General features: G+C 40.2%; 3 protein-coding genes and 2 long non-coding RNA genes across 6 annotated transcripts; 1 reads left to right on the forward strand and 4 right to left on the reverse strand.

The window, feature by feature from the left end:
* Positions 1-8,766: 8,766 nt before the first annotated feature.
* Positions 8,767-18,923, reverse strand: IL17F (interleukin 17F). Its single transcript, XM_069070747.1, has 3 exons — positions 18,816-18,923; positions 13,309-13,526; positions 8,767-9,645 (listed from the first exon to the last, which is right to left on the reverse strand). The coding sequence occupies exons 1-3, from the start codon at positions 18,840-18,842 to the stop codon at positions 9,405-9,407; spliced, it is 486 nt and encodes a 161-aa protein (XP_068926848.1). The 5' UTR covers positions 18,843-18,923; the 3' UTR covers positions 8,767-9,404.
* Positions 18,924-32,166: 13,243 nt separating this feature from the next.
* LOC138147979 (uncharacterized) lies at positions 32,167-46,474 on the reverse strand. Its single transcript, XR_011164954.1, has 2 exons — positions 43,151-46,474; positions 32,167-34,136 (listed from the first exon to the last, which is right to left on the reverse strand). It is a non-coding gene; the product is annotated as an uncharacterized lncRNA (long non-coding RNA).
* Positions 46,475-47,983: 1,509 nt separating this feature from the next.
* On the reverse strand, positions 47,984-92,739 carry MCM3 (minichromosome maintenance complex component 3). 2 transcript variants are annotated; one of them, XM_069070582.1, is made up of 17 exons: positions 92,579-92,738; positions 88,837-88,949; positions 87,144-87,352; positions 84,499-84,629; positions 81,812-82,050; positions 80,626-80,734; positions 76,520-76,673; positions 73,988-74,119; positions 72,410-72,618; positions 70,926-71,100; positions 69,812-69,938; positions 64,954-65,104; positions 63,549-63,689; positions 51,897-52,003; positions 51,235-51,320; positions 50,747-50,816; positions 47,984-48,894 (listed from the first exon to the last, which is right to left on the reverse strand). In XM_069070582.1, the coding sequence occupies exons 1-17, from the start codon at positions 92,654-92,656 to the stop codon at positions 48,696-48,698; spliced, it is 2,430 nt and encodes an 809-aa protein (XP_068926683.1). In that variant the 5' UTR covers positions 92,657-92,738; the 3' UTR covers positions 47,984-48,695. The 2 variants fall into 2 exon arrangements, with proteins under 2 accessions (XP_068926683.1, XP_068926684.1); XM_069070583.1 differs by lacking the exon at positions 88,837-88,949 and having other exon boundaries at positions 92,579-92,739.
* Positions 92,740-100,022: 7,283 nt separating this feature from the next.
* Positions 100,023-105,051, reverse strand: LOC138147981 (uncharacterized). The gene is made up of 3 exons (XR_011164955.1): positions 104,683-105,051; positions 101,546-101,628; positions 100,023-100,146 (listed from the first exon to the last, which is right to left on the reverse strand). It is a non-coding gene; the product is annotated as an uncharacterized lncRNA (long non-coding RNA).
* Positions 105,052-107,979: 2,928 nt separating this feature from the next.
* LOC138147982 (myb/SANT-like DNA-binding domain-containing protein 7) lies at positions 107,980-112,067 on the forward strand. The gene is made up of 2 exons (XM_069070584.1): positions 107,980-110,159; positions 111,373-112,067. The coding sequence occupies exons 1-2, from the start codon at positions 109,478-109,480 to the stop codon at positions 111,780-111,782; spliced, it is 1,092 nt and encodes a 363-aa protein (XP_068926685.1). The 5' UTR covers positions 107,980-109,477; the 3' UTR covers positions 111,783-112,067.
* The last annotated feature ends 2,068 nt before the right edge of the window (positions 112,068-114,135 follow it).

Below are 114,135 nucleotides of genomic sequence, written 5' to 3' on the forward strand. Positions count from 1 at the left end.
AAGAAAGAAAGAAAGAAAGAAAGAAAGGAAGGAAGGAAGGAAGGAAGGAAGGAAGGAAGGAAGGAAGGAAGGAAGGAAGGAAGGAAGGAAGGGAGGAAGGGAGGAAGGAAAGGAGAGAGAAAGAAAGAAAAAGGAAGGAGGGAACAAAAGAAGGAAGGAAGAGAAAGAGATAAAATGAAGAGAGAAAGAGAAAAAAGGAAGGGAGGAAGGAATGAAGAAAAGAAGGAAGGAGGGAGGGTCAGTGAAGCATTTTTTAATGTGCCAAAAGAAAGGACAGAGATACAGGACAGCTTTGAAAGAACAAGTCATGCATAATGCAGATTTGTGACTTCATGAACAATCCTTTCTTTTTTACACATAGAAATATTCATTTTCATTGGCATTTGTTAAATTCAGAGCAAATTTTAAGAAATTTTAAACAGGGGAAAAAACCCTCATCTCTTTGAAATTTAAAGACCCCCACACCAGGCCTTTTCCTTCCTTTCCAGTCTTGTCATTCATTACTTCTCTCCCCATACTCTACTGTCCATCCACACAACACTCTTCACACACAATACCCCATCTCCCATCTCCATGACTTTGTACTAGCTGACCCTTCCTACTCTCCCCCATGCTTTCCCTCCTCACTAAGTAATATAGCAGTTAGAGCACTGTACCTGGAATCAGAAAGATCTGAAATAAAATCCAGCCTCAGACACTAGCTATGTGACCCTGGGCAAGTCATTTAACCTCTGCCTCAGTTTCCTCATCTGTAAAATGTGGATAATAATAACACCTACCTCCCAAGGTTGTTGTGAGGATCAAATGAGATGATAAATTGTATAATAATAAGTAATACATAAGTAAATGAATGAAGCATATAAATTGTATAGTAATAAATGAGACAGTAAATTGCGTAATAATTAAATGAGATCATAATAAATGAAATAATAAACTGTAAAATGTTTAGCACAGGGCCTGGCACATAGCAAATGCTATATACATTTTCACTATTATTATGAAATCTCTTGTTTCCTTTAAGACTTCACCCAAGTTCCATCTTCTAGATTGAATTTTTTCTTAAGAAATCTTTCCTTATCCACTACCCCCCCCCATCCTCCAACCTCCAGTCACTAGTGTCATCTCTTTGAAAGTTACCTTGTATTTATTTATGTTATATAATATGTGTGTATGTATATATCTCCACACATATTCTCTCACTCACCTTACTCTTTGAGAGCAAGGACTAATTTCTCATCTATAAAATGGGTATAACAACTTTTTCATGATTTACTTCATGGGATTGTGATAAGGGTCAAGTGAGAGGTCACACTGTAAGTATATTTAAAGGAAACTTAAAATAAGACATATATGTAGGCTTTCAATCATTAGCTTGATGAAAACTAAAAAATTCAACCATGAAATACCTCCAAAGATCCAGATTTTGGAATCCTGCAAATACAGTTAGACAAGGATGAGAATCCCACCCACACTCCTCAACCACACACACACACACACACACACACACACACACACACACACACACACCCACACACACCTTTAATGACTCTCATTCAGGCTTGAAGTTGCCTCAGATAAAGATCAGGCAGTGGACCTGTGGCCTGTGAGATAACCTGCACCTTTTACACCAAGGAGGAGGAAATAGCAGAAGTCCTCTGCCTCCTGAAACTCTTGCCAAGTGACCCCAGTTCACACATTAGCAGGTCATCAGCTCTGATGTGGCCACACCTGGATTCATCCAATGGGCCTCACAGAGACAGTCCAACAATGATCCTGCTTCATTTCCCAGACCATCCAGCCTCTATCTAGTATTCATTTATGTCAAAACCCAGTGAAAGCAGTTGTGGAAATGGTTACTTGGCCTTTCCTGTTATCACCACTTGTTAAGCCATATGAAGCCTTCACCTTCAGGCTCCGTGAAAGGCTGTGGTGTATCACTTACAGACAAGAATGAAACCACAGAGAAGGATCTCCATGAAGTCAGAATTTTTAGTATCAGGGAATCAGAGAACTTGAAGAGATATCTGAGGTTGTCTCACCTAACTCCTAATTAAAATAAAGCAGATCTCCAGTGTGCTACAGAGGGGGAACAAAATAATAAAAAAAAAAATGGGTTTGGGATCACATCCCAGCTCTGACATTTACTTCCACTTGTGTGACCTTGGACATGTCACATCCACTCTGGGTCTCAGTTTCCTTACCTACAAAATAAAGGGGTTGAATTAGACAGCCTCTTAGAACTTATAAACTCCCTCAGCTCCCTCTTATCTCCAAGACCAAATATAAAATCCCCTTTGACTTTTTTAGACCTTCATAAGCTGGTCCCTTTCTTCCTTTCCAGTCTTCTTCCACCTTACTGCCCTCTACATACTCTGCCACCCAGGGACACTGGCCTCCTGACTGTTCCTCACCCACATCCCAACTCCAAGCATTTTCCATATTTCCCCCATGCCAGGGATACTCACCTTTCTCATGTCTGCCTCCTAGGTACTCTGGCTTCCATCAAGTCTCAGAGGAAATCCTGCCTTCTACAAGAAGCCTTTCCTTAACGCTCAAATCTTCTCTCCATTGATTATCTCCAATTTATCCTACATAGATTTTCCTCAAATGAAATTGCTTGCCTGTTGTTTTTCTCACTAGACTGTGAATTCCTTGAGGCCAGGGACTGTTTGTTTTTTATTTACTCTCTTTGTATCTCCAGTGCTTAGCATAGTGCCTGTCACATAGAAGATGAGAAATAAATGCTTGTTGACTTGACTTTAATATCCTTTCCAGCTCTAAATCTATGATTCTATGACCCTAGGAAGTTTATCCAGACTTCCTTGAATATCCGCCTGACCACCTGAGGTAGCCCCTTCCATCTGTTGACAAATCGAATTGGAAGCTTTTCTTTATATTGAATGGAAACTTGTTTCTAACTATATCCAGTCTGCCCTATATTGATTTCTCAAATAGTTTGGGGCACATACAGACTGAAGACTTAGCAAACAGATGTACTGGAATAGAAGAAAATTGTTTGGGGGAGTAATGATTTCTTAACTCAGTTCCATTCTTTCATTTTGTTTTGCTTTAGCCTTTTGATTCCAGATTATGTTTCCAAACCCTCATTTTGGAGAGGAAATTTATTTTGATAAAAGTCACCTGGAGGACTGCCTCGTGGGGGCAGAAGAAAAGAAATTTGGAACCAAATACTTGAAAACCAGGATCCTGCATACATTCACACAGTGAGAAATGATCTTCCTGAGAAGGGTAACTATGGATGTATTGATGGTACGGTTAAGAACTTCAAAACATATGGTGTCTTAACTCTAACAACCTCGGCGTGGGCTGCAGAAATTAAATTCAATGACTATTTATTAAGCTCCTATTATATGCCAACCATATGCTTTTTTTGAGAAATGGCTAATATGGAAATATGTTTTGCATGATTTCACACGTATAATTGATATCATATTGCTGGCCTTCCTACCACTGCATTTAAAAAATTAAGATGTAAAGAGGGTTTATAAGTCATTGTAGGGGTGTAGTTGTTATAAATTAAAGGACAATCTATTGGTTCCACAGGCACAACTAGCATCAATGAGTGGAAGGCAAGTTTTAGCTCAATAGAAAGAAAAACTTCCAATTAGATCTGTCCACAGATGTCATTGGGCTACCTCAGGTGGATAGTGGAGAGGTTGGAGAGAGGGAAAGAATTTGGAACCAAATTTTTTTTAAAAGATTGTCAAAAATAAATAAATAAAAATTTTGAAAAAATCTTTTAAGTACGGTATGAATTCTACACATCACTTTCAAAATTGTCCAATTTATCCATGCTTCTTTCTGAATGTCCTTCTGTTCCCTTCTGGGAAGTTTAAAAAAGTTTCAGTGGCCTTTTTTTTTCTTAGCAACACTATTGCTAACCCTTCCTCTATACCTCCACTCTTTGCCTCAATTAACAGAGAGAAAGAAAAATAAAGCCCTTATAACAAAAAAACATTGACAAGTAAATCTAATAAAAACAGTGACCACATCCAAAAATGTACATCTCTTTCTTTTCTTTAACTTGTTTTCAATTAATAAGCATTGATTTTCTTGACTTCTGCCCATACACACATACACACACACATACACCAGGAAAAAAAAAAAGAAAAACAAAATGCTTGTAACAAATATGGAGAGAAAAGAAAGGCAAATCCCTATGTTGCTGATATACAAAAACATACCTTATTCTGCATACTTAGTTTATCTTAACCTCTCTGTCAGGAGGTGGGTAATAGTTTTCATCATCAGTCCTCTGAAATCACAGCTGACCATTAAGTCAATCACAGTTCTTAAATCTTTCAAAGTTGTTTGCGTTTATAATATTGTGTTATAGTATAAATTGTTCTGGTTCTCTTTACTTCCCTCTGTATCAGTTCAGACAAATTTTCCCAGGTTTTTCTGAAACCATCTCCTTTTTCTTATGGCACACCGGTGCCATATTTATCTATTTATTCTGCATATTTATTCTATTACATTTATCTGCCACAATTTGTTCAGCCATTCATCAACTGATGGACAACTTTCCTTACTCTCTCCTCCACCTTGGTTTCCTGTTTTTTATAACCACAAAAAGAGCTTCTATCCACTTTTTTGTATGAAAGTATGGGTTGTTCTCTTCTTTCTTCAGTTCTTTTGAAGTGTAGGTCTACTACTGATATCCTTGGGCCAAGGGCCCCCTTTTGCATCCAGGAATGTGGACCAGTCAGTGAAAATGCACAGTTAGGGGATGGAGGTGTGCAAAGAACAGCAAGAAGTCATTGTCACTAAATCATAGAGTTCATGGCAAGGATTAAGGTACAAGAAGTTAGAAAGGTAGGGGAAGAAGGTTATAAAAAAATTTTTAAACAAACAAAAGATTTTATATTTGACCCTAGAGGTAATAGAGAGCCACTAAAGTTTTGGGTTTTTTTTTTAAATAGAGAAGGTGAAATAGTCATACAAACTTTAGGAAAATCAGTTTTACTGCTGAGGGAAAGACAGGGTCAAAAAGGGAATAGGGGAAGGACACCTTTCCTCCAACCAGTTTAGTAAATGGCATCCATGCTGTTGCGGGAACAAGAGACCTACATGTCTGTGTAACTGGAAAGAAAGATAAAGGTTGTTCCAGGCTTGTCGTTTTAGAGACACAACCTGTTCTGGCTATTTAGTCACTGGAAAGAGGCTGCTCTCACTCATAGGGAGTACAGGCTATCCCAGGAGAGGTCCCTGCTGTCTCCCATAATGATGTCTCCATCTCAGGTGATCCAAGAACACACAAAACCCCATCATGAATTAAACTAGGCAAATCATGAGGGCATAATTCAATTAAAAAAACTCTCTGGTTCTTAAAACCTGTCACAACCTGGCATCGTCTTTCCATTCCAGTCTTTTTTTTAAACTTCATTTCCCTCCATAAACTCTATGATCCAATGACCTCCCGTATGCTCAAATAGGACACACCATCCCCTGACTGTGTACTTTCATCGACTGCCATATCTGGAATGGTCTTCCTTCATATCTATGTCTTCTGATTTCTCTGGCTTAAAGACTGCTCAAACCCCACCTTCTTGAAGAGGCTTTTCCTGATACACACACACACACACACACACACACACACACACACACACACACACTGCTAGTTCCTATCCTCTTAAATGACCTCCCACTCACATACAAACATATACATAGGGGTGTGTGTATAAGTATATATATATACATATATATATGTATATATATATTTGTGTAAGTTTATATGTATCCATGTATGTGTATAACATGTACACAGTTGTTTGCATATTTTCTCCCCCATTAAAATGTGAGCTCCTGAAGACAAGGATCACATTTTTGCCCTTCTTTGAATCCTTGGCCCTTAGCATAGTGCCTGGCACATAGAAAGCACTTAAATAAATTCTAGTCTGATTGAATGATTAACAAAAGAGAGATGGTTAGGCTTGGGAAGTGATTCCTCTCCCCCTTACTGAAGGTAGTCAAGTTGAAGCCAGATCGTCTGGTATATTATTTAAGAGATTCTTGGTCAAGTGAAGTTGTTATCTAAGGTCCCTTGAAACTCTGAGCTTCTGTCTAAGACCCAGCGTCAAACAGCTCATCAAGTCACAGGGAGGAAAGACTTTTCTATAGAATCCAGCAAACCACCTTTGGTGGCTGAGGGCTCTGGGTTCTACCCCCATTAGAAGAGGAATCAGCAATCTGACAACTGAAAAGCCACAGGTGGCTCAGGTTCCCCTTCCCCCACTGTACCTGAAATTCTGAAAGTTACAAATAACCTCCCCATAACCTTCTGCTGCGGAAACATGGGTTGAGGCTCTTTGTAAGAAAATTTAATGTGTTTTCAATCTGTTCCAACTAGAGCCCCTGCAAAGGGATCTGGGGACTTGCTGCCACACTTCCACCTTGTGACAGGTGCAGAAATTGCATGCACCTGGTGATGAAAAAAGACAAAGCTCAGAACAGCGGGTACACTGTCCTTTCAGCAAGGGTCAGCCTTTGTGAGATTTGTCTTTCCTTTCCCCATCCTATTTCATGACACTCCTTCTGATCACTGGAACACCCTGAGATGCCTTAAATGAACTTTCTAAATCACTGCTTTATAGGCTTGGTCCCAAAAAGGAAATACAAAAAAGGGATCTCCCCTTCACTACAGGAGTGAAGGACTATGGGTTTGGAATACTATATATACTGTCAGACTTTTTTTGATATATTAGTCATAGCTATATAGATAGATAATTAGTTATACATGCACACACATATAGTTAGCTAGTTAGTTTTGCTGATTTTTTTTTCCCTTTTTTAATTCTTTGTTATAAGGAGTGGCTTTTGCATTGGGAGTGGGGAGAGGTGTAGAGGAGGAAGGGATACATTGGAAAATGTAGGTGATGTAAAAACAAAAGATATTGATAAAATTATTTTTAAAAATAAGAAATAATTTGTTTTTAATAAAAATTCAATGTAATCAGAAAGAGAGAACAATAAATAGGATAACAGGCAGAGTGAGAATGAGAGGCAATTAGGTGACACAGACTGGGCCTGGAGTCAGAAAGACCTGCGTTCAAAACCAGTCTCAGACACTTACCAGGTGCATGACACTGAGCAAGTCACTTAACCTCTGCCTGCCTCAGTTTCCTCAACTGTAAAATGGAGGTAACTAATAACTCCTAGGACTGCTGTAAGGATCAAATTGAGATAATATTTATTAAAACACTTAGCACAGTGCCTGGCACATAGTAGGTGCTATATAAATGTTCATTCTCTTCCGTCCCTCCCTCCCTCCTTCCTCTAGTTTTCTCTCTCCCAATGACTTCCCATAAAGGACACTTAGGTGGTACAGTGGTTAGAGTGTTAGGCCTAGAATTCAAATCTGACCTCATATACTTAATAGCTATGTGGGGCCTTGGGCAAGTTATATAACCTCTGTTTGCCTCAGTTTCCTCAACTATAAAATTGGGGTCATAATAGTAGCTACCTCCTAGGAGTGTTGTGAGGATCAAATGAGATAATATTTATAAAGCGTTTTGCACAATTCTTGGCACCTAAGCCTTTAATAAATGTTTATTTCCTTCTTTCCATATGACCTCTGGACTTCAGTTTCTAAAATGGTCTTCTCTCTGTAAAATGGTTCTCATATGTGCTCCTTCCTAGAGAGGTGGGACATTTTATGAAATGATGGGGTTTGTACAGAACTTTGAATCTTTTGGTAATACATATCCTATAAGTATTCACTCCTAAAAATTTGGCTTAAGGAAGGAGTAATATACACACTCAATTGGGTATGAAAATCTATCTTACCCTACAGGAAAGTAGGGGGAAATGGATAAGAGAGGGAAGGATGATAGAAGGGAGGGCAGATGGGAGGAGGGGTAGTGAGAAGCAAACACTTTTGAGGAGGGCAGTGCAAAGGAGAGAATAGAATGAATGGGGGGGGAGATAGGATGGAGGGAAATATAGTTAGTCTTTCACAACATGGCTATTATGGAAATGTTTTGCATGACTACACATGTATAACCTATATTGAACTGCCTACCTTCTCAATGAGGGTGGGGAGGGAGGGAGGAAGGGCAAGAATGTGTTTTAAAAGTTTTTGAAACAAATGTTAAAAATTGTTTTTACATGCAACTGGGAAATAAGATATAAAGGCAATGGGGTATAGAAATCTATCGTGTCCTACAAGAAAATAGAAGGAAAGGGGATAAGAGAAGGGGGGAGGGGTGATAGAAGGGAGGGCAGATTGGAGGAAGGGGTAATCAGAATGCATGCCTTCTTGGGGTAGGGGGAGGGAAGAGATAGGGAGAAAATTTGAAACTCAAACTCTTGTGGAAGTGAATGTTGAAAACTTAAAAGTAAATTAATAGGAATAATTTTAAAAAGAAAGAAAGAAAATAAGTACTTTGAAGGCAGGGAATGTTTCTGCTTTCTATTTTTTGTCCCAAGCCTGTAGCACAGTATCTGACACTTAGTAATTGCTTAATATACAAAATTTTTCATCTATTAATTCTTTCATATGATCTGGTTAGAGCAGTTAAAGATGAAATTACAAAAATATTTGAAAATATACAAAGCTCAACAGAGCAGGTCAATGTTATTATGCAGATATGGTTGTCCAAATTCTGAAATCAATTCAAGGAGGCAAGGGAGATTCTGGAACAATGAGAGAAATAAAACATTAATGTGTTTATCCTGGTATGCAGATAAAGTACTAAGCAAAAAAAAAGTATACGTTCCTAATCAGAAATGAACACATCAAATATGTTTTAAGTAAATAATATTTTATTATATTAGTTCCTATTTATTACTTCTGAAATAGATATATTTATATAAACTTTGAATCATAAATATATGGACAGTTTCTTTAAAAACAGTTATAAACATACTTTAAACATATTTAAAATTGAATAATATGCCTTCTGTTTCCTCTTGTCCACTGGCTGAATTTTTGTGCTTTATCCTTACTTATAAATGAGGAAATGGGGTATGTTATAGCATTATAAATAGAGTCAAAAGAACAGGGATGGGAAGGGATTATAACATGAGAGGAACTGGCTTCTGGAATAAAGGACTAAAGAGGCTAGAGTCTTCTCAGGAAGATCCTTCGCTCATTTCCAAAGTGGTGCCTAGCATTTAATATAGCATCCTGGATAAGCTTAAATATAACACTGGAATATTTCAGAATCAAGTTGTGTTCCCTGGAGAGCTCCAAAGTGGCATTCTCCTATATAGAAGAGAGTTTTCAGAATTGTGCCAAGGTCATATTGAAAGTCTCAAGGACCAGAGTTAGTTTGGTTATGAAAGGGGTTGAGGGCTGGGAGCCTGAGTGGGCTGCTCTTTGGGAGGAATGAGAATTTCTCCTTAGCCTTTCCAGTTTTCCCAACCAAAGAGAGGGGCAAATCTCAAGCAACAGAGCGAGTGATGGGGGTAACACAGGTACAGCCCACAGTCACCAGGATCTTCTCTAGTCGGAAGGAATGGGAACAGCTCTGTGCTGGCTCTCTCCGGAGAACCAAGATCTCCTGCTGGATGGGGACTGAATTTTTCCCGTTCTCTTCTTGTCCCTCAGCGTTGAGGCATCCTGCATATCGGCACCTGGCCTCTGCAATCTCTGAGGGGAATCTGTTGGGGTCTCTGGTGATGCTGTAGGAGAAATGGCCACAGTGAAAAGGTAAGCTCATATAGAAGCAGAAAGGAAAGGTGGCTGACGTCTGAACCTATCAGTGACCTCTTGCCCTCACCTACCTGGGCACCTACCTTAGGTCTCCCAAACATTCATCTCTATGGCTTTCTGCTAATTGAGGGCTCCAGCCCACAAAATAACACTGAATTTAGTGATGTCAATTACAAGAGAAACCATCAACCGCAAGGTCTCTGAGACTTGGCACCTCTCCTTTAACAAGATGCATCAGGGCATGGTGTTCTCACGAACATAGTTCTGACATCTTCGCTGGCTGCCTCTCTGTGGGCTGGCCCCAGCAGGAGAGGAAGAACAGTGCTTACTATCAAAGAACAATAAAACCTACTGAAAGCCAATGAATCTTGTGCCCAACCCCTCCACTTTCACACGGGTTTTCTTCAGTCGTCCATGCTTTCTAATCCAACCTCCAGGAGACACTCAGGTAGTGAAGCAGGATTAAGTTATATGTACCAGCAGGAAAAAAAAAAAAGCATTAGGAAAGAATTCTCCACATAGCCTACCTATTATATTTTTGTTTGTTGACTTTTAAAAAAATTCAGAGAGCTTTTGATTTCACATCACCCATATTTTCCTGTCTTTATTGTATTCTCTAAACAGCAACACACAAGCCAGTTCAATGGAAAGAACACTGGTTGTGAAGTCAGGGGACCTGGGTTCAAGTCCTGACTTTGATGCTTTCTACCCATGTTACCTTAGACAAACCATTTAACTTCCCTGAACCTAGAATCCTCATTTGTAAACCAAATGGGATGGGTAACCAGGTGACACAGAGGATAGAGTGCTGGGCCTAAAGTCAGGCAAGCTTATTTTCATGAGTTCAAATCTAGCCTCAGACTCACACTAGCTGTGTGACCCTGGGCAAGTCACCTAATCATATTTGCCTCAGTTTCTTCATCTGTCAAATGAACTGGAGAAGGAAATGGCAAACCATTCCAGTATCTTTGCCAAGAAAACTCCAAATGGGGTCACCAAGAGTTAGACACAACTGAAAACGACTGAACAACAAAAACCAAATGCATTAGACTAGCTGGCTTCTGAGACTGCTTCTAGATCTATGATTCTGTGAAAGGGAGATCATGGAATTATTTATCAGTCTTTGATTGCTCTGTATTTATCTTCCTTATTTATTCATATATAGGCATGGAAGTAATATCAATTACAGTACATTTTGAGAGACAGCAATGTGGCACAGTAGATATAGAGCTGGCTTTGGAACAACTTAGGTATGAGCCCTAACTCTAAAGCATAAATGTGTGTCTGTGACCATAAAAGTCACTTAACTTCTCAGGACCCTCAAGCAACTCTAAAATAATGAGCTTTGGAGGAGATCTGTATTGGTATGGGAATTTCCTACACAGATGAAATCTCAGATTGAGGCCAACTCACTTGAATGCAATGCTTTCAGGTACTCCAAGTACTTTTCTCATAATGACTCTATGACGTAGGCAGGGCAAGTGTAAGTATCCCCATTTTACAGATAAGGAAACTGAGAGTCAGAGTGGTGAAATGACTTTTTTTAAAAATCATATATGCTTATTTATATACATGTTGTCTCCTTCCCCTCCTCAATAGAATATAAGTTCCTTTAGGGCAGGGACAGTTTTATTTTTGTCTTTGTACCCCTATACCAACATTCTAGGTGTTTAATAAATGCTTGTCAATTGACTGCTTGATTATAGTCTCACAGTTAATAAGGGATGGCCAGGACTCCAGCCCAGTTCTCTTTGCTCAAGGTCCAATGATTTTCCCTCTATACCTCACTGTTTTGATTTTAAAATCCCTTTTTTTTATCACAAAGAGGAAATTTAGGAAGAGTTAAATTGTGCAAAGTATGTGATAATGTTAAACAAGAATTTGAAAACAGAATCGTAGCTGAGTATCCACCTTTCAACTAAAAGATCTCTTGTAATAAGTTATGGAAATGGCAGTAACAGTGTCAGCTGAATAGCAACTGTTGTCCGTGAAGGAATCACGGACACCTCAACTTGCTACCTTGTAGTGAACCATAGGATCATCATCAAATCATACAAGTTTTAACTTAGTAAAGACCTTAAAGATCATCTAGTCCAACCCCCTCATTTTACAAATGGGGAAACCAAGGCTTAAGAAAGTGAATGACTTGTAAGAGGTCACACAACTAGCTAGTGGCCGAGCTAAAACTCAGGTTTTCTTATTTCCTTACAATCTGCTGCTTACTGCCTCTCCTAATAGAAGCACCAGATAATTAAGTGGCATCTGTTGGTAGAATACACAGAAAAATAGAGTAAGAACAGAGGGTCTGCAGAAGTTGAGGGAGACGGTTCATCCAAGGCTCCCTGGACAACACTGTATAACAGGCATGCCATGCCCCACCTAGCCCCATGAACAAGCCACTGTTGTCCAGAGCACACTTGTTACATTGTATTATGTGTATCTTCCCTTTGGCCCCAATGGTGCCATGGAAAGAGCACTGTATTTAGAGTCAGAGGATACAAGGTCAGACCTTGACTGTGCTACTTACTACCAGTGGAACCACTGTGCCTCAGTTTCCTCAATTGTAAAATGAGGGCACTTGATTTAATAGCCTCAAAGGTCCCTTCCAGCTCTAAATCTGAGATCTTAATTTCTTTCTTTCACTGTCCCAGCCACCCTGACCCACTCCACTCTGTATTCCCTCCCATCCATCATGTCATAAGCCAAGAAAGCATTCATTGACCATGTGCCAAGAGAATTTACAGAAAGTGTCAATCTCAGAGCACATGGCATAAATTTGACCGTGGTTGCCCTCCAGGTCACTTTTACCCCATCCCCTTTGCCCTCACAGGAAATGTAGTGCATATTTCCTAAGCTTCTAGGGATAGCACTGGGCAAGAAGACCTGAGTTAAAATCCAGCCTCTTACACTAGCTGTGGGACCCTGGGCACATCATTTCACTTCTATTTGCCTCAATTTCTTTAACTCAGATGGAGACAACAGCACCTCCCTCCCTCCCATGGGTAAAGAATGACTAGACATACTATGCTTTCTTAGTAAAGGCTTCACCCTTCTCTTCATCTGTCAAATGAGAAAGTTATATTGCATAATCTCAACAGTCCTAGCAACTCAGACATCTATGAATTAGATTTAGAGGTGGAAAGGGCTTAGAAATTACCTACATCCGATCCCTTCATTTTATATTGCAATTGTTGTGTGTTCTGAATCACACAGGTAATAAAGGACAGAGAAAGAATTCAAACCCATATCTTCTACTTCCAAATTCCATGCTCTTTCCTCTCATGGAAATCTCCCTGGATCCCATTCCAGTTTGTGTCTTCACTGGTGGTTTTCCCTTATATCTGACCCATCTTCTTCCTGCTAAGATAGAAAATCATTTCCTACTATTGTTCTACGGTCAGGGAAGATGAGCTGGTCTTCATTCACTAATATGACTGAAGACGGTCACTAGATTTGGTATTAAAGCATTTTAAAACCTCGACTTGCTTCCTTAAGCCTTTTCCCTTTTTATAAATCCTTAATCATTTATGTCGCTCTTTGACACACGATGCCATTCTTGCCCAAAGTAGTAAGGAGAAATTGCAGTCATTAGAAAAGTCCATGACCCTACTTCTATGAAGAGTTATCCTTACTTGTAATCCCAAGGAGAGATGGAGCGGTTCTGAAAGGTATGTGCCAAGTGGATGCCCTGCTGTCTGTTGATAATGCGGATGTCAACCTTCACACTGTTACTCTCCAATGAGGGACAATTATTACCCTTCTGGGAAATTGCTCCTCTTTTGGTAATGTTCCGAGCTCCCACATTCCCGAGGAGAAGAAGCCCCAGTACCATCAGCAGCAATAATTCAAACTGAAAGAGAGAAAAAAATATACTTGGTTATAGGCTCTGTTTCACTCTCAAGAATTTCAGCATACGGGGCAGCTAGGGGGTGCAGTGAACAGAACACCAGCACTGGAGTTAGGAGAACCTGAGTTCAAATCCAGCCTCAGATACTTAACACTTATTAACTGTGTGACCTTGGGCAAGTCAACCCCAATTGCCCTGCCTCCCCCCCTCCAAAAAGACAAAATAAGTAAATAAAATTTAAAAGTTTTTTAAAAAAAAGAAATTCAGCATATTCAAATTAGAGAAGCAGAGCTCAGTAAAATTAAAATAACAATGCCTTCTTCCATTGATGTGAGAACCAAGTTATGATACAAAGAGAAAAATCCAAAATTATCAACCTGCCATTCATGGTCTTCTATGACCTAACCTATACTGACATTTCCAGCTTGGTTTCCCACTAGACTTCTCCAGACAAACTAGTCTATTTGTCATTCTTTATACATTCTTCATATTGTCCCACCTCCACGCTTTGCTCTCTTTCTGGAATGTCTTCTACAACCCATCTCAGTCTATAAAATCTATTCTTCAAGACTCAGTTCCCCTGACAATCCCAGAGAGAAATCATCTCTACTTCCTTTGAATTCATGTAGTACATATCATCTTTCTGTTCTTCGAAGCACCTAGCAAAGTGCCTTAAATGTAGAAGGTGCTCAATAAATATTAGATGGGTGGTTGGATGAATGAATAAATGAATGAAACATGGTGTAGCGGAAAGGTTATTAGACTTGAAGTCAGGAAAAGTTTATTCCAATCCTGGCTTTATCTGTGCAAACATGAGTCATTTTAATTTCTCTGTGTCATTTCCTCATCTATAAAATGAAGAGATTGGGTCATTTATCATGCCTCTTTTGGATCTAAAATTCTATGCATCTCTTAAGTCCCTAATTCCTAATTTCAAGTTTCTGTGACTTTTTCAGTTTGAGTTCTTCCTCCAACAACAGAGAATGCAAGCACTCTATGGCTTAGTAGCTAGTCTTCATGAATGGCTAAACTAATTATCCTGTGACCCATCTGGTTATGCTCCTCTCTAAACTTAGCCTGGTCCTTACATGACAGACACACATCCCATCACCAGGCTTATACTCAAAGCCTTTGCAGTTTGGGAAGGTCTGGCAGAGCTCACTCTGTGGGATATACCCTGAGGAATATTCTGTCATAGTGGAGAGAGTACTGGATTTGGAATCAAGACCTAAGTTCTAATCTTGCCTCAGACATTTCATAGTTGCATGACCTTGGGCATGTCACCTAACCTGACTGAGTCTGAGTTCCATCATCTTTAAAATGGAAATAATAATTGCATCTAGTTCACAGTATTGTCATGAGGATCAAATGAGATGATTTTTATAAAGGGCTTGGTAAACCATAAAGTATTATCTAAATGTTAGCTGTACTTGTCGAGGATCCAGAGTCACCACTGTATCATGATGAAGAGTTGGAGGAAACCTTTTGTGAAAGATACTATTAATAATACCCTAATATCAATTATAATTAATAATAATATACATCTGCAGAGTACTTTAGGCTTTTACAAAAGGTTTTCACATCTATTTTTTTCATTTTGATCAATCAAAATGTATTTATTAAATAAATATATTTATTTATTTACTATATATTTATTTATTTACTACTATATGCCAGACACTAGAGATAAAAGCACAAAGAATGAAAACCCATGGTATTACTATACCATTTTACAGAAACAAAAACTAGAATTCAAAGAGATGGAATGGTTGGAACCAACTGGAATCAAGCTATGTATTCTCACCCACCCCCCAAATACTCTCCCTTTCAGGAGCTTGCTGGAACTATAGCCAAGACAACTCCTAAGCTATAGTACAAAGAATAGAGCCAGAGCTCATGATGGCTAGTACAATGGAATGTTCTATCCATTCATTGTCATTATTATTAACAACATGATATCACTCAATATTTGGAAACTGGACTCTGAAGTATTCTGGTCCAAGGGACTTTGAACCACTATATATAATGAAGAATATATATAATGAGAATAGCAGCAGCTTAAGTTCTGTGGGTGACTTCTTATCTACCAATCAGACAGGGTTTGAAATCGACTCAAATGGCTTTTACTAAGAAACCCTGAGTGCAAAACTTGAAACTGGCGGTTTATGTAAATTGAGGTGATTCAGCTATTTGTTTTCTGAAGAACTCAAAGCAATGTGTATATAGGGAAGTTCCTTTTCCCCTCCATGAAGCATAGGAATGGATAGTTATCTCCATTATGCAAATGGAACGACTGAAGCAGGAGAAGGAGCACATTAAGGAGTCATAGCTTACATTTATATAGTGTTTTAAGGTTTGTATAGCTCTTTACATACATTACTTCATGATTCTCAAACAACCCTATGAGTTGTTTGCTATAAACTATAAACTACAAATTGTAAACTATAAAATGGGGTCCTTTCTTACAGATGAGAAAACTGAGGCTCAGAAAAGTTAAAAGACTTGCTCAGGCTCTCACAGTTGGTGTCTAAAGCAGTATTTTAACCCAAGTCTTCCTGACTTCCAAGTCTATCATTTTATCCATTACACCATACTGTCTTTCTAAGGGGATATAACAAGGTCTTTATTGGATCTAGGCTCAGAGTTTTGGCCTTCCAGAAGAGAACTGAGGTATTTTATTTCTCCTACTAAACCATACAATAATTCAATTTCATTCAGCACCTACTATGTGCCAGGCAATGTGCCAGGTACTAAGGGTACAAAGACAAAAACAGTCCCTGTCCTCTGGAAACTTACAATCTACTGATAAAGCACTTTATCCAAGGAACAGATAGCAATGGATATCACTATGGGAAGTGTCCTGGACTATCTTTGTAAAGGTTATCCAATCTGCCTATAGGACTTTGGCTTCTAACCATATTTTATTGTCTCTGGCACTGGCAATACTTCTAGCTGACAGCCAAACTCAGACAGTCTCTAATAACAGAGTGAAATGAGCCACAAAGGATAAATGTGTCCGACAGATTATCTGATGTTTTCCATACAATGGATTTAAATTCAAAAGCATTATCCTCCTTGTCCACATTATTTTTAATGTAAATACTGTTCTTTTTACAAGATACAGGCTATTTTAAAGACAGTCTACCAAAAAAAAATCTGCAAAAATGGAAAGACACATCATATATACCACTACTAACATTGACTATGGGCAGCTAAGTGGTATAGTGGATAGAGTATTAGCCCTAGAGTCAGGAAGACCTGAGTTCAAATGTGGCCTCAGACGCTTAAGCTGTGTTGCCCTAGGCAAATCACTTAACCCTGTTTGCCTCGGTTTCCTCCTCTGTGAAATGAACTGCAGAAGGAAATGGCAAGCCACTCCAGTATCTTTTCCAAGAAACCCAAAATGGGGGTCACAAAGGGTTGGACACTATTGAAATGATTCAATGACAGCACACCATTAAATATGGTCATGGTTCATGATGCCATGCTATTCTAGTAATTATGTCCTACTTCTCAGTGCACTAACCCACTCCAAAAGGCAAAGTGTTGGGTTGTGTAGAGCTTTCAATATGGAATTTGGTTCAAGTCCCAAGTCATTTCCTAGGAATGTGACTTTATACAAGTCACTTTGTGTCTCTGAAACTCAATTTCCTTAGCTATAAAATGGGGGTGAAGGGGAATTATACATGAGCTACTTACCTCCCAACCCTAACAATCCAATTGGATAATGTACGGAAAGCACATTATAATAACTCACATCTCCTATATCACCTTAAATTTAAGCCTTCCTCTCACAACCATTCTGTAAAGAAGGTGGTACACATATTATGCCCATTTTACAGATTAGGAAACTGAGGCTCAGAGACTGTAAATAGATTGTTCATGGTTGCCCAGCTTGACAGTATCAAGCTAGGGCTCAAATCTGTCTCCTGTTGTTGAGTCAAGCGCTCTCCCTGATGCACCACGTCCACTATGAGCCATCAAGTCACCACTGAAGCTATGAAGGAAGATAGGGGGCAGGAATTCCTGGGGATTCTAGCTAAAGAAAGAGCCATCCCCTAACTGAGGACAACTTCATCTTCAGTAGCACTAGCATCCTAGTATCCTGCCAATGACAAAAGGAAAATGCTAAAGCATCTCCACCACCTATCACAAAGAGCAAAGGTCTTCCTCCTGAAGGAACTGTCCAGTCCAACACTGAAGAATCCCAAGTCTTCAGGCCATGACTGTTTCCCCTTATCTCTGAAGTTTCATGCTGAGCTTGTATCCAATCAGATGTGAATCTTAGGACAATATCACTGCAGCTATGTGCAAAAGTGGAGCAAAATCACGTGTAACTTGTTTTCAGAGAGCTGGATTTAGAGTGAGGACACCCAGGTTTAAAACCACTTACTAGCTGCATGGCCGTAAGCAAGAAAACAGTCTGTTTTCTCCTTTGTTATAATAATATTCCACTTTCCTCATAGAGTCATTTTTAGAAAAGTACTTTGTTAGCCTTAAAATACTATAGAAGAAGGGGTGGCTAGGTGGTGCAGTGAATAGAGTCAGAAGGACCTGAGTTCAAATCTGGCCTCAGACACTTAACACAAAACTAGCCTTGTGACCTTGGGCAAGTCACTTAACCCCAATTGCCCTTCAAAAAGCAAAAAACAAAAATACTACAGAAGTATGTGTGCTACTTTTCTTATTCCAGAGCCCAGAGCCACCCAGAATTGTATATCCCACCACTCCTAGCACTGAATCAGGATAATTGTCTATGAGTAATAAAAATAATAGTTCACATTGTACATTTTACAAAGTCCTCTCACTTCACAGTATTTCCCATGATTTTCTCAACATCCAAGGTAACTAATACAAGTATTAGTTTCTCTCTTTTAGAGATAATGCAACAGATTCAGATAAATTATTCAATGTCACATGACTGAAAAGTGATGGAACTGTACTCAAATCTAGGCTTTTTTTCACTCCAAGGCAGTGTTCTTCCCATAATATCTCACCTGAGGGATATCCTTTTCCTTCTCTCCCTCTAACAACAACCTGATCAAATACTACTAATAATAATAATCATAACAATATAGAAATAACTCATTTTTCTCTGATGCTGTGAAATTTTTAAAGCACCCTCCTCATGTGGGATGGGTTGTTTAGATATGATTCTGCTCATTTTGCAATGAGCTAGCAAGTGGCAAAGCAAAATCGACTACATCTTTTAATAAAGAGAAAAGTCTTGATCAAATTTTATCCCATAGACCTCAGTTTTACTGCTTATGAAGAAGAAATTACAATACTCACCATCTTTGTGCCCTTTGGGAAAGCCATAGTGGTTCCTTCTCTGGTAGGCAACCTAATGTTTGAAGCACCTGGGTGGTGTATGTATGTACGTATGTGTCTGTGGGTATGTGTATTGTATCCTTGATAGTACCTGCTTCTTTTATAGTGGTTGTAAAGCAATCACTGCCCTTATTTCCACTAGCCTATTTCTTGTCTTAGAGCTGTGGTTAACTTGGAGTTGATGACTAACCTTTTTTTTCAATTCTACTTTCTGAGGGGTGGAAAAGGGAGACCTGAAAGGAAAGGGATGACGGCAGAATGCTCAAATCTTTAATCACCACCCCCACTTCCACCTTCAGTATCTCACGCTATAACAGAATCCTGAAATGTCTGATTAACTGCAGAGATGACCCAGGTTCCAAAATGCTATTTTCTTTTCTTTATTTACATGAATCAAATCTTTCCACATGCTCTCTGCTCTATTTTCTTATCTTCAAGAGACATGCAAATGTTAATTGTATATTTTCTCTTTTAGAGAGTTCTTAGCATGAAGCTAGAAAAGAAAAATCATTTACCCCATTTTAAGACTAGGGAGGCTAAATTTCTAGAAAGGTGAAATAAGTCTATAACCAAACCCAAAATAGGATGCAACTGGACCTTTCTGGGCTTTGTTTATTTCATGGTCCACCTCAATAAATTCTTATTTTAATTCAATGGACAGAGTACAGGTGTATTCAATAAAATTGGGTTACTATATCAATAGCATAACTGCTGCTATGTGAGGGAACTGATCCCAAAAAGTAGGTTAATATAGTAGATAGTACCCTGGAGTTTGTATCAAGAACTGTATTCAAATCCTACCTATGATATTTAACTAACTCTGTGACTGTCAGCAAATCATTCAATTCCTCTAAGTTTCAATTTCCTCCACTCTAAAATGGGGATAATAATATCCATAATACCCCTATCACAGGGCTATCATGAGACCCAAGTGAGATAATGAATGTAGAGCTGTTTGCAAACTTTAAAGCACTAAATAAAGGTCAGTTATTATTATGGTATAAAATGTTTCCTAAGATGAGATAATGTGGCAAGGTTTCCAAGTCTATCAAAATAATAATTTGTTACAATTACCTGCAACAGGGCAGCCAGGTAGCACAGTGAGTAAGAGCACCAGCCCCGGCGTCAGGATGACCTGGGATCGAATCCGGGCTCAGACACTTAGCACCACACCCAGAAATAACTGGCCATGTAACCTTGAGCAAGTTACTTAACCCCAATTGCTTAGAGGCAGCCAGGTGGCTCAGTGAGTAAGAGCACCAGCCCCAGAGTAGGGTTGACCTGGGATCGAATCCGGGCTCAGATACTTAGCACCACACCCAGAAATAACTGGCCATGTAACCTTGAGCAAGTTACTTAACCCCAATTGCTTTAAAAAAATAATAATAATAAAATTACCTGCAACAGATAGGAAGGACAATGGGTATAGGATATTTAATATTTGTGAGACTGAGACAATATGTCGGTTAGTTTTGCAGAATCACTCTTCACGCCCCCCCCCCCCCATTATGTTATTAGTTCTTACAGGAGATGGCTCTAGTAGGGAAGGGAAGAAGTATATTGGAAATGAATGTGATACAAAAATAAAAGATACTAGTAAAAATTAAAACCAAGAAAAGGTGGGGGTTGGGGGGTGGGAGTTAAGTGAGTCACTTAAGGTCCCAAAGATAGTATCAGAGGAGGCATTTGAATTCAGGTCCTTTGACTCCAGAGCCAGAACTCTTGTCCCTATACCATGCTGCTTCCCAACTAGATGACAAGCTCATTGGGTCAGGAACAATGTTTTCCACATTGCTTTATATTCTCAGTCCTACTCACCAACCCCCACTGCATCATGCCAATGATAATGCTCATTGGATTGAGTTGAGTCTCCTAGACCATCTATCATTCATCACCTGATGCTCCTTCTCTCTAACCAGAATTATGCCTGATTAAGGAGGAAAATACTATGAGATGAACAGAACAAGTTATTTTGAGAAAAGGGGACAGACTGACGCCAACTCCCCAACAACAGGACCTACTAACCCTATAGAAGGGGAAAGAAATGTACTGCCCCTTGTGACCAAAATATGTATTTGTGGGATGACCTATTAGGGGTCGGTGAGCAGTTTGTGGCCATAGCACATAGGCTTTCTTCAGTGCAAAACAAATTGACCTATATGATCATGGAACTCAAGCTATAATCAACACCACATTATAACTGATTGAATTAAGGAGCCCAGACCAAATCATAGCACTGGTTCCTCATAGCTCATATCCCACATCATCATCCTTTTCAAGGGATGGTCTAAGCTGGTTATTGTTTCTGAACCATCCTGGGAGGTATCCAGAGGTGTATGGTATATGTTTAACAACCAGTTTTTTGAAAAGAAGAAAATGTATACCCTTCTAAGAATAATCTGAATTATAGACATTTTCTCCTTCACTTTATGAAGTTTAGAAATCAACAAAACAATAAATTCAGCCCTGATTTGTAGAATTTGCTGATTTATGAATGATAAATTCTCACACTGAAAATTTTAACAATCAATCTCATGAATCTGTTCAAACTGGTTCCGGCATGCCCTTGGAGGGATCCAACTCTAATATAAGGATTTAGGAGTACAAAGAAGTTTGTCTGATTATGTTTTATAGTCAGAATTATGAAGCATCTTTTCAATCAAGTCTAGATATATACCAGGGCTAGATTAAGTAGTTATTTATAACAGTTAAAGAGTAGGGACAAAGGTAAAAATTATACCCTTGAATTATCTTTTAAAACTTACTTTTTAAAAATTGGGTATTGACTCTGCATTTTCTTGCTTGACTAAGGCATTTTTATTATTTACACAAAGGAAGAACTGATTGAACCATGGATGTGGAAACAGATGTCATGGCCATGTTCTTCATGTAAGCTGAGTAAGGCTGAAAAATTTGTAGTTTTACAAATAGAGTGAGAAGACAAAGAACAAAAAGGAGATGGTACAGAGTTAAAAACAAATATAATACTGAGATAAGGAGATACTAAGTTAGGTGATTGGTGAAGGTATAGTTGATGGGAGCAAGGTGACCAAGTTGGAATTGGAATATTCTGAGAAGAACTATAAGCTAAGCAGGTGTTCTTTATTATTATGAAAGGAAAAATTTCAGTGAAACCTGGGAAGACTAATATGAACTAGTATAGACTGAAGTGAGCAGAACAAGGAAAATGATTTATACAGTAGCAACACCATACAGCAACAACTCAAAAAAACATAAAAACTCTAATCAACAAAATGAACAATCCTGATTCCAGAGGACTTATGATGAAGCATGATATATGCCTCCTCACAGGGAGATGCAGGCCTCAGAAACAGAATAAGACACACATTTTTTTTTACCATGACCAATATGAGAATTTGTTTTGCTTGACTGTATATATTAATTTAAGCTTTGTTTTTTTTTCTTTTTCCCCCTAATGGTGAGGGGATAGGAAGAAGAGAAAATATGTTTTTGTTCATTGAAAAAAGATTAAATAAAACCAAACAAACAGAAGAATGCCACCTCCTGAAAGAAGGGTGGGCCAAATATGCAGAATGAGATACATTTTTTGGACATGGCCATTGTTGGGATTTGTTTTACTTGATCATGTATATTTGTTATAAAAGTTTCCATTTTTTTCTCTTTTTTAGCGGGGAGAGAGGGATGAAAAGGTGAAGAGAAAATAAATGATTATTAATTTTTTAAAAAGAAAAGTAAAAGGGGCAGCTGGGTGGTGCAGTGAATAGAGCACTGGCCATGAACTCAGGAGGACCTGAGTTCAAATTCTGCCTCAGACACCTAACACTTACTAGCTGTGTGACCTTGGGCAAGTCACTTAACCCCAATTGCCCTGCCTTTCCCCTTCCAAAAAGACAAAAAAAAAGAAAAGAAAAAAACAACACACAAACCATTTAACATACTTAAATGATTATCTAGCTTTGCTGAAAGACCTCCAGTAAAGGGAAACATGTTACCTCATACAGCAATCCATTCCATTTTTTGATAACCCATTTTTGGAAAGTTTTTTTTCCCTGCTTCAAACCTAAATTTTCTTCTCTGCATCTTGTACCCATTACTCTTATCTCTGTTTTCTAGGGCCAAGCTGAATAGCTTGAAAGACCTTCAAATACTTAAATATACTATTTCTTCCCATAAGTCAGAGGCGTTCTGGTAAATGTTTAACAACCAACCCTCTGGGCTGAGTGGGGGCAGTACACAGTACATACTTTGAAGTTTAATCTTCATTATTAAAATTTTCTCCATCACTTTCTTAATCTAGAAAATCATCAAAACAATAAATCAAGCCCTGATTTGTAGTGTTTGCCAATTTCCAAGGTGTAAATGCTCACACTGAATATTTAGCAATCGGCTCTGTCCGACCAGTTTGAGCTGACTACAGTATACCCCTAGGTTTTCTCCTCTCCAGTCTAACCATCTCCATTTTGATATGACATGAATTCAAAGCTCTTTACTATCCTGGTAGACCAAAGATTGATGGAGAATACACAAAGTGGAGAGGAAGTTTTCTAGCAATGGACTAGGAGAGTTCTGTTGGATCTGTGCCTTGGATTAGAACAGCAATGGAATCAGAAGCAAGAGTTACATCAAATATGACTAAACTAAATGCTATCCCTGGTGAGCAGACTATGGTGCTGTCAATAGCACTCCTTTCCAAGACCCCAGTTGTGCCTGATAAAGCCATAAGGTGATTAGTGCAACCCCTAGACACAACTGAGTGACACAGTAAAGAGCCAGAAATTCCCATCATTGCTATCAGTCCACTGAATGAGGCAATAAAAGTTGGAGGCACTCTTTCCAAAAGGCCACTAGTAAAAGAATTTTTATGTAGGAGAGGTAGCCTGGTATAGAGGCTAGAGCACCAGCCTCAGAATATGGAAGACCTCAAGTTGTTTCAAGTATATACTGATTGCTTGACCCTAATAAATCACTTAACCACTCAGTGCCCCAGACAACCCCATGAGACTATAAATTGCACTCATAGAGAGGGGTCTTCCTCAAGTGGGAGTTCCCTTCTTCAGTGAATCACAGATCTAAACCCAAAGAAAAAAATATTACCTAACGAGGAAGGGTACTCCTGATTTGGGTTGTAAAAAGGAGACTTCTGATAACCTTCTACCCATTCACACAATATTCCTTTATCAAATCATCCTTGGAAGACACGATGAGTCTGATATGAAGGTGATGCCCAACAGAATGAGTAAGGTACAGTGATGGAGGTCTAATGACAACAGAGAGCACTCGACAACTGAAGATAACATGAGAACACCAGGCCTGAGAGGGCAGAGCTTAGGGATTGGGTATCTGGGCAGACACCAAAGGGAGGGAGCAGAAAGGAAGATGAATGGGCAAGCATGAGTATTAGCCAAAGACAATATTCTCCTGCTTCATTATTGAACCTTGAGGCTTCTTGATAATTATGGCAATAGCCAGGTGGTAATAGTGGGGGGCTGTATAGTGGCTGAGGTTGGGGTACATTAAAAGATAAAGCCTATAGAGTCAAGGCTGGAGACCAGAAGGCACATCGGTTGGATAACCAGAGTTGTGTTTCCTGCCTGATGTCCTTACTTAAGGAATCCAGTCTAATTCCTGCTTCTAAATCACAGGCTAGGTGACACAGTGAGTAGCCCTGGAGTCAGGAGGACCTGAGTTCAAATGTGACCTCAGACACTTAACACAATAGCCATGTGACCTTGGGCAAGTCACTTAACCCCAATTGCCCTGCCCTCCCCCCTCCAAAAAGTAAAAAAAAATTTATAAATCATAGGATCATAGGTTTAGAGCTAGCTGGAAGGGACCTCAGAGGCCATCTAGTCCAACACCCCTCATTTCACAGACGAAGAAACCAGGCCAGAGAGGTGAAACAGCATACCTGAGGTAGCATGGGGGAAGTGGAAAAGAATAGATTGGACCAAGGTCCTCTGACTTCCACTTAGTCTAAGCCACACTGTCTCCCATGATCAAATTACATTATCCACTTTTGACCTTGATCCTGGCAATTGATTGAGAACACACCAGAAAAGGGGATTGAGCCATCCACATTAAAAAGACATACCACAGCCCTCAACAGCTGGAATATTGAAAGGGAAACGTGTCTAGTCTTACTCTAGGGGAAGCAACTCCTCAGCCTGAGTGGAAGTTGGGACAAGGATCCCCACAGTCTAAGGCTATGTAAATAGAATGTTTTTATTTATACCTGAAACAAAGTAATTGAGGAACAAAGATCACTGAAATCCAGAAGGAGCAAGGATGTGGGTCTAGAATCCCAGATTCTTACTCATACTACTGAGCCATATTCAGGAGACCCCGAAACCTGCTAGCCTCTGGCATGTGCAAGTATGAAAAATTAGAAGGTGAGTTCCTTGAAAATGAAGACTGTTTTGCTTTTGTCTTTGAAACATCAACCAGTGCCTTTCATGGAGTGACTTAATATGGATTTCATTAGATTGGATTGCATTGCATTGAATTGGGAACCATATTTTGAATGGAATCCACTGTCAGCATAACCTCAATTTTAGAACATAATATTATCTGGGAGATGCAAAGAATGTGCTGTTTGACCTACATAACCACAAGCTGAGGTAAACTGTACCACACTGTCTCTTTCATGCGATGTCGCCCTGATTCAGCAACATGAACTGATTTCTCCTTCTTGGGGCGGATTCTATTAGTCAGTCTGCTGCCAAAGTGAAGTCAATGATTCTATGAATCGATGGCTGTGGGGAAAGCCCAGGTTCACTTCTGTCAAACCCTGTCTTATTTTCCAGGAGCTCCACACCTCCAAAAAAGAAAAGATACAATTTCTCCTCAACTTGTTTCCACCAGTGTAATGTCAGAACTTAGGATCAGCATCTTTCAGGCCTGTACTTCCCCCTTCTTGTGACCATTACTGACAACTAGCCAAGCTAGCTTAGAGAAACATAAGAAAAATATTATGTTACCGTTATAAAGCATTTTAAAATGGACAGTGTATTTTACATAGGTTATCTCATCTGAGCATCAGGAGACAGATGCAACAGGTATTATTAACACCAAAGCAATGTATTCATGATCACACAATTGATAATTATCAGAGATTTGATAATTATCAGAGTTATAATCATTATCAGGATTTGATTATAGAACTTTACCATTCTGGAGTCCTGCAAGATATCAACCATGCTATGCTGCTTCTCAGGAGTAGCCGACCAAGTAGGCACCCTGTGAGCTACAAAGACTATTTTGTTTTGGGTCGTACACGGGACCCAAGTGAAACATCAAACCATTGCTACCAACTACTTAGCCTGGCATTCAAGGCCTTATGCAATCTGTACCCAAACTCCATTTCCAACTACTTGTTAACCTCCGTTTCCTTACCCCCCATTCACTTCTCAATCCCTCACAATCTGGCTTCCACCTAAGTGTGGGCATGGCTCATTTCATTGCTCTCTACCCTTCTATATCACTCTACAGTTTCTTCTTCTTTATCTTGTTGCCCTTTTTTAGCTTCTATGGACTTAATGATAAAATGAAGAAGAGAGAGACTGTAGATTGAAAATAGGGCAGAGGGAACCGATAGAAACTTGGGGGATGCCCACACTTGAGGCAACTAGAGTCCAAAAGGAACATGGACATTTATATTGATTATATTGAATTGAATCAAATCTTTGGGTCTCTGTGGCATAGTGGAATCAGAGTCTAGATTGAGAATCAGGGGATTTGGAGTTTAATCCCAATCACTTAAGCTCTCTGGGTCTCAGTTTCCACATTTGTAAAGTAGAGATTTAAACTACATAGACTATAGAGTCTCCCTCATGTTCTAAATTGATTATAGTATAATCTCCAATTACTCTGCCTTTTGAACAAAGGTCAGAAAAGAATGATGATGGCAAAAGGCAGTGACTGGCAGAGATCAGCTTACATCACCCAGCATCAGTTCATGTGTCTTCTCATGTTACCCAGAATTCTTCACGTTCATTGGTTCCATTGGTTCTTACAAGCACAATTGTCCTGCACTAATTACATTTATTACCATCATCACTATTTAACCATTCCCTAATCAAGAGGCACACACTTTATTTTCAGTTCTTTGTTACCACACACACACACACACACACACACATACACACAAATGTTGCTATAAAATATTTTTATTATAGTTTATCATATATTTTCTATTTTATTTTTATGAATTTTAATTCCTTGGAATCAGTACCAAATACTTTTAGTGATTATTACTTTACAATATGAGGCAGCAAGATGGTGCAGCTGATAGAATACCAGGCCTGGAGTCAGGAAGACTCCTCTAATCTGGTCTCAGACACTTACAGCTATATGACCCTGGGCAAGTCTGTTACTTCAGTATCTTCATCTGTAAAATGAGCTGGAGAAGGAGATAGCAAACCACTCCAGTTTCTTTGCCAAGAAAATGCCAGATGGGGTCACAAAGAGTCAGATATGACAGAAAACAAATTGAACAACAATACTTTATAATATAATTTGAGGTCTGGACATGCTATATCCCCTTCATCCCTACTTTTTTCATTATTTCTCTTGATTTTCTGTATCTTTTGTTCTTCTTGATGATTTTTACTATTCCATTTAGCTTTATAAATTAAACCCTTAATTATAGTTTGATTGATATAACATCAATTCTATACATCAATATAGGTAGTATCACAACTTTTATCACAACCCAATCATAAGCAGTCCGTATTCCTATTTTTCTATGCTTTGTAATATTTTACATGTGGAATCTGTCTTAGTAGATTCCAGATATTATATACATTATATACAGATATTCCAGATATTATATACATTTGATAGCTATTTTGAACAGAATTTCTCTTTATATTATCTCCTCCTGGTTTTTGCTTTTGCTATATGGAAATGCTGATGATTATCATAGATTTATTTTGTGTCCTGGTACTTTGTTGAAGCTAATAATTGCCTGAGTTCCTTTGCTAATTATCTGGCATTTCCTAAGTAAACTATTATGCCATCAGAAAAAAAGGGAATCATTTTGCTTCTTCTTTGCCTTCCTTACACATTTAATTTCTTTCTCTTTTCTTGCTCTCTTTGCTATCTTGCATTTACTGGGAAATTTTCTGGTGTTCACTATTACAAATAATTAAAGCCTTTGGTTTTAAAGAGATATTTTTATCATAGTTTAAAGCCACCCTTCCATGCATATGCTTTTTAAGAGGTTTAGCACAGATGAACGTTCTATTTTGTCAAAGGTTTTTTTCCTTTAGCTAATAAATAATCATGTGATTTTTATTGATCATATATTTAATATGGTTAATTATCTTGTTTTCCTAATGCTGAACTATCCCTCTGTGCCTGATCTAAATCCAATTTGGGCATGGTGACCAATATTTTAATCTGTTACTCAATATCTTGTACATAGTAAGCACTTAATAAATGCTGAATGAGAATTTGAATGATGATGTTCCTGTTTGTGGATGGCACTGTGTTGATTGCATCAAGATTTAGAATACTGAGGTAGCTAGGTGGCGCAGTGAATAAAGCACCAGCCCTGGAGTCAGGAGAACCTGAGTTCAAATGTGCCCTCAGACACTTGACACTTAACTAGCTGTGTGATGTTGTATGCCTTCCCCCCTCCAAAAAAGAGAGAGGGAGGGAGAGAGAGAGAGATCTAGAATACTACAAGGTCCTAGAAATGAGATCCACAGTCATTTAGATAATAATAATAATAGTATTTATGTAATGTTTTAAAGTTTACAAAGTGCCTTACATATGTTATTTCATTTGATACTCATAACAACCCTGATTACTTTCCCCGTTTTGCAGATGGGAAATTGGGGGATGAGAAAGGTCAAGAGATTTGTCCAGGTCTCCAGATAATAAATGTCTGAGGCAGAATTTGAACTCAGGCATTCTTGATTCCAGGTATAGACCACTATATTACCTAGCTGCCTAAATAGATAAAGAAGGTCTATGTTTATGAAAGAAAGAGGGTGGGGGAGGAAGGAAGGAAGGAGGGAAGGAAGGAAGGAAGGAAGGAAGGAAGGAAGGAAGGAAGGAAGGAAGGAAGGAAGGAAGGAAGGAAGGAAGGAAGGAAGGAAGGAAGGAAGGAAGGAAGGGAGGGAGGAAGGAAGGAAGGGAGGGAGGGAGGGAGGGAGGGAGGGAGGAAGGAAGGAAGGGAGGAAGGAAAGAGAAAAGGAAAAAGGATGTCTACTACCTAATTCAATTCAATAAGCATATACCTACTACGTGCTAGACACATAGGAACCTATACTTGCCCTCCAGGAGCATTCATTCTATCGAGGAGAAACCACGTGTACACAAACTCAAGTGGATTTGTGATCTCAATTTGAGGATTCCCTCCATCTGAACATATCACATACTATCAGTTGTATATAGAAAATTAAATACAAAATATGTCTAAAGCTCCACCCACTTTGGGGGAAGGCCATCATCAGAAAATTAAAATAGACTTCCTAAAGGAGGTATCCCTTGAGTTGAATTCTGAGAAGAACTAGGGACTGTCAATCAGTCAACAAATATGTATTAAGCACCTACTGTGTGCTAGGTGCTGCGCTAAGCAATGCCTATAAAGAGCTTACAATCTAATGAAGGAGGCAACATGCAAACAAATTTATATAAAGCAAACTATACATAGAATAAATAGAAATAATTAAAAGAGGTAAAGCACTGCAATTAAATGGGGTTGGAGAAGGCTTCCTGTAGAAGGTGGGATTTTCATCAGGACTTAAAGGAAGTCGAGATTTGTAGTCAGAGGAGGTAGTGAAGAAAAGGTGCATTTCTTTTTTTTTTTTTAGATTTTTCTTTTTGGAGGGGAGAAGGTAGGGCAATTGGGGTTAAGTGACTTGCCCAAGGTCACATGGCTAGTTTTGTGTTAAGTGTCTGAGGCCACATTTGAACTCAGGGCCTTCTGACTCCGGGGCCAGTGCTCTATTCACTGTGCTACCTAGCCGCCCCAGGTGCATTTCTTGCACAAAAAAAGGACAGCTTGCCCAAAAGCACCAAGTTGGGAGGCAGAAAATTGCCTATGAGAAACAGCAAACTGGACATATTTACTAGAATGTAGAATATTGAAGGAGAGTAATATGTTAGAAGTCTGAATAGGTTGACTAGAGGCAGACATCAAAGAGCTTTCAAAGTAAAACAGGGGAGCATGTACTTTATCCCGGAAGCAAGAGGGAGCCATGGAGCCTCTTGATCAGGGGAATGACCTAGTTAGACCTCTGCTTTAAAATTTTGGTGACTGTTATAATAATGCTAATATTGCTTTTTTTTTTTTTTTTGAGGGGGGAAGGTAGGGCAATTGGAGTTAAGCAACTTGCCCAAGGTCACACGGCTAGTTTTTTTGTGTGCGTGCTAAGTGTCTGAGGTCAAATTTGAACTCAGGTCTTCCTGACTCCAGGGCCGGTGTTCTATTCACTGCACCATCCAGCCACCCATAATAATGCTAATATTAAGAGTTAATATTATTATAAATAGCTGGCATCTATATAGCACTTTAAGGTTTTGAAAGCACTTTACATATGTTATTTCAATTGATCCTCACAACAATTCTGGGAGGTAGGTGCTCTTATCCCCATTTTACAAATAAGGAAACTGAGGCAAACAGAGGTTGAGTGACTTACCCAGGGTCATCAGGTTATCCTGACTTTAGGTCCAACACTCTGACTGCTGCACCACCTAGCTTATGGAGAATGTGTTGAAGAGGGGAGAGTCTAGCAGCAAAGAGATCAACTAGGTTATTAAAGATTATTGCAGTAGTCCAGATGAGACGTGATGAGATCCTGAATTAGGGAGCTATCTGTTTAAGTGGAGAGAAAGAACTAGATGAGAAATATGTTGTGAAGGTAGGATAATCATTGGCACCTTCTTTGATGTGAAGGAAGAGTGAAAAGAGTAAAGGATTCCAAACCTGAATGAATTCCTGTATGGTGGTATATTCAACAGAAATGGGAAAATGTAAATGTTGATTTTGTTCTGGACAGGCTGAGTCTGACATGCCTTCAGGACATCCAGTCTAAACTATGATATGTAGGAGATTAGAACTGAATGAAGGATGGATGAATTATATGTCATGCACTATTGCTTGGCACTGGAGATACAAACATAAAAGGGAGAGAAGCCCCTGACCTCAAGACTTACATTTTTATAGGAGAAGAGAACATCTATAGGGGAGCAGTGGCCAAGGAAGAGCATTCTGTTCTGAGAAGTCACACAGATGGCAGCTAGAGCTATGGGGAAACTATTTGGCACAACTGACATGTCTTTTCCAGAAGCAATGGTTTTATTGTTCAGTCCTTGCAGTCAAGTCTGACTCTTTCTAACTGGTTTTCTTGGTAAAGGTACTGGAGTGGTTGGCCATTTCTTTCTCCAGCTCATTTGACAGATGAGGAAACTGAGGCAAACAGGGTTGAGTGACTTGCCCAGGGTCACACAGTTAGTAAGTATCTGAGACCAGATTTGAACTCAGGAAGATAAATCTTCCTGACTTCAGGCATGGCATTCTATCACTTCATCACCTAGCTGCCCCTAGGAGCAATGGCAGTACTGAGTTGATTTTAGTTCCAGAACAAGAAGGGAATAGGGGAAGGAAGAGAACAGAGTCATGCATGGAGGCAATATGGTGGACAGAAATATGGCTGAAATGAATCATGGTCAGGTCCTAAGTTAGATAAAAATGTAGCAATCAGGACATCATAGCTTCAGGGCAACTTCTAGGTATAGCCTCTAGAACAAAATCTTTTGAGATAATCAAAGGTATTCTGGGGTGCTTGGGGGAAAGTTTGAGAGGTAATTTAGTATAGTAGAAACTATGAAGGCTTTTAAGTCAGAAGTCTTGACTAGGTTGGGATCCCAGGTCTGTCAACCTGTGTTACCTGGGCAAGTCTCTAAACCTTTCTTGCCTCTAGTTTCCTCATCTATAAAAGTAGATAAATGGGAAAAGGATTTGGAAAAATACTTTTGAAAAGGAGAATTGAAGATTTTAAACATATGAAAGAATGCTCCAAATCACTAATGATAAGGGAAATTGAAATGAAAACATTCAAGGTTTGACTTTACATGCTGTAACCTGGCAAAGATGACAAAAGGCAGGAATAATTAGAGGGGAAGATAAGTTTCCTAGGACAGATCTTAAACTTTTCCCACTCATGACCCCTTTTCATGTTTTGACAGCTGCAGCATTCATTGGAGTTGTGTGGCCTGAGGGCATGTGCATTACAAAGTGCACATGCTTTGTGTTCAGAGCCAAGGCTACTGTGAAGTTGCCATGTAACAAGGGCAAGCTCTGCCAGACACCTCAGATTCATTACACATTTGATTTTTAATTAATTTTTGGTTGTTGCATGTTCCAAAACCTTTTGCCATTGACTAGTTTTTCATGACTCCACATGGGGTCATGACCCATAGTTTAAGAAGTGCTGCCCTAGGACACTGTTGGTAAAGCTATGATTCAGTATGATATTTTGGAAAATAATTTGAAATTGAGAAAATAAAGGGAACAAATGTCCATACCCTTTGACCCAAAGATTTCATTACTAGACATATCCCAAAGAAGTCATTGACAAAAAGAAAGTTCTTACATACATCAAAATATTTATAACAGCACTTTTTGTGATAGCAAAGAATAAGAAACAAGATAGATTTGCATTGATTGGGGAATGGCTAAACAAAAGTGTGCTGGGTGAGTGGAATACACAGAAGCATGGAAAGGTCTACTTGAACAAGGTAAACAAAGCCAAGAAAACTATATATAAACAAAATACAACATAAATGAGAAAACCATAATCAAAAGCAAATGTTGCAAAGTGATAAAGAGCAAGCATGACTTAAATGAAAAAATAATGACACCCCTGCCCCATACCTTTATAAAGGTGAGAGGTCCTCAAATATTGTACATTGTACATATTTTCAGACTTTTTAAATATATTGATCAATTATATTTATTTTTTCCTTTTTTTCTCTTTAAAAAAATAATATTCGTTATATGGAATGTTCTCTGGGAAAGAGTGGTGTAGGGATACCAGAGAAATTGTAGAAGGTAAAAAAAATAATAATAAAAATTAATTTTTTTAAAAAAGTTTCCAGTTTTTTTACCCCTACCAAAAAAAAAAAGTTTCTATATGTGTACATATGGGGTCCTTTTTCTCTTTCTTTGATCTCTTTGGGTTTCACTGTGTCAAAGGATATATATATATAGTTTTGTAACTCTGGGAGCATAACTCCACATTGCTTTCCAGAACAGCTCCAAAAACAATGCTTTAATATGTCTGTTTTCCCACAGTCCCTCCAACATTTGTCATTTTCCTTTCCTGTCATCTTTCCTAATTTGGGGGGAGTGAGGTAGAACCTCAGAGTTGCATTAATTTATATTTCTCTAATTATCAGTCATTTGGAGCATTTTTTTTCAATATAGTTATGGGTAACTCAGATTTCTTACTTTAAAAGTTGCATGTTCACATTCTTTGACCATTTATCAATTGGGGAATGGATTTTATTATTATAAATTTAAATCAGCTCCTTATATGTCTTAGAAATGAGACATTTAAAGATGGCAGAGTAAAAGCAGGAACTTGCTTAGCTCGCGCTCCAACCACCTCCAATACCTGTAAAAAATTCCTTGACAAGTTTTAGTGCTACAGAGCCCACAAAGTGACAGAAACAACTCTCCCGCTGAAGGCAGCCTGGCAGGCCGACAGGAAGGGTCTATCACACCCCGCTGGGAGCAGAGCACAGTCCCGCGTGGGTCAGTCCTGCATGGGCCATGCAGGCTCAGGCTGGTTGCACAGACCAGCCAGAGCGACTTCAGGGGATTGAATCACTAGCAGCTGTGGTGATTTCCAGACTTCTCAACCCATAAACGCCAAAGAGAAAGTAAAAGGTCAGTGGGGAAACTCTGTTGATCCTGGATGAGAGAAGAGCAAGGCAGGCCCCTGCCCCCAGGGCAGCAGATGTGGCAGCATCTGCAGCTGCTGCCATGGCAGCTGCCTCCTAAGCTCCAGGCCCACAGATCATGAGGGAACCAAGCTCTGCTGGTACTGAGGCAGGATTCTCTTGCTTTGCCCTGGTTGGATCTGGGTCACAATCTTGGGTGGTGGTCCTGGGGCGAGGAGTGCTGGCATGGTAGAGGTTGTGGAGGCTGTGGAGAGGCAGTCCTCCTCACAGTTCTGAGGCAGGTGCCTAGAAGAAGCTCTGACAACAGCTGCGCAAAACCCCAGAAATTTGTGACACAGCACTCTCCACTCTGGAAGCAGAGTTCTATCATGGCAAAGAGCTCAACTGCAAGATGAGCAAACAGAGAAAGTGAAATCAAACTATAGAATCATTTTTTGGTGACAAAGACAATAAAAACATAGAACCAGAAGAAGACAACAAAGTCAAAATTCTTACATCAAAAGCCTCCAAGAAAAATATGAACTACTTGCAGGACATGGAGGAGCTCAAGAAGGATTTTGAAAATCAAGTAAGAGAAGTAGAGAAATGAGACATTTATTAGAGAAATTTGCTACAAAAATTTGTTCCTTCTTAACTGCTTTTCTTCTAATCTTGTCTACATTGAACCTAAACCTTCTTTTAAAAAAAAAAAAGATAATGAAAATCTACTTTCTCTCTCTCTCACTCCCACTGAAAAAGAAAAACAAGACCTCTTATAACAAACATACATAGGTAAGCAAAAGGAATTCCCACATTAGCCATGTCCAAAAAAAGCATTTCATCTGCACCCAGTCTATCAGCTCTCTATCAAGAAATGGACAGTATATTTCATCATGAGTTCTTTGGAATCATGGTTACTTTCCTGCCCCTATCTTTATAAAGAAGGAATGTCCAAGGTTTGATATAATGTGCTCCTCATTTCCTCTCTTCTCTTTCCCTCAAACAGAGTCTAATAGCAGGCTCATATAATGCCCTTTCCTTTTAAACCTGTCTTCACTTTCCATCATGCACAGTTTGTTTTGTTTAGGATTAATTCCTCCATTCATCTATTCTTATTCTTATTCTGCCCTTTCCTTTCTTTGCTTTCCCTCCTGTTATCCTGTTGAGTGAAATGTATTTCTGTACCCAACTGTGAATGTGTGTGTTCTTCATTCCTTTGATCAGTTCAGATGAAAGTGATGAACAGGTATCACCTACTCCCCCACCTCTTCTTCTTCATTTATATAGTTTTCTACTTGCACACTGAAAGTTTGTAAGGTAATTCTTTCCCCATCCTTCCTCTCCTAAGATCATCACAATATAAAAAACCCTCCCAGGTCTCTTGTCTTATCATTATACTACTTCCATGACCCCTGATGATTAAAGGATTCTAAGGGGACATATCTATCATCTCCCCAAATTAGAATGTAAAAAGTCCTTGTCTAGTCCCTCATAATCATCCCCACTACTTTCCCTTTCAAAGTATGTTGGAATCTATAAGGTTGAGTTGAGAATTCCTCAAAGAAAGGTGACTGTAATCATTAAGATCACATTGGTCATTAGATACAAACTCCATTTTCTCCCTTTTTTTCCAAACGGAACTTCTAACTCCATTTTCTGGTTGTGTCCAAGAGATAAGAGACAGACAGAGAGGCAGAAAGGCAGAGAGACAGACAGACAGAGAGACAGAAAGACACAGAGAGGGGGAAGGAGAGAGAGACAGAGAGGGAAGAGAAAGAGTCAGAGAGAGAAGAGAGACAGAGAGAGAGAAGAGACTGACAGAATATTAATTAATTATTATATGTCAGGCATGATGCTAAGTGCTAAGGATACAAATATAAGCAAGCAAGGCAGTGAGAGACAGAGACAATATTTAGTAAGCACTTTTTATGTGCCAGGCAAGACAAACTCAAGGAAGGAAAGCAGTCCTTGTCCTCAGGGAGTTTGTATTCTCATGAGAAAAGATAACATATGAAGGGAAAAGGAAGGGGGGGCACATAACATGGCACAGTAGGGAGAGGGCAGGGAAGTTATATAGAAACCTCGTTTCTATACAAGACAAAGTAGGAAAAAGTGAGGGTCCCATGTGTGATAGTAATGGCAATTAAAGATTCCCCTGTATTGGCTTGGTTTTCAAATTGATTGTGTTAAAACCCAGAGTTTGTTAATCCCACCTGTGGGATGGGCTTGTTGATGTGAAAAGAAAGTCCTGAACTGGGAGGAGCTGGTGATGTAGATTTGGAGAGACACTAGAGAGAGGCCGAAGATCTTTTTGGAAGCAGCACCTCGTGGAGAGAGAGAGACTAAGAGAATTGCTGGTGGCTGCTTTGAATTGCCCTGGACTTTTGAGACCTGCCCCCTGAGCTGCCAAGGACTGAGGAGACATGGCTGTTTTGCTGGTACTTTGTCTGTCTGTTTTGATGTTGTTTTGCCAGATTTGTCCACTGGTGAAAGACAGTCCTTTTGTTGAAGAAGTCCTGGAATCTGGCTGTTCGCTAAGAAGCCCTGAGACTGTCCTGCAGACAGAGAGTGAATACTGTCCACTGGTGAAGGATAGTGCTGTTGTTGCAGGGGTCTGGAGACTGTCCTGCAGACAGAGTGAGTACTGTCCACTGGTGAAGGACAGTGCTGTTGTTGCAGGGGTCTGGAGACTGTCCTGCAGACAGAGTGAATACTGTCCACTGGTGAAGGACAGTGCTGTTGTTGCAGGGGTCTGGGAGCCTTTCTGTTGGTTCAGAAGCCCTGAAGAAGGATTTTCTTGTTGTATGTTTACAGAAATCCTGGGAGAGGGCTTTGCTAATGTGTTCAGGGGTTCTAGGACTGTTCTACAGACAGAGGATGAATTCATGAAGGGACTGGCAATGTATCTTATGGCCTTGCTAAGCCTTGTCTCCCCAGGAACTAAGATTGCTGAGAACTTGCCTCGTGTCAAGATGAAGAAAAGACCTCCATTTGGGTATTAAGTGCTGTGTTTAAACTTGATGTAACTCTGGGGTAGATTCAATTGTGATCCAGGGGTGGGGAACTTTTGACCTTATTGTGCTCTGTGATTGACAAATGAAGGTACTTTACCTATGTTTGGAAACTAATCTCCATTTGAGAAGAGGGGTTTTGTGGTGGACCAAATGAAGGTATAGCCTAGGAGTGGAGAAGTATTTAGAATAGGGACTTTGTAATTGATTGAATGATTGGAAGGTCCTGGGGTGGGGTAGTACTTGGAGATTATTTAATCACACTTAGTAAATGCTGTATTTTGAATGATGTCATGTTTTAATCTTCTCTGTTCTTGGTTGGTCACTGAATAAAATGGAGAGCACCTATGCTGGTATTCTGAACCTTGGGAAGTTGCCTTTCCTTGGCATTACATTACACCATGTGGGGAGAGATGAGGAGCCAAGTGAGAAACCAAGAAGCAAAAACACAAAGGGAGGTCCAAGGTTAAAACTCCAAAGTGGTAACAATGCCCTATGTCCAGAAGGCTGCCTCTCATATTGTGGACTCCATTATCCTGCCCTGGCCTGAAGATCTTTACACCAGAAAATTTAACAACATTCATGGTCATAAACCTTTTCTGACTTTCTCCTTTCTATTTTGGACATGCCAGCTGCTACCCCATTTAGGGACAGGTGCCCCTACCTGCCTTTCCCTGCCCTTAGTCTTCAATATCTAATTAAATCACCTAATTTTCCTATAAAGGGAAATTGCTTTCAGCATAGAATGGCCAATTTAATCCATTTTTTTTAAAACTCTCTAAGTCTCAAACAGATTGTAAAACTCCAGTTGTCACTCTATCTCAATACATAATAATGTGTTAATAAATAAATAAAGCCAAAGAATATGGTTTTTATCCCAAGAAAATGACTTTTTAAACATCAGCCCAGGAATACTTCTAATGAAATTTAATGGTCAAGTCATTTTTTCAAGACTCAAGAATGGACATAGCACACTGCCTCTAACACAGCAATACAAGGAAGAAATTATTTTAAAACATACAAAGCAATGGATCTATGTCTCTCCATCTTTATTTCCTTAAATAACTTCTAGGCTGGTGATTCATCAGAAGATCATAGACTTAGGATTGGAAGGGGCCTTAGAAGTTTGGGTTCTCTCAGTTACTAGTGTCTCCACCTTTCAGGTTACCTTCTACTATTTATATCTTCCATGTATCTATGTTACATAATCCATGTTACATGTATCTAGTTACATTAGAACAGAAGCTTCTTGAAGGTAGGAAGACAATTTTTTTTTTCCTTTCTCTGTATCCCCAGTGCTTAGCACAGAAGCACAGAATAGATACTTTAATTGTCTGGAATAACCATAGCCACTTCTTAATCACCACTTTGGTGGGACCCCACACTGCCCAAAGTCAAATGAGACTAGGTACAAAGTGAGCTAGTGTATGATTGATAAATCGGCATGACTAAATCCAGATTTCTGGATTCCAAATCAGGAAGACTCAGTTTCAAATTCCATCTCTGCCATTAGCTACAACCATAAGCAAGTCATTTAATTTCTCAGTCAAAAAACAAATTAAGCACCTACTATATGCCAGTTGGGCAACTTGATGGCACAGTAGATAGAATGTTGGGTCTAAAGTCAGGAAGACTCATCTTCCTGAGTACTAACTGTATGACCCTGGGAAAGACTCAATTTCTTCCTCTGTAAAATGAGTTGGAAATGAGTAGTGGCAACCACACTGGCATACCCAGAATGGCTGCTAGCACAGGTTCTTAGATCTGTTTACTAGGAAAGACAGCAAACTTTTTAAGTTATATTCTTTAGTTCAGGGGAAAATTCAGCACCCTGAACTTCAGAGAAAATCCAGATTAAAAAAATAGACAAAATACAAGCAGAGAAATAAAAACCAACAAACAGGGTTTCTAACTGTCTGAGAAATTAGCACAGACCAACAGACAGATCCAACTGTCTGACCAAGGCAATGCATACATAGTTACCAGAGAGAGAAGCACCAACATCTGGGTTTTTCAAAGCCAGGGGGTTCCTTAACAACTACACAGAGTCTCATTTGGTCAAATCACAAGAACACTCTTCCAATGAGCAAGCCCCAAAGCAAAATGCTAACCTCAGAGTATATATACCCTTTTTTAGAGTCAGAGGGCATCACAACCCTCATGATTCAGTGCCTAATTAGAAATTTAACAAAAGGTGTGAAAGCCTTCAGACAAGCAAGCCTCCCCTAATGGGCTCCACCTGAGGCCTATTAATGGATGGGGAAGATCTTATATTCCATTAACATTACAAAAAGGAAATGGCAAATCACACACGTATCTTTGCCAAGAAATCCCCAAATGGGGGTCTCAGTCAGACATGGCTGAAACAACTGAACAACAAAGACAATAATTTGTACCAGAAATTTTCTCATTATTAACAGGAAAGGGCTGTCTGTCCTCTAAGGTAGAAGTATCAGACACAGATACCATGGGGCCTCCCCAGTGTTGCCCCAATCAGATTAAAATGTAAGTGGGAAATATTTAATAAAATAAACAAAAATAGGATAGTACATAATGTTATTATGCAGTTTTCTAGGTCAATGTATAGCCACTACATGGTTTAGTGGTCCCTGCTTCTAGTTGAATTTTACACCATCACTCTAAAATCCCTTCCAGTGTTAACATTGCATTCTATTTCTTAACCATTCTCAAAAAAAAACCCAGATTTTGGATTCCTACCTTCTATTATGCCCAAGTAGTAACAATAATTACAAGATGATTGCAGTTTTTCCTTAAAAACAAATGAGAGGGGGAAAAGATAGAAAACCAGAGGTTTTACTAAGGAGGCAAACTGATGAAAATTTTACAGAGGCTCCAAATATCAACAAGAATAATTTTTCCCCAGGTCTTTTCTACCCACTGTTAACCTGAAAAAAGTTGGGTTAAAGGGGACAAATAGTGATATACAGCTATTTCATTTTATTCCCTTAAAACTAGAGAACTTGTGTAAGGAGTTAGAAGCTAAGTTCTAACTGATGAACAAAAGAATGAGAAAGCTTAAATACACGTTAGAACCATCCCAGTTCAGAGTGACTGTGTCAACACGAACTTATGACCTCCATATGTTACTATCCCTATCGTGAGAAAGGAAGTTTCTTGACTGTTAAGTACAAATTGACAGGACAATGAACAAAACAGGGTCCATTGGAATTTATGGTCTCAGGATGTCTGTTTCCCTTCCCTGTGGAATATGTCCCAAGATAAGAGGAAGTCCCGCTTCCAGCCTTATCTGGTCTCTGGAGTTGCTGACACAGGAAAAGGTATTTTTAAAGCAAAGCAAGGCAGTCTGTATGATTCAGACTTTGGCCAAAAATATGATATTTGATGATTATCACCACCTTAGGCAATTCAGCCAGGTTATAATAATAATAATAATAATAATCTGGGTATGTGTGCTGATAGCTTGAAGGTCAGTAGTCATACCTAGTAATTAGATCTGGGTCAAACTATTCAGAGAGAAGCACTGTCCTTTGGATCTGAAGTCACTGGAGGCAGTGTGGTAAAGTGGCTAGCATGCCAGCCTTGGAGTCTAGAAGACCGCCGTTCAAATACTGCCTTAGAAATAAACGTGTTGTTGCTATTGTCCATTTGTTTCAGTCATGACCAATTCTTTGTGACCCCATTTGGAGTTTTCTTGGCAAAGATACTGGAGTGGGGGCAGCTCGGTGGCGCAGAGAATAGAACACTAACCCTGGAGTCAGGATGATCTGAGTTTAAATTCATCCTCAGATACTTGACACTTACTATCTGTGTGATCTTGGGCAAGCCACTTAACACCAATTGCCCTGCCTTCCCCCTTCCAAAAAAAAAAAAAAGATACTGGAGTGGTTTGCCATTCCTTCTCCAGTTCATTTTACAGAAGAGGAAACTAAGGCAAACAGGGGCAAGTGACTTGCCTACAGTCACAAAGCCACTAAGTGGTCTGAGGTTGGATTTGAATTCAAGTCTTCCTAACTCCAGAACTGGCATTCTATCTAGTGCACCACCTAGCTGCCAACTGGAACATAGTAGGTGCTCAATAAATGCTTTTTGACTAAGAAGTTAAACGACTTGCTGCCTTAAATATATATATGAGGCCCTGCACAAATCAATGAAACAGAAATAATAATAGCCATTACCCCTGCAGGCTATCCTGAGTGAGTCAAGTAACAATAAGATATCATAAAAGATTTTGCAAAACTTTATGTGAATGTAAATTATTATTGCTCCCATCCCACCAATTCCTCAATATTAGGTCTGTGAGTTGCTTTTTCTCTGGTAGTGAGGATTGATTTGCACTGATCCATCTATAACCTCTTACCCATCCCCCTGAAGACTAATGATAGCCATTTGCCAAATAGGGTCTATTTGGCAAGAGTTCAATCTGTACATAGATCTGAAACCTAGAGCAGCTAACTGGCCCACAGAGGGAAGGGAGGCAAGTCTGCTGCCTCATTAATCCTGTGCTCTGAACGACTGAGTTAACCAGTCAAGAGTGAATTAAACACTCGATTTCTATTAAAATGTTCATTGCCTAATTTCTTATTGGCTCCACACTTGGTTTCTCTCCCTTGGGCACATGATCCCTTCTAATTTCCATTGCATTTGTAAAGTATTTCAATTTGGAGATTAACAGCTGTTTGAGTGTGTGGCTCAGGAGAGCTATTTGCTTCACTCCCCTGGTCACAGGCTGCCCTTCTAATCCCAGTCAGTCACCTCAAAAATACAGATTGATCCAAAAACCCCCCATGGTACAGACAGACCCTGCCAGCAGGGGACTGACAGAAGGGTCCTCACAAAGAATGCCTTCAAAAGCTTGGCAAAAGGGGGCGGCCAGGTGGCGCAGTGAGTAAGAGCACTGGCTCCAGTGTCGGGATGACCTGGGGATCAAATCCAGGCTCTGATACTTAGCACCACACCCAGAAATAACTGGCCGTGTAACCTTGAGCAAGTTACTTAACCCCAATTGCTTTAAGAAAAAAAAAAAAAGCTTGGCAAAAGATGGCAACAGGGGATGAGGAAAATGAGGATGTTGAGCTGTGCTAAAGGAATCTGAATGGTTACCAGTGATCTTGGGTCCCCCAATACATTGTGACAAAAGACTAAGAAGAAGCAGCAGTGGAAAGTGCTGGATGTGGAATCAGATGACCTGGGTTTGAATCCTAGCCCTGGCACATACTATGAGTGTGACCTCAAGCAAATCACATAATTATAAAATAACTCATAATACTATGTAAATAATAATTACTAATAATAACAAATAATAGTTGGCACATATATAGTTCTACAAGGTTGCAAATTCCTTTTCACATCAACTCTTTGATCCTTACCACAACCATGAAGTATTTATTATCCTCATTTTACAGATGGAGAAACTGAGGCAAATGGAGGTTAAGTGATATGCCCAAAGTCACACAGATAGAAAGGGTCTCAGGCAGGATTCCTATTCAGACCTTCCTGACCCCTAGAGTTATGATAGATAGACACACTGTGCTATCCAGCTGCCTAACTTCTCTGGGTAGCTAGGTGGTATAGCAGATAGAGCGCCAGGCCTGGAGTCAGGAAGACAAGCCTCAGACACTTACTAGCTGTGCGACCCTGGACAAGTCACTTAACTCTGTTTGCCCCAGTTTCCTCATCTATGAGCTGGAGAAGGAAGTGGCAAGCCACTCTAGTATCTTTGCCAAGAAAACCCCAAATGGGGTCATAGAGTCAAAAACAGCTGAAAACTTCTCTAGCTTTCAAGTTCCTCAACTGTAAAATGAGTTTGATTAGATGACCTCTATAATCCTTTCTAGCTGTAAAGCTAGGATCCCCTCATTTTACAGATGAGGAGACAAAGCCAGAGAGGCATAGTGACCTATCAGGTGACGCACAGGTAACGAATGATAGGCAGGATCTGAAGTCAGGCCCTTTTTATTCTAGAGTCCGTATTTTTCCCACTGTACTACATTGTCTCTCTGTTTTGATAGATTCCTCAACCACTCCCTCTCTAGAATCATTCTTTCCTTCAAAACAAGTTATTCCTAGTTAGCTTCGGCTCCGACTAACATTGTGACTGATCTTTTACTGAAGATCAAGGTATATAGAATAATCATTTTTAAAGCACCTACTATGTGCCAGGAATTGTGCTTTATAGGCAGCATCTCATTTGATCCTCACACCAACCCTGAGAGGTCAGTGCCATTTATCCCCATTTGAAAACTGAAGAAACTTAGGCAAGAAAAGTTAAGTGACTTGCCCAGGGTCACACAGCTAGTGAATTATATAAGCTATATTTTAATTTAGGCCTTCTTGGCTCCAGGCCGTCATTTATCCACTATGCCACCTCTAGCCACTAGAAAATAAATACCAGCAAAGACAGAAGGTGAGAAAAGGAGCAAAACTTACCTCTGATTGCAAAGGCTGCTGGATGATCTGCATCCCCTGAGGGAAGATAGTAAGAGACCAAGCACCAGTCTTTCCTCTTCCCTAAAGCAACGATTTTCATCAGTGCTGACCCAAGGCAACTTCCACCTCCTACACCCAGCCCCATCTCCCACCCAATATGCCAGAGAAAAATACAAAGAGAACCACGTCCCTTTGATCTCAGGCCTTTGGTCACCTGTTCTTTGAGGGAAGAGGAAGAGGAAGAGGAAAGTTGATGGGGACTTTTCTTCTGCCATGCAGATCCGACTTCATCTCCTGCTGCCCCCTTTCTGCTTAATCTCCACCTCCTCAGAAGGAAGATTAGCGAAACAGAGCCTCCCATCTGACCATCCAACTGTGTGCCTCCCATCTTGTACTGAATTTGCCTCCTGCTTGATCTCCAGTCTCCTTGGGGAGGCAGAGCAGTGCCCTCAACTCAAATGAATGTTCTTACACCTGGTTATACCCTTCACAATCCAGTAATCCTGAACCCCTATAGGTCATTATTCAAACCCCATTCCCCAACCCCAGTTTCCTGATTCCTTATTCCCATCCCTCTCAACCCTCCCATCCCAAAGTTTCAACCAAACACCAGGCCCTGGTTCTCACTGATTGGCCAAAACTAAGGCCCAGTCCAAGCCTCCACAGGTCACTGTTTGGGTTCTAATGGCTCAGAATGAGTGTAAATTACAATTGTTTCTGTTCTAGCCAGAAACCCCCAGGGTCTTTCCCTTCCAAATTGATTTTTCTTTTTTTAGTAGACAAAGGAGGCCTTTTTTTTTTGCTTAATTTCTTATCCAACCTTAAATCAATGAATAGGTGCTGACCTCAGACAAACTGAGTCCAGGGAAAGACCTTACAAATAATATAAATTTCTTGAAATAAGGCTAGGAAAAACTAGATATGGATAAAGCTATTGAGATTCAAATAGAGCTACTTGACTATGCCTAAAACCCAAAGCACTCTCTCTCATCTATAGGCTAATAATGGGCCCCAACCCAAACATCATTTGAATATTGTTTGGGTTTTGTTGGCTCAGAGTATAAATTGCAATTATTTCTGTTCTGGCCAGAAACCCTAGGGATCTTCCCCTCCCAGACTGATTTTTTTTTAGTAGGCAAAAGAGCCATTTGGGGGCCTCATTTCTTACCTAGCCCTAATCACTGAATGGATATTGCCTCAGACAAACTGAGACCTGGGAAAAATCTTAGCTTAAAAAGGTCAAAGTCTCCCACTGCATCCAGGGCCATCTCCTACTGCAGCCCTGATCTGTCTTCCCACTGGACCCAGATGGCTCCAGAGGAGTTAGTAAGGCTGGTGACTTTGCACAGCCCAGCTTCACCTACATCCAATTCACTTGCAAGTCAAAACATCGCCTTCCTGATGGCCAAACAATAACCTTTCATCCACTATTACTGAAATCTGGCTGCCCCTGATTAAGCTTCCTTGGTCACCCTTCCATACTGACTGCACCATTCATTCTCTTCTGAGCTCACTGGTTGAGTTGGGGGAATTGGAATACGCCTTGCTCCCCGCTGTTACTTCCAGGTTCTCCCCCTACTTCCCATCCCTCTGTAACTTCTCCATAATATTCATATCTATCACTCAATAAAAACTTTGGTACCTACTGAGTATAGACCACTGTGTCACTCCCTTTCCTTCCTCAATGAGTTCACTACATGGCTCAGTGTCTCTCTTTCCCAACTCCTGCCATTATTCTAGGAGACTTCAACATACATACTGACTCTCCCTCAAATTCCCCAACCAGTGAGTTCCCCACCCTGACCTAGCCACTTCCTAAAACCTACCTAATCCTCCATCCCATCTCATCCACACAGAAAGATGGACAGCCCCTTGATCTAGTCATCAACTAAAAATGTACCACTACCTTTATACTTAAGAATTCTGTAATCCCCTTATCTGATCATAACTTGTTAGCTTTTCACTCCTCCCCCCCCTTTCCTTCCCTTATAAAACCCTGCTATTTAATCTGTACCATAACCTCCAATCCCTTCACCCCTCAATTCTCTCCCAGGCCATCTCCCCTGCACTAGTCACTCTTTTACCCATTTTGATCCCTTGGTGAACCAATTAGTCTACACTGTCCTATTTTCAATGCCCAGACCCCTTATCATTTTGCAGGATTACACCTTGCCTTGCAAACCTCAGCCCTGGATCATTCCTACCATTCCCCACCTTCCATCCTGCACACATGCCGCTAAACAAGATGGTGAAAATCATATAACATTGTGGCCTGGTCTACTTCAAATTTATGTGACACAACCTCAACTGGGCCCTCACTGATGCTTGGCAATCTTTCTATTCTTCCCTTATTGACTCACTATCCCACTCTCCACAGTGGCCCTTCCAAAACTTTTCATCCCTCCTCTCACCTCCTATGGCTTCTCTACCCTCAGCTGAGAACCTTGCCTCGTATTTTATAGAAAAAATTTAGTCATTCACTGTTAGCTCCCTCTTCTTCCTCCTTCATCTCATGTCACTCCCATGCCTTCTCCCACTTAGCCTTTACTCCTTACAAAGGCTAACCTATTTGCTCATCTCCTCCAAGACAGCCCCCTCTGTCATTCCTACTTTCTCACTTATTTTCAATTCTGTCTACTGCCTACAAATATACCTGTTACTCCTCTATCTTGGAAAAAACCCTACTTGATGCTTCCATCCCCACTAAATATTATCCTATCTCTTCTCTGTGACTAAACTCCTTAAAAAGGCCATCTACAATAGGTACCTCCTCCTTTCCTCTCTTAACTCTTTATGATGGAGCTTCCAATCTTATCATTCCACTGAAACTGCTCTCTCCAAAGTTACCAATGATGTCTTAGCTACAAAATCCAGGCTTTTTCTCAATCCACACTCCCCTTGACTTCTCTGCAGCCTTCGACATTGTTGATTACTCTCTAGGTTTTCTACTCTATCCTGGTTCTCCTCGGTTTCCATTACTGGATCCTCCTCCAGATCACACCCTCTAACCACAGGCAGCCCTCAGGTTTCTGTCCTGGGACCTCTTCTCCCTCTATACTTCACTATGTGATCTCATTAGCTCCCACAGACTTAATTAGCATCTCTATGCTAGTGATTCTCAAGTCTAACCCTCCTGCCCCCCAGCCTCTCGGCTAACTCCCAATCTCCCCTCTTCAGCTTTCAAATATCTCAAACCAGATGCCCAGTAGACATCTTAACATGTCCAAAACTGAATTCATTTTCTCTTTTAAACCCTCCTCACTTTCTATGTTCCCTTATCACTACAGAGGGCAACATCATCCTCCCAGTTACTCAGGCTCACTATCATCCTCAACTATTTTCACACACACCCCCTCCCGCCCCCCAACGTGTAACCTGCTGGCCACAGCCTGATGATTTCACCTTTGCCATATCTCTTGAATATGCTGTTTTTTCCTCTGACATTACTAACATTCTAGTGCAGGTCTTCATCACCTCATGCCTAAATTATTGCAATAGCCTACTGGTCTAACTGCCCATCTTGTCTTTCCTCACTTCAATTTATCCTCCATTCAGCCACCGAAGTAATTTTCCTACAGCACAGGTCACTTATATCACCCTGCTCCCACTCAATAAACTCCAGTGCCTTCCTGTTGCCTCCATAGCCAACTAAAAATTTTGACATTCAAAGCCCCTCATAATCTGTCCTCTTCTACACCTCCAGTTTGCTTACACTTCACTCCCTTCAATACACTCTTCAATCCAGTGATAATGGGCCTCCTTACTGTTCTATGAATAAGGAACACTCCGTTTCTCCACTCCTGGAATTTTCTCCGTCTCTCATGCCTTGAATGCTCTCCCTCTTCATGTTTGCTGACTTCCTTGGTTTCCCACCTCGACTATCATCCTATCTTCTAAAGGAAGACTTCTAAAAGACCCTCCCTCTGTTATTTCCTAGTTATCCTATACATAGTTTGTTTGCATTCGTTTGCTTTCCCTATTGGATTGTGAGCTCCTTGAGGGTTGAGGCAGTCTTTTTGTACCCCTAGCACTTACCTCAATGCCTAGCACATAGTAGGTGCTTAATAAATATGACTAAGAACTGATCTGACTCCTTCTCCCATAGAGCCATGCCTGCTAACACAGCCCAGTTTCCAATTCAGGAGAGCTAGTCCCAACAGAACTTTCATGTTTGTTTTATTGTTTAAAAAAAAAATTCTTCAAAGGCTAGCAAACCAACCACATTCAGATTTTATAATAGCAAGAGGTTCCACTAGACACTCCCCATGCCACCCAGTGGGCAGTGTCTATCCACAGCCTGAGAACACTAGGGACCTTAATTTTCTGGGATACTCATATGAACATGGCTTCACCAAGGCCTGAAAAATGAGAGGTCAGCTTTTGCCCCAAAGCTCATCTATCATCAGAGCGTCTGCCATCTAAATCCTGCCAAAGACCAGTAATTAGCCAATTCTTCTTTTCCAGAAATGGCTTCTGGGAGGTTTCACTCCTCAAGCAACTGGGCTTCCTCCATCTGGGTTGTCTGTCTCTTGACTCCCCCACTACTGGGTTTGGTCTGTTATCCATGCTAATTAAAGGCTCTTATAGATGACAGAGGAAAGCTACTCCAGGAGATTAGCCTGAATCCAATCTCTGCCCCTTTCCAGCTGGGTTGGCCCTGTGTACAGCTACCTGTCGCCACCCTGTGGTGGCTTGATGTCAGTGCCCCTGAGCAGCAATTGCAGCAGTGAATCCAAGGTCAAAGATATTTTTTGGAAAGCAAAACCAAACAATTGGTGCTTGGGAGCACACACATTAATGTGAGAAGTGCATGCAGGTAATTCAGGACAAATCTACATCATCAAAATGGTGAATTAATGCAATTACACAGATGATTCCAGAAAAGAAAAAAAATATGTATTTTACTCTCAAAGCACTGGATTATTTTGGAAGCATACTTGAGGCAGCTAACCCAGAAAACCACCTCCTGTGCTATTTCACACAAGTGAAAGCTGGGTCTTAAAGCTAGAATAGTAGCCCAAGTGTGGAGTAGGGACAGTCAATGCACTTAATTCAGATGAGGTCTGAAAAAACAACCAGCAGATCTCAGTTGAAATGGACCACAACCACAGTAGGAGCTCCATCAAAAAGTCAAGTCTGATCGCTGACATTGCTGACTTCCACAGGAAAAAAAGGGCCACTGAGGATTTTTTTCCTTGTGAGGGGGAGTAGCTTGTTCAAAAGCCTCAGGGTCTTTCTCTTCCATCCCTCCCCTGCCACCCCACTGTGACAAGATGAGATCCCATCTTCAAAGCTTTGCCCCTATGTCCAGTTTCAACTTCACTGGGACCCACCAAGGCTCTCAGCTTCAGCTCAGCAGTCTTAGGCAGTATGAGTCAGTGGGAGGAGGCTGGAAGAAGGGATATATACAGAAAGATACAAACACAGGAAGCGGAAGTGGGGAAGGGACGGGGACAATTTTTCTTGAGAGAAACCATCTCTCAAGAAAACATCATCAAAATAATGAGTTATAAAGGTAAGTCCCCTTGTTGGGGAAACAGCAGATTCAGATGAGGAAAATGATGTCATCAGAGACCATGACCTGGTTATCATCTTGCATCTTGTTCAATGCAACTTGGACCTCAGCTGGGGAAAAGGGCGATTCGTTGTCCTGGTTGATGGATTCCACAAGACGATTCATACCCACAGACTGGGCGTGGGTGGCCCGGAACACTTCTAGGAGGGCAACCTTGAATTCCTTCAACCTGTCCAAGAGAGAAGAAACCATTACTGTCAGAGTGGCACGGAGGAATGTTAAAGTAGATAGTTAAATCTCTCCCCTTTCTTTCCAGAATGGGAGTGTGGAAGATTAAATTTACTATCAGACTTGGTAGATGTGCTGGTCCTTTTTGATGAACTGCCTTTTTTTCTCCTCTCTTTTTCATTCTGTTACAAGGGAGAGATGGACTGGCCTGGTGGCCAGAGCTGAAAAGACCTGGGTGCCACCTTTGATACATACTAGCTATAGGGTGAACACTTGGTTTTCTAGGCAACTCTAAAATGATAAATTGGGAGAAAAAGTGCTGGCCTGCACTTTATCAGAGAAATCATAGGTCCAGTCCCCATATTTACAAGCTCTCAAGGAAGGAGGGAAAGAACATAAAAACAAAAGAAATCAGTAATATATTTTTAAAAGTGCATAGCTGAGCCTCCTTTCAGGAGAGCTGGTGAACTATGCTTGCAGACTGTGGCATATACTGCTAGACACAGTCATCAATGGACTGATTATGCATAATTGTTTTTTTTCTTTGTAACCAAGATAGGAATCATCAAGGATCAGGAGGAAGGGAGGGGTTCAGATCTATAAATGATTATGATGGAAAGAATTGGTTATGCTGTATAAAAGAACAGAAAAATATGTTCTAAGGTAGCTTTCAACCCCAACGTCAGATGTAGATCTGAGAGCATGAAGTCTGTTTGTCTCTCTCTCCCTGTCCCCCACCTCCCTCTCTCTCCTCTCCTCTTCTGTTCTTTCTCTCTCCCTACTAATCACACATGGCTGCCCCTAATAGCCCCCCAGCCAGCTTCTTCTTTTAGGAGAGTTGACTATTTTTCACTACAATGAGTTTCCTTGTGACCCCACAGAGCCAGCCCTGGAGAATCGTTGGTTATTCCAGCAGAGAAGGACTTCTGACCCTAAACAAGCTCTTCTCTCCACAGGCTGCCCCATCATCTCATAGTAAGCACCTTCATCCCTCCCAATGTGAATGAACTAATAACCCAGGAAACCCCTTCTTGGAGTCCTTCTTAATAACTATATATACCCGCCTCAGGATGACTTAGAATCCTGTAACAGCTTACAAAAGCATCCAAAGATTCAGAGCTGGAAGAGACTTTAGATTACATCTAATCCAACCTCCTAATTTTACAGATAAGGAAACTGAGGCCAAGAGAGGTCAAGAGGCCCTCTAGTCCAACTCCATGTTACAGATGAGGAAAAGTGAGGCTTAGAGGTTAAGTCATTAGCCCAAGACCATAGTTACAGTAAATGTCAGAGGCAGCCGTAACATTTACCATGTGACCTTAAACAAATGCCTTCCCCTTGATTTTTCTAACTGTAAAAAGAGGAAGTCAGGGTATAGGAAAAATGGTGTAATAAGACAAGAATGCAGGACTTGGGAGACATAGGATCATAGATTTAAGGATGGGAGGTCATCCAGACTAAGCCCTTTATTTTACTGATAAGGAAACCGAGGCCTAAAGCAGTTAGAGGACAGCATCATAATGATAGACCTGGGTTCAAATCTCAACTCTGATACTTTCTTGCTATGTAACCCTAACATAACTTTCCTAATCAGTGTCCTCACCTGTACAATGAAAGGGTTGGATAAAATGGACTCCAAGGTCCCGTTTCAAATTCTAAGTCTATGATTCCAACTATAGGATTTGTCACCTTCCTTCTAGGTGTGACTTTCTAATAATCTACAATTCCAGGAAAGGATCATCACCTCAGTGAAATAAATAACAAGTGAATAAATATTTAATTGATTTATTCACTGACTGACATAGACAACTGAGGAAAAGACAGCTGTAATGATTCCCTACAAAGCCTCTCACCTGGATTCAGCCAGCTCTGTCTTCTGACCCTCTGTGGATTCTTGTGGCTCAGGCATCTTTGGGGTATGCACTGCAGGGGATGGGTAATGGGGGGACAGGAAAGACAAATTGAAAAGGACAAACTGAAGCCAAATTAATAACCAGTAATGAAAAAAAAAGTCCACTTCACCCCCAACTCATACAGAGGTCCTGCTAAGTAAAAGAGAAGTCCCAATGCATCTGGTGTTTCCATGATATACAGCAGAACGTAGGAAAAGATGATAGGAAATTCAGCTTACAGGATGGAACAATGTCCAAGGTGAGAAGGGGGAAAGATTTCTGCAAGAAGAAATCAAGGAAGACCAGTCAACCCCTGGGGATACCAAACACAAGAGCCCACCTTGGGGGGAGGAATAGCTAAGGGTTTACCCTCCAGAAGAAAGCACCTTGGTAAACAGGGCCAAACCTTGACCAACTGGCCTCCAAACTGGTGAAGGACAGACACTCACCCTGGGGCATCTCCTCTTCTGTGTCACTGAAGTCATAGGGGTCGTAAGATTCCCCTTCTTTCCCCTCTGAAGCATCAACCTTCCTCCTAGAAAATTGACACAGGTTAGAAGCATCACTTTCCAAAACTCCCTAAGTCCCCTGAGGAATTTACAGACTTTGATCATATAGATACTCCTTGAAGCTTTTATCTTTTCAAAAAGCAACTGAGATTCCAAAAAGTTATCTCTCTATGGGTGCAAAAACACAGGCAGCAGGATCTCAACCTGGTCTGGGCTTGCTGCTCCATTTCACTGATACTCAAGGAATCCCAGTTGTGGGCAAAACACATAAAAATAAATCTTTTTGGGGCAGCACAGTGACTAGAGAACCAGCCCTGGAGTCAGGAGGACTTGAGTTCAAATGTGGCCTCAGACCCTTAAGACTTGCTGGTCATATGACCTTGGGCAAGTCACTTAACTCCAATTGCCCTGTCCTCCCCCCTCCAAAAAGAAAAAAAAAAGTCCATCTCTGGTAACCTTGGCCTGAGATCCTGCCATGAATAGCCAAGACCATCTTTCTCCAAAGAAAGAGAAACAACCAAGCATTCCTTAGCAAACAGGCATGGGAACACCCCCACTTCTTCGCCCTGAAAAAAAAATTCCTTTTCCTCCTCCCATCTCACTTCTTCTTCCTCCTCTGCTCATGGCCGTCCTGCGTTTGGTCCTCCTCATCCTCCGTCTCAGATTCATCCTCATTGCGTTTCTTTCTCTTCTTCTCTTTCTCTAGGACCTAGGACCAAACCCAGGAATTAAAAGACAGACCAGACGCACGGATCCTATAATGAAGCAGTCGCACTCTGTGCTGTTCCGTCTCTTAAATAGCTGGTCACTTATCTCTCTGTATCTCAGGGTCCTTCTCCATATATAACAAGGTAAAGTACACTTACATTACACCCACCTCACAGGATTGCTGTAAGCAAATAAAATCATGCACAGAAAATGCCTGAGGGTCAATGTGGCACAGTGGATCAAAAGACCAAGCCTTGGTGTGAAGGAGTCCTGGGTTCTAAGCTCATCTCTGACATTTAGTGACTCTGTGATGAGGAACTTCCTACACTAATGAAGTCATATTCCAGAAAAAATGATATACACACACATACATACATACTAACATAATATATATAATATACACATAATAATACTTGAGAGCAGCTAGGTGGTACACTGGGCCTTGGGTCAGGAAGACCTGAGTTCAAATCCAGCCTGGGTTACTTCCTGACTGTGTGACCCTGGACAAGAATATATATAAAAATACATGTTATATATGTATAAACATATGTGCACACACACAACGTGTGTGTGTGTGTATTCATAGCTCATTGGTACACTAATCCACAGCCTCTGTGACCGCTTAGACCTAGATTTAAGAAGATCTGAGTTTCCAGTTCTACGTCAGGCATTTAATAGCTGTGTGACCCAGGCAAGTCACTTAGCCTCTATGTACCTCAGTTTTCTTATCTGTAAAATGGGGGTAAAAAAAAGTATCACCTACCACCTGGAATTGTGAGGATCAAATGAGATATTTGCAAACCTTTAAAACGATATAGAAATACTATTATGTATACATGTATATGTGCATATGTACATATGCACAGGCATGTGTATATTAATGTATCCGTGTATAACAACAACAACAATAATAAACCTTTATACAGCACTTACTGTGTGGCAGGCACTGTGATAAGTACTTTACTTTTGTTATCTCATTTGGTCCTCACAGCAAACCTCCCCAGAAGGTAGGTGCTGCTATTATCCCAGCTTTATGGATGAGGAAATTGGGGGAAAGAGCCATGATCAGAAAAAGAACCTAGAAATCATCCTCCAGGAAGTTCTCAAGGAAAATTGCCCTGATGTTTTAGAACCAGAGGGCAAAAGAGAGGTTGAAAGAATCCACCAATCACCTCCTGAAAAAGATCCCAAAAAGAAAACTCCTAGGAATATTATAGCCAGGTTCCAGAATTCCCAGATTAAGGAGAGAATATTACAAGCAGCCAGGAAGAAACAATTTGAATATTGTGGAAACACAAATCAGGATAACCCAGGATCTCGCAGCTTCTACACTGAGGGATCGAAGGGCTTGGAATATGATATTCCGGAGGTCAAAGGAGCTGGGTTTAAAACCAAGAATCACCTACCCAGCAAAACTGAGTATCATGTTTCAGGGGAAAATATGGTCATTCAGTGGAATGGAGGACTTTCAAGCATTCTTACTGAAAAAACCAGAGTGGAATAGAAAATCTGACATTCAGATACAAGAGCATGAGAAGGTAAACAGGGAAAAGAAATCATAAGGAACTTATCAATGTTGAACTATTAACACTCCTACATGGAAAAACAATAGTTGTAACTTATGAAACTTTTCTCAGTATGAAAATAGTTGAAGGGAATAGAAATATATATTATGTCTATATATGAGGGTATATGGGCATATGAATACATGTGTGAATGTGTGTATATGTGTTTACAGGTATACATAGATAGAGGGCACAGGGCCAATTTAACAGGAAGGGATGATACCTAAAAGATGAAATTAAGAGGTGAAAGAGGAATATAATGAGAGGAGATGGGGAGAGACAGATTGGGGTAAACTATCTCATATAGAAGAGGCAAGGGAAAATGGATACAATGGAGGGAAAGAATAGGAAGGCAAAAGGGAATGGGTCAACCTTATTCTCATTGAATTTGGCTTAGGGAGGGAATGACATACACACTAAATAGGGTATCTCAACCTCCAGGAGAGTAGGGGGGAAGATGGAAGGGAGGGCAGGCTGGGGGGAGGGAAGTTGGAAGCACCCACTTTTGAAAAGGCTCAGAGTAGAGAATAGAACAAGTGGGAGGTGGGATAGGAGGGAGGGAAATATAGTCAGTCTTTTACAATATATCTACTATGTTAATGTTTTGCATTAGCTACACATGTACAATCTATACTGAACTACTTATCTTCCCAATAAGGGTGACAAGGGAGGAAGGGAATGAATCTGGAATTCAAAGTTTTAAAATCAAATGTTTAAAAAAAATATATATATATATATACTATTTTACATGTAATTGGGAAATAAGATATACAGACACTGGGGCACAGAGATCCACCATGCCCTACTGGAAAAGTAGACAGGGGTATGGGAGAAGATATGGAAGAGAGCAGATTGGAGGAGGGGATATCCTGTGGGACTGCTATTTTGGGGCGGTGGGTAGGGGAAAAACGGGGAGAAAATTTGTAACTCAAAATCTGGCGGAAACGAATGACGTAAATCAGACGTTAATAAAGCATTTGAAAAAAAATACAATCCCAGGTTTAAAAAATAAACTGTAAACAAACTATGATGTATTCCCAGGGAAATTTCTGAGTTAATTTTAGAAGTGTAACTAAATCATGAGAAAGTTTGTGTCTTAAGTATGTGACCGTAATAATCATACCTATATATAATTTTTATATTAAAGTGATAAAGCAAGAAAACCTCGTAAAGGACTAATTGAGATACCACGGAAAGAACAAAGCTAGGATGTCACAAAGTTAGGGCATAATGACCTGCAAAATGCAGGAATCAATCAGCCCCTAGAGGACTTAGTTGAACCACACGTGAATCAAGACACTTACAAATAATTGTGAATGTTGTATCTCAGAGTGTCAGACCACACAGTCAGGGGCAGACTATAGACTCCACTTTTTTTTCTCTTGATAAAAGTTGGTTTCTTTGCCCAGAAAGGCTTCCTGGTTTCTTTTTTACAGAGTGGCACCTCATACGGGTCAGAAAAGATCCACGGCTTGGACTCCAACTCTTAGGACCCTCTGGTGAATGTTCCAGGAACTACAGACTTCGTTCCTTCTCCAGGGAATCCTGAACCTGAACTCCTCTTGTTCATTGATCCCTTTCTCTCTGAGCTCAGGTAAACCTCCATCCTTAGGAGGATCCTGTTTTTCTTTTCCATTTATCTTGCTAAATTTTTCATCTTAATCTCTCTCTTGTTTCCAGTTTAAGAGAAAGTTAAAAATTTGTGGAAAAAGATTTTGTAGTGCCAGAAACCAGGTAACTGTTACTTCTCTTTTTTCTAGAAATTAAGAAATGTCCATTGCACCTTAAAAGGGCCCACTTGTGTGTCTATTTTGTGCTAACCCACAGCCAACAGATGTTTCACTTACACCCTTTCTTTTGCCTTGATCAACCAAGAAGAAACAGGCTGTAAAAAAATAAATTTTCAAAAAGACGGAAGACAAGTCTCTCTTTTCTTTCTCTATTTCTAATGCTGGCCACATTGGAAGTTGCAGAGATAAAAGACAGATAACAAATAATTCAAGCCTAAAATTTGTGATTGGAGAGTCTAAAACGGTGGTTTTAAAATTCTGTGTTTTGGTTTTATAATGTCCTTCTGCCTTTTCTTTTGGCTTTCAAAGGGGAAAAGAAAATCTTAAAACATTTCCTAAGACAAAAAAATTGATAGGAAACTAAATTTCTAAAAAAAGGAGAATAACTGAATGTTTCACTCATTGTTTGTTTAACTGCTTTATTTGACTGGTACCAGATTTTCAAATTTTTAGATTTCAAATGAGAATTTAGATTAGGATTCCTGAGTAAATCCTTTTGTAAAGGAAATCTGACAAGTCTGTTTAAAGAGACAGATATAGGGAAGTTAGTGTGAGTCTGTCTAGGATATACCACACATAGACTGTTGAGAGCAGGTGAAGCCTCCAAATAACCCCAGAAACAGCCACTAGGATAAGCTGCCTGGTTACACCTATGGTTAGGCCAGTTAGTATCTTGTCACAACAGTAAAGAGTAGGCATTTAGTTAGGACTCTCTTTGTTATAACTGAGTAAGGTATAGCAAGGAGATTGGGTGTAGCAGCCAGACACTAAGGTACAGTAAGCAGGTGGTAATGTCAGGGCTTCAAAAGCAGTTGCAACTCAATAGAGAGGAGACATAAAGAAGGAGATCTAATGGGTAAAGAGCATTGTAGAAGTGCTTGACAGTGTTATAACTAGTGCCACAATTTACTCGGTTTTAGTAGACAACAGCTTAGTTAGTTAGATAGGGGATGATTTAGGTAGAGTTTTACAACTGGGATTTACCCTTGCTAATTGTTCTGTATGTCAAGTTCAGTCAGTCACCAAGATCAAAGCAGTTTTACTGTCTGCAGGGAGTCGGTAAATGGCAAGGAAGATTTCACAAAAGGATTTAAGACTTGGGTCCTTGTTTACTGCCTATCGTGTGTATGTTTTGTCCTAATTAAAGTTCTTGTTTCTACACCGCCTTATTCTTTAACCAGTTACTCAAACCATAGATTGGTTAAAAAGAAAAGCTGGTATAAATTAATTTTTTTAAAAAGTAGATGGTGAACTTATTTTTTTTTCTCAATTCTTTGTGATGATACTTTGTACATTAAGAAATTTTTCAGATGTAGGCCAAGATGGCGGAGAAGCACGACCTTCCCACAGCTCCGGCTTCCACCCTTCCCAATCCATGTAGAAAGGGGACTCTAAAAAACTCTAGAGCTGCAGAATCCACAAAATGACACAGAAAGCTAACCTCCCGCTGAGGACAGCCCGGCAGGCCGGCAGGAATACAACAGCACAGCACTCTGGGAGCTGAGGCCAGCCCCACACTGAGGCTTTAGCCCCAGGGCGGGCCTGACCAGCCCCTAGCCAGAGGGATTCCAGATCAGCAGCAGCTGTGGCCGTTTCCAGATTTATCAACACATAGACACAAAGGACAAAGTGAGAGGTCAGTACAGTCTGGACTTTGGGACCAGTAAGTGGGAGTGCGAGGCTTTTACCCCCAGGGTGAAAAGCTGCTGAGCCACCGGCACAGCCAGCCAGCGCCACATGGCAGCTTCAGCTCTTGGCCTGCAGAGTATAGGGGGACCAAGCACCAGTCTGAGGGGTAATCGCTCTTGCTTTAACCTGCTTGGATCTGGATTGCAGTCTAGGGTAGAGGTTCTGGGGTGTGTGTCCAGCTTGCCAGAGCGTGTGGAGACCTCAGAGAGGGCACCCATCTAATACCTCCGGCAGCTGAGAAAACCCCAGCATTTGGGATGAAAGCTCCCCTGTCTGGTGGCAGAGTCCTACTGTGGCAAAAAGCCCAAAAGTCAAGAAATTGAGTGGCAAAATGAGCAGGCAAAGGAAACAAAGCAGACAGAAGATTCCAACAATACACTCCTATTTTGGGGACAAAAAGGAGCAAAGCATGGAACAGGAGGAAAACAGTGAAGTCAGAACTCCTGCACCAAAAGCTTCAAAGGAAAATACAAGCTGGTTACAGGCCATAGAGGACCTTAAGAAAGATTTTGAAAACCAAATAAGAGAAGTGGAAGAAAAATTGGGAAGAGAAATGAGAACGATGCAAGAAAATTATGAAATGAGAGCCAACAGCCTGACTGAGGAAAATGATACCTTAAAAAAACAGACTGACTCAAATGGCAAAGGAGGCCCAAAAAGGCAATGAGGAGAAGAATGCCTTAAAAAGCCGAATTTGCCAGATGGAAAAAGAATCTCAAAAGCTCAATGAGGAGAATCATTGCTTCAGAATTAGATTGGAACAAATGGAAGCTAATGACTTTATGAGAAATCAAGATGCTCTTAAACAGATCCAAACAAATGAAAGAATAGAAGGCAATGTGAAATATCTCATGGGAAAAACCACTGACCTGGAAAATAGAACCGGGAGAGATAATTTAAAAATTATTGGACTGCCTGAAAGCCATGACCAAAGTAAGAACCTAGAAATCATCCTCCAGGAAGTTCTCAAAGAAAACTGCCCTGATGTTTTAGTACCAGAGGGCAAAATAGAGGTTGAAAGAATCCACTGATCACCTCCTGAAAAAGATCCCAAAAAGAAAACTCCTAGGAATATTATAGCCAGGTTCCAGAATTCCCAGATTAAGGAGAGAATATTACAAGCAGCCAGGAAGAAATAATTTGAATATTGTGGAAACACAATCAGGATAACCCAGCATCTGGCAGCTTCTACATTGAGGGATCGAAGGGCTTGGAATATGATATTCCGGAGGTCAAAGGAGCTGGGATTAAAACCAAGACTCAGCAAAACTGAGTATCATGTTTCAGGGGAAAATATGGTCATTCAGGGGAATAGAGGACTTTCAAGCATTCTTGCTGAAAAAACCAGAGTTGAATAGAAAATTTGACATTCAGATACAAGAAGCAAGAGAAGCATGAGAAGATAAACAGGGAAAAGAAATCATAAGGAACTTATCAAAGTTGAACTATTAACATTCCTACATGGAAAAACAATAGTTGTAACTTATGAAACTTTTCTCAGTAGTTGAAGGGATTACAAATATATATATTTGTCTATATATGAGGGTATATGGGCATATGAATACATATGTGAATGTGTGTATATATGTTTACAGGTATACATAGAGGGCACAGGACCAATTTAACAGGAAGGAATGATACTTAAAAGGTGAAATTAAGAGGTGAGAGGAATATAATGAGAGGAGATGGGGACAGGCAGATTGGGGGTAAACTGTCTCATACAGAAGAGGCAAGGGAAAATGGTTACAATGGAGGGGAAGAATAGGAAGGCAAAAGGGAATGGGTCAACCTTATTCCCATTGAATTTGGCTTGAGGAGGGAGTGAAATAGGGTATCTCACCCTCCAGGAGAATGGGGGGGAAGGGGATGAGAGGGGGGATGATAGAAGGGAGGGTAGGGTGGGGGGGAGGGAAGTTGGAAGCACTCACTTTTGAAAATAGATGGGATCAAAGTAGAGAATAGAACAAGTGGGAGGTGGGATAGGAGGGAGGGAAATATAGTCAGTCTTTTACAATATATCTACTATGTTATTGTTTTGCATTAGCCACACATGTACAACCTATACTGAACTATGTATCTTCCCAGTAAGGGTGGGTGACAAGGAAGGAAGGGAATGAATCTGGAATTGAAAGTTTTAAAATCAAATATTCAAATATGTGTGTGTGTACGTGTACGTGTGTATATATATATATATATATATATATATACACACACACACTATTATTAATACCATCTTACATGTAATTGGGAAATAAGATATACAGGCACTGAGGCATAGAGATCCACTGGAAAAGTCGAAAGGCGTATGGGAGAAAATATGGGAGAGAGCAGATTGGAGGAGGGGATATCCTGTGGGACTGCTATTTTGGGGCAGTGGGTAGGGGAAAAACGGTGAAAATTTGTAACTCAAAATCTGGCAGAAACGAATCATGTAAATCAGAAGTTAATAAAGCATTAAAAAAAAACAAAAAAAAATTTTCAGATTAGTTGTCTAAGCCATAAATGTTAGAAATAATTATTTTTTTCTACTTAGAAACATTTAATAACTAAGGCTATAAATCTTTTTGAAATAATTCTGAAATTTATTCTCTTCTCTTACCTCCTCAGGTGCTTTTTGATCACAACAGTCATCCCTTTGCTCTGTTGTGGTAACAGGAGGTCCAAGGAAACTGAACTTATCATCTCTTTCTTCTGTTTGCATGTTAGACAACTACTTTGACTAGCTACTCAAAGCTAGCTACACAGATTCATTAGAATCGATCAGCAATTTTTCTGATTAAGTAGTAAGTGAACTTTCTTCTCAGGTAATTGAAAATGAAGAAGTTACATTTAGCCTTCCTCCACACCCTTAAACCACAGAAATAAGACAGGAAACAGAGAGTGAAGAACAGCCAAGCTGGGGAAATTGCCTACCCTTGAATAGGATCTGACTGAGGTCCCTAAACATGAGGGAAATCTGAACCCTAACCTTCTTACACATAAGGATAGACTGGTTTGAGCAAAAGGAGATTCTGACAGAGAATTTCATCAACCTCAAAAAAAAAGAAAGAGACCTTGAAAACCAGTTCCATGACCATCTCTGCAAAGGGGTTAAAAGTTATGTAGGACCTCACCTGATAAACCCTAAGGATGCCAAAATGATTAATAAGTCTTTTGTAAATCAGACATCCTCAGAAATCACTTTTTTCATGAATAACTAACTGCTATGAGTGGCATCAAAGGAAGATCAGAAAGCTCAAAGCAAAGCTCTGTGCATTTCTGAAAGGGATAAGAAAAAGAAAGTGAAACCGAATAACTGGGATCCTAAGATTCTTGCAATAAGACTTGCACTCGAATCCAAAGAAGACCCTTAGATTTTTTCTACGGTGGGAAAAAGGATCACTGTGCTAGAAATCATAGAAACAGGCAGATCAGAAGCAGAGAAACCTCTGGACCAGCCCAAGATAGTCTGAGTTTTCTTCATCCAGTCCTGTGCCAGGAAGAAACTACAGTACCCCTCAGAATAATGTAGGTATTGGCAAGGGAAAGGATGGTCTAAACATGAAACTGAAAAACTTGGGCTTCCTAATTCTAACTAACTTCTGATCCTTTAACAATAACATCACTCATTGCTGTTCAAGCCAAATAGTTACCATCATTGAAAGAGATTTATATTTAGAGATACTATTGAAAGTTTACCTGACGCTCTCTCTCTCTGTATTTGTAACAACCACTATTACTTACACCACCACTAGGCAGATTCTATTATCTCTGAATTAGTTTGGGCTGATTTCTCTAATTAGGTGAGGATTTTAATATCACGCCATACCTGCTCCTTTGAGATAAAAGGTTGACTCCTCTGTCTAAACCGCAGTATCTTTAAAATTATAATTTGGACATTTTAAAAATCACTGTTGTTTAATTGGCAGAATTTATAATAGTTATTACCATCTACCACTTCTGGTATGATAATCTGGATATTTTAACTAAGTTTCTTTGGAGCTCAAAAACCCTGGTTCGAATGTGGGAGGTTCCTAAAAGAAGCAATGTATAATTGGAGATTAGCCTTAGCTTACCACAATATGTCCCTTGGTACCAACCTGGTACCAATATGGTTAAACTGAATAAGGGTTTGACTCAGGATGCAGAGATATAGAGACTAAAAAAAGAGAAATAGAAACTATATACTAGAACATGAAGTCCTTCAAACCTTCAGGAAAAAAGGCCAGGGGAATAAAAATATTTTGGTTATAAGTGCCATCCCTAACCCACTTGTACACTCTCATAGTCTTCTAAAGCTGAGTCCTACCCACTACACACACACACACCTCCAAGTGCGTTCATTATTCACCCTGGCAACATCAGAGCTCATGCTATCTTGGCTTCGTAGGTGTGAATACTCATGTTTTTGTTTTATCTCTGTATGTTCCTTTTATAAAATTATCACCATTTGTTATTATTACTATTTTCCACATAAAAGCCCCCCAAAGTTAAATTCGTAAAGAATTGCTCATTTGGACTATCTATGATTGATAAAGGGACTCCAAAGCATCTGAATCTACCTCTGATGATCTCTCTGTTGTTCTCTACGTAAGATCTCCATGCTATTAATTCCTATGCGATTCCTAGGTACCTAACCTGGACATCATTGTCTCCACCACTCCTGATACAGCTAAAATGCTTTACTTTTACTAAACAATGCTCAGACTTTTTCAGTTTTCCAGTCAGTGAATCTGTCCAGTACCTGTTCGCATCCACCTGGAAGGAAACTCAACATAGCCCGAATGAGGATGAAGAAAAACCAGTTGGAGCTGGAAGTTACTGTGGACAGTATATGCCATCCTTTGGTGAGATTGTTAAATCATTAACTGCTCTAACTGAAAACTCTGTTCCAGAATGTCAGCGTCTACTGCCTCAATATCTGGGGACAGCTTCAAAGATCTCTCCTCTCAACATTAGCTCTGAGCCTTCCAGATTATAAGAAGCCTTTTCCCTCTTTGCCCGTAAGTAAAAGGATGTGGCATCTGAGGTATTCATCCAGTAGCCCAGACCATCCCTTTGGCTTACTGCCTATGACACCTAACACCTATCAAGTGTCTCCTCAGGAGTACATCCAAGCCCTCAAATCATAGCATCTCTTTGAGGATGAGGTTGTGATCTGGTTCTGGACTCCCAACACACCATGCTGTGCCCCCATGAGACAGTAAATTGTTATTTAAATATGTTAGACATGAGAAAATGTTGCCATCAAGAAAAAAAAGACATGGGGAAGCTAGGAGGACCTGAGTTCAAATCTGGCCTCAGACACTTAACACTTAGTAGCCAGGTGACCTTGGGCAAGTCACTTAACCCCAATTGTCCTACCCTCCCCCCTCCAAAAAAAAAAAAAGAAACAAAGACAACTGCGAGAAAGAAACTGAAGTCACCTGAGAAGAAGTGCAATGAAAAACAGGTATCTGGGGTAAGGATGGAACTGGTATGGTTCACTGAAAGTGGTAAGCCATTAAGAGATTTTTACCATTAAACTTACCTTTCAACTCACAAAGGGGGGCATTTTGGGAATAGGATTTTAGTGTATGTAGGGTGTATTTTTGTTATTCTTTCTTAGAGTTTAGTCTCCCAGGATCCATGGCCATAACAATCTCTATTTCCCAGGCTCATGACTTATAAATATCACCACACTTATGCAGCCTTATAATGATAAATAATATTAACATTTGTGCTTAAATTGTAAACATGCACTGCGACTTCACAGTGAGATATAACGGTGAGAAAATGTAAACTTGTGAGGATAATGCTGCCAATATGCCTTCTTTGTCTGCTGCCCTATAAAGCAACTGGGCATTGGTCAATGAGTGGGGAACCCTCAGAGCTGAATGCACAAGCTGGAATGCTGTGCGTGCCTTAATCAGCCACCATCAAGGTTTGGGGGGAATCTGTCTTTGCCTCAACCAGCCCCCAATGTGGCTTGAAGGGATTTAGGGGAATGTACAAGCTGTGCCTGTCTCTATTGACCCCATCAAGACGTAGGGGTAGTTGCCCCCTCTTCTTGTTGGCCCCTGCAAGAAGGGTGATTAGGGAAGACTAAAGTAAGATTATTAACCCCTCTGAAGCTGTCTTTCTGTCCTTCCTATCTGATGAGAACAAGAGTGAGCCATGCTAGCAGCCCTCCTGTGTGCTAGTGTTTACCTGTCTTACAGGTGAACATAATCAACCGAATAAGGGTGGTCCCAGGTATCTCCTCTGTAGCCAATACCTGATTCGGACATTTTAACAGCATCAATTTGGAGATGTTCAAATGGGTTGTAGGCCAAGGGACACCCTCCAACAGCAACTTACCTAAAAGCATGCTGGTTATGAGACTGACATGTATGACAGGAAGCACACATTGAAAACAAAAATAAAATTTAAAGAAGAGTTTCCATAACTCTATATTCAGGTTTCAGGTACAGATTTAAGCCCTGAGGACTGTATAACTCTTTCTTCTCATCCCAACCATCTCCATCCCACCCCTGGTTCTCACCTTCTTGAAGTAAGCATACTGGACCAGCTCCACAGCATCTTCTGCGTCCTGAAGCTCAACAGTCTTGCTCATCCGGGCCTTGGCATGGGCAGTGGCCAAGCGGATGAGAGTCTCCAATGTCCGGGCTGTGACTGGGGATGTCTGGGAGAGAAAGGGAAAAGGAGTCAGTTTTGGTCATGATGTTCCTGAGATCTAGGCAGAAGGTTATCATTCCCAGTGTACACATGTAAGAACTGAGGTGAGTCAATGAAGGTTTGCTTGAAATCCCATGGGAAGTCAGTAGCAGATTCCAGCAGAGAATTCAGAATTCTGGATGTCTCAAACAGGGCACCAACATGGGAAATGAAATATAACTTAGAAACAAGAGTGGTTTTTAGATGAAGAGAGTCCAAGGAAAAAAAACAAACTAAAAACCTAGAAGTAGAGTTCCACTGATGTCCATAAAACTGAAGGGTAAACAATAACCAAAAAGGAAAGGGACCTATTTGTACAAAACTATTTATAGCAGCTCTTTTTGTGGTGGTAAAGATTTGGAAAATGAGGAGATTCCCATCATATGGGGAATGGCTGAACAAGTTGTGGCATATGACTGCAATGGAATGCTATTGTGCTGTAAGAAATGACAAGGGGGCTGGTTTCAGAAAAACCTAAAAAGATTTTTATGATTTGATGCAAACTCAGGTGAGAACATTGTGCACAGTAACAATAATACTGTAAAAATGATCAACTGTGACAGATTTAGCTATTCTGATCAAAACAATGAACCAAGACAATTCCAAAGGATTTATGTTATCCACATCCAGAGAGAATTGGTACAAACTGAAGTATAATTTTTTTCACTTTTTGGAACATGACTAAAAAGGAAATGTTTTGCATGATTTTACATGGTATAATTGGTATCATATTGTTTGTCTTCTCAATGGTGGGGGAGAGATGGAAGGGAGAAAGAATTTGGAACTCAAAAACTTTCTTAAATGAATGCCAAATAATAAAATTTTGGAAAATTCACAAGAATTTTCTGATGTTATGTCACAAAAAAAAATTGGGGGCTAGTTACCCCTAAGTTTCTTTGGAGCTCAAAAAACCCTAGAACATGAGAGGTCCCTAAAAGAAGCAAAGTATATTTGGGGATTACCCTTAGCCTACCACAATATGTCCCTTGGTACCAACTCGATATGAAAAACTATGCTAAACAGAACAATTGGTTTGACTCAGAATGCCATTACCCTAAAAAAAGAGAAATAGAAACTATATACTATAACATGAAGTCCTTCAAACCTTCAGGAAGAAAAGACCAGAGGAATAAAAATATTTCAGTTATGGGTACCATCCCTAACCTACTCACAGCCTGCCAAAGCACAGTCCTACCCACTACACACATCCCCCTCCAAGGGGGCTCACTTACCCTGGCAACATCAGAGCTCATGCTGTCTTGGCTTCGTAGTCGAGAATACTCCTCAGCAATGTGACTGGCTGCCTCCTCTGTCAGGACAGGTTTGATGATTTTGGCCACGTGAATGTACTTCTTCATGAATGCTGCACTCACTGTCTTCTCTCTGGGTCCCACAAACACATCAATGAGACAACCCTCACATTTATTCATGGAAGCTAGAGATTTTTAACCTGGGGGTCCATGAATAATGGTGTACTTCCACTTTTATTTTTATTAACTTATGGTTTCTTTTTGCCATTTCTGTGTAGTTTATTTTATGCATTTAAAGACATTATTTGGGGAAAGGCCTGATAGGCTTCACCAGACTGCCAACCAGGTCCACAAAACATAAAAAGATTAAGAATGAGCCCTAAATCTAAGATTTGCCTACAAATGCATTCCTCAACCCTGTGCCTACAACTACCTTAGAAAAGTGCCTTGATGGCAGGCTCCCCCATCCTCATAGAAAGAAAAAAAGGGTTTGACTAAATTGGATACAGATCAGAGCACAAAGATTCAAGATGACAGATTTCTAGGTTTGTTAAGGATCGTGTACTGTCTACTACATCAAATGGACTTGAATGAAAGACAGGAAAAGGGTCCTACACTTCATCCTTTGAGCCAGGATGTGATTTATTAAATGACCTAGAACTGTTTACTCTAGCCCTCAAATGATCTGAGATCAGTTTGAAAATTCAGATAAACCAGAATTCAAAGAATCAACTTCCACTTGAAAGGAGGCTTCTAGTGGAATGGCCCAAGGCTCTGTGCTTTGCTCTGTGCTCTTCAGTGTAGGTAACCCTACAACGGCAGAGCTTTCCCAGTCCACACACTTAGTGGACCTCAAATATCTGCTGCTTGTTTTCCATAGGCCATTCACAACAAATAAGGCAGGTGGAAGAACATGCCTTGTATAGTCACATTTGTATTTCAAGTCCCACACCTCACAAAGAGCGGTTTGGCCACAGCAGACAGCAGTCACAAGAGTTAGCCAGGGCAAAAGACTCTAGAATTTGTTTCAAACATGCATGGCAGGTAAGAAGAACTTTGATGGGATTGTGCCACATTTGCATTGCTGCCAGTACCGCATAGTATCAGTGTAAATACACAATCCAAATTGGTCTCTGTTCTAGGTGATAAAGTCAAAGGGCTAGAGGAATGCTTATTTACTTTCCAGATGATGGGAAAGCATGTGTTCCCCTGAAAGATGAAAAGAAGGGCTTCGAGGAACAAATCTGAAAAAGGACACAGAGAGGAAGAGGAAAGCCATCACCTATGGCAAGAAAGGAGAGGGAAGAAGGCCACAGAAGAGAACAGAAAGATGACAGACATAGAACAATACAAATCATGAGGCTCTTCCTGTAGAGTACGGGTTCTTGCCCATTTTTGTGTTGGGTCAGGAACCTAAGGGAAAAACAAGAGGGAATTTGGATGAGGATTAATTTGGGTAGAATATAAACAGAAACAACATTGTGGTTGGGGTATATTAAAGACCAAAAGAGGAATTAATTAGATGAAGGGTCTGGAAAATACATCACAAACATGGCATAGAAATATGATGTAAGAATGGCAGATTGTGATTTCTTTAGCATAGAGTTCTCCCAGGCGAGGAAACCATTTCTCCCAATGCATACGGGCTACACCCAGGTTGTGGCTTTGAGGTTAGTTCTCTCTTCCCTGGGCAAGTCACTTAACCTGTTTGCCTCAGTTTTCTCACCTGTAACATGGGAATAATAACAGCACTTACCTTCCCAGTGTTGTTGTGAAGATCAAATGAAATAATAAAGTGTTAAATGCGATACGTTAGCTGTTATCATAATCATCACCACCACTGTCACTGCTGTTACTATTTTCATTATAGTTGTTATTCACTATGCCATGCTGCCTATGATTAGAGTGATGAGGGCTTCAATCACAGACACCTGATGGCATTCTCTCTCTGCCAAAAGCAGACTGGCTGATAAGTATGATTTCTCTTAATAACAAGTAGGCCCTTCAAAAGGCAGAGGCAGGGACTGAGGGGATTGCTTTCTTTGACTTGGGAGTATGAACAAAAAAAGAGAGGAAAATGGTTGATGAAGTAGAAATGACAATAACTTTGTAAGCAAGTGTAAATTTTTATTTTTCCCGGAGGGGCAATTGGGGTTAAGTCACTTGCCCAAGGTCACATGGCTAGTAAGTGTTGAGTGTCTGAGACAAGATTTGAACTCAGGTCCTCCTGACTACAGGGCAGGTGCTCTATTCACTGCACCACCCACCTAGCTGCCTCTAAATTTCTTGATAGTATGGATTGTTTCACTCATTATACCTGTATTCCCAGTACCAGGCACAGAAAACATTAAATAAACACCTGTTGGTTGATTGACTTCTCCATTATCAAGATCACAATACCAAAAGAGAGGAAAGTCATCTTTAATCTGACATGCACACTAGTTTTCGTGAAAGCACATGTCTAAAGTTTAGCAAGATGAATACAATGGCCTAATATTGTGAGGGAAAATTCAGTCCTAAGAAAATGGGAAGCTCTCAAGAATAAATTTCTGAAGACATGAGACCTAAGTTGAAATGACAAAGATGACAAGGAAAAAACGACCGATGTTGTGCTCATTAATAAATTTAGATTGAGAACTGTAGAGATTAAGAAGCAAGGACAATGGTAGAGGGCAAATACAAGAGTGATATGGCCCTGTAAGAATCAGAGCTCTAAAGCCCAGAGTGAGCTGAGGCTGAAAGTAGGTGCTAAGGACAAGAAAAAAGTTCCTTTGTTTTAAGTTCTGCCAGCGCCAAAAAGAGAATCAAAGAAAGGGAAGGGCAATGACCCTGGGGAAGGGTTGATGACAAAGGACAAGAGTGAGAAGGCAAAAATACTCAACACTTAATTTGCTCCTTTTCTCTTTTCAGGACAATAATCTTTAAACTATGAGTGATTGAAAAAAAAAAAACAGATATTTAACCCTTGGATGACAGAGTCTCCAGCCAAAAAGATCTATCTCAACAGGCAAGAATGATTGGGTGAGTCAGAGATGAAATTTAAGATATATAAATATAAACGTGATTAACAAGGGGTAGAAATAAAACTTGGGTTAAACCTTACACTTGGATTTTTAAAAAAAGCTATCTTCACAAACACAAGACAGAGGAATAATGCCTAGATGAAAGAGTTTCTATGAAAAAGATCTGAGGGTTTTAGTTGACTGATAGTTCCATGGATCAACTCTGAGACATCATGGCCCAAAAAACTAAAGCCATCTTAAGCTTCATTAAGGAAGGTGTAGAGTCATAGAATGGAGACAAAATCTGATATGCTCTGCCTTGGTCAAACCATCTTGAGGATATTTTGCTGATCACAATTTTTTAGGAAAGATATAGACAAATTAAAGTATGTCCATCTGGGGAAGCCCAGGATGGTGAAAGGAGATGTCATATGAGGATCAATTAAAGGAACTGGAGTTAATTGGCCTGAAGAATTTAAATATTAAAATTTATACATATATGTATATTATATATTTACTTATATGTTATATATCTATCATACTGTATTATATATTTACTTAAGTGAATTGTATATGTTTACATATAATTTAAATTTCTTTAAGTATTTGATAAGCTATCATGTATACTAGGAACATGGGGTGCATGGTACAAAGTCAGACTGGAGTTAGTTTAAATAATAGTGTACTAATAACCAGAGCTATCAACCTACTAAATATACTAGATCAAGTTTCTGCTCCCTTGAAGTCTTCCCACAAAGGCTAGCACAGAGGTTCTAAATCCTTATTGCGTGTGTCATGCAGATGTGTGAAACCTATGGGCCCCTTGTCAGAGTAATGTTTTTAAATGCATAAAATAAAATATATAGAATTACAAAGGAAGTCAATTCTATTGAAATACAGTTATCCATTTTTTAAAAAATAAGTTCACAAACCCCAGATTAATGACAGCTAGGATTCACATAGCATTTTTAAGGTTTGCAAAGCCTTTTACAACGATCATCTCAGTAGATCCTCACAACAATTCTGGGAGGTAGGTTTTATTACTATTCCCATTTTACAAATGAGGAAACCGAGGCAGGCAGAAGAGAAATGTCTTGCCCAGGATCACACACTTAGTTAACTGTCTGAGGTTAGATTTGAACTTAGAAATTCTTGCTCAGAGATGAACTCATTTTTGAAGTCCCTTCCAGGTCTGAGACTCTTTGATTTTCTACCCTCCACAGCGGGGAGGACATCGTGAGGACATATACTCCTCGTTAGATTTTCAGAAGTAAGCATGGCTTCATCTTTAACCATCCACACTTTTTCCCAATTCCTTTTTTGACCAAAGGCACATTATCTCTGAGTTGACCAGGAGGAACAATGTAATCTGTAGCCTTTAAAAAAAAACAAACAAGTAAGATTGGCCTATGTAAACACAGACCCATGAAAATAATGCCCTAATCCAATGACGTCACCGGTACCATGCTGGTACCCTAATAACACTGCAAACACCTCTGTCTTCAGGGACGTAACTAAGGTGAGACAGCGGTACAATGAATGGAGAGCTGGGCCTGGAGTCAAGGACACCTGGGTATAAACCGAGTCTCAGACACCTACCAGCTGTGTGACCATGGACAAGTCACTTAACCTATTTGCCTCAGTTTTCTCCTCTGTAAAATGGGGATAATAATAACACCTACCTCCCAGGGTTGTTTTGAGGCTCAAATGAGATGATATTTGTAGAGTGCTGAGCACAGTGCCCAAGCACATAGGTAGCACTATATAAATGCTAACTATTATTATTATTGTTGCTGTTATTCTTAATCTAGGGAGCAAAGATTAATAATAGCACTCACTTTTTCTTCTTGGTTCCGTGCAGAAGGTTGTCATGCTTCTCATAAATTGATGTCTCCTGCTGGTCCTCCAGGACAAAGTTGGGATCATCTGTGGCAAGGATATCCACGGCACTACCCAAGGGCATGGCTGGAAAACCCAGAAAATTAGCTTAACAATTAGGAAACTAAGGGGGCAGCTAGGTAGCGCAGTGAATGGAGCACCAGCCCTGGAGTCAGGAGGACCTGAATTCAAATCCGGCCTCAGACACTTAACACTTACTAGCTGTGTGACCTTGGGGAAGTCACTTAACCCCAACTGCCCTGCCCTCCTCCCCTCCAAAAAGCAAAAAAAAAAAAAAAAAAAAAAAACCACAAAAAAACAATTAGGAAACTGTGTCCATGAAGTCACTAAACTGCGCATGTCCTTTGACCCAGCAATCCCAATCCAAGTCAAAAAAAAAAGATCAATGAAAGAGGGAAAAGACCCTTATGTACAAAATTATTTATAGCAGATTTTATTTTTGTTAAAGCAAAGAACTGGAAACAAAGAAGGTGCCCATCTACTGGGGAATGGCTGATTATGGAATTTTAATGTAACAGAATATTACTGGGCCATAAGGAAGGATGAAAAGAACATCTTTAGAGAAACTCTGGAAGATATATATGAACTGAAGCAGTGAAGTGAGCGAACAGAACCAGGAAAACAATTTATACAATAACAGTATCACTTAAAAAGCAAAACAACTTGGGAAGATTTAGGAACTCTCATCATATATCACATTGGCAGCAGCAACACAACAAGAAGCTATAGATGGAAAGGATACTTTTGGTGCCACAAAAGGAGAAAGAGGACCTTGCCAGAGAGGGACGTGTTCAAACCACGTCAGAGAGATGTGAGATCCATGGATAAGAAAGGCAGCAATAGAGTAACTTACAACTTCAGTAAGTAGGGATGAAGTGATTGGTAGACCCCAAGACATCCATAACATCTTAGCCAGGAACAACCAGCCAGGTGACTTTAGGGTAAGAAGATGGCCATTCTCCCTTTCAATTCAAACCCCAAGCCATTCACTGACTACTCCTGGTCTCCCTCCCTTCCTAAAGTTTAGGAGGAGATAGAAGATGGGGGCCTCACCATCACCATCCTGCTCCCCAGCTGCCCGGTATCGATGCATCCTGAGAACATGGTCTGAGATCTCCCTGTCCTGCTCAGGATCCATCTGATCCAGCATGATGAAAAGCAAGTCAAATCGGGACAGTAAAGAATCCTGCAGTCCGATGTTCTCCATGGGTGTCTTGTACTGATCGTACTGGGAAAAACAAACAGGAGAGGAATGTGTCACTGGGAGAACCGCAGGAACCTGGGAACTGCATCTAGTTCAATTCTCTTATTTTACAGATGAAGAAACAGAAACCCAGAATTTCAGGCACTTGTCCAATTTCAGAGGCTTTCAACCTAGATTCTCTGACTTCAAATTCAGCACATTTTCTACTCTATTATACCATCTCTCAGGGAAGGAGGCTCAGATATCTTCACCACTTCTCTATATGTGCTATCTTCTCCAATCATAATATTAGGTAATATGTGATAATATATTAATATGATGTATGATATAAATGATAGAACATATGAGCTTCCTGAGGGCAGGGACTGTCTTATTCTTTATATTTATATCCCCTGGCACAAGAAAAGGGCTGACTAAATGATTTTTCATTCATTTTTTTTATCCATCCATCCATTCATTCATTCTACAATGGATTATCTTAGTGATTCTCACTTTATAAAAGAAATGTAACCAGTCCTGACTCTAACATATACTGGCTGTGTGACCCTGGGCAAATCACTTAACCTCTCAGTAATTGAGGCAATGCTCTAACACTTTTAAGTTACTGAGCTGTGGTTGATCCACACTGTTGGAGGAAGTTTCCATACTTGAAGTTCTCCACATCAACAAAACTATAGGTCTGATAAAAAATGAATTGCTACTGAATCACAGAAAGTCTCAATCCCTGCTACCTTCTCATCCTTATATATAAAACCTGTCATTGTCCCTTTACCCAAATGTGCTGATAAACACACATTCCTGTTTAAGATGTGAACTAAAAATAACGGAAAGCAGATCAAGAGCTTACTAGGGCTTATGACATGGGTCTCATTTCTTAGAATGTTGCTCCACTGGCCCCCCCAGCAATGAGCTATTCTACATAGCTATCCAAAGCTAGTTAGAAATCAGGCTGTTTGAAAGAAGGGATTATGGCCTAGCTGCACATAGTAGGCAGTTAATAGACATTTGTTGATTGATGACTGAGAAACTCCTTGCCCTACTTTGAGGCGCTAGGTGACACAGTGGGCCTAGAATCAGGAAGGCCTCATTTCAAATCCAACCTCAGGCACATTCTAGCTGTGTGATATAGGGGCAAGTCACCTAAATTTTATTTGCCTCAGTATCCTCAACTGTAAAAATGAGTATAATAGCACCTATCTTCCAGAGTAATTGTGAGGCTCAAATGAGACAGTATTTATAAAGCAAGAAATACAGTGCCTGGCACATAGTAGGCCCTTCATCAATGCTTACTTCCTTCCCTCTAACCTAGGACGCCCAAAGACATCCAACTCACCCTGCCATAGACGGGGTTAGCAGCTGCCAGCACACTGCAGCGGGCATTCAGGCGAGCGTGGATACCAGCCTTGGAGATTGTGACCCTGCCCTGCTCCATCACCTCATGGATGGCTGTACGGTCAATGTCAGACATCTTGTCAAACTCATCGATGCAGACAACCCCTCGATCAGCCAGCACCATGGCCCCCGCTTCCAGGCGGCGTTCCCCTGGACAATGGGAAAAAGGGAGAAAGAAGAAAGCACCAAGCTTTAGGGCTTAACAACCAGGAAGCAAAGGGGATAAAATCTGGCCTTCCTTAGAATCTACCAGACACCACCAGACTGTTTAGGGAGCAACTGAGTAGAGTCCAGGGAATCCACTACCAGTAACTGAAGAGTTTCCCATCAAAAATCCAGCCCTTCCCTGCTATCTCAGCTCTTCTCCCCTTGTCCTACTTGGAAGAGACTCTTGGTTTGCATGACTACACATGTATAACCTATACCAAATTGCTGCTTGCCTTTTCAATGAGAGGGATGAAGAAGGAGGGAGTGAATCTGGAATTTAAAATTTTAAAAATGAATGTCAAAAATTGTTTTTACATGTAATTGAGGAAAAATAAAACACTAAAAAAATTTTTGTTTTTGTTTTTTGGAGGGGGGAAGGTAGGGCAATTGGGGTTAAGTGACTTGCCCAAGGTCACATGGCTAGTTTTTGTGTTAAGTGTCTGAGGCCGGAATTGAACTCAGGTCTTTCAGGGCTGGTGCTCTATTTACTGTGTCACCTAGCCACCCCCAAAATAAATTTTTTAAAAAAGAATCTGATTCCATACTGTTGAGTTCCTGAGATTTCCACTCCTCCATCATCATCAGTGATCTAAAGAAAAAAATCAGGGGGGGAGGGGGACAGGAAGGAATTGGAAAAAAACCTATCCTTTTCTTATCAGTTAAGTATCTTAATTATAGAACATAAAGAATTGTCCAATAAATGGAAAATTACTGGGACAAAATTAAGATCTGATCACACAAAAATAAAAGGATTTTGCAGGACAAAAACATATTGTATATTCAAAACTGAAAAGGAGAAACCATTTAAGAGCAAAATCTTCCAGTAAATGTGGCTGATAGAAGTCTGATATCCCATTTGACTTCTCATTGTCCCAGGTAATTCTCTAGAACCACAGGTTGCAAAGCAGATGACAATTTGCATTGGTAGAGTCTATTAATGAAATCATAAGTCTGGTCCAAACCCCAAACCTGTTTTCTCTCACTCTTCTTGCTTTGCTCCTCCAATACTGTCCTCTCCTTCAATTTTCTTAGCATATCCTTTGTCTGACAAGCTTCTTCTAAACACTACTCAAAATATTTTTCCAAGAGTAGTCCTGGGTCGGCAAATATTCTATTCTGATTCATTTATTGCAACTGATCAATCACAAGACTAGGTCTACCACAACTGGGGTCCAAACCTGCCTGTTAAACCTTCGGTACCTATACTCTGCATATAAACTTTTTGCTTACGTAAGATCCATCCACACTCCCTGAGCTCCTAGCCTGCCCTCCATTTTATGCACCTCTGCTAAGCACTCTGCCTAGGCCTTACCCGTCTCTTGGTCTGTGGTGACAGCAGCTGTCAGACCAACCCCAGAAGAACCCCGGCCAGTGGTGGGGATTGCCCGGGGAGCTGTGCAAAGCACATAACGCAGAAGCTGAGATTTGGCAACTGATGGATCTCCTGAAATAAAAATGGGACAAGTGGTGAATCCTAGGGGACTGCTAAAATACAATCCCACATAGCAAAGAAAAGGAAACAAACTAGAGGCCCATCAATTAAGGAATGGCTAAACAAATACATGAAGGGAATGTTACTGCGCTATAGGAAACAACAAACCTATTCACAGATGGATGAAGAGAAACACAGACTCACATGATCTGCTGCAAAGTGTAAGCAGAGTTAAAAAGCATATATGCAGTGACTATAGCAATATAAATAGAAATTACCACAAAACAATCAAAACTGAATGTTGTGAAATTATGAAGAACAAGACAGACCCCCAAAGAGGCATGAAAAGGCACCTCCCCTTACTCCTCTGCAAAGATTGACCGTTGTTGAACACTGCATGTAAAGTAAGCTTTTTTGTATGTAATCATTAGTTTTTGCCTAATTTTTTTCTTTTCCTCTTTAAAAAAACCTGTTATAAAGGATAGAAAATATAGGTGATAATAAAAACAAAAGCTATCAATAAAAACTCATTAAAAAATATGTAACCCCAACAATTTCCTTTTTCCTCCCTCTGTCCTTATTGCACTAGGATTGTCAGAGTCCCCTAAATACCACAGACCCTCTAATAGTCATCAACATGTCATCATTTTATATGCTGGTATGACGTCTCTCAGAGCCAAGCAGACCTAATCTCAATGATTCTCATAACAATTCTATAAGGAGGTAGAAGACTGGCTGCCATAAAACCTTATCCCTGTAATTCCTATTTTCATGGCATGGAGGGGGCACTGGACGTGCAGCCATAAAGACCTGGCTTTAGACTCCCATCTCAGAATCTGTATGACCTGGGCCAGTCATCGCTAACGTCTCTGTACTTCAGTTTTCTCATCTGTAAAATGAGTAGGGTGGACTCAGTGGGCTAGATTTCAGCTCTCCTTGTCACTAACATTACACACCCTGCACTCTATATCTTACTGCTCAGTTATTACATTCATTAAATCACAGAATCGTGGCCCTGAAAAAGATCCACACTGGCAAAGGTCACCCTGTAGCAGCCTCATTGTCCCAAGTGTTCATTCTGGTCCCATAGCCCAGGACGGGTCTGAATATTCATTAAAGTTCAGATTTTGAAACCGCAGAGAAAGCCAAGGAAAGGGTTGAGAACTAAGTAAACCTGGTCTGAGCTCCCCAATTCTAAAGATGTGTAAAGGTCACTGTACCCACAGAGAACTGGGAAACCCCAGAGGCAACTCTATCACCATTCCTTTTCCCCTCCTTCAGCCCCTTTATTTACCTATTATATGTTATGTTACATTACGTATTATGTATAGTGCTATTCTGACAATCTTATTTGTACTTCACAACAACCCTATGTAGTAACTAAGAAATGTTAAATAACTTATTTGTTTTTTTATTTTTTATATTTATATACTTTTTTATTATTATATTTAATTTTATAATTGAATTAATTACTTAAATAACTATCAGAGGAGGGGTTTGAACCAGGGTCTTCCTGACTCCCTAATCCAGCCTTCTCCTCCCTATACTATGTTGGCTCTTGAGAACCTTACCATTCAAAGGGGATGTCCACACACACTGTACTGTACCTACAGCTTAAGACTTCACTGTTTTTGCCTTTGGCCTTTTCACATTTTTCCCTCCATCATCATTCCCTTTTCTTTTAGGGGCCAGAATGAAGGGGATGCATCAGTTCTGAAATACTGCAGCAGCCACCCTGACAGAGCACTGGTTTGGGATCCAGGGTTTGAATCTGACCTCTGCTACAACCCAAGTAAGAGACAACGAGGCAGCACAATGATAGAGAATTAAAATGAATCAGGGAGCTCTGAGTTCAACTCTGGCCTCAGACACTTACTAGCTACATGACCCTGGCCAAGTCACTTTACCTGTCTGCCTCAGTCTCCTCATCTGTAAAACAATAATAAGAGCAACTCCCTCCCAAAATAGATATGAGAATCAAATGAGAAAATATTTGCAAAGAGCTCTGCAAACCTTAAAGCACTATATAAGTGCTGTTACTACTGCTACTACTACTGCTACTGCTGCTGCTGCTGCCACTGCCACTGCTACTACTACTACTACTATCACCTGTGTAACTCTGAACTTGATACTCCAACCATCTAGGGCCTCAGTTTCCTCACCTATAAAATGACAGGATTGGACAAGACCTCTAAGGTCCCTTGCAGAGCTATGTTCCTACTAAGCCTCAGAATGACAAGAGTACCCACTGATAAGAGAATAGCAGTAACGCACCAATCATTTGGAGTAGGGGAAAAAAGTTTGGCTTGGTGTAGAGCACCATGTATCATGAATCTTCAAATTGCAAGGGTTCCCTGTTCTGGGAACCATGCATATTGTGCTCAGAATTACTACTATAAGACTATTCATTACCTATCAGAAGAACATTGATGTCCCCACGGATGCGACTCCCATTTTCTAGGACCTTCTCAACTCCTCCAAGGAGCATGCACAGGATTGCTTTCTTGATGTACTCATGTCCATGGATGCTGGGAGCCAATGACCTAGACAACTGATCAAAGATATCCTAGGGGAGAGACATATGGAGCAGGAGGGAAAAAAAATAATTACCAACAAAATGTAAGCTCCTTGAGGGTAAGTATTTTGTCATTTTCATCTCTGAATTACCAGCACCTATCACAAAGTAGGCACTTAATAAATGTTTGATTGATTGATGATAGATTTTATTGGATATCTTTTGATTCCTTAGTGTTGAATTATATGCTTAAAGAAAAACAGAGATTAAGAAATGGTTCCTGACCTCACAGTATTCTGCTTCAAAACTAAGTGCACAGACCAGAATAAATTGCCAAAAACATAAGCTCTTCTCTCCATGCTCTAACCTCCAAAAAGTTCACATAAAATTCAAGGAAAACATGTCATTTACAAAAGAAAGTTTTAATACTGTCTTAAAAGAAGACAAGAAATTATAGGGACTTTGAGAGGTTAACTAATTTCATCTATATCCCTTGCTCAGGCAAAATCCCACCTAACTCCACTAATGATCTTCCATAATCTCCCTCACCTATTCATCCCAGTTCATGCAAAGACTCACTACAGAAATCATGTCATTCTCCAACACAATGACATTATAAAAGGCATTGTAATTGACTTTTAGAGATGGAAGCAGCATAAATAGAAGGTAGAACTCATCCTTCCTTCCTTCCTTAAAATTAAAGGAAAAACAAAAATGTTGGCCAAAAACAAAGTTAAATTATTAAATAGGAGATTTTAAATAGTAATGAATCAATACTCATCAAACTATCAGTGGGCTACTTTGTAAGATTCAACAAGGCCATAATAAAATTAATGTGAAAAAATACAATGAAAAGCTTAACACAAAGATTCTGAAAAGAAGGCTTTTTGTTGGTCAAAAGAAAGGGTGCTACTATCAAAATATCTCTGGCTGGGAACTGGGGAGCATGGCAGCATCCACTCTTCTTAGCTCATAGTGACTAAGTAAGTAAGGGCAATGTTTACGGCAGAGTGTAGTGTCCTGCAGAGGCCAGTAACAACAGTACAAAGGTTACATCAGAAAAGCAGCAGTCCTACAGTATCAGAAACGCACGAGTTGTCGTTCAACTTTGTGAGGTCAGGCCATGCATTTTTCAATATTTGATTTGTACATTTATGAAAGTGTGGTTCAGATTTATAGGGCAAATGTTATATGGCTACTTTTCTTAATGTACCATTTCATTAAATGCCTAAGCTTTAAATTATTTTTAAACAGAGCTTTTTTTTTTTTTAATTGAAAAGGACCTCATCCTAGGAGAGTCCAAAATATATTATAAAACCTATCTTACTTGGGGCGGCTAGGTGGCACAGTGAATAGAGAGTCAGGAGGACCTGAATTCAAATCCGGCCTCAGACACTTAACACAAAAAAAAACTAGTCATGTGACCTTGGGCAAGTCACTTAACCCCAAAAGCCCTCCAAAAAGCAAAAAAAAACCACCAAAACTCAACACTATCTTACTAGACCAAAAAAAATCAGATCACTGTAACAGAACAGAGAATCCAGAAATAGAAACTAGTGTCAAATCAAAGCCTTTCAATTGATAAACCTAGGAATAAAATACATTAGGGAAAGGAATTAAATTTCATTAAAATTGTTAATAAAACTAGAAAGCAAAATGGCCATACACACACACAAAAAGAGAAAGATAAATATGCAACATCATCTATTATAATGAAACCAATCTGATTCATGATCTACAAAAATGGAAGAAAAAGGAATAGTATGTCTCTCCCACATTTGGTGAGGGAAAAACATTTTCTCTATTGGACAAACTCCTAGTTTAGGAAGGAATGTTTCATTCTTTGGACTTTTATCCATAGAGCGCAGAGCGCAGAATAGTTAGCTCCTCGTACACATTAGGTGATTAACAAATTTTTGTTGTTCGGCTAATTGAAACAAAATGGATGGAGTTGAGTACACCAAAATAAGAAGAATTCTGTACAATAAATAAGTGATGTTTCCAAAATAAAGAGAAACAGATGGGGGAAAGGGAAGAACATTTATGACAAACAGCTGACATTCAAAACCTAATATATAAGGATAATATCCATTCCCCATTAGAATGCCTCAAATACTAGCTATGTGACTTCACATCGCTAAGGCCTCAGTTTCTCCATTTGTAAAATGAGAAGGTTGGACTCAATGACTTCTAAGGTCCTATCCAGATCTAAATCTAAGATCCAGGAAAATGGTTGAAACATGAATAATTCAATTATATACTAATGTAATTATGTAATAATTCAAAGAGGAAAGTAAAATTGCTAATAACCATGAGAAGCTATTCAAAGTCTCTAAGGATCAAAAATATAATTAAAATAACTTGGATACCACATTATATCAAGCATAAAATGGCAAAATCAGCTGAAAATTATAAAATGTTAATATTGGCAGTCCTTCAGGGAAACAAACATTTTTCACATTGTCAGTAAGACTATAAATTGACACAAGCTTTTTGGAGAGCAATCTAGCATCACATAATGAGAATTACTAAACTGATCATACATTTGGACCCCAAAATGCCATACTGCTTGCTGGAACTAGATGCCAAGGATTTTAATCAAATTTAAAAAGGATTTCTCTGTACAAAAATATTCAAACCCATTATAATGGCCAAAAAAAAAAAGCCAAGCTCTTATTAGTCCAGTGACTGGAGAATAACTAAATTATTGTCTATCAATGATGCAATGGAATGCTACCGAATCACAAAATGGTAAAACAGAAAGGAATATAGACAGGCTCATAGGAGGTGACATAAAGCAAGGAGTATAAAATAACCAATATATGGAAACTGTAATTACAGGGGGAGGGAAAAAAAACCAAGGGCCCCAAAAAGAATGGAAAAAAGAAACTGCTAAAGGGCAAAAATCAAATAAACAACTGGAATAAACAGACCTGGCCTCAAGAGCCAGCAAAGACCTGGATTCAAGTCCTGACTGACACAAATTGACAGTATGACCCTGGGCAAGTCAAACTTTCTCAGAGTCCCAGGTCAATTCTCTATGAAACTAACAAAGAAAGTGAAGACCTATATAGTAAAAAACACAATATTTAACATTTTCATAGTACTTTAAGTAGTCCAGAACTGTAAATGTTACTTCATCTGATCCACAAAACAACCCAATGAGGAAGGTGCTATTTACAAATGAAGAAACTGAAATAATATAGGCTGTGACTTTGCCCAGAGTCACATAGATAGGGAGGCTCCAACTCCACACACAAAGTTGTTTTAGATACTGTAGAGAAAGTTCCTCACCATGAACTCCCCACATTAACAAAATAAAAGGTCCAGTCCCAAAAAAAGAAATTTTATAAAAGTTAATATTTTTACCAAAATGTAAATATTTCTGGGGCGGCTAGGTGGCACAGTGAATGGAGCACTGGCCCTGGAGTCAGGAAGACCTGAGTTCAAATCTAGCCTCATACACTTAACACTTACTAGCTGTGTGACCTTGGGCAAGTCACTTAACCCCAATTGCCCTACCCTCCAAAAAGTAAAAATTCTCTATCCTTAATTCCATATTGCTTGCTTATTTATACTCAATGAAAAACAATTTGCAATTTTAAGAATGCTTTTTAAAAAAAACAGTAAGACTGCAACAGGGTAAGAATTTCTTTTCAATTGTCATTTTTAAAAAATCATATACAAAGAAAACTCTTTTATATCTTTTCTAGACTTCCTCAGTATTTCTTTAACCATCACCTACCTAGCCTACACTTCTCTGGCTTCCTCCAAATCCAAAAGATGGCAAATATTTCCATAAAAGGAGTGCAAAGTCTGCTACTCAGTGGAAGTTATTAGAGCCAAGTCAAAGTACCCAAAGAAAGGCCCAAAGGAGCTGGTTCCCCCCCCCAGCTCCCAAGGAAAGCTCCCAACCCAAAAGTCTTTCCTGCCCAAAATCCTCTCCTACCTCTTCCCCTCAAAAATACTTAAGGTGGGAGTCTATCCCAAAACTCTTTTCTACCTTGGAGCGAGATCTGCTGAACTTCTTAATCTTGGCTACATCTTCAGCAGAAAACATAGGCTGAACCTCCTTGCTCATAAATTTCACATGGCAGGCAATCAGAATAGTCCTAAAGGGTAGAGAATGATTGAAAAAACAATATTTATCAATACTGAGCATTCAGCAGCATTTTCTACTCACATCTACTGACCAGTCAGTTCAATCAGCAGTATTCCTCAGGGGAAGATGGTATTTTCAAGCCCTGACCTAGGAACCATCCTGATTTCAGGTAGCATGAAGTTCTGGATTCTACACTGGACTTGGAACCAGTAAGCCCTAAGTTCAAATCCTGCCTCAGACACAATCTGTGTGGCTCTGTGCAAATTACTTAGCCCCTCTCAGTCCTGTAAAATGAGAGGGACGGACTCAATGGTCTCTAAGGTTCCTTCCAACACTAAATCACTGATCCTATGAGAGAAATTATTCTCTACCAATTTCTGCCAATCATAGGCTAACGACCTCCACATGCATATCATGGAATCCATCCTTCCTTTTACTGCTGATTAATTATAGTCATAATTTATATAGTCCTTTAAAGGTCTACAAAACACTTTACACATACCTCCCTTGATAAAGTAGGCTTTAGTCTGGATGAAGGAAACTCTTGGAAGTGGGTAAACCACTTTACAATGCCTCTTAATTCCAGCGCCTTCCCCCTATTAATTATTTCCGATATATACTGCATATATTAGTATCTATCATTTGCATGTTGTCTCCCCAATTAGGTTGCAAACCCCTTGAGGGCAGGGACTGTCTTTGCCTCCTTTTGTATCCCCTGGCACATAGGAGGCACTTAATAAATATTGACTGACTGATTGGTTGATTGACTGATTGATTGACTGGAAGGACTTTGATCAGTGACTTGAGTTGTTTTACCCTGAGGATGAATGTGCACCAATCAATGGCTACAGGCTTAGTTTCTTCTTGGACTTAGGGGGAGAACCTGTTCTTTAAGCTCAAGAGATCCTCCCTACAAGTCAGAGATGGAATCGAGAGCTGAGAAAAAGCCAGGTCTCCGGACAATCAGATTTATCCAGTGTTCTACCTGTGAGATATTATCACAGGATATGGGAAAAGAATGACAAAAAAGCAGACAGCCACACACCCCAATATACCCCAAACCTTTGAGAGTCTCCAAGGCGGCTACCTGAATGTGCCTGAAGTGTATCCTCCTTTCTTTCCTGGGAGACAACGGTAAGTCCCCACCACCTGAATCCTGTCACCTGGCTTCACTTTATCTACTAAGTCATCATCCAGGATAACATCCACGGAGCGTGGTAGCTGCCCAGCGGGGGCCTTCTCAGGCATTTCCTGGATAGAGATGGTCTGGTGGTCTTTATACACCGACAGACCATATTCTGTCTCCAGAGGATTATTCTCTTCATCCTGGAAAAGAGGGAAAAGGCACAATTATTTAGCCACGCCCCCAGATATTCTAAATGCATCTGCTCTCAGAGAATAAAGTTTGCAAATTAGCAGGACATTATAACTTCCTGCCACCCCCTGCAAAAAAGAAAAAAAATTCTAGTGTTTTTCACTCTTAGCCATGTGTTTATGACTGTACAATTAATAGAAGGACGTACCAGCAGCCTAACAAAAGTAGAAGTGGTATTCACTTTTAATGCTATTGATTAATGTTATTGAATTATTACTTTTAATGCTACCAATTGAGACAAATAAATATTTTCAGCAAAGTTTCTGGCTACAAAATAAATCCACAAAAAGTAATAGCATTTCTAAGAGGTGATAACAGAAAAAGAAATCCCAATCAAAATAACCACAAAATGAATAAAATATTTGGGAGTCAATCTACCAAAGAACATTAAATCCTTATATAGATTCAATTACAGAGTGTTCCATCAAGAAATAAACAACAAATTAAGTAGATGAAGGAACATTCAGTGCTCCTGGCTGGGTCAAACCATTATAAAAAAAATAGCAATACTACTAAATTAAATTTATAGCTACAGAGGCAGCTGGGTGGTGCAACAGATAGAACCCAGAGCCCTAAGTCTGGAAGACCTGAATTCATTTCCAGTCTCAGACACTTACCATCTGTGACCCTGGGCAAATCACTTAACCTCTGGCTGCCTCAGTTTCCTCCTCTATAAAATGAGGATAATAAAAGCACCTACTTGGGTGGATAGGTGGTGCAGTGAATAGAGCACCAGCCCTAGAGTTGGGAAGACCTGAGTTCAAATCCAGCCTCAGACACTTATTAGCCGTGTGACCTTGGGCAAGTCACTTAACCCCAACTGTCCCGCCTTCCCCCTCCAAAAAAAGAGCAAAAAACAAATTTAAAAAAATGAAGCCCTACTTCCAAGGCCTGTTACGAGGAACAAAAGAGATAATATTTATATAACATGCTTAGCATAGTGCCTGGCACATAATATGCTCTTAATAAATGCTTATTTCACTATAAGAAATAAAATGACAAACAGGATGCTTTTGGAAAAAAACGGAAAGATTTACATGAACTGATGCAAACTGAAGTGAGCAGAACCAGGACAACACTGTACACAGTAACAACAATGTACGATGTTCAACTATGACTGACTTAGCTATCCTCAGCAATACAATGATCTCAGACAATTCTGAAGGACTCATGAAGAAAAATGATATCCACCTCCAGAGAAAGAAATGATGGAGTCTGAGGACAGATCAAAACATGCTTTTTTAAACTTTATTTTTCTTGGTGGGCTTTGGGGGGAGGGGGGGGGAAGGAAGCAGCATGAGTGTCTGTATTTTCTTTCACAACATGACTAATACAGAAATGTTTGGCATGACTACACAAGTATAACTTATATCAAACTGCTTGCCTTCTCAATGAGAGGGGAGGGAGGGTGGGATGGAATTTGGAATTCAGTATTTTTTAAAAATGAATGTTAAAAATTGTTTTTACATATAATTAGAAAAAATAAAAGATTTTTAAATAATAAAAATAAAAACAAAAAATGCCTATTCTCTCCCTCTCTGTAATGTTAAACCAAACTATCAAAGGAAGAACTACTCCATAAAACTTGACAAAATAATGACAAGATTTATCTGGAGGTATGAAAGATCTACAATAAGGGAAATAAAGGGAAAAAAGTAGAAATGAAGAGGGAACAGCACTTCCAGAACTTAAACTGTATTATAAAGCAATAGTCATCAAAATCATCTGGCACTGATTAAAAAACAGAAAAAGATCAGTAAGAGGAGGGAGAATCAGAAATAATGGAACTCAATAACTTAGTGTTCACTAAACCAGAAAACAGAAAAAAAATTCCTGCTGTGTAAACACCATCCAGTTTAAAGGCTCAAGGGGGAGAATCAGAAATAATGGAACTCAATAACTTAGTGTTCACTAAACCAGTAAACAGAAAAAAATTTCCTGCTGCGTAAACACCATCCAGTTTAAAGGCTCAAGGTATGTCCAGCAATCCATTTTCCTCTGAAATAACTCCTTTTTAATCACCCAGTCAATTTCTAAAGACAAAACTTCAAATCTTTCTTTCTCTCATCCTCTTTTTTCTTCCTGTTTTTCTGTCTCACTCTCCATCCCATCATCACTTGTCAGCCCCATAATTCCATGAGGAAAAGAAGCTATCATTGAGAAAACTTAGCCAATGTACATCGCCATGACCTGTTCTACAATTTGTAATTTATAATCTTCAAGAATTGCCTGAGTTCACAGAGAAGCTAATTAACTTGCCCAGGGACACCCAGGCCAGTATGTGTTTATTATGGTACTTGAATTCAGATCTTCCTGATTCATAGGCTAGTTTTCTCTACGGGCCTCTCTGATACCACTCAACACTGAATGAGAAGAGACAGTCAACTCAATTCCCTTACCTTGGTGGGGTAGACAGAGCTGGAAGGAAAGGGCACCAGTGTGGTGAGATCAGTGTAGTTTCTCTCTAGGGTCTTCTTGGTGGCAGGACAATAGTGGACACTACGGACAACCTTGGGACGAATCAGGGAGCCTGAAAGGAGAGAAACCATGTAAAGATCAGAGGGCAGCCTTCCCGCTCTGATACACTAGATGATAGTGAAGGGAAATTCATCTCCTTTTCTTATAATGTGACTTCTACATCCCAAGTTAACCTCATCATTTCTTCCTCTTCACTCCCTAGTCCATGAACCAGTTCCTGAAGAGATGAGGGGAAACAGACCAAAGGAGGTGGATTTCACTCTAAATACAAGTTAAGCAATTCATACCACCTTCACATTCCCTAAAGTCCTATCAAAAGATGATGGCTTTCAAAAATGTTAAAGTCCCCTGACAGTTTTCTGTATGTCTGATAAAGAAAACTGTCTGGTTCAAGAATATGGTCACAAGAAAAGATAGTAAGTTCCCCAATTCCTCTTATTTCCAGGGCCTTCCCTCTGTTAATTATTTCCTATTTATCCTTTATATAGCTTACTTCATATATATTTATTTGCATGTTCTCTCCCCCTTTAGACTGTAAGCTCCTTGAAGGCAGGGACTGCCTTTTGCTTCCTTTCATATTGTCAGAGCTTAGCACAGAGCTTGGCACACACTAAGTGATAATATTTGTTTATATAAATATTTGTGTTTATATATAAATCGTATGTAATTATGTATTTTATACATTATATATTTACATAAATATCTATATAAATAAATGTTTACTGATTGAAATAGCAATAATAGCAGCTAACATCTACAAAATAAGGTTTGCAAAGCAGTTTACATATATTAACATTGTGATCCTCCCAATAACCCTGCAAGGTAGGTGCTATTATTATTCTTGTTTTCCAGATGAAGAAAGATAAGCTGCAAGAGGATGACTTGCCCAAGGTCACAGAGCTATTAAGTGTCTAAGGCAGGATTTGAACTTGGGTCTTCCTGACTCCTATCCAGAGAGGTTAGTTGATTTGCCCAAATACATACAGGTATGAAATATCAGAGGTAGGATTTGAATACAGGTCCATCAAATCACCTAGTTACTTCATAAGAGGGGACTCAATGCAAAAATCATCAATGCTACTAGAAAAATGACAATAACAATAGCTAACATTTATAGAGTGATTACTAAATGCCAAGCACTGTGTTAAATACTTAACAATTACTATCATTATTTCATTCAATCCTCACAACAACCTGGGAAGTAAGTACTATTATTATCCTCATTTTACAGATGATGAAACTGGGGTAAAGAGGGAGTTAAGTGACTCGCCAGGTTCACACAGCTAGTAAGTATTTGAGATAGGATTTGAACTCAGGTCTTCCTGATTCTAAGCCTGGCTCCTTTTCTACTAGTTTCCCAGTAATGCACAACACATGACCTACAGGTAATCAAATCACTAACATCATTTTCAAAGAAAAAAATTTTGTTTTGGTCTCAACCTATGATTTCACCAGTGCCAGGAATTCCCAGTATGGAAATTAATTCCTTTTATGCAGTTCAGCCAATTCCTGTGTAAGTGGAAATCATAAGAGAGCTGCCTATGTCTGACAGATTCAGTGCTATACAACTAAACATCGGTAGAACTCAAACCCGCATCTCCCCTGACTCCAGGGATAGCCCTTCTATCTATTCTGCTACACTGCCTTTACATAGGAAAAAGAAGTTTTTAAAATGAGGACTCATGGGGAAGCTAGGTGGAGCCATGAATAGAGCCCTGGTCCTGGAGTCAGGAGGACCTGAGTTCAAATCTGAACTCGGACACTTGACACTTACTAGTTGTGTGACCTTGGGCAAGTCATTTAACCCCAACTGCCTTGCCTTCCTCTCTTGTAATGGGAATGGGAATTTGAAGATCTTCCCTGCCCTTTAATAGACCTAGGGGGGGCATTTGAAGACCTCCTCTGCTTTGAAAGTAAACTCTGCCCCCTAATAGGCTGACTGTAGTCACATGGAGCCTGAGGTAAGTGGAATTTGCTGAAGGGAAGCAGAGCCCACAAGAAGCTGTGAATCAGAGCTAGGGAGATAGTGGGAGAGAGGAGGATCTCAGGCAAGGAGTCAGATAGGCCTGTGAGTAAATATGGATCTAATATTGGTTTGTGGGAAGGCTAAAGGATGCTGTAGCTCTCAGTGTTATTACGGCTTCTTAATATCTCTGTTATTATGATAGAATCAGCTTACTGGTTTGGGGATTGGGTTTTCTGATGTCTAAATAAATGTTTCATTTCTGTGCTCTATATGGAGAGTCTGGCATATTTTTTGATTAAACATCATGCGATATTTATAGTCATAGATATTTATTGTGATTATGGGCATTGTAAATATTGCACTGGCACTACATCTCTCCAAAAATAAAATAAAATAAAATAAAATGCAGCCTCTTACCCTACTATTTAGTCTAGGGTTTCTCCCAATCATTTTCACTGCCCAGTTCTAAATCTTCAAAATTCTGCATTCTCAAGCTGTCTAGCTATGCTTTCCCCGCCCTGAACAGCCCTCCATCTATTCCTAGAGCACCCACCCACAGGAAGTCCCTTCTATTCTGACAATCCTGTTCCACCCTCTCACATTTGGTGACGATGCCCTCCACGCAGACAATGCAACTGAGGAAGCAGGAGGTGAGAGTCCGAGGAGAAACGTGCTTGGAACCAAAGCTACCCTCCAAACCAATGTAGAATTCCTCATACTGCTTAGCATAAGTGGCGTCAATGGAAGCCACAAAGTCCTTTAGGGCACGCTGGAAGGCAAGGAGTTCCTCAAAGGCATTGTTAAGGAGCCTGCAGATGGGACAAGAAGGGGAAAAATAATTAACTGAAAAAGGGAGAGACAATCTTTCTAGTAAAAAATCGATCCAAATCTCAAGTAAAATACTGACCCAAATGTAACCCAAAAGGATCAAAACAAGATCAAAGATTTACAGCTAAAAGGAACTTTAGAGATCACCCAGTGTAAACCCTTCATTTTATGAGTAAGCAAACCAAGCCCCAGAGAGGTCAAGTCACTTAATCAGAGTCACACATCTTGTAAATATCTGAGGAAAGATTTGAACCCAGGTCTCCCTGACTCCAAAGGCAATGCTCTATATCCATCCATACACTCTGCTGCCTCTCAAGGACATCCTCCAATCCCACTCATCTCACCAACTAGAATAGTGAGAGTCAGGTCAAAAAAAAATGGAGCATGAATGGAGGAGGCCTCCTCTGAACTTCAGTGCTCAAAGGTTCTCCATGGACTCTATGTCTGCTAGAGACTTCTTACCAAAAGCTTTTTAACATATCTACTGAAAGTCAGAAGAACTTCAACTCCTTTCAGTCCAACAGATTTTATTTAGTTACTTATTTATTAAGCACCTGCTGTGTACCAGGCACTGAGAAAGGTGCTGGGGACATAGGAAGGGGAACAGGAGAGAAGAGAAGAGAAAAGGAAAAATGAGAAGAGAAAGAAGAGAATAGAAACAGTGAGAAGAAAAAGGAGAAAAGAGAAAAAAAAATAAAGAGGAGAAAAGAAGAAAAAAGAAGTGAGGAGAGAAACAGTTCCTTCCCTCAAGAACTTTATATTTTGAGGTGGCTAGGTGGTGCAGTGAGTAGAGCACCAGCCCTGAAGTTGGAAGGACCTGAGTTCAAATTCAACCTCAGACACTTAATACTTACTAGCTGTATGACATTGGGCAAGTCACATAACCCCAATTGCCCTCCTAAAAGCAAAAAAAAAAAAAAAAAAAATAGAACTTTATATTTCACTGCTCATGGGGAGAACTTATGAATGAAAACCTTGAACTTAATGTCTAAAACAAAAGCAGGAAATGTGAACTCTGTACCACACTAGAAAGAAGCCCACTGACTGGTAAATGACTTATTGTCTCTAGAAAACCAAAATTCTACTCTTGGAATCAAGAAGAAAAAATCAAGAGATCAGGCAACAGAAAAAAAGTCCAAGAATATTATAAAGTCATAGTTTCATGGGATCATAGATCTTAAGCTAAAAGGTAGCTCACAGTCTAGTCCAGCCCCTTCTTTTTAAAGATAAGCACACTGAGGTCAAGCACATTGACTTTCCCAAAATCACAGAGGTGGTAAATTGCAGGGAAGGATTTGTATTCTTGTCCTCTGACTTCAGGGACAACACTATGTATACTGTCTCCACTTAGGTATCAGTGCAGCTCTCTGTGTGGGAGAATGTGACCATGCTCTAGCAAATGAAAAAGGGAATAGGAACGTTTCCATTTGTACTCATTTCCCCCCTCAGTGACCCTAGTACTTACCGAATGGCTCTCTTCTCATTCTTCCGACGTAGATCATTCACATTGACAATCAGACGATGCTGGTTATCACTAATCAGCTCTCGAACTTTGCTCTGATAAATTCCTTGGTCTTCCTACAAAATAGCCAGAACTCATTTATTAGCCTAGTCAAATGATTTATGTTTTAAAGTGATTCTAAATGAACACAAGAGAAAACTACTCCTGTCTCCCTTTACTGGAGAGGTCGGTGACTAAATGTAGAAAACGTTACATAAACTGTCAGATTCCATTTGATGCATTACTTGGCTTTAATAATCAGAGTAAATATTTAACAACAAGCAGCTCTCTGGGAGAAAATGCCCCCATGGCATATTTTTAAGATTAATCTCCCTCCTTTTTAGTCTGAAACCTTTCCCTTATAAAAAAGAAGAAAGAGAGCAATGATGATCAACTGTGAAAAACTTAGCTTCTCCAATCAGGATAATAACCCAAAACTCCCAAAGGACCCAAGATAAAAAATGGTATCCACCTCCAGAGAGAACTGATAAACTCCAAGTACAAAATGAAGCATATTTTTTTCAACTTTATTTTTCTTAAGGATTTTGTGTTTTCTTTTGCAATGTGGCTAATACAGAAAATGTTTTACATGACTTCAAATGTATAATCAATATACTGCTTGCCTTCTCAAGGGATGGGAAAAAATCTGGGACTCAAAAATTTTTTAAATGAATGTTAAAGATGTTTTCACATATAATTGGGAAAAATTTAACAACATAAGTAAAAATATATTTTAAAAAACAAGAAAGAAAAAAGAAATGGAAAAATATTTAGCAAAACTGACCCACATATCAACTAAGTCTAGTTGGTGAGATGAGTAGGATTGTAGGAAGCCTCTATTAAAAAGAGAAGCAATATTTTTCTAATCTCCACTCTAGGACCAACTTTAATTATCACGTTATATAGCATTCAGATTGGATTTTTAAAATCATCTTTCTTCCCATTTACACTATTATAGTCCATGTGTGTACATATAGGTAGATATAGATACTGTTTTCCTAGTACTGCTTTATATCACTCTGGAATCCTAACCTTCCTAGTCGTCATATCACATTTCCTACACAGCCACAATACTCTATTACATTCATAATACCACAATTTGTTTAGCCAATCCTCACTTAATGGTTATTTACTTTGTGTCCAATTCTATGTTTTTAGTATATGTGCCTTTCTATCATTGACCTCCTCAGGGTATGTACCCAGAAGGAAGATCTCAAAGGATATGAATATTTCAGTCAATTTCTTTGGAATAATTCCAAATTACTTTCCTGAACAGTTTGACCAATCTATAGTTCCATCAAAAAAAATGTAATAATGTGACAAGCTTTCCACAGCCCCTCAACATGGAATATTTCCATCTTCTGTCATCTTTGCTAATTTCCTGGGTGAGATGAAACTTCAAGTTGCTTTTACTTTCATTTGTCTTATTATTAAAGATTTGAAAAAATCTTTCACAGGTTCATTAATAGCCTGCAATTCTTTTAAGAGCTGTTTGTTCATATTCTTTGATCATATCCAATGGTAAATGATTCTTGGTCTTACGTACTTGTATTGGTACTTTATATATCCAGGACCCTTAGAAAGCTCTATAGGTGATTCAAAGGCTTTTCCCCCAGCCCAATGCTTTCCTTTTTATCCAAGTTGCACTGATTTTCTTTGTGCAAAAGGTTTTATCTATTTTATGTTATGTGATCACCTGTATACTCCTTCCATGTTTGGTGGAAGAAAACAAACCCCTCTCATCTTAGTCATAGCAGTGAAAGGTACCTAATCTGTCACCTGAGTTTTTTTATAGTATCACCTTTCATTTTCATTTTACAATATTACCTTTCATTCAAGTTGCACATTCATTTTTACCTTATTATTTATTCTATAAGATGCTGATCTGGATTTAATTTCTGCCAATTTGCTCTCCAGTTTTCCCAACAATTCTGTCAAATATGGAATTCTTTGTCAAGTAATTTATCTCTTCAGGGATATAGATCACTGGGTTATTAAGTTCAATTGTTTCTGATTCTTCTTTATCCAATTTGTTCTATCAATCTACTTTTAAATTTTTTTAACCAATACCAAATAGTTTCAATGATTACTGCTTTATAGTAAAACCAGGGGTCTGGATGTAATAACCTTCATTCTTACTTTTCTTCATTATTTCCCTTGAGATTCTACCTAGATCTTTTGTTTTCCCAAATGATTTTTATTATTATTTTGTCTACCTCTGGCAAGTATACCCTTGGTAGTTGGTTTGGTATACTATTAAGTCGGCAAATTAATTTAGGTAATATCATTTTTATTATACTCTTCTGACCTAACATGGAATAATGAAAAAAATTACTTTATTCCTTTATTTACTGATAAAGTTTCTGGTGTTTTCCCATTGTAAATGGTTTTAGACACACTTTCATCATTAAAAATAGCCCTTCCTGGGTCTATGATCTGTAGAATTTTTAGTATAAATGGTACACTTTGTCAAAGACTTTTCCTGTAAATATCCATACAATCCTGTATATATTCAGATGTTCCTGTAGTTTACAATGGTTTTCTGATTGCTTTTCTAACTCTGTACCAACCTTGCATCTATAGTATAAATCTAACTTAATCACTGTGAATAAATTTTTTTTATATATTGCCATGGTTTTTGCTAAAAAAAAAAAAAAACTTCTGAAATTATTATCAATACTCATTAGTGATGTTGGTCTGTAGTTCTCTTTACTTTATCCTCCCCTAGTTTAGGTATTAGAACCAGGCTGTCCCCTTAGGGATCTTGACAAAAGTCCATCTTAGCTTCTAGGAAGGCAAGAGGTATTGATACTCAACTCACAGAGAAACAAATAGATAAACCCTGTTACTCATGTGTCAGTCACTGTGCTAAGTGCTGAAGCCATCACGATGTCACCATTTGACAGATGTATTCTACTCTAATTTATCTGGATTAAGTCAAGAAAAGGGGGTCAGCCAATGACAAGCATCTTTCTCCCTCCACCCTGCCTCCTTGGCAAAAAAAACCCTCAACCTTGCAAACACCACCAGCATCTTAGAAGTCTATATACTCCCTTTCTTTAGATGATGATATTCACAGCTGTCTATGCCAAAAAATGCCACTTAGGAAATTTTTCACCAGTTTAACTCAACCACTTTAATTCGACACAACAGCTACTAAACATCTATGATGTGTCTGGTGCTAGATGCTAAGATAAAGGCTAAAGAGACTGCGTTTGCTACCAAAAAATATCGCAGACACAAAACTTTTCCAAGGTTTACCTTTACCCCACCCCTCCAAACCCCCAAGAGAACAAAAACTAAAGTATCTTAGCACCCTTAATCCAATAAGAGTTCAAGGCTCCAGCTCTAACCCACGCTAATTCGAATAGCAACTTTTTAAAGAGTCACACGGTCTAGGGTAGGGCCCTAGGCGAGTGCAAGAATGCCTCCTGGTGAAACCTCCTCCCCCACCGGGGAACTCCAACAAGCCCTCCCCACCCACCCCCACCTGCCTGGGCTCATACTAATAGCCCGGACCCCGCTCACATAAACCAAGCTGGCCCAGAATCAAGACAAAAGGATCTTCCTTTTCCTCTGGCAACGCGTGCAGGAATCAAGCCCCGCTACCCTTCCAAACACACATCTCTGCCGGAGCCAGCTAGCCACATGGTTTTCCCCGAAACCCCCCATCTGGAGCTCGGGAAGAGGGGGCTAGTACCCTCACCTCATCGTCCAGGAAGTCCAGGTAATCTCTCTGTGCCTCCCGCAGCTCAGCATCGTCTATCACGGTGGTAGCAGCCATGCTTCCAAGAGGCAGAATGGAGTCCGCTACTTCACTCCCCCCAGAGCTGACTCCTCCCCTGGCGCGAAAATTACTTCACTTTTCCCGCCACCAAAAGTTAGCTCCTAGGCGTCAGCGGAAGCAAATTGGATTCTGATTGGCTGCGACTTACAAGACCGGAAAAGCGTGTGCCCAATGGGAAGCTTCTTCCTCCCCTTGGCGTTCCGATACGACAGCCGTGGCGGGAAATTTACAGATGTCTCTCTACTTCCCCCACCCCTCGAAAGCGCCCTTTAAGTCAAAAGAACCTAACTGGCCAATGAAGAGGGCGCACTCCGCCTTGTGACTTTCAGCTCCCGAAGGTTGAGGCTGCAAAGAAAATACGTCGCGTTGCCTTCTGGGAATTGTAGTCCATATGATAGAAATCTAGTTCTGAGTCCTTGGTACTTCCTGTGGCTAGGTGCTTTCAGCTGATTTCTAACTGGCTTGTTTCCCTTGTTTTGTAATATACAAAAACAGTATCTGTGTTGTCTAGTCTCACCTGCGCCTTATTCTCACTTTGCGATTGGGAAAGTCAGTCCCTTGTTTTGTGCCTTCGTTTATAATAGTTTGGGAATGTTGTTATATTACTTTGGAGAGGGAGTATCAAGTTACATAAAAACGTGAAGATCAATGATCAATTTTTTTTTTAATTAGGTAGACATGGCAAGGGATGTGCAGGAGCGAGCTCCTTACCAGCAGACCTGGTTGTTAAATTTTCACTGTGAGCATTTATAACTTGGAAGTCGGCAAATGCTCCTAATTAGGACTTGATTTGCATTATTGATTGTCTAGAACTTAAGAAGTGATGGAAGAAATGTTAATAATGCTGATTTTAGTTAAAAGTGTATAATGCGTACATTACACACACACACACACACACTGTTAAACACGCTTAAGCATTTACCAACACACTCTTGATTCGCCTGAGATTTCATAGGTTTGAGAAACAAACTCCTCTCACTGACAATTCGGCAACATTGCTGTAATTTGCAGTTTTAGAGAGCTGCCTGGGCACCAAAAGTAATCTGCCCACATTTCTGTAGCCAGTGTGAAGGAAAGGCAGAAATTACTCTCTTATCACTGGACTCTGATTAAGTAAAAGAATAGATGCAAAGCAAATATCTTCTCACATCTATCAAGCAGCTTTTCTCCGTGCTGTCTTCAATAGGGTGCTGGACTTTCAGTAAAGACGGCTGGATTCAAATTCTGCCTCAGACACTTAGGAACTATGTAACCTGAGGCAAATCACAAATTCTTTTTTTATTATTTAAATTTATTTATTTACTTTTAGTTTACAACATTCAGTTCCACAATCCCTTGAGTTTCAGATTTTCTATCCCCTCCCGCCCCCCGCCCCCTCCCCCTCCCCGCCATGGTGGCATGCAATCAAATATAGGTTCTATAGTTCAACACATTGAACATTAGTCAAGTTGTAACGAAAAAATCACAAATTCTTTAAGCGTCTTTTTCCTCATTTGTAAAATAAAGGCATTAATAGTCTCCAAGGTCCCTTCCAGTTCTAAATAGAGGCAGCTAGGTGGCGCATTTGGATAAAGTCAGATAAAACTTGATTTCAAATCCACTCTCAGATACGTACTATCTGTGTGACTCTGGACAAATCACTTAATTTTTATCTGCCTCAGTTTCATCATCTGAAAAATGAAGTCAAGGATAGCACCTACCTCCTTTGTGAGGATAAAATGAAATATTTGTAAGCCCTTTGCACACCTTTAAAGCACCACATAAATGTTTATTATTACTTTTTTTTAATTATAGCTATGATTTCAAAGTTTTTAACATATGAAAATAAATTCTGGAAATCATATAGTTTAAAAAGATATCCTATGATGCAGCTATGTTTTTGTGAAGATCTAATAAGATAATGGGCAGCTAAGTGGTGAAGTGGAAAGAATGAATGCCAAGCCTGGGGTAAGGAAGACTCATCTTCATGAACTGAAATCTGGTCTCAAATACTTACTAACTGTGTGACCCTCGGCAAGTCACCTCACCCTGTTTGCCTCAGTTTTCTCATCTGTAAAGTAGGCTTGGGAAGGAAATGGCAAACCACTCCAGTATCTCTGCCAAGAAAACTCCAAATGGAATCATGAAGAGTCAGACATGACTGAACGACAACAGTGAAATACTTGTAAAGTGTTTATAGCATAGGGCCTGTAACTTATTAGGCACTATATGAATGTTAGTGATGATGACAATGATGATAGCTGATGTTTTGAATGCCTGGCTACATTAATATGTACTTTGTAAATTTCTTGCTATTTATCCCTATAAGTTGAGTAGATTAAGATTGATCTTGTATCATTTTCTTATTGGTCCTATTTGCAATTAATTGATTTTGTCCTAAAACTGCTCAAGTCATGGTTCTTTGTCTCTGAACTTAATTGTGTTCGGCTGGTCTGTGATGGGTTAAGTTTAAAAATCCAGCTCTCCTGCCTCAAGGAATTTAACTGATCTTGGTGAATGTGTGAGAACTCAAGGAAGTTTGGGCTCAATACTCTCACTCCACCAAGCTATCCTTTAAGGATGTCAGGTTTGCTGTCCAAAAGCATGGGCCCGTATCTCACACCTGCACTCAGACAGTGAACACTTCTTAGTCTCATCAGAGGACAAGGCGGGTCATTGCTAGGACCCTTACCAAACTTCCTACCAATTACGTTTGCTCCCTGCACCTCAACTCTGTGATCAATCATGTTGCCCTTAATCCCGTGATGTCATCAACCTTACTCTGTTCTTTGCTTTGTACTTCCCAAAACCCTGTATAAGGAGAACTGCCCTATTGCTCAGGCTCTTTGGCATTAATGGAGGAAAGCCATTGACCATTTATTGACAGGTAATATGCCCTTGCTAATAAATGTTATCTTGTGCTGAGATCTACCTCAGTTTACCCTTTCATTAAAATTCAATCTCTACAAAGTTATATGATGTTAAATACCCTTGTCTTTCAAAGTTCAAACATAAAGGAGACCAGAGTTAAATCTTTGCTCTACTACTCACTACCTGTTCCTTCCTGAATAACCTAATTCTTAGTTTTCTTGTCTCAGAGGGGTTGAGAGCTATGTAACCTGTAGCCCAAAGGTTATTTGCATAAAACTATACCAAATGGCCTTTGAGAGGCAGGTTATATCTATTGGACCTCATAGGGTTGTTGTAAGGATCCTATGAGCTAATTTCTATGAAATATGTAAAACTCCAGCTATATGCACGCATATTAAGGTCTTATTGATTAGCTATAAGACTATGGTTCGAAAGCCTTAAATTTGACTAGTGTCTGATTTCTACATTTGCGATCTGGAGAACAAAAACAAATTTATGAATCAAGATCCTATTTACACTTTTATACAAGATAAGACTCTGAATGAATGAATGAAAAAGATCAGTAAATGATTACTGTGTGCTAGGAACAGAACTAAGCACTAGGAATACAAATATATAAAAAGAGAAATAGCTTCTGCTATCAAGGAGTTTATATTTTAATAGAGCAGGTATTCTTAACTTGAGGTCCACAAACCCCTAGAGGATCCATGAATAAATTTCAAGGGATCTGAAAATTTGGATGAGAAAAAATTATAACTTTTCTTCAGTTGGTTTCCTTTATAATCCCATGTATTTTAATATATTAAAAAAATCTGAGAAGAGATCAATAAACTTCACCAAACTGTCAAAGGGGTCTACGACATGAAAAATGTCAAGAACCTCTGTAATAGGGTGAAACAACACACATAGGAGAATGGTGGTCAAGGGACATTTTGGTCAAGAAAGTGGTCTCGGGGATAGTGAGTTGATCTGTAGGGCAATTAACTGGCCCATTCTTTCCAGAAGCGATGCTGCCGCCGTTGCTGTTACTACTACTACTACTACTACCACTACTACTGTTACTAATAACACTAACATTTATAGATTACTTTAAGGTTTGCAATGTTTTACAAATATTATTTTATTTTCACAACAATCCTAGGTCCTATTGATGAGGTTTGGGGTTAGAGGTTTGGGGTTCTGGGACCCCAAGAATGCCAAGGCAGCGTTGCCTGGAATGCATTCACACACTCAAGCCATCTTTCAGTCAAGAGGCATTTTATTGTAATGCCAATGTAAGTGGGCAGAGTTCCTTTAGAGAACTTGCAACCTAATGGGGTGAATCTATAAGTTATATAGAAAAGGGATATGGGAAAGGAATAAGGTAATGCAAGGGGTCTAGGTGTCTGGAAGCAATTGTCAGTGATCTATGGATGGAAAAATGTTGGGAGTTTTGCAGAGACAGCTTTGTTGATACCAGATATTGAGGGAGTTGTCAGAGGTATGGACCTTGGGGATCTGATGGGAGGAGATTCCTTGGGCCAGGTACCCCTGCATCTGTTGTTTATCTAAGGAATTACAGGATCAACTCTGTCTATGTCTGTAACAAGGAAAGAATTTTCTCATGGGTTGGGGAGGAGGAGGGGTTGGGTTGCTTTCAGTGACATGGTCTTAGGGCTTTTTGGGGTCCAGGTCCCACCACTCCATCACTGTTACTTGCATTTCACAGATGAGGAAACTGAGGCTAGCAGAAATGGAATTTATTTGCTATTGATTTGATTACTATGTCCAGAGAAAAGGGGGCAAGAAAATGTATTGCTAAGTATCCCAATTTTTATTTTTGTTCATATTTATAATTTCTTATCACCTGGTTTATTTCAAGGCCAACCCAATTTCAGGCTCACAATACTGAGCAGGTAGAAGATCTTGGATACCCTGAAAATAGGTGATAATGTAACACTTTGTTTTTCAGGGTTCCCAGGGAAGGAGAAAGTATGGGGGTAGGGACTAGACCTGTCTATTTCCCAGATCAGGAAAATACCTCTTAGATCTTTCTCTACAACTTAAGCCTTATAGAGTTGCCTAGAGCAAGGAGAAATAAAGATAGGAACTAGACCTATGTAGTTCTCTGATCTGCCCAAGATTTTATTTTTTAAAGCTGGGACAATGTATTGTTTGTTTTAATTTATGATTTGTTGAAATATAGCTCTGAAAAAACAGGCTTTAAAACAAAAAAAATTATGTTTCAAATGGAGCTGGTTTATGGTTCAAATTCAGCTTCAAACACTAGCTGTGTGCTCTTGGGCAAGTCACTTAACCTCAGCTTGCCTCAGTTTCCTCCTCTGTAAAATGGGAATAATAATAGCACCTACCTCCCAAGGTGGTTGTCAGGATCAAAAGAGATAATAATTGCAAAACACTCAGCATAGTGCTCGGCATACAGTAAGCAGGCCATGGATTCCCCTTTTTAGAAGTCTTCAAGCAAAAGCTGGTTCATCACTTGTTGGAGACGTCACAAGAGTTGTTTTAATTTGGGCATGAGTTAGACAAGATGGCTTTTGGGCTCTCTTCCATCCCTGAGATTCTGTAATGCTGTACCTTCATTCACTGTGCCCCATGGCTGCCTATTGTTAGCTGCTTAAATTGTTATGAAGATTTTCCTGATATCAAGCCTAAATTTGTTGCTTTATAATTTCCATTCATTCATTGTTCCTAATTCTACAAACCCCTATAGGACAAGCAGAATAAGTCTAATTAATCCCCCTTCTAAGGGGACTGCTAAGGGGCACAATGGATAGAGAACCTGGCCTGGAGTCAGGAAGACCTAAGTTCAGATGTGACCCTTAGATGCTTATTAACCTCTATTTGCTGCCTCAGTTTCCTTACCTGCAAAATGGGAATAATCACACCCACCTCTCAGAGTATTGTGAGAATCAAATGAGACAATAATTGTAAAGCTCTTAGCACAGTACCTGGTACATAGTAAACACTAAATAAATGTTAGCAATTAATATTGTTCCACATAACAGCCCTTCAGTACTTGAACATAGCAATCATGTGTATCCTAAGTCTCTTCTTCAGGTAAGCATCCCCAGCTCCTTCAGCCAGTTCTTGGATGGCATGATCTTGAGTTCCTTTACCTTCCTCTTCTGGACAATTCCTAGATCATCAATGTCCTTCCAAAAATGATGCATTAAGAATTGAAGACAATAATCCAGAATGATCTGACTGGGGTGGCACATTGTAGGACTACCACCTCCCTAATCTTGGTCACTACATCTTTTTTAATGTAGCTGAAGACCCCATTAGTTTTTTTGGTAGCTATATTCTATTGGTGATTCATATTGAGTTCATGTGCCTAGAATGCACCTCTCCCCAGCCCTACCCACCCCTTACAATCCCTTGGTTATTTAAGGACTCAGTTCATGAATCCTCTCCTGATCCCCTACCTGATTCCTCAACTAATCTCATTCCCCACCCCCTTGCCCCACCACCAAAGCTCTTGGTAGACAAAGATAGTCCCTTGTGTTCACTGAGTACATTTATGAGTTCTCTATTCCTTAAAGTATCATGGATCACACCCTATAACCTCTATGAGATGTTCACACAAGGGGTACAATTTTCAAACCTTGACTAGGATGTCCAAATGCTCATCTCTAAAGTATGATGAACCAAGTTTTTGAAAGTTTGCAAAACACTTTTCATTTCTAGATTTTTTGTTTAACTAACTGCCCTGATCTTAAATGGAGTGATTGAAATAAAAAAGTTTACAATTATAAATAGTTCACAATTGCATCTACATGTTGTTCAGTTGCTTTTCAGTTGTGACCAATTCTTTGTGACCCCATTTGGGGTTTTCTTGGCAGAGATAGTAGTGTTTTGCCATTTCCTTCTCTAGCTCATTCTATAGATGAGGAAACTAAGGCAAATGGGGTTAAGTGACTGGCCCAGTGTCACCCAGTTGGTGTCTGAGACCAGATTTGAATTCAGGAAGATGACTCTTAGACTCCAGGCCCACCTGTCTATCCACTGTACCTCTTAACTGCCTGACAAGCACATAGTAGGTGTTTAATAATGAATGACTGATCTTTGGTTCACTAAAAAGCCTCAGGCCTTTTCTAGAAAACTTTCATGTAGCTATGCCTCCCCATCTTGTAGTTTTGAAGTTGATTTTTTTTAATCCAAGTGTAAGACTCAATATCCAGAGAATATGAGCCCTGGGAACACCTCCCTTGTCAACTATACTGTCAAACTCTATAAACAACCCCACCATAGTTATGGAGTTCCCTTTCCTGTCCCATTCAGAGAACTTGCCATATATCACCAAAAGTACCATGTCCACAGATTGTCAGGCTCTGTATCAGGCCACACAATGGCTCAAGGCTGCCCTCTCTCCACATTACTCTTTGCCCACTTCAATCATGAGTTCAGCCACATAATTCAGAAGATCATTCAGAACCTATTTGTCAATGACAAATCTTTTGGTGGTTCAGGCTCAGGATTAAAGCAGAATGAGACACTGATAGATCATAAAACCTTTAACAAAAGGAACTTTATTCAACAATAGAATGGAAAGGGTATTCAGCAGTGTTGACTCATGGCTGATACATGCTGGTTCAGTTGCACACAGTTTCACTTGCTTCCATAAGATGGCAGGCCTGGTCGAGAAGGGTAAAAGACAGTAGAAGTCTGTCAATACTAAGGAGCCCTAACTTTTCCTGAATTGGGCTTTTATGTCTTAGGTAGCCATGAAGTAAATGTCAACTCTCTGTGTCTTAGTCCCCTGGACCATCTGAGTCTCAAAGATGGTTTAATTGCTTTTTAAAGGAAAAACTAGTCTCTTATTCCCCTGGACCATTTAAGTCTCAAAGGATGGTTTAATTGCTTTTTAAGAGGAAAACTAGCCTATGTGGCAGGGACCTTCTAGTCTTCTTAAACAAGTGATGAATTTCTAGTTGTGGGGCTTACCACTACAAGCTCCAACCAAATTAGCAGTGGACATTACTGTTACCCAACAGGCTCTGACTACCAGTCATGGAAATAGGTAAAGAAGGAAGGAAATAAGCATTTATTTAATGCCTGCTATGTGCCAAGTGAGTAACTAGGTAGTACAGGGAATAGAGTGCCAGGCCTGGAGTCAGGAAGATTTATCTTCCTGAATTCAAATTTGGCCTCAGACACTTCTTAGCTGTTTGACACTGGGCAAGTCACTTAACTATGTTTGCCTCAGTTTTCACATCTGTAAAATGACCTGGAGAAGAAACTGGCAAACCACTCTAGAATCTTTCTTTGCCAAGAAAATCCCACAAGGAGTCATAAAGATATAACTGAAACAACTGAAAAAAAAAAAACAAATGTGCCTGGCACAGTGCTAATTATTATTAAATGTTATCTTTAAATTAAATTATTTATAATATAATTTATAATATAAATTTATAAAATTATATAATTTAATAATAAATTTATAATTATATATTACATATAATATAAAGTATAATGTAATTTATAAAATAAATTAAATATTAAATATTATCTCGTTTGAGCTTTAAAATAACCTTTGCTGGTAGGTACTATTATGACCCCCTTTTATAGCAGCTAGATGGTACAATGGATAGAGTGATGAGCCTGGACTCAGGAAGGTCTTACTTCAAATCTAGCCTCAGATACTTACTTGCTGTGAGTCCCTGCACAAGTCACTTAACCTCTATTTGCCTGAGTTTCCCCATTTTGTAAAATGGGAATAATAGCACCTACCTCCCAGGATTATTGTGAGGATAAAATGATATGATAATTGTAAAGCACCTAATCAGCACAGTACCTGGAATATAGTAAAAGCTATGTAAATATTAGCTATTATTATTAGAGTTGAGGAAACTGAGGCAGACAGAGATTACGTGATTTGCCCAAGGTCACACAGCTAGTAAGGCTAGATCTGAACTCGAGTCTTCCTGATTCCAGGTCCAGGGTTCTATCCACTGTACCACCTACCTGCCTCTGACCAAATAGGAGCCATTAGTCGTTCATATACTTCAGCAAAGGCAGAAGATGTGTCCTTACCCACAGAGTCAAGCAGACAGATCTAATTGCACAGGAGTTTCTCAGCTCCAGTAGATCTGAAGGTTCCCATGATCTGATCATCCCTGTTAACATTTACAATCAGATAAAGGGTGAAAATTGACATCTAGCTCAGATTTGTGTCCAGGGCTATATAATGTGGTTAAAGAAAGTCTGTTTTATTAAGGTTGTATTTTTTTTTAAAAAAACAAACACAAAGCAGAAGGAAAAAAAATAATGAATTTTCATCTGTTTCATTTGGTGCAGTAGTTGAGAATGTATTTGATGATCAGGATAAAATATTCACGTTAGGAGGCTGCTAGGTGGTGCAGTGAATAGAGCACTGGCCTCAGGAGGCCGGTGGAACTGAGTTCAAATCCTGCCTCAGACACTTAACACAAAAACTAGCCATGTGACCTTGGGCAAGTCACTTTAACCCCAATTGCCATCCAAAAAGCAAAAAATAAAATAAAATAAAAATGTTCACATTAACTGAATTCTAATCCCAAATATGGTTCTATACCACCTGTCTCAAAGGTCTGAATCCATGTCTATAATGCTAACTATTAGAAACTGGTATACCAGGAGGCAGCTTGGGAAAGGCAGATTTGGGGGTTGGGGGACTTCATTGTTGTCTTCGTTGCCCACTAAACATTTGACAGCATAAATGCTAATGCTTGGGACACAAGACAGATTGAAATCTTTAGATCTCACTTTTTCCTGTATATGATATATAATGTCCCCCATCCCCAACCCAACTTTTCAGCTTCCATACCATTGCCTTTTTTTTTTTTTTTTGCTTTTTGGAGGGGGGAAGGCAGGGCAATTGGGGTTAAGTGACTTGCCCAAGGTCACAGAGCTAGTAAGTGTTAAGTCATACCATTGCCTTTCAACATTGTATTGCTTATTGGTTTGAATCCAGGGATGCATAGATAGGCAGTAACACAAAGATATATTATACTTTTTGGGATAATAGGCTAGTGATATTTGAATATGTTGCTCATTTTGACCCTTTAATCCCCAGGACTTCTGTGCCCCCACCAGCCCTCAGTGACTGCTCTACCTGGGCCACTATCTTAGGCAGGCCTCAGCCATGCTTTACCTCACTCCCTGTTCCTCTGACAGCTGACTGGCAACCAAGGAATCATGCCTGTGCACCCTCTTCTCCAAACCTTCCTCCAGTTTTGGAAACAAATCGACTCTGCCATTGCTCTGAGGCGGGATATCTCTCTTCTGCTGTGGTCCTTCTCACCATCCTTGTAAATTTCAGGACCAGAATGCTTATTCCTGGTACAAATCTCCTATGTATTTTTGTCACCTCCTATTGGAAAATAAGTTCCTTGAGCACAAGGAAATTAATTAATTTGCTTTTATATGTATATCTCCAGGACTTAGTACAGTGCTTAGCACCTAGTAAGGGGCCAGCTAGGTGGGTAGTGGATAGAGTGCCAGTCCTGGAGTTAGGAAGACCTAAGTTCAAATCTCGCCTCAGACACATAATAACTGTGTGATCCTGGGCAAATCACTTTACCCTGTTTGCCTCAGTTTCCCTATCTGCAAAATGAGTTGGAGAAGGAAATGACAAACCATTCCAGTATCTTTACAAAAACAAAACAAAACAAAATGGGGTCAGGAAGAATAGGACAAGACTGAAAAATAAGTAAACAACAACAAATAGCTTCTGTTTGCACTATAAAGGGCTATAGGACCCAGCCTGGAGGGCTAAACATTGAATGTTTGTCTATTTTCCAAAGTGTTTAACTGATTTTTTTATGTGGCACTAAAACAAAAAAACAAAAACTCTTTGATCTGACACTGACTTCAAATGGAACATTTTCTTGGCTTTTGTCCATCTTGTGTCTTTCTGAGCTGGCAGCAGAAAGAATCACCCAGGGAAGGGGCATTTACAAATAGCCATTTATTATTACTTTCTGCCAAGCTCCAAAGACACCTTGTTCATTTAAAATGAAAGAGACCTCCAAAATGATCAAAGAATAACTGGGCATCTAGTTGGCTGGTGAAATAGCCCTTATTTCAAATGTGATAGGTATTTAAGGAATTTTTAAGAGACTATATATGTGTATAGATATCCATATGTAGTGCTTTATACTCCCCAAAGCATTTTTATATACTTTATATTAATAGCAACTTAAATTTATGGTTTGGGGTTTTTTTTTTAGAATTTAAAAGCCTTGACAAATACATTATCTCACAATATATGCCCAACAATTGTAATAAATACAACAATTGTAATATTATTCTCCCCATTTTAAAGATGAGGAAACTAAGTTAAGTGATTTGTTCATAGTCACATAGGTACCAGTAGTAAGTGTCAGAGTCAGGATTTGAACACAGCTCTTTTCACTATGTGATTGCTACCACCCAATGATTATGGTATTGATAGAAGTGGTGGTAGCTGTGGAAGTGAAGATAATGTGCTTTTTTTTTTTAAAGCAATCAGGGTTAAGTAACTTGCTCAAGGTTACATGGCCAGTTACTTTGTGTGGGTGTTAAGTATCTGAGCTGGGAACCATCCCAGGTCTCTGGACTCTGGGGCCAGCACTTTTACTCACTGTGCCACCTGGCCACCCAGATAATATGCTTTTCAATAAAACATTTAACCTTCCTGTACCTTGGTTTTACTACCTGTAATATATGTGCAGCACCACACTGGACATACTGTTCCAATCCACATGCTCTAGCAGGTTCCTAGAACTGGGGTTCCCAGAATAAGACCAGCTGTACTTCCCTCTCAAAAGCTTGAGGGGTTGTGTTTCTAATGCTATCAGCTTGAGCCCCCATTCTGGTATGTTCTCTCTAATATCAACCACCAATTACAGTTACTATTTCCCTGGTATGATTGACACCCTCCAGTGATTAGCACTCCAGTATCATTTAACCAATTAAGATCAATTAGCTTTCACAAGGGTATACTTGCTGAGAGGACTTATAAAGAACAGAAGTATAAACCGTTCCTCTGAACTAGGCAGGGCAGAATAGTGAGAGCAGACTCTCCTTTGTAACTCTTCAGTCCCTCAAGGGAGTGGGATCAAAATTAAAGTGGTTGCTACAAAGCATTAACCCACCAAATTCACTTGCAAGTACAATAACATGGCCAATGGATGAGCTGATGTCACTACCTCTTGGCCACCTGCAACACTGCTCTGCTGAGTCAAGCTTCTCTGTGCCTTGCTTCTCACTGGGCACGCAGAGTCCACAAAATCTGGCACAGACATCCATCTCTGGACCTTTGGCAGCTCACTCTTCTAAAATTTTTAAGCTCACAAGGTCACAGCCTAGTCCGTTCTATATTCCTTCACCTAAGGGAAGAAAAAGTAGACACAACAGCAACACAAGCAACAGCAGAACCATGTTCTCACAGCTTCAGATGAACCAGAGTGGGGAAAGTGCTGCTGGTGTTAGCTCTCTCCCCATCCTGAGGCTTAGAAAGGTCTTTGCCTCCTCATTTTAATATAACCAGGCAGGGAGAGGGAGAAGGAGAGAGGGGAAGAGGGAAATGGAAAGGGAGAGAAAAAGAGGTAGGGAAAGAGGAAGGGGAAGGGGAAAGGAAGGAAAGAGAGGAAGGAGAAGAGGAAGGGAAAAGGTAGAGGGGGGAGGGAGATAAAAGGGGACAGGGAGAAGGATGGGAAAGGAAAAGAGAAAAAGAGGAAGAGGGAAATAGGGAAAGGAAGTGGGGAATGGGAAGGAAGGAGGGCAAGAGGGAGAAGTGCAGAGAAGGAGAGGGAAGGAGGGAGGAAAAAGTAGAGAAAGGGAAGAGAGGAAAATGAAAGGAAGAGATGGAAAGGGAAAGGAAAAGAAGAGAGGGAGAAGGAAGGAGGGAGTAAAAGATGGAGAGGAAGGGAAGAGATGGAGGAGAGACAGAGAAGAGAGAGAGAGAAAAGGAAGGGAAAGGAAGAGAAGAGAGACAGAAGGATTATGGGAAAAGAAGGAGAAGGGAAAAGAGGAAAGGAAGAGAGAAAGAAAGGGAGAGAAAAATCCTTCTTCACCTTGTAATTATCATAATTAGTAGTCATTCTTACACGTGCTCTGAAGTGGAGAGGTACATCTCTTCATCTCAATCATTTCATATCATCAGGCACTTCCAGAAACAAGGTCGCCAAGCCTTTCCTCAGGATTTAATCACAGGCAGAGTATACTCTCCACCCTTGGATGATGGGCCTCCCATTGTCTAGCACCACTACATGTAGCCCAAAGTACTGTGATAACTGAGCTCTGTTAGGTGGCCTCTGCTCTCTCTCACATGTGAGAAGAATGTCAGCTCCTTGAGAGAAATAATTGTTTTCCACTTGGATTTCATATCTCCAGTACCTAGCACATTGTTATACACATACTCCAGTGAATCTGCCAAAGCAGATTGAGTTCTGTGCCCACCCATCTTGTGTGATTCTTATCCATATCCTTCCATAAATTTGACCCTGGGGATCCACCCAAGGTTCTAAGGGCCTTATTATATTCTCTTAACATAGAGAGGATACCAATGGGGCAAGTCAGAGGTCCACTGGCTATTCTTCACTCTCTCTATGTGACTAACCCATCTTCTTCAATTAGATATTTCTTTAATGATACCTTTTATACCACTTTTTTTTTTAAAGTAATTGGGGTTAAGTAACTTGCTCAAGGTTACACGGCCAGTTATTTCTGGGTGTGGTGCTAAGTATCTGAGCCCAAATTCGATCCCCAGGTCATCCAAACACTGGGGCCAGTGCTCTTACTCACTGAGCCACCTGGCCGCCCCTAAGCAATTGGGGTTAAGTAACTTGCTCAAGGTTACACGGCCAGGTGTTTCTGGGTGGGTGCTAAGTGTCTCAGCCCGGATTCGATTCCCCAGGTCATTCCGACACTGGGGCCAGTGCTCTTACTCGCTGTGCTACCTGGCCGCCCCTATACCACTTTTCTTGACTAATTCCTTATTTGAGGAAGCTAGACGGTATAGTGCAAAAGACTGCTGGACTTGGAGTCAGGAAGACTAGAGTTAGAATCCAGTTTCAGATACTTACTAGCTGTGTGACTCCCAATAGGTTTCTTAGTTTCCATTTGTCTCAGTTTTCCCAGGTGTAAAATGGGGAGAGTAATAGTGCCTACCTCCCAGGGACAGAGTTGTTGAAACGATCATATGAGACAACACATGTAAAGTCCTTTGAAAACCTTACATTGATATGCAAATGTTAGCTCTTTTTTTAATATGTTGTAGCCTGCTTAGTCCTACTATGTGCCTCTCTATTGCTCTTCAGACACTATAGTTTTCCCTGACTCACATTCATAAAATATCACCTGAAGAATATTAGTTTTAAAAAGATGGTCCCTTGCTTCAGGGAAAATCCTAAGATTTAAGAGCATTAAAAAGAACTTCATCATTCTCCAAAGGCAGTCCAATACAATCTAATCTCTTCCTCCCATTCTTTTCTGGGACCAGCTCACTGTCCATGTACAATAATGAACACATTCTATAAGCTGTTCACCCAATAATATATCATCATTTGGACAATAGGCATTTTCCCATCCATTTAGTGTTTTCTATGTGGATAGTTGGATCAAATACTTTTCATAGACTTAGAGCTTCAAGGGACCCTAGAGGTCATTCAGACCAATGTGCTCATTTAAAATATGAGGATTCCAAGGCCCAGACAAGTTAAGTGATTTACCCAAGGTCACATGCAAGAGAGTCAGAATTAAAACCTAGGTTCTCTTACTCCAGATCTATCACCCTTTTCAGTGTCCCTGTTTTATGCCTCACTTGATATAAAAAATTAGAGTCATCAAAAAAGGATCTTTACTTTATATCTTTGAAGGAATCTCATATAATTTTGACATATGAATGGGAGATGCCTTATTGGAGTAATTTGCTCTACTGAGTCAAATACTTTCTTTTAATCAGGAAAAAAAGTTTATTTTGGATTCTCTACATCTTTTGATCAACCATGTGATGGTAAAGAAGTGATCTGCTGTGGTATATCACTTTCAAAAGCCTTCATAGGTTTTCTAATGCCCTCATCAAAAATGTCTAGTGTGCATGTATGTAATAAAGATGGCAAAGTAGGCCATAGGTCAGTAATGAATATTCTTTCAGTTACTGGGTTTTTTGTGGGTTGAGTTTTTTTAAAGAACATTTTTTGAGGGTTTTTTTCTCCACATCTTTGGTAGTTTCCCCTCTTTCACATACCTTGAGAATCAGTACCTCACCCCCATTATGTCCAGCATGTAACTTCTCTGTATATACTTAATCCAATCCAATTGCTTTTTCCATCTCTTGCGTTCTTCAAAGCTTTATCTTTTTCCTCAGGATTATTGATGTTAATTACTATGATGTTAGAGCCCAAATGGGGTGGCTCCACTCACTTCACTATGATAACATTTATACAGTTGGGTTTTTTTTTTGCATCTTTTATATGCTTGTTGTCCCCATTCCAATCTCATCTTAAATGCTCCCAGGATGATCTTATATCTCACTCTAAGCTTTATCTGATCGTTCTGCATTCTTTTCTTTTACCCCTACCTGACTCCTGGTTCACTGGTTGGGGCTCTGAAACCTCATCCCTAACGTCAGACTTTTTTAGCCCTTATGCTCTCTTGTTCTATAAATAGGACTCTCAACTTCACTGTGGGATATTGGCCTGGACGGCATGATATGATGTTGGGACAAGCCTTGATATTTGTTTGAAGGCCTAGTATACAGACAGATGCAACACCCATTTAGGGCCTGTTGTGGCCCAGGGAATATTTTGGAAAAGACCCTCTTGGAGTACCACAAGGGCCCTAAAAGAGCTCTCTGTTTGTTCTGTGGCAGCCCTGGCAGAGAAACAACTAGAAGAGGGTGAGAGGAGTCAGAACTGTGTGTGGCAATTCTGCACACCTAACTCTGTCATATTCTTCTGACCCTTCTTCCCATGCATAAGTCCTTGATCCCAGAAGTAATCTCTCACACCCCAGCCTTATACTCCGAAAGGCCGATCTTCATCATAACAATTTTTCTGTTTAGCAGGGAGAAACAAACTGGAGCTTAAAGCTGTGGGTGGTACTTTCTTAGCTCAGAAACCAGTCTGGCCCTGTAAGCTACTACAGTGAACTGTACTGTGGGAACCGGTCTGTTCAGTTGCAGCTGAAGGGGTTTTCCAACAAAGACGTTTGTTTGGCTTGCAATGCAAACAGTGCAACCGGTCTATTGGAGTGCGTGGTTCCCCTCCATGTCCCCCCTGCTTAGGGCGTGCTTCCTCATTGGCTAACCAGTCGTGCTGGACCTACTGGCCCTTCAGCTGTTAGCTGTGAAGGAGCCATATTTAACTGGAGGTAAGTAAGCAGTCAAGCTGTCTGCAGCTCTGATATTTGCACAGCCCTGGAGCTGCCTTCCTGCTCAATCTAGAAAGAGAAGGTAAGAGTCAAATCACCTCCTCTGGTTGAGCTGGGGGGAACCCTACGGAGGCAGGGGACTGCGGCCAGGATCCCTGGAGCCAAGTTGAAGTCATCTCTCCCTGACCGTACAAGGTGGTGGCCTTCACCACAGCCCAGCTTGGCCTTGGATCTACTCAGAGTCTCAGGGCTGGTCAGCCTCAGAGGGACAAGCAGCAGGAGCCCAGGACATCATCAGGCTCTGGCATTTATCACATCACCACTGGTTCTCTGAGGACCATCCTTTTAGGTCCACCAGCAGCTACAGAAGAAGAAGCAGCAACAGCAGCAGTTTTCCCCAGAGATCCCATCATCCATCCTCTAGTTCTTCGGCAGATACCCTAAGGCTTCCATTCCACACTCTTGTTGGGAAAAAGATCAAGCTCAAGTTCAGGGTTGTTCACGTTGGACCTGAGGTCACCCTGCCCAGTGCAGTAACAGCCACCCTACTCCCTCCTAGGGCCATAAGAGGAAGGAAGGTACCCTGGTTATATCATTTTGCCTCCTTCCTCAAGCCTAATCTGGAAGATTATGCGTCAAGAGGGAACTTCCTCAACCTTGCCACCGATGGCCTCAGCCCCCATGCCACCCAACCAAGAGCCAGGCAGACCTTCCCAGTCTTTCCAGCAGGATCCAGCTGGGGTCCATTGGGCCCCAGCAGAGATCCGGCACCTCCTGGCCATCATGGAAGAGCCAGCCATTCGGCGGCGCCTGAAGACAGTCCACCGTAACACTTCTGTGTATGAGGATGTGGCCCGGCGGCTCCAGGAACAAGGCTATGTCCGACATGCCCACCAATGCCGTACCAAGTTCAAGGCTCTCAAAGTGGCTTACAAGAAGGCTCATGCAGCAGTCTTGCATTCTGGGATGGCCCCTCAAGGATGCCCCTTTTATGAAGAAATGAACCGGGTGCTACAGACCCAGGTCACCACTGCCAGCCCCAAGCACGCCTTAGAGCAGAAGCAACAGCAGCAGTGTGATCCGAATTATTCCCAACAGCAATTAGAAGGTGGGGAGAATAGAGGTGAAGAGAAGGAAGCCACGGAGGACTGTCCCCCCCAGCTCTACAAACAACAGCAGCAACAGAGGCCAGACACAGAGCATCTGCTTAAGGTGAAGGTGGCAGAACTGCCTAATGATTTAAACCCAGATGGCCAAGCTAGAGCAGAGGGAGGAAAGGACTGTAGAGAGACCGGCCATCAGACTGGGACAGGTAAGTGGTCAGGTGTACTGCAGCCCCTGAGGGGGAGGGTGGTCAGAGGGGAACAAGAGACGTTAGAAGGCTCCTATAGATGGGGGCAGGACCACAGGGTGAAAGGAGTGCTGAGATTGGCAGAGAATGACTTGAATTAATCCCGGTTCTGCCCTTTACTCCCCATGACTGTACGCAAGTCACTTGTTAAGACCTTAAAGTCTTCATCTGTAAAATGGATAAGTTAAACAAAATCACCTCCAAAGTCCCTTCCAACACTAATATATGATACTGAGATATAACTCTAGAGTTTTGGTAGGGGGGGGTTCAGTAAATGTGACTAGAGTATTAGATCACAAAGTCCTCTCATTTTGAGCAGCTAGGAGGTACAGTGGATAGAACACCTGAATTCAAATCTAGCCTCAGACATTTACTAGCCGTGTGACCCTGGGCAAATCACTTAACCTTTGTTTGTCTCAGTTTTCTCAACTGTAAAAGGGGGCTAATAACATTATCTAACTTTGTGGGGTTGTTGTGAGGATCAAATGAGATAATAACTGTAAAGCATTTAGCAAAATAGCTGGCACACAGTAGGCTCTATAGAAATACTTATACCCTTCCCCTCTTTCCATTATGCAATGGTATCTCTTTACTGTGATCATGATAACTAGTTATAGAAAGGAAACAAGCATTTATTAAACACACAGTATGTGCCAGGTCCTATCGTAAGCACTTTGAAAATATTATCTCCTCTGATGCTCACAACAACCCTGAGAAGTAGTTGCTGTTATCATCCCCCTTTTACAGTTGAGGAAACTGAGGAAAAAAGAAGTTAAGTGACTTGCCCAGGGTCATATAGCTAGTAAGCATCCAAGGCTGGATTTGAACTCAGGCCTTCCTGACTTACTGTCTTCTTTATCCACTGTGCCACCTACCTGCCTCCAATCATAATTGACTATTTCCTTTTTTTTTTCCTTTTTGGGAGGGGAAAAGGCAAGGCAATTGGGGTTAAGTGACTTACCCAAGGTCACACAGCTAGTAAGTGTCAAGTGTCTGAGGCCAGATTTGAACTCAGGTCCTCCTGACTCCAGGGCCAGTGCTCTATTTACTGTGCCACCTACCTGCCCCCATAATTGACTGTTTTTCTAAAAAGGTGATACTAGAATGAGATGAAGAAGAATGGGAGGCAGGGAGGTGAGAACTACATTTATTTTTCTTTTTTTAACTTCTCTAGGTTTCCAGAGAAAGCCAGGTCCAAATCTATCCCAAAGGGAGATACCACTACCACCAACCCCACCAGCACCAGTAGTGACAACCACCACCTTTGGAGGACTATCTGGCCGGGCCCGCCAGTTTCCATCAAGGGCTCGCAACTTCAGGCGGCACCAAACAGCAGCTGCCATGATTGCCTCCGAAATGGCAGAGAATCGCCGCCTGGCCAGCCAGCTGGCACGGGAGTCAGTGGCTCAACTGCAGCACCACTTGGACCAGCACAACGCACACATGGCAGCCCTGGTTCAGGTGGCACGAGACAGTTATGCCCAGCGCCAAGAAGTAGTGGCTATCTTGCAGGATGTTGCAGATGATGTCCACGAGGGGGTGGCCCTATTGAGGTCTTCCGTTGGCCGTCTGGGTCAGGAATAAGACCTTCAGACCTCTGGCTGTCTCCCCATCCTCCAACCTCAGGCACTTCTGACATCCCAAGGAGCTTGGGAGAAGCAACTTTTTTTTTTTCTGCAGAAACTGTTTTATTTTGTTCTTTCAGTTTGTTACCTTACAAGAGTCAAAAACTTTTCTTTCAGGAGAAAGTCAGTGGGAAACCTTTGAGGAAGAACAGAAGACTAGGGGGTTAGAGGACATGGGGACCAAGACTAAGGCCATCAAAGCAAAAGGGTTTGAGGCTATGAAATAAAAAAGGATTTCTAGGGGGGAATTTTTTCAAATTTTCTTTCTGTTCAGGTTTACTTCAGCCCAGGAGACAAAAGTGGAACAAGTCTTTGCTAGGTGGGAACTCAGGGATGAGTAAGGCAGTCAGGTGGCACACTGGATAGGACACAGGGCCTGGAGATTTGAATTCAAACCCAGCCGCATACACTTACTAGCTGTGTGACCCTGGGTAAGTCACTTAACCCTGCCTTGGTTTCCTCATCTGAAAAATGAGCTGGAGAAAGAAATGGCAAACCACTCCAGTATCTTTGCCAAGAAAACCCCAAATGGAGTCATGAAGAATCAAACATCACTAAATAACAACAGGGATGAGGAAATGGGCACTAGAGAAGCTTGAGTCAGGTGATACTATCACAAAGAGGTACCATACTAGATGTGTCTTCCTACTCTACCCCCACCCCACCCAGCCGGATAGCATTTTTAAAACAACCTATACTTGCCAACAAGCAATAGATGCAGAGTGAATTTAGATGACCTTGGGCAAGTCACTTGCCCTATTCCTTTCTGGTATTCACATGCCTTATTTATAAAATGAGAGCATTGTACCGGAGAATCTCTAAGGTCTATCAGATCTGAGGCTTTGGATTATGGTAAATTTGGATTGGCAAGCTTTTACCAAAGGGCCCTGCAAGATCACACCTTGTTTTGTTTGGGGTTTTTTTTTGTGTGTGTGGTAGTTGAGTAGTTTTCCAATTGTGTCCAACTCTTCATGATCCCATTTGGGGTTTTCTTGGCAAAGACACTGAAGTGGTTTACTATTCCCTTCTCCAGCTCATTTTACAGCTGAAGAAACTAAAGTAAACAGGGTTAAGTGACTTGCCCAGGGTCACACAGCTAGTAAATAGGATTTGACCTAATGAAGATGAGTCTTCCTGACTGCAGGCCCAATGCTCTATCCACTGTACCACCTAGCTAAAAAGCAAAAGGCATGGGGACAGGGACAGCTAGGTGGTGCAGTAAATATCCGGCCCTGGAGTCAGGAGGACCTGAGTTAAAATCCAGCCTCAGACCCTTAACACTTATTAGCTGTGTGACCTTGGACAAGTCACTTAACCCCAATTGCTCCTCAAAAAAAAAGGGGGCATGGGGAGATAGGAGTGTTACTTATGCTTTGGTAGTTAGTATGAATAGCAGACAGAATGCTGGGCTTGGAACCGGAGTTCAAACCCTACTTGCTAGATATGTGACCCTAGGCAAGTCATTTATCCTCACTGAACCTCAGTTTCCTCATCTGTAAACATAAAATAAAATGAAGGGGTTTGATTCAATGGCTTCTAAGATTCCTTTCAGTTCTAAGTCATTGATCCCATCATGTCCATAAGAGCATGAATGTCCCTAAATTTTGACACGTTTCACAACTGAAATTCATCAACTCATCCCTATTCCCATCTTTACTTCTACCTTTGATTTCCAAGAAATGGAAACTGGTACAAAAGAAGGAACTATCTGGAAATCAATCAAGAAAGTTAAAGGACCTGGTTATACATCGCGACTGTTACAACAATTATACATTAATTTCACCCACTTAAACATGGTTTACCTCTTTTTTTCAATTCTTGTGAGACCTAAGGTCATAAATCTCTGTCTCTCTCTGTTTCTCTCTCTGTTTCTCTCTCTCTCTCTCTCTCTCTCTCTCTCTCTCTCTCTCTCTCTCTCTCTCTCTCTCTTTCTCTCTGTCTCTGTCTCTGTCTCTGTCTCTGTTTCTCTCTGTCTCTGTCTCTGTCTCTGTCTCTCTGTCTCTCTCTCTCTCCATCCTCCTTCCCTCCATGCTTTGTCCTCTCTCTTTCTCTCTGTTCTCTCTCTCTGTTCTTTCTGTCTCTCTCTTTGTTCTCTCTGTCTCTCTGCTCTCTCTCTGTTCTCTCTCTCTCTCTATTCTCTCTCTGTCTCTCTGTTCTTTCTGTCTGTCTCTCTGGCCTCTATTTCTCTCCATCTCTCCCTGTTCTCTCTCTTTCTCCCTGTTCTCTCTCTCTCTCTCTCTCTCTGTCTCTCTCTCCCTGTTCTCGCTGTCCTCTCTCTCTTTCTCTCTGTTCTGTCTCTCCCTGTTCTCTCT

This window comes from Petaurus breviceps, unplaced genomic scaffold, assembly GCF_028583685.1.
Source record: "Petaurus breviceps papuanus isolate PSGF00001 unplaced genomic scaffold, PetGlider_PUasm1.0 90822, whole genome shotgun sequence".
NCBI classification, from domain to species: domain Eukaryota; kingdom Metazoa; phylum Chordata; class Mammalia; order Diprotodontia; family Petauridae; genus Petaurus; species Petaurus breviceps.

Coding starts and splice junctions, on each gene's coding strand:
- LOC138147982 (XM_069070584.1), top strand. CDS start 109,478: ATGCGTCAAGAGGGAACTTCCTCAACCTTGCCACCGATGGCCTCAGCC. Junction 110,160..111,372: donor CGGCCATCAGACTGGGACAG/GTAAGTGGTCAG, acceptor TAACTTCTCTAG/GTTTCCAGAGAAAGCCAGGT.
- IL17F (XM_069070747.1), bottom strand. CDS start 18,842: ATGGCTTTCCCAAAGGGCACAAAGATG. Junction 13,527..18,815: donor TCCCAAAGGGCACAAAGATG/GTGAGTATTGTA, acceptor TCTCTCTTTCAG/TTTGAATTATTGCTGCTGAT. Junction 9,646..13,308: donor ATCTCTCCTTGGGATTACAA/GTAAGGATAACT, acceptor TTTCTCCTACAG/CATCACCAGAGACCCCAACA.
- MCM3 (XM_069070582.1), bottom strand. CDS start 92,656: ATGGCTGCTACCACCGTGATAGACGATGCTGAGCTGCGGGAGGCACAG. Junction 63,690..64,953: donor TGAGCTCTGATGTTGCCAGG/GTAAGTGAGCCC, acceptor TTTCTCTCCCAG/ACATCCCCAGTCACAGCCCG. Junction 48,895..50,746: donor ACAGAGCTGGCTGAATCCAG/GTGAGAGGCTTT, acceptor TCTCTTGGACAG/GTTGAAGGAATTCAAGGTTG.